Source organism: Lissotriton helveticus, chromosome 5_1, assembly GCF_964261635.1.
Source record: "Lissotriton helveticus chromosome 5_1, aLisHel1.1, whole genome shotgun sequence".
Lineage (NCBI taxonomy): Eukaryota > Metazoa > Chordata > Amphibia > Caudata > Salamandridae > Lissotriton > Lissotriton helveticus.
Genome location: NC_136065.1, coordinates 1,814,728,324 through 1,814,872,502, shown reverse-complemented (window position 1 = coordinate 1,814,872,502; position 144,179 = coordinate 1,814,728,324).

The window sequence follows — 144,179 nt, the reverse complement described above, 5'->3', positions numbered from 1 at the left end:
TTTTCTAAGTTGCATGTTGCACACACACATGTCCTTTGGACATGTGTGTGCGCAACACCTGTTCAAATGTGCATTTTAGGGGTGCTACAGGGTGTCCTTTGGACACCCCTGGCACCCTTAAAATCGCTATCTTATTTGCGAGTAGTAAATTGCTACTCGCAAATAAGGGATACTCCCCATTCATTCCTATGGGCCTTTTGGCCCATAGGAATGAATGGGGAGTTATTCCTTTTTTTGCGAGTAGCAAATTTCTACTCGCAAATAGAGAACATGTAGGAATCGCTATTTATTTAGCAATTCCTACATGAATACCGTTTTGCGTGTCCTCAATAGCGAGTCGCTATGATTCGCTATTAGGGCCACGCAAAACGGCCCGTACATGAATCAGGCTGATAGTAACTAACGTTTTAGCGGTCATATACCCTCTGACTTCCTGATCAGAGGGTTTGCATTCACTAAAAAGTTTAGTCTATCAGGCCACTTATCCACAAAATCTCACCGGGGAAGCATCCCCGTCCTTCTTGCAACTAAGGGATCCTGCTCTAGGTGAAGCTGAGTCCCACAGCCCACCCCAAAAACGTTTTGGGCACAATGAGTCTTTCCTCTGTCCACACATTCAAGTGTGTTATCCATCTTTCCATTGCGTAACTAGTACTGTTCCCTGCCGGCTGTACGGGCCACATCCATATTTGTTGTTAATTTCCCACTTTGCATTTCAGACCCGTTCCTCCTCACAGTTTCTGTCGCTGTCGGCCTTCATTCCGTCAGTTCCTGCATCATGCTCCCTTCTTTCTTCCTAATGCCGTTGCCATCCCATCCTGTATTTTTACGTTCCCTTTCTCTGGATTCCCCGCTCAATTTTCCCTTGCGTTTTTTTTTATCACGCTTCCCTTACCGCCATCTGGCTCGGACCGGCGCGTTTATTTTCCCCTTTCTCAACTGCATAACTATTTTTACATTCTTTTTCACTTTTCTGTGTCTCTACTCCCTTCCAAATCCCTCCGCTCCCTTTCCGCCGCCCGTGCAGCTCCTCCCTCCCCCTCTTTCCCTGTATCCCATTTGTACCTCACTTTTGTACAACTTTCCCTTGTTCCTCAGATCCACCCCACTTCTCCCCGTTCTCTCCCCCCAGGAGCAGGCCTGGCTTATTTTCTTTGGGGAAGTTTCCTGAAAGAGGAGCCGGCGTTTCCTGACACATAAAAGCCCTTCTCAGATTCAGGTTGACCTTCACCGAGCCCCGCTCCAGTGGCTGGCTCTGCTCACTGAGGGGCCCACCTCTCTTGCAGGGCCATGAGCATTCCTGCTCAGGCAGACCCGCAGACAGGCCCAAGTAAAGCCATGCAAGCAGACTAATACACAGCCACTCTGCATGAAGAAATAGACATAACCTGTACACAGACAGGCAAAACTATGCAACGTACAAACAACCAAGCAAGCCCTACCTACATTTAATATAAACAAAGGGCCTCATTTATGAAAAGTGTTGCATCGCTGTTTGACCGCAGCGATGCAACACTTTTCATAAATGAGGCCCTTTGTTTTCACTGCGCCCTCCTTGTGGCACCATGGATGCTTCCTAATTACTGTTCAGCGCTGCATGTTGCAAGGAATGACAGATGTGTCAGGAATCCTGACGTATCTGTCTGCGCAAAACACATGCATTGCTGGAGTTGTGTTGTGGGCATGACGCAACTCCAGCAATGCATGGGGGAGGCCTATACACATTGCACTGCGTAACCTTTATGCCTGCTACGAGGCTGACATAAAGTTTTGATGCAGTGGCGTCCTAGAAGTTGCGCAGTGAAATCTGATAGATTTCACTGCGCCACTTCTACGAGGCTTTCTTGGGGGGGGGGGGACGTTCACCATGCATACATTAGACCCGACGCAGTTATAATGTGGCACCGCGGTTTACAAAGTGACGCATCAGCCTAGATGCTTCACTAACTATGGCGCAACATGGAGCATTGTTTACGCTGCCGCTGCATCACGAAAAGTGACGCAACAGCGGTGCAAAAGTGTCACAAGGGGCTCATAAATAAGCCCCAAAATACATAAAACAATGCAGGTATGCAGAAATACACACAACATCCAACAGACACACATTTGTGTATAGCATACAGGCACTTGAAGATATAATACATGCAATAGACCCGGGCAACACCATGCTCACAACCTTGCCCGTTCAAATATGCCCAAACCACGCACAAAGGAATGCACACAAGTACAGCACATATACATGCTAAAAATAGAATACTGGCCATTGCACTAACAAACTAGTTTTAATGCAACACATAAAAAGCACAACCTTTCACACGCAGCAGTGCACATCCGATAAAACACTGATATGCAGATACATGTGTAATTCCCATAAAACCAAACGCAACAGCAAAATCTTATAAAGACTACATGAACATGGATTTACAGAAAGCAATACACGCACGCACACACAAACGATCACTGCCCTACTCATTATTTTAGAGAAGACTACATAAAACTATGCTCACATAAATACACCCAAAACTATGACCACACAAAAAGATTTTGTATTTTCTTGTCTTAAAATAAAACTGATGTAGCTTTACATTTTGTACCATGTGCATGTCTCTCCTCATGCAAGGGCAGCTTCCTACCTGATTCTTCCAACAACACCCAAACCAAACTCCAGTCCCTAGGGATTTTATACTAAGCCACAGCTAGGCACAGAATCTGTGAAATAGGATAAACCACTTCCAAGCCCCCAGTCCTTTCCACGAGTGTGGTACTTCAGAAGCACATACCTTTTATTGGATTTCCTGGAAATAAAAAAAAATACTTAATGTGGAAGCTAGCATGCACACACAGAGGACCAGGAGCCACGGGGAGTTGTAGGTAACTGGGCTTTATTGCAATTTACATTAATGCTGGGAAGAGCGTCGGGCGTCTGCTCAGGGTCGCGCAGTGCCGGCAGTGAAAACCGCGCGAACGCCGTTCGCGCATGCGCAGTGCAGGCCGACGTGCCGGGCGTGTTGTGTCACACGCCGTTAGTGTCGGCATCTAGAACGCTACACCACATATCTCCCTTTTTTCCACAAGGAAGAAGACCGTTCAGTGTTCAAAGTCCCATTATTCAAAGTCTCGCAGATGCAAGGGTCTGATCACCAATCGCCCAACGCGCGTGCGTCTTACCGGAGTGGAAGCTCTCCTCAACAGCCCTGGGTCGGGGCTCTCTTCTTCACCTGCCCCTAGATCTTGTCCAGCTCTCCCAGGCGTTGCTTCTGCTCTTGCTGATGTTACTCTTCCACTGGTTTCGAGGGAATCCCCCATGTCCCTGCTCTCTATTTCCATTTCTCCACTAGATCTTTTGAGCTCTTCTTCTCCCTTCGTTGCCTCTTGTACTTGGACTGGCACGTCGTTGCTGTTCTCCTCCGGCCACTTCATTATCCTGTTGACTTTGCCCATGCGATCTTGTGACCACACCTTGCCATCGCTAAGAAGTGCCGCTCTGCCATACACTTCTTCTACTTGTAAGGGAGGGCTGTACTTACTCTCCCCTTTCTTCTTCAGGATAGCGTGTTTCACTCTCACCCATTCTCCTTTTTCCAATGAAGAACTTTGCACCTTCTTTCTTTGATTGTAGTGGTCTGTGTACACCTTCTGTGCTCTCTGCAAATTGTGTTGGACTACAGCAGGGGACCATTTGCTGGTAATCGTCTTCTCTCTCCAGACCACATTGTCCTTAGTGAACGGGTGTCTACCTCTGAGAATTTGGAAGGGACTGTACCCCGTCGCAGTGGGGGTAATCCTATACGCCCACACCATTCTTTGGACCTCCGGTTCCCAGTCCTTTCCTTGCATTATGGCGGCTTGAATGGAACCCATCAGCACGCGATTGAATCTTTCCACTTGTCCGTTACAGGCGGGATGATACACTGCGGTGTGTTTCGACTTGATTCCATTTCTTTCCATGTATCTTTGCCATTTCTCAGACGTGAACTGTGGGCCATTGTCTGTCAGTATCGTCCTCGGAATCCCTTCTCTTAAGAAGACGGAGGTGAGAAATTTGATTACGACTTCTGCGTCCATTATGTCATGCACATGCACCTCAGGCCATTTGGAATATTTGTCCACAATCACACACAAATACTTGGCTATTCCTTGCCCATCCAGGACCGGCCCCAAGATATCAACAGCTACATCTTCCCACGGGTCGCTGGGTTGTTCGAAGCGGCCTAAAGCAGGTCTCACTGGCTTGAGTACTTTATCCGACTCTTGGCACTGGTTGCAGTCCCTGACATGTCTCTCGATTGCGATGTCCATACCTGGCCACCAGTACATCTGCTTTACTCTCGACTTAGTCTTAACTATCCCAAGATGTCCTTCGTGCATTTGGTTCAGCAGTGTAGGGATCAGGTCCTGTGGGGGTATCTCTTTGTCCCCTCGGTATAGAAAAGTACCTGAATCACTCATGGACAATTCCTCTCTCACCTCAAACAATTTCTTGAGTTCTTCCTTCAGTTTTCTTTTGTCGGGCCAGCCATCGACTATGTATTTCTTTACCTCTTCCAATGTCTCATCCTTTTCATAGGCCAGGGTCCACTCCTGCAGGCTTATCGCTCTCTCTACATCTTCCATTGCTGCTACCATTTCCTCATTCTCTTCCGCTGGAGTTGGTGCTTCCTCCATGTCGGACGCCCTGCTAAGGTAGTCCGCCACCTTGTTGCGCATGCCCGGGATGAATTCAACGTCATAGGTGTACTCCAACAACTTGAGCGTCATCTTCGCGATGCGCGGGGTGGCCGTTGCATGGCCACTGGAGGTCAGCACCTTGACTAGTGGCTTGTGGTCGGTTTGCAGGCGGAATCGTGTGCCCCACAAAAACTGCCGGAACTTTCCCATGGCCCACACTACTGCCATCATTTCCTTCTCAATTACACTGAACTTCTGCTCAGTGGCTGACAGCGCTCTGGACGCAAAGCTGAGTGTCTCGACAGTGTTATCCTCTCTTTGTTGAGCCAGAACTGCGCCCAGTCCCTTTTCACTGGCATCCGTTGTTAGGATGCTGGCTCCCACGGGGTCATAACCCTGCAACGGTACAGCCTGACTGATGTCCTTTTTCAACCCCTCAAACTCCGTTTGAGCTGCACTGTCCCAGAGAAAGGGAGTCTTGTCTCTGATCAGATGACGCAAGCCATGTGTCTTCGTCACGAAGTTTTGGACGAACTTACTATAGTACTCCGCCATCCCAAGGAATGATCGTACCTCCTCTTTGCTGGTGGGGGCTCTAGCATCGCAGATGGCTCTCACATTGTCCTTCTTCGGCGTGATACCGTGCCCACTTATTTCATGTCCCAGGTAGGTGACTGAGGACATACCAAAGCGACACTTCTCCCATTCAGCCGTGAGACCTTTTTCTTGCAATACTCTCAACACTTGGTCCAGTTTGGCGTCATGGTCCTTACGATCCATCCCCATTACCAAGATGTCATCCTGGAAGTATTGTATGCCTTTGACGTCTCTGAACAGGCGGTGCATGAGTTTTTGGAATACCGCCGCAGCAGACGCCAGGCCAAAAGGCATCCTGCGAAATTGGTAGCACCCATAGGGAGTAATGAAGGACGTCAGTTTCCTGCTGGACTGGTGGAGTTCGATCTGGTGGTACGCCGACGTGAGATCAACGGTGGAGAACCACTGCACGCCTCTGGTTTTTGCTAGCATCTCTTCGATTCTCGGGAGAGGGAATTTCTCCACCACCAGGCATTTGTTTAGCTCATGCAAGTCCACACACAGGCGCACTTTCCCGTTGGGCTTCCTGGCTACCACAAGTGGTGCCCGCCACTCCGAACTGTCGATGGGCTCTATGATACCTTGCTCTTCCAATCGGGCCAATTCTTGTTGGACTGCCTCTCTCACTGCGATGGGTACATTTCGGACCTTGTGGGACACCGGTAGGGAGTTCTCTTTGAGCACGATCTTATGCATGAATTTCTCCAATTTGCCCACTTTGCCTCCGAAGACTCTGTGGTATTCTTTCCTCACTCTGTCCACATCAGGCCACTGCTCGTCGTCTGTCAGGAGGATTTGTTCCTTGCCTCCAGGGTCTAGTTTAATTCCCAAGTCTCCTTGGTCTCTCCAACCCAAGACAGAGGGTCCTTTCTCTGCTACATACAGCTTGCAGGTAGCTTTCCTTCCCCGGAACTCGAACAGGAGGCTCCGGTACCCCACCATGGGGATCAGGTTTTCCGTGTACGATATTGGTCTGATGTCTGGCGGATCGAGGTGTGATCCGAGGCTCGGGCTGAAGTCTCCTTCCCACACCGATCTCTGTACAATGGAGTATGGGGATCCTGAGTCAATCGCTACTTTGATTTTCACTCCCCCTATCGTCATTTCGGCTCGCGGCTTGTCGGATCGGCGAGCGTTGACACTTAGGACTTGCTCCTCAATGCACAGAACTTCATCGTCTTCGCCCGTGTCCTCTCCTGTGTCCGCTTCTTGCCGTTGCTGTGCTATGTACTTCACCATTGCCTTTTTCTCCTTCTTGCGGCACACTTTCTCATAGTGGCCGATCAGACCGCAGAACATACATTTCGCTAAAAAGGCTGGGCAGCGTTTGTCCTGCGCAGAGTGGTTGGTACTGCCACATCTGTAGCATGACGATCCGGTGGCCGGGAACTGTTTTCCTGCAAGTCCCGATTTTCCCGCCCATTTGCTGGGTGCACGGTCTCCGCTCGGCGCCATTTTGTGCCTGTACGATGGTTCTGCGTCATCAATCTTGTTAACCATCACTCTTTGCGCACTTTCTTTCTTTGCAGCCTCTGCGCATCTCTTGGAGAGCTCCGCCTTCTTCACCACCGCGATTACTTCTTTTAACGTGGCTTCCCCATGAGCCCATAGCTTGTCTTGCACGTTCTTGTTGGTAGTGTGCATTACTATCTGGTCTTTGATGAAGTCTTCTTCCATGTTTCCATACCTGCACGTGACTGCAAGTCTTCTCAAAGCTGCCACGTAGTCGTCGACCGACTCTCCTTCACTTTGTTTCCTTTGCTGGAAGTTGAACCGGTCAATGGAGACGCATACCGCCGGGCGGTAGTGGGTATCCAGGTCTTTCAAGGCCTGCTTGAAGTGATCAGCATCAGCTGCTAGAAGTGGTGCTGACGCGATATTCTTGAATACTCTTATGCCCTCTGGGCCCAAGTTGTGCAGTAATATTCGTCTCCGTCTCGCTGGGGTGAACTCATCTGTGGATTCGTCCTCCAGGGCTTCTAGATAGTTGCCGAAGTACTCCCTCCAGTCCTCCCACTTCATCTGTGGTTCGCCAGGTCTTGGCAGGAACGGGATGGGGGCTGTGAGGGAAGACGTCTGGCTACTCATCTTGATCCGTTCTCCCTGTCCTTCTTCTTGGTTCCTGGGGCTGCCCGGTGCGTTGTCGTCTCCTTCTTGATGCTTGGGGCTGCCAGGGGCGCTGGCCCCGTCTGTTTGCGACGTCGCGGCGCTGTGTGCGCTACTCCCCGCGCATTCGTGGGTGCTCTTCTCCGCCAGGTTCTACGTGGGTTGGTTGCGCGGCCTGCGGTGGTCTCGCACTGTTCACCTTGCCTTTCTGACCTGTGCTGGGGTTCTTCCTTTGTCTGCACCTCTGCCACGCTCTTCCCTTTGATGGTGTCTCTTCCTGCTCTGCAGGTGACTCCGCGTTCTGGTGTTCCCTTGGACTTCCTCCGCCTCTGCTCTGCCTGGTGCTGCTCCTCTTTCTCTTGTGGGTAGATCCCACCCTCGTCGCCACTGTGGAAGCTAGCATGCACACACAGAGGACCAGGAGCCACGGGGAGTTGTAGGTAACTGGGCTTTATTGCAATTTACATTAATGCTGGGAAGAGCGCCGGGCGTCTGCTCAGGGTCGCGCAGTGCCGGCAGTGAAAACCGCGCGAACGCCGTTCGCGCATGCGCAGTGCAGGCCGACATGCCGGGCGTGTTGCGTCACACGCCGTTAGCGTCGGCATCTAGAACACTACACCACACTTAAGTGCCAGAAGAGTTATCCATAATGCCTGCCAAAGGTGTGAGGGGTTGCACTGGCCAGTGAAGCCGCCTTACAGCTCTGCAGTATGCACAAGCATTTCAAAAGCCTGCCAGAGACAGGCAAATCATGCCTTAAATATGATTCATAACTACAACGAGCTATGCATCTGGCGAAAGTGTCATTAGAAGCCATATTAGCATGACGTAGACAGTGCATGCTGTATGGTAAATAATTAGCCTGATTTTGTGAAAGACTTAGGCTCCCTTTAGGATGGCGGGTGCACTTTGCCCGCCCGCCATCCTCTTGGTACAAGGGACCGCCCGCCATAAGGGCGGGGGTCCCATGGGGGGAATTAGGATGGGCCCGCCACAGTGGTGGGCGCATCCTGTATTTTTACCATTGCGGCGGGCGGTGCTGAAAGCTCCGCCCGCCGCAATGGTAAAAATACTTGTTGTGCATTTCAAAGCACAATGTGACAGGCACCGCACGGTGCCTGCCACGTTGTACTTTGAAATGCAGGGGGTACCATAGGTATCCCCGATGTGCACCCCCCACCCCCTGAGTCCCTGGGGGCCTGCAACGGGCCCCCAGAGCAGACTCCGTATGCCTTTCCGTGGCGACAATTGTAATATGGCTGGCGGTGTCTGATAGACACCGCCACCATATGAACCCTTTTGCGACCGGGACGGAAAAGCGGCGGGCTGTCTTTCTGTCCACCACGGACCCCCCAGCCATGCTAATATGGCGGGGGTAATTCCGGCACGGATTGCGGGCAGATCGCCACCGCCAGGCCGGCGTTGGCTACCGCCGACCTGGCGGGGGCGATCCGCCCGCCATCCTAATGGGCCCCTTAGGGTTGGGTGGATGCAGAACATACGCCAAAAAGTGGCAAATACCATGTCTGTCATTTTAAGAAGGCCTTGGTGTTAATAGCGCTCTAAATACGGCATATGCCGTGCATAATTTGCAAAAGAATGAGTGCCGGTGCTATAAGCTTGGTTAGAAGTCCCCGGCTGGCGCTATTAAATGTCGACGCAACAAATAACAAGGCTGCGTAGTCTTAAATTCACCTCAGTCCTCCTTTATCCACTACCAGGCACTGCCTGCAGCTTTTGCTCACTATTATCTGCCCCTGTGTTCTCCCTATGTGACAGGTTTTCTCTCTTTCTTTTTCTCCTTCTTTCCCCTTGGTGCATTTTTCACCCTCTTGCTCTCGTAAATATATGTCTTATGAGGCAAAATAAGGGCTGGTTCCCAAAAATGAGTGCGGGTGGGCTCCACCAGCAACCACTGGTTCAAATTAAGCAGTGGGCATATGTGACGTTTGTCACTTTTAAGTGGATGTCTCACATCTGGCTAATTATGAATAAGTCTCTTCATTTTATAAATATTATATTTTATGCTCTACTAAGTTATCTAATCTTATCTTTAGTTATCTGAGTTGGGAGAGTGAACTATGGACAAGAAAAGCCTTTTTATGTTGACTTATAACTGCAACGTCAGCACAACCGAACACAACAAAATGTTTTTTTGTTGATTTCTTAAAACAGCCGACACATCTCTGAAGGGCAGGAGAAGGCATACCACAACTTGGAACCCAGGTTAGTAAATTGTCTGCTACTATAGTCTTAATGGACGCAAGGATTGGTAAGCAGGAGTCACCTGCGCAGAACCTGGCTATAGTGGGCAGTGAAAACTGTAAAATATCCCTCTCACCATGGAAGAAATCTCCCATGACGAGGGCTGTCTCTTTTATCACTTTAAAAAAGAAAATACTGCTTTTGAATTTCCTTTTTGAAAATAAAAAAAGTTGAACTTTTTACAAATGGCTCAGTACGTCAACATTTCAATGCATTTACAGGAACCCCCGTGATGCAGGTTTCTGTAAATACAAAAGATGTCCGGTGGGCCTGCAGACCTTTCAAAATTTAGTGAGCACGGTACCCATGCCATGGCGGTAGTCAGGTACTCCGCCTTGGCAATGGCAATACATCCGCCTGCAAACTAAAAATCCGGCCCTATATTTGCTGTGCTCTAAAAGGGCCAAGAAGTATGTGATTAACCAGGGAGCTCTGGACAATAATTTTCAATTCACCCCGTAATTCCTTTTTCTAAAGGGACCGTCCTACTCCCAAAACCCGCCCCCTCACACACCGCCCGGAGGTACCAATGCCCCTGGTTTCAATAACTCCAGGTGAATCACCAATGAAAGTAATTTTTCCTTTCTCTTGTGTTCTGCTATCAGTTTTTCTAAACCGAATGGGGTTCTGATTTCACAGCTCATAAACAATGGAACGTTAAGAAAGAGTAAGTCTGTTATGTGGCGTTTTAAGCTCCAAGTGAATTTTCCCGATTCATGCCCTTATATAGGTATAATTCACATTGCCCTTATATAGGCATAGATATCAATCCCTTATTTAGGCACAGCCCATGCTACCCAAATACAGGCATGGCTACTTCCACCCGTACCAAACGTCACAATGATTGCTTGGAAATCGGCTTAAGCAGTTAGGGAATTTTCCCTTGCTTGAATATTGATTTGTCCAAGAACTCAGTTACTTTAAAAAGAACAAGTAGTCCCTAGGTGTTCGTTCTTGACATTCATATGCCCGACTGTATGTCAAACTATGGCATTCCTAAACACCTTCAAGGTATAAATATACCTTCACTTGCTCTAGTAAAATACGGTGGTTCGGAGCAGTTCGACTATCTACTTGCCCGACGTAGCTCGCTACAGCAAGTGCCGAAGGAAGCCGACTCTCCAGCTGACGCACTGATCAAGAGGCTGCGTTTCTCCTGCCGAGAATTCAGCTCCAGTGTTTCCAAGCTCCCCTTGCGGGGTGTTGGGAAATCGAGTCCTGAGACTGAGATACCAGACCTCCTTCATTCTAACTAAGGTATGGAGCTGATTAGAACCTAGAGAAACCTTTGGTAGATTCTTGGCAAAGAAAACTAAACCTATGCTCCACAATACTTACTTCTTCCTGCGTACTAGACTTAGGTTAGGTACATTGGGGTAGGCGTATTTTAGAAGCACCGGTTGAGTATTTTAGCCTGTGTATATATGTATGTATTTTTATATGGCTTAGAAACCATACAATTCTCTTACAGTATTATTTTATAATACTATTCTCACTGTACGCATTATACTTTGCAGTCTGCATAACGATTGTAGCAGTTCACTTCTCTTGTATGAGAAAGAAGGCTGTTCAATAAACCTTTTTATTGAAAACACCCGTCTCTCTATTTCTCTACAACTCTGTTGAAATGAAGCATGCACGATTGACTGAGTGAAATACTTAGCTATTGTTTCCGCGACTCTGAGAGATATATTTCATATTCTTGGGAAACAAAGTTGTCATGTTTATGAGGTTGTCAGAAACTAATCCCTTCTTGTGTATTCAAGAAAGTTTCTAGTGACCTCTGAGCTAGCTGACACTCACTATTAAGTTTAGTATATTCGATAGAGACCTAGTCAACCTCAGTCCTACGTCTAATCTATAGGATATATTATTCCAATGCGCAGAGCCTATTGGGAACATAGGAACTACTCTACATGGCGCCCAACATTTGGTAAGGCACTAATTTAACCTTTGATACTAAAGTAACCCAGTCGTGCTTTTTTCAGAGACACCTTTTTCCGTAAATACACCAATAGACGTCTGGAGTGGGTAAAGGGATAATATCCGCCATAGCTGAGTAGGACGAAAAAATCCTATGTATTAGTTTTTGGTTTTTCACAGTTGAAGGAAACAGTGTTCCAAAATATTGTGCACCTTATCTTTGTTTCCTTGAAACTTGCTCTGCAACCTTCATTAAACAATGTTGATTAACGGCGACAACACCGCAACCGGTGGAGCTGCAGCCGATCCAGTCGTTGCAGCTTTTAATATAACAGGTTTCCAAGAGACCGACGAGGATGCTATAGGCATTCCAGAAAATCTAAGGAGAGCCATCACTATGAAACGTATAAGAAATGGCCTATCAGCAAGAGGTGGTAGGGTAGTTTTTGTGATAGAGGCACATGAATATCATCAGACAGAGGTATTCTATTCATGAATAGTCTTCCCTGAAGCAAATCCAGTAACTAAATTGTTTCACTTCTACAAAGAAGATGAAGCTCCAACGGAATACATTCTTTTTGAGGATGTTGAAATTCTACTAACGTCCCAAGAACTTGCGCTCTGGTTTAAAGGCGCCCTAAAACATATACATCACATTACCAGGCTCGGTCCACTAGGTAGACCAGGAGCAACATGGCCGGTATTAGCCAGCTATACACCACATCCTGCCATTGAAGAAATGACAGATGAGGAACTATTAGTTCAACTAAAAGAGCTGATAAAAATCCACAGACAATTGGTTCAATATGTCATGCGGACTCTTACAACCCAACCGGCAATTAGGATTCCGCAACACACCCCTTACCAGGGGAACACAAATAAAATTACACCACAGAATATACAATCAGTCATTGGTAAATTACCCGCAAAACGGGAACAAATTCCATTCTGGATAGCTCAAAAAATTACACAAATTGAGGCAGTATTTCCTGATACTACCCCTCGTGAGAAACACAGGATTCTAACAATCTGTTTGCCAATGGGGATCGCACCACACCTGGAGGACTGCGACACTTGGGGTACAGTCTTTGCTGCAATCTACACCAAAACACATGGTGTTCCGTCTATGGCGGTAATACCAGACGTCCTGAAGCAGATTTAAAATGAATACAGGGCAGAGCCTGCTTTAAATCTGGGTATGAAATTACTGAAAGATTTCAAACAGGTCTCAACAATAATATTAGCTAATATTAAAGGTGAAGCAACATCCGTGGCGATCTGCCAAAAGTTAAGAGAATTTGATGTAACTGAGCAACCTCAAGAACTAGCCAGAATAATTGAAAAATCCTATGAACAACAGTTTGGGTGGTAAACCAGTGAAACCCCAACAGACTGAAAGTCCTGAAAAGGTATTTATTAAAAACACTCCTACTCCTCCTAAAAAGAAGTGGGAGAACACTAAACAAACTTCTAAAGAGAAGTGTTCTCAATCCTGAGGTAGGTCTCCTCAAAAGGAGCCCTCTGAAAGGAGGTATAACCTCAGGAATAGGGATAATTTGAAAAAACCTGATAGATATCAAGATACTGATACACGTTCCTCTCGTTCCTTTCAGACTTCGTTACAGAAATCCGAAAGAAGAGGACGATCAGAACACAAGGAAGAACGTGTGAAGTCCAAAGACGATCAACACATTCCAAAAAATAAGAAAACTCAATTCACCAAAAAGAAGGTAGCAGGTCTAAAAATCAGACATGCCAAGGATCAAGAGGACACAACTCAAGAACGGGGAATGGGCTCAAACGATGTTGGACAGCGCAGCAGAAGCCACCATAGCTTGCAAGAACTTGAAGGATCATCTGGAGACAGTGGACTTGAATGAGTACATCCAAGTTGAAACTGCAGATACCAGGGTTAGTGTCCCACATAAGTTATATGAAGTAACACTCCAGATGGAAGGGAACATAACTAGAAAAATAAGAGCACTCTTTTGGGAGAAGCTTTCTCAGGGTTATGACATTCTTCTAGCTGAACAAGACTGGCCACCTGAATTTGTCACGGAGTGCCTACATGGCGAAAACATCATTATGCCAGCTTTCTCCAACCACATTCCAATCGATTTAAAATATACATATGCCAAGAAATGGGCAGTGGCCCAGGCTCCAGCATTATACAAAAATCATGTAGGATGGGACGAGGATTCTCCTCGCCATAAAATCCAATTAAAAACTCAACCACCTGCACAAAGGCAGTACCCAGTTAAGCAAGAAGCTAAAAAACAAGTCAGGGATATATTAGATCAACTTGAATATCAAGGGGTGATTGAAACATGCACCTCGTCCATGAACAATCCTTTATTTCCTGTTTCCAAACCAGACAATACATATCGTCTAGTATTGGATTCCAGACATCTGCAGTCTTGTTGCAAAACTTTTGCAGTACAAAATGCACACAGTGCAGCACTAATGAATAACATTGTGCGTACAAAATACAAAACCACAATAGATATTTCTAACGGTTTCTTCTGTCAAAGCATTGCACCAGAAAGTAGGTATTATGGGGACACATCGTCAATTCTGTCGTCTCCCCCAGGGATTCAAGAATAGTCCAGGGTTATTTTCAGCCAGAGTAACAGAGTTACTACAAACCTATGATGATGAGGCATTATCATATGTCGATGACATCTATCTAACAGACGATGACTTGGATAGGCGCGTGAACAGGGGTGAACACCATTATACTTGGCTTCACCTCTGAAGGGTATAAATTAAATTTCAAGAAATAGAGAATTGCCCACCTCAACATCCTTTTCCTAGGATATGAGTTATCAAGTGAAGGCAAAAGCCAGGCAGCAAATTTTCTAGAGAAATGTGCGCTGCTCCAACCTCCAAAAACGCTGAAAAACTTACAGTCGATTCTAGGTTTCCTACATTTCGGAAGAACTTACATTCTAAACTACGCAGAAAGGGTTAAACCTCTCTACGAATTAATGAAACCTGATTTTAAAACAGTTAATTGGTCCCAAAAAAACACAGACATTTTGTGTTCAGTCCAAGCAGACATGTTGGCAACAATACATTTACAGACTTGTGTAAACGTACGCAACTTAGTGATCCGAATCATTCCAGAAAGATGCAGATTCACGTACTTAACCTTTAATGAAGGAGAAAAAGTACCAATAGCTTACAAATCACACTTGTACACACAAGCAGAATTGAAATTTACTTCTACAGAAAAAATTCTGACAGCGGTTCAAACTGCAGTAGCAAAAGAGAGAGCCCTCGCACAGGGTAAGCGCATAATGGTCGTTACACCCGTACCTGCCTTAGAGGCAGTGACTAAAGCGAGCAGTCCAAATGCAAAAGCTTTACATCCGAGATGGATACATTGGGTTAATTCTCTTGCTGCAACAGTCGTTGAATATGTTTTTGATCCATATTTGAAAATACAAGAATTTCTACAATATCAACAAGAATGTCCTCTGCCTACTGAAATTCTGCCTCTAGAAAAGTAGGAAGGTATAATTTATACTGACGGATCAGCACAGCCCGCTATTGGGGGTAAACAAGTCTATAGTGCTGTGTGCGCGATTGTTAAAGGTCGCTAGAGCGATGGTAAATTCTGACCCATGGTCACTAAAACACAATCTCCAGGAGATTGTACAGCTCAGCGAGCTGAATTACAAGCATTCAAGATGGCGCTTGAAAATACTGATCGCGAATTCCCCACACTCATAGTGTGTGATTCATATTTTCGCATTCAATCTTACAATGAATACTTGCAGAACTGGATTGAAAACGGCTTCAAAGATGCAAAAGGTGGCCCAATCAAGCATAAGTTGCTTTGGGAACGAGTAGTTCAGTTACGACAAGAACTACAAAAGGCTCACGTGATACATACACTGAGTCATCAATGTGATGGCGGTTACGTTGCAGGGAATTCATTGGCTGATAAAGCCGCGAAGGCAGCTGTGCAAACGGCTTCCGGAGCCGCAATCACTTGTTCAAAAACGAAAATAGACGGTGAAATAATACTAGCTGGCAATGCCACAAGCAAAGGCAATGGTGCAGCGTTACAAAAGTATCCACTCAAATATTCATGCATAATTGATACAAGCACCGTTCCTTTTGCTCGAATTCCTGGAGTGGGGGATAGAGTAATTCCAAACAGGAAATGTAGAGTAGCTTTGATACACGAAGCACATTTGGGAGAGGGTCTGATACATCAGGGGATCTCTAAATCTATATTAGAATTAAAAGAGACGTACTGGTGGCCAGGGATGAATGGTCACATTCACACATTTATAGTTAACTGCCATGACTGCAACAGAGATCGCAGCAGAGAACGCCACCAGATACTTGACTACAGTGTAGCCAGCCCAGTACAGACACCGTTGTTAGACAGCATTAGACTTTCTACACGCAGACGCCCCTATGGACAAATGCGGTCCCACAAATATTAAGACAAGATTCATTTGGATGTGGCCTCAGCGCTCGACTGACGCTCAAACTGCTATAAAAGATTTGTGAGTCTTTATCGGCACATACGCAGTCGGCACGCTACATTCTGACCAGGGTCCTGCGTTTAGCTCTCGGGCTTACAAGGAGGCCATGGTCAATATGGGCGTTGCATTACGGTACTCTACTCCGTTCCATCCTGAGGGAAATTCGGTAGTAGAGAGAAAAAACCGGGACATAACGCAATCTATAACAGCTAGGGTATTAGGCTCAGGTGACGGGTGGGTCAAACATCTAATAAGTGTCCAACGAAGTCTTAACAATCTGCCAAGAAGTTCTCTAGGGGGTATCGCTCCATATGAAATCCTTTTTGGTATTAGAATGATTTTGATGGACCTCGATTGTCACACTTCAGTGGTAGAAGAAAAACCCTTGGATATCAAAGATCGTTTGGCTGTTTGCAGGACTTAAATGAAATAAGATCCAGACAAAGTAACATACTCCTGAAGCCAACAACCACTGACAAAAAACCATCCGTCCCAGCGAGACCTGTTTGGATTCCAAAGATTAGGGATTTAGTCAGAGAAAAGATCGCGGCCAAGATGGAATTTGGGCCTTCTCACAACCAGTACCTGTCCTAGCCATCCACGGATCAAGAATAGTATTACTGCCGCCCCTTGCTGGTTAAAAGGAGAACAGGTTTGTGCCCGTCGACCTGGTAAAACCACATCATGTGGCCGATCATAAGCAGTAGGCCAAGTGGACTCCAAAGATGTAGCAGACGCCCGAATATGGCTACTATCCAAGAGGTTCAAACTGAGAGACTCATCACCTTTGAAGAATCTGCAGTGCGAGATGAAGGACTATGCAACAAAGCATGGAACTTGTACCTCTTGAGACCCAAATAACAGTTCGTCAAGAAACGCCTGTCTTCAATGAAATAGCAACTGACTATACAAATGTAACAAGTGATCAAGTGGTTCCAGCGATTACATTGAATGCTGAAGCAATCCCTACAATTGACAAAACTGCCTTTGGCTATTTCATTAACTTTGATATGTTTTCCGAGGATCCCAGAGAACCTGAAACGACACCAGTAAAAAGAACTTTTAAAGAACAGGCAACAGAACTTTTTCCTCAGCTAGAAAAGACTTATCTGGTTTCACCATGGATTGAACTTTGGATTTTGTTGGGTGTACTTTTTCTTTTACTTTGGTTGACTCTTGTGATAACTTTGGGAATGCTGATAAATGGAAGATATGTTAAAAAGGACACAGCAAGTAAAAACATCAACTTACTTCTCATGCCACACAAATCATCCATCGTGAACAAAGAGACTTGTCATCAGTGAACATCACAGCCTTTCCTATACCTGGTGGTATAGCTTGGTACAGAACTGAATATGACATTCTTGGTCCGGCGGAGCTGTTGAAAATTCCACACCAATTCAAGGTTTCCTTGAGTGACTTTGTTTCATCTAGTACCTTTTCTGATGATTGGGACTTCGAGACTATTAATAATATGATGTCATACTTAGAAATGTCTGCAAAATTTACAAATCATGAATACTTAGAAGGTTCATCAGATTATGAACAAACGTATTGTTATAATCACTATGGTCATCATTTCTTGCATACATCTGCAAATCCTAGAAATGTATTAACTTATAACGTATAGGAACATTGTCCTACGCCACCAAAGGGTAGCTCAAAAACATTTTATGGCAAATATCCATACTTTTCAGGTTTTAATGTTTCAAATCCAGAATCATTTTACTTTAACCACTTGGATGCTAAGGGTGGTATCTCATGTTCAATGTAATTTCCATTGAAATCAATGGAAACTCCATGACGAGTTACCCTTGTCATTAGCACTGAAGGGGTTAAAAATGTTAATAGGACAGGAACGAAAAGTATGTTAACAAATACAAAGCAAATTTATTCTGCGCCCTTTTATGCTCAGCTGTCTACATTAGGTTTTGACTTTTGGAAAGACAACATTGAGAAAAAAACTGTCTGGGGCACAAAAGACTGGCAGGTGCAGGGATTAGAAGCTTTATTTAGAGCCTGCATCATCCCAGAGCAAATGATGTTTTTGAATGACACTGTTCAGCAGACATCCTGTCTTGGGTTAGCCAAGATCAAGGAGTTAAACCAACCGTCCATACCAACACCTACACCTGTTAGTAATAACACTTCTGAGGGGGTGGTCGACGTACATACTATTTTCCTTCAGAACAGATCCAGATTGGAAAAAATGGTTAATCTGGCCCACAGACACAAACACCTGTCAAGATAGATTCCTGAAAAAAGACACAAGGGTTCACATTCACTAGGCCAGATCCAAGATATGTTCAGAGACAGCATCCAGGAATAGTAACATCATACAGTGTAGGGAAACTGTGCCTTGAATGGCTACACAAGTCTACACTGAAGGAAGTAAAACAACACTTATCTTTACTTAAAGATGGCCCTGACCTGAGGGACTTCTTACAAGGACCTACTAAACCGCGTCATAAACGTTTTATATATGCTGGTATCTATGTCACGTATAATGAAGCATGGAAGATTACGCAAGCAGAGACTGCAGAACGACTATGAGAAATTGATCGTTTTAATCTAGAGAACTCTCTCTCTGTAGTTGACAATGGGTTACGACTCTGTCATCCAGGATATATTCTTTGGACAGCATAGTATCCTCTGACATAGACATAATGGAACAGGACTTGGTCATGTTGCAACATGGTCAGTCGCAATTACGTTCTATCATACTATTAGGCTGGATGTTACAAAACCTTCGTTCAGGCTATGTGCCTTGGCGTTTAATCAACACAACGTCACTGTTTTCTGAATTTAATCTCACAGATAAACAAATCAAGTTGGCACAGGGGGGAGCAGACTGTACGGTGATGAGCATTGAAAAACTGGAAAGATTGCCATTAACTGTCGCTGAAAGACCAGCCACAGAATGGATCATACACGGTACAATCACTCCATTTCCATTTTCAGTATTGCTTAAAACGTATACCAGCAGGCCTATTTGAAAGGTTGGGTAAAGAATACATCAAGAATCCTGGGAATTACCTTACACACACAGATGTTGGAGTGGGGGAAAAGAAGTGTTTCTTAGTGGTAGTAACTGTGAAAACGCACTAAGTGGCTCTCTCCTTTGTCAGGGTATAAACTTACACGGGGCCTGCGATGGTTCCTCTAACAATTTATCCTGCCACCTGCAAGGTTCACCAGCTGCAGTGATTGATCCAATTTTTAGGCAACTTTCTAATGGAAGTTACATCATGTTGAATGATCACAGCTGCGGTGGCATGCTGCCAGGGTTACCCTATCCCGTAACTGTGTCAGCCAGGGTCACTTGCTGTATGCAAGAATTGTTTCCAAAAACAAAGACAGACCAGGAGTCACAGTTATGGCCTTCACTGAACATCTCTTCTATACGAATTGATACTTTAAGCAGAATGAAAGCCATTATTTTACAGAAAACTGTACCATTGACCTCAGCCAAAGAAACCTATGATCTGCAAGTCACAAGGACTTCTGCAGAGATACATGCCGTTTTAGCAACAAACTGCCCTATACATTTCTCAGAAATGTTAAGTCGTATCTTAAACATGTTTGATACAAGCGGGATTGTACATGTATTTAAGACAGTTTTTTCGGGACTGTTAGCAACTTTTCAAGCAGTCCTAGGCATATTTCCAAATTTTGTGCATTCTGTGTTTGGCGGACTGCCTCTCGTTTTGGGATTCGCAGCAGGGATACTATTTTTGCTCCTTCTGCTCCAATATGGCAAGCCAAATCACCAGCGATATCCAGTTCACTGTGGAGAACACTCTTCTGGCGATGAAGTGTCGTGAGCGCATAGTCCAAATTTTGGGATTAACTCGTTTAAGAGAATTGAATACCACATGGTTTATGTCATTCAGACCAATCTGGCAAGATTACATCTTACCTGTTCTACGATGCCTGCTATGTGGAGAAGAATGCGTGTTAGACACTTGTCTCACACTCCCATCAGTCATGCCAACAAATGTTGATGCTTTGCTGGACCCGGTAAAGGCCCATGCGCCGTGATGTCCCCAGCGTCTACCAATTCTGATGACGGCATTCATTGAGATCTCACAGGCGCAAAATGCTGACGGTGAGGTATGAGAGGAAAGCTGCACACAGGTATCCAATTCGAACATTGCTCATGCGACCAACACCGATGGCGATGCGTCACATCTATGTGCTATTAATCTTCTTAGCGAGGTAATCCAACTTTCACCTACAATGGTAGACAAATTCTTTTCAGACTTAGAAGATTTGATGTTTTCTCCAGACAATAACACTGACTTTTGAATTGGCACGCAGTGTTCTGAGAGATTCTGAATTCGACCTTCATTTTTTCAAAACAAGTTTCTAACTTTGGAACTCTATTTTTCTATGATAAAACTTTTGTTTTTCCAAATTTGTATTTTTTCATTTATTGGCACAAAGTAATCTGCTTACAGTAGAACTATTCAAAGAGAACTAGTATACTTTGAAAAACTTCCAAGAGACAATATTTGACCTTGTCCACGTTCAAACAGTTTATATACTCTGCCATTGAATGGTCTCGACTTTTTCTTCTGTAATTAAGAGCCATTTTCATAAATGTATTTTCGTGATTCATTCAGATAACATTTTCAAATATCAAACTATATGCTTTGAATGAAACATTGCTTTAAATGCGTACAGCACATATGCTTTTCGTGTACAACCAGTACCGATGCATTTTTATGAATTTTGGTTTAATTGTAACACATCATGTTTAGCTATGTTTTTAGGTGTTTAGAACTTATAAATGTCATACATAAGAAAGTGGAGTGGGTGTTGTGTGGAGTTTTAAGCTCCGAGTGAATTTTCCCGATTCATGTCCTTATATAGGTACAATTCACATTGCCCTTATACAGGCATAGAAATCAATCCCTTATTTAGGCATAGCCCATGCTACCCAAATACAGGCATGGCTACTTCCACCCGTATCAAACGTCACAACGATTTCTTGGAAAATCGGCTTAAGCAGTTAGGGAACTTCCCCTTGCTTGAATATTGATTTGTCCAAGAACTCAGTTACTTTACAAAGAACAACTAGTCCCTAGGGGTTCTTTCTTGACGTTCATATGCCCGACTTTACGTCAAACTATGGCATTCCTAAACACCTTCAAGGTATAAATATATCTTCACTTGCTCTAGCAAAATACGGTGGTTCGGAGCAGTTCGACTATCTACTTGCCCGATGCAGCTCGCTACAGCAAGTGCCGAAGGAAGCTGACTCTCCAGCTGGCGCACTAATCAAGAGGCTGCCTTTCTCCTGCCGAGAAACCAGCTCCAGTGTTTCTACGCTCCCCTTGCGGGGTGTTGGGAAATCGAGTCCCGAGACTGAGATACCAGACCTCCTTCATTCTAACTAAGGTATGGAGCTGATTAAAACCTGGGGTGTGGCTAAGCACGCAATGGCGGCGGACGTGCCCGGGTAGAGCTCCTTGCTAAGCTCCCCGACCACAGGCCGTTTCTCCATTACAATTTCTAGGTTCTGGCCCAAACACCAGCGAGGCTGCCTGTGGCAATCCCCGGCCCCCCTGTCAAATTTGAGGCCGATCAGAACTTCCTGCTCGCTCCGGGGACGACAGAGACTGAGTGCCCCTTCAACGGGCTCCCCCGCCTGGCGTGAACATCTAAGCGAGACCGGGGTTGAGTTGCGTTTGCAGGGCCGGACCGTTGCGGGCTGCGGGGTGGAGACTCCATGCCTCGGATGCGGTGACATCGCCCTGTCTGCCGCCACGGCCGCAACGAGTCGAGCTTTGGGACCCTACGGCTCGTGAGACCCGACGGAGGCTGCTGTCCACCCCGGAGGCGGCGACATTGCTCCAATTTACTGCTGTCCCCCCCTGGCTGACGCGGAGACTGGCACGCGACCAAGACTGTGTTGCAATTGGAGGGCCCGGCAGTGGAACATTTATTGGCCCAAAACACCAGCGAGGCTGCCTAAGGCGATCCCCGACCCTCCTGCCGAATTCGGGGCCGATCAGGACCTTCTACTCGCTCTGGCGACGACAAAGACCAGGTGCCCTTCCAAAAGGCTCCCCCGGCCGGTGTGAGCATCCACGCGAGTTCGGGGTCGAGCCGCCTCTGCAAGGCCGGACCGTTGCGGGTTGCGGCGTGGGGACTCCAGGCCTCGGACGCAGTGACATCGTCCTGCCTACTGCCGCTGCCATAACGAGACGAGAGTTGGGCCCCTGCTGCTCGTGGGCCGGAGGCGGCGACATCGACTGAATTTGCTGCCGGCCCCCCCCCCGGCCGGCACGGAAGCTAGTGCGCGACCGAGATTGTGTTGCAATTTTGGGACCCGGCAGTAGGACATTTGCTGCATGAGGCGCGGTGACTTTGCTCTGCAACCGAGAGTTGTGCCTCTCCAGACGGTGGCGCGCCTAAAGGTGGCCCTTTACGGTCGGGCACCCCCACACGAACTGAAACGCCGGGTGACTGCCTGGATCGCGGCGGGATAGGCCGCACTCCCGCTTGCCACCTCTAATTGCCTGGTGCGCTTCCACGGAGTCGGAGTCGAGCGCCCCCCAGGGGGCCCTACCACTGTTGCCTCTGTCGTGGCCCCTTTGACCTGGGCGCAGGGGCTGAAGCCTGCGGAACATCCACGATACAGCCGGCCCCCCTGACTCAGAAGGGAACCGGCCCTACTCACGGATAAGACATACCCCTTGTTGCTGTAGAGTCAGGTTCCCACGCAATCGCCGGTCGCCCCCCCATGGGTGGCGCTTGGGGTAAGTGAATCGACACCACCACCTACCCCAATGGGACTCTGGCCCTATCTGCCCCGCCGCTGAGAGTGACGCTTCTCCACTAGAGAGAATGGTGAAGATGGTGTGAGGCGGGCACAAACAGCATAACAGTCGCCGACCTGCTTGGTGTGCATGTCGAGGCGCTCTGCCCCATCCATACGGGCGCCTGACTTGGGGAAACTGCCTTTGACAAGCTGTGACTCCCACTTTGGACCCCCACAACGGAGAACCACCTGCCATCTGAGTGCACATACAAGCGTCGGCCACGGGCGGCGAGAGTGCAATTCACCCCTCTCTGAACCTCCTCGGATGTGATCGGTCGTCCTGGTGCATAACGAAGCCACCCACACGAACTAGTGGAGCGGTCACCCTACGTCCCCTTGGAGTTGGACTCTTTTGACCTTACAGCGGGATACGTCCTCTTTGGGGCCTTGGAGGTACTTCACGGACACACTGATGCTTTGACCACACCACGCCTCCCATGTCTGGGGGACCCAAGACGAGAGCTGGTGCTAGTGGCGCACAGGTGAAGGGTAAGATGGCGAAGTCGGCCGAGCCTGACCTGACTGCCTCCAAACTGGATACAATGCTGGCAGCAATGGAGCGACTCCAGGAGTCGATGCAATTGACTCTCACATCTCTGGAAACGAAAATTGATGGTGTGGCCATAGACCTAACGCACCTCAGAGCTGACCATAAAAAACTATCAGAACGCATGACTACCCTAGAAGCCGCCATGGCCGATATCACACCCAAGGTCACACAGATGGATAGACATGTCCAAGATCTCATCAACAGGGTGGAATTCCTGGAAGACCGTACGGAGGATGCGGAAGGCAGGGCGAAGAGAAACAACGTCCGTATCGTAGGCCTGCCGGAACGCTGGGAGAGTAGGGAACCGGCGGTGCACATGGAGCGATGGCTCATGGACTTACTACCAGAAGGCACCCTCTCTCAACATTTTGTAGTGAAACGGGCCCACCGAGTACCTGCGCGGGCTCCTCCCGCGGGCTCCAATCCAAGACCCATGCTTATTCGTGTCTTGAATTACCGTGACCGCGATGCCATACTGCGAGAGTCTAGGAAGCTGTCGGACATCAGAGTTGAGAACACTAAGATCATGTTATTCCCTGATTATACTATACAAGTCCAACGCCAACGACACTCTTTCCTAGCAGTGAAACAACGACTCCGCCGCCTAGCCCTGAAATACTCCCTTCTTTTTCCGGCCCGCCTGCGAGTGGTTGCCCAGGATAAGACTCACTTCTACAACACCCCTGAGGCAGTTGAGGCCTGGCTTGACTCGGGCGTTTACACGGAGCCTAGTGAGATACCATTGTCAATGCGACGCGACCGGGGACCCCGGCGGCGTCGCGGGTGGAGACCCTCGCCGGTGAAGCCGACACACACGGAGACGGAAGCAGGCCCCACGCCCGAACTCATACATAGCGAACAACAGGAAGCCCTTCGGATGGTGGCGGAAATCAGCGGATCGTTGGAAGCTGACCCTGACCTGGAGGCCAGCCCCCGTGCCATCACAAGCGACGATGATCATATTTATGGACTGCCGGACTCACAAATATCGGCGGACCTGCCAGATGTTACCCCACAGACCGCTGACTTTGTCCAGTGAAACTGATCCAGGCCACTTGACCCCTCTTGCTTGCCTCTGAGAACTTTTGTTGCCAACTTGATTTTGTCTCCATGAAACATTACCGCGACACTGGTGCGACCGCCCAGTCTGCGAGGAGGCGACCGTACCTAGTTAACGCGCCCTCGTGGGTTGGGCTTTCTTGGTCCAGGTATTAAACGAACACAGACTTCGCCAGTACACCGTGGGGCGGCGTCGTGGGGGTGGTCGGAACCCCGGAGGTGAGTGACACACTGGGGCCCATCCTGGGGTACTGCCGGGTGGTTGAGCTCTTCACCCGGGGGACCCAGAGCCCTACTCAACAGGAACTCTCGCTGGAACTGGGCCGAATGGCAAAGACTACCTGTGAAGGGGAGGCATCCTCAACCTGCTCGCATGATGCTCCTGTAAAGACAGAGCCAAGTGCTTAGCGACCCCCCCTTGAACTCACGAATTCTTTAGCTCGTTGGAGCGTTTGGACGACAACATGTTCTGCTGTCGACCTTTTGGTATTGTGTTCTTATTTCCCTTGTTTACAGGGCTAGTTGACTCTTTCTTCTCCCCACATATTTTCTTTAGGAATGGCGGGTGTGTGCGAGGGTATTTGGATGCAGTACATGGATATCTGTCCTGTTGTGCAGTTGTGCCGGTTGCTGGGGGTGGGGGGCTAGGGGGAGGGATGAGAAAACGGATGTGCAATGGCCGCGACTAACTTTTGCACCTGGAACGTGCGTGTTATGCATACTCCTGCACGCCGTTACCAGATCTATTCATATCTCAAACGGCACCATGGGCACATAGCATTACTACAGGAGACCCATTTGACTGGCCCGGAGGCGCTCACGTTACGCTGCAGGTGGAGGGGACAGTTGTATGCTACAGGGTTTTTGGCATATGCGCGAGGGGCGCTGATTTGGATACGCCCTGGGGTCCCTTTTTCACTATCCCACTGTAGAGTAGACACGGAGGGCAGATATTTGGTACTCCATGGTAAATTAGATGGACAACTCAATGTCCTTGCCTCCATCTATGCCCCTAATACTGAACAGGGCCGCTTTCTCACTCAGTTGTCATCGGTGCTAGCTCCATGGCATGACTACAATTCTGTCTTAGATATCACCTTGGACCGATCATTTCCTCCCTTGGCCAGTGCACCGGTAAATGGGGCAATGAGGGCACTCACAGACTGGGCGACACAGTGGGACCTACATGATGCCTGGTGTAACCGCAACCCTCGCGCGTAAGTATATTCATACTATTCAGGGGCCCACACACTGCACGTTAGGCTGGACAGATACATGCTGACGAGCGACCTACTCCCCCATGTCACTGACACCTGTTACCTAGTCCGCACTCACTCCGGCCACAATCCTCACACCCTAGACCTCGCTTGGGAACGTCCCCTCCCGCCGGTGCCCACTTGGCGACTCCAGCCGGACGTATTACTGTATGCCTCATATAGGGAAGCGCTATCGGTCCACCTCTTGCAGTATTTTGATGAAAACAACGATACTGCCTCCGCCCTGCAACTGGAATGGGACGCGTTCAAAGTCGTCACAAGGGGCCACTGTCTGGGTATGCAGGCAGGAATGCGGAAACAGATAGAGGCAGAACTAACACGGACCGAATCTGATTTGTTGATCGGGGAGCGGGAGGCCGCTGAGGTAGATGATAGGACATTGATGACGGCCAGAGAGCAGCACTCACAACTACTAGACAGGTTGAAGAATTTGAACTACGCTGCCCATCTTGGAGACAAGCCTGGTAGGTTACTATCATGGTTGATCAGGCGTGACACCCAGACCACGCCGGTGATGTCTATCCACACCGCTCAAGGCACCACTGTCTATACGCAGAGGGCTATTCAAGAGGCCTTCACGACACATTATGAAGGCCTTTATCACTCTTGTTTGTGGGTCTCCACTGTCGACATCTCGACATATTTATCTACCTTGCCCCTGCCGTTGATCAATAATGCGCAGTGCGAAGACTTAGGAACGCAGCTCACGCCCGAGGAGCTCCGCACAGTCATCTTTTCCTTTTCTAATAGCAAAACCCCGGGCCCTGATGGGCTACCTGCAGAGTTCTACAAAGCCTATTCTGTTATCCTCATTCCCGAATTGCTGCGTATGTTTGAGGCGGCAATCACAGATTCTGCCCTCCCACCTACACTGAACGAGGCGAACTTAATATCTCTCCTGAAGCCGGGCAGAGATGAGCTCAACATGGGCTCGTATGGGCCACTGGCCCTCCTCAATACCGATTATAAGATCCTGGCATCTGCGTTGGCCCAGCGACTAGCACCCCTGGTGCCTGCTTTAGTGCACACCGACTAGAACGTTTTTGTGCCAACTCGCAGTACATCCTATAACATCAGACGCCTGTTTAGAATACAGAGTCTAGCTATGCCCCAATGGCCTTACTCAGGATGCCTGATACTCGATCTTGAGAAGGCGTTTGACTCTGTGGAATGGCCATATCTGATGTTGGTGCTGGAGAAATTTGACTTAGGAGATGCCTTTCTCCAGATGGTGAAACTCCTGTATAAAGAACCTGTAGTGCGCGTTCGCACGGGCAGGCTACTTTCGGACCCGATTCGAGTACGCAGAGGTACTAGACAGGGGTGCCCCCTCTCCCCCTTGATCTTCGCTCTCATGATGGAACCCTTAGCGACACAGCTCCGTGCCTCTGGCGCGGACTGGGGCATCCCTTTGGCTGACGGGATACATGCGGAGTCACTGTATGCGGACGACCTGCTACTTTACATTAGAGATCTGACTTGTTTCCCGAGGGTGATTACCGACATATTTGGAGAGGTGTCGGGATTTAAAGTTAATTGGGCGAAATCGGGAGTATATTCTTTCGATGCCAATAAGCCGGAATGCGACATAGTAGTTCTGGGTAAACGACTTGTTTGGTATCCGACCACTTTCCGCTACCTGGGAATATATATATACCGAGACCCCACTGACTTGTTAGAAGGTAATCTAATAAGGGCGATCTCATCACTTACCGCTCAGGTAACCTTCTGGAACTCCCTCCCACTCAATGTCCCGAGTCGAATTACGCTGACAAAAATGATAGCGTTGCCTAAATTACTATATTTTTATGCCAACCTTCCTGTTTATGTCCCGACCCGAATATTCCGAGAGTTGGAAACCCTGACCAGACGGCTGATATGGAATACGGGGCGGCCCAGGGTTGCGCTGAAGACATTGTACGCTTCAGTGGAAAATGAAGGACTAGCAGTTCCTAATCAGGAGCTCTATTACTTAGTGGGCGCAGCTGCAGTGGGTGACCTACTGGCTGAGTGGGAAGAACCTGGGTGACACTACCACGGCCGACACTGTTATGACAACTGCACAAGTCCATACATTATTTCATTTGTTAGCGAAAATTCGCTGCCCTGAGCAGCTGCACCTTGCGGTGGCGCGGAAGTGCTACGTGAGGAGTCTGAAACTCACAAAATCCACCAGACCGTATGCACCGAACTTACCTTTGCTGGGGACGCCTTGGGAGGGCGGCACACTTACGGAGACGGCGCTGAACAGCTGGACACAGGCTGAATTAGAGGGACTGGGGACCTGTTCGCTGAGGGTGCCTTACTTCCATTCGAGACACTAGCGGCCAATACGGGACTGCCTGTCGGTCAATTCCTAACACACACGGCAATAGTACGCTTACTGACACGAGCCTGGGGTGACCTTGCGGAAGAACTGCCGACCCACTTGTTGATACAGTTTTTACATGTGATGGGGAATGGTTCTCACATAGTGCACTGGCTTGCGCAAGCCCTACACACGCATACTCAGTTTTCCTCACAGCGCCTGCGAGACAAATGGGCTGGAGACAGGGGTCGGGACTGGACCGATAAAGAATGGGCAATGATACTAGCTGGAGCACTGCATGTCCCGCGCAGCTCCCTCTTCAAAATCATCCAATAATATACTATACATCCCCAGTTAAAATAAACCGTTATTTTGGCTTTGACACAACGGCGTGCCCCAGGTGCGGATTAGTGGATGCGGACTTTTTACATATGATCTGGTCGTGCCCTTTCCTGTATGACTACTGGAGAGCAGTATCGTCCACTCTAGCGGCAGGAACAAGGAGCAGTTTACCGCATACATGGGAAACTTGTTTATTGGGCCTATATAAGCAGACGAAGCAGACGAAAGTTTTGGGACCTTGGCCTAATCACGGCAAAAAGGCTTATTACCAAGCGCTGGAAAAATGGCGAACCTCCCCAGGCAATATACTGGCATAAGTCTTTTGATAATTGGGCAAAGGCGGAAAGTGTAGCCTTACACAGGGAAGAAACAGCGGGGCTCCGCATGTATCCCATAGCTCAGGCCTGGGATGACACCCTGTTTGCTTTTCACCAGGCGTGCCTGCAGGGAGGTATTATTTAGATATTCTCCCCTTTGAATGCTATTCCGTCCCCCACCCTCCCCCTCTACATACACGCTTTTCTTCCCTGCCCCCTCTGGGTCGAGTCCTCTATTGACATCCCCCCCGCACCCCCTCTGCGGCCATCGCGCACCGCGCCGAGCGGCCCCCATTGCAGACGTAGCATCACATGTACCCGCCCTTACCTGTACCCCATCCCATTTGCTTTAATTTTCATCAGTTTTCAGTCCCCATTTTAGCAAGTTCTTATTGTTATGAGCAAAAGGTCTTGAATATTGATTGCTTCGCAGATCTCTTTGAGTTTTACTCGGTGGCTGCAAGATGACCCTGAGTGCACAGTCGCGACTATCCCTAGGGATGAGCGCGCTTCTTTTGGGTACGACATAGGAGACACACCCTTGAATTGGGAGATATTGCTGATTGATACACATGTCCTCACACACCGAAGCACTCAGATTGTCCTGTTCTCCCCTTTCACAATGCTCCTTTTGGCTGGGTTGTCACCCACTGGCCGGGATGTACCAGGCCTGGTTGCTGTACGTGCTCTTATTAGTCTTCTAGCACGTCCAGTTCCTCCTGATTTGACAGTTTATCGCCATGGGTGCCCTACCCTAGACGTTTGTTTGGCAGGCCATGAGTAGAAGGAGCTGTTATCCTAGCAAACTGTTGTCGTGAATGTGTATTCTGTGCATCCTTGTCATGTTATGCTTGTTCCCTCTTTATTTTTATTATCATATATGGAAAACAGATGCAGTATGACAAGTTTCTTCTGTAATATTGCTGTGTTATCTTTCTTCCATGTATTCTCATAAAAAGAAATGCAATAAAAGATATTCAAACAAAAAATGGAGCTGATTAGAACCTAGAGAAACCTTTGGTAGATTCATGGCAAAGAAAACTAAACCTATGCTACACAATACTTACTTCTTCCCGCGTACTAGACTTAGGTTAGATACATTGGGTTAGGCTTATTTTAGAAGCACCAGTTGAGTATTTTAGCCTGTGTATTTATGTATGTATTTTTATATAGATAAAAAACCATTCAATGCTCTAACAGTATTATTTTATAATACTATTCTCGCTGTACGCATTATACTTTGCAGTCTGCATAACGATTGTAGCAGTTCACTTCTCTTGTATGAGAAAGAAGACTGTTCAATAAACCTTTTTATTGAAAACGCCTGTCTCTCTATTTCTCTACAACTCTGTTGAAACAAAGCATGCACGATTGACTGAGTGAAATACTCTATTGTTTCCACGACGAGAGATATATTTTGTATTCTTGGCAAACAAAGTTGTCATGTTTATGCGGTTGTCAGAAACTAATCCCTTCTTGTGTATTCAAGAAAGTTTCTAGTGACCTCTGAGCTAGCTGGCACTCACTATTAAGTTTAGTATATTCGATAGAGATCTGGTCGACCTCAGTCCTACGTCTATCTATAGGAAATATTATTCCAATGCGCAGAGCCTATTGGAAATATAGGAACTACACTACAAGTCCAACCAGGCTTAAACAAAAGACTGCAAGGAACTTCTTGGCAAAAAGCCCCATTCAATGATCACATCCAATTTCAAACTAATCTATCCAAACAATTGATTAACTAAACATTGCACAGATAATCTATTATCCTCACACAACTACACACCAAGCAACAACAGATACCACCGAAGGCCTCCCCAGACACGAACGAAAAGGCAGTCAGATGAAGAAAGTTCTGCGATGCCATACCAAAGGCAGTTAGTGCTATACAATGCGACTAACATAATGATGATAAGTAACAGAAGGAAAGACTCCTTATGCTGCCCTTCATAATAATAGCTTGATTGTTACAAAGCATTTCATAAGGCACTGCCAGTGTATCTAAGCACTGTAAATAACAGGTGTTGCTATTACCCAATTTATGGTACTCAATTCTGCAGATAGATGGAAGGCTGAGTTAGCCTTTCTAGGATACAAACTTATAGCCTACAGATTACAGTATGTTTCAGCAGCGAATGCTGAACCCACTGAGCACATGGCAGGCAGGGTAGGCCTCCATGCTCCCTTTCCGTTGTTGAAATGGGTTTCTAAGGCGCTGAAACAGCTTTAACATCATTTGACTGACATATGGAGACTATCAATCTAGGAATAGGGGTTTTCTCCTCTTTCGTGCCTGGAGAAAGTTCACCAGTGCTAATTAATGAGAGACCAGATTAAGCAAAAATGGTTTTGTTTTTCCAGATAAAATTTGAAGCTCTGGAAATGTCCATATTGAGTAAAGCCTCCTCAGCTGACGAAATCTTATACAAAAGCTGGAAACAGAATAAATAATTTCCCAATTGAAATGTTGTCAGGATTGTTTGGCGAAACGTTGGGAATTGTCGGAGGATAATCTAGTCATTGCAGAAGCTTTTTGTTTTGTAAATTGAATAAAAGTACTCTTCAACACCGCCTTATCACAGGCAATATGTAAGCTCAGAGCGCACTCATATAATAAGCAAAACAAAACACAATCGTAATGATCTGAAAGCGGATCCCTGTTAGATGAAGAGGAACCGAAGGAGACAAACATTTTCAGCAAACCCAGTAAGGCAAACTACTTAGAGGGGCTGCTACTGACTACCCCTTCCTGAGTACCAAAACCAGGGGCACACACCTGAAACAAGGTTCCTACTGCACTAACAGACTAAATGCCTGGTAGTTTTCCTATATTCCCACTTCTTGCCCGCCCTCGATCTTAGCTCTAAACAAAAATACTTTAGCTCCTCACTTGGTTTAAGCAGTATTTCATCTACTCATAATCCACTTAAGGCTTCATAGGTAACCCTTCATACCCTGATACATGCAGGTTTTTCAGTTTCCTCTTTACATCCATGAGCACCCTACCCTACCAGAGACTAAGGTCTGAGAACAAAAGGAGATTACAAGAGTTATGGCATACATCTTTGTTTACAAATTATACTCTGGAGCATAGTACCCATCAGTTCAGGTGAACACAGGATTACCATCACCTCCTAAGATTAGAATCGCAAATCTCCGCTCAGGTGTGAGAATCCTGGTGACTTGATGGAGCAACAGAGAATTTCACTCAACTTACTTTTCACAAAGTGAAACCCCTATAAACCTTCTTTGGTTCGGAAGGATCTTCAATTTTGCATTCATTCCCATAATGTTTTCACTCTGACACCTCATAGAACCTGCAAACTCTCCCACTATTTTCCCATTATCCACCTAGTTTTGCTCATGTTCTCAAGTAGTGGTTTTAAATACTAACCACGTTTTTGTTCTAACACTATTGTCCTCTCAGAGAAGGATTCTAGCTTAATCTCAATGCCCTTGACAGCCGGGTCAATCGTCATGGACATGTGACTATCCAAGACTGTCTTTCAGCCTCCCAGGGGGGAACCATCCAGAGAGGGGCCTTATCCTACCAGATATCTGCTGCTGCTATTGTGATGAGGCCCAGCGCTTGTATAAATGATCTCTCCTGTCTTAGGGGCCGATTCCGATTCAGTAAAATCCCGTACGAATAGCCGTATGGAGCATTTTTCCCGTACGAATCGTATCCTCGAACGTCCCCGGACGTACGATGTAGTACGATGCGTACCCAAAGCAGTTCTCCGTCCGAATCGTACCAAAGCCCGTATGACTCAATAATCCGTACGAATCGCATTCGGAACGCGCAGTGCGCGATGTCCCTACGGATCGATGCATCATTTTCCGACCCAGCAAGTACGATTCGTCCAGTCAACACTATGTACGACTCTTTTTTTACGAGAGCTCAAAACGTCCGGAAAAGCAGACTTCGACTCGAAATGCGTGCAAAACGGACCCCCGGTACGGTTCGCACACGCCATGATCGTAGGGTTACGGTTTGTTCACCTACCATCATGGGGTACAGGTTGTACACCCCATGATCGTAGGGGTACGGTTCGTACACCTACCATCATGGGGTACGGTTCGTACACCCCATGATCGTAGGGGTACGGTTCGTACACCTCATGATCGTAGGGGTACTATTCGTACACCTACGATCATGGGGTATGGTTCGTACCCAAAAGTAGGCCTTACTGCTCAGAAGGCAGGGTTTATGGTATTTGAAAGTTGGGCATGTAAACGTTTACTGTAAAACTTACAGTGAAAAGGCCCTTAAAGCTCTTTTCACCGTAGCAGGGTTGGATGCTTAATAGGAAAGAATTGAATTACATTTCTAATGTTACCTCCAGATAGGAAGCAGCTACAGATTTAATTTTTTGTCTTTTTAAAATATATATTACAAGCCCAATTCAATGGTGAAGTTTGATTTGTAATAATATTTTGGAAAAGGTACTTTCAGAAAGTTGCCTTTCCCTTGCCTGAAGTCTCTGGATGCCCATTTGCATGAGCCCAACTGTCACCTGACAGCTGAATACCTCAATTGGCGAGGTGTGAACTTGCTCCCAGAGCTGAGACAAATGTCTTAGGTGTGGGGAGGTGTTAAGTTTCTCTGGAAAGTGGACAAGAAACTTAAACTAACTTCAAAGAGTCACACCAAGTCATAAGTATATGTTAGCTGACACCTGGATAGGGCCCTCTTTTGTTCCCCTATCCAAGCAGGCTCCAATCTAAGTGGAACTGGAAGAGGAGCTGCCTCCCAGAACTGGCTTAGATTGACCACTGAGGAGGGATTTCTCATTTCATTGGCCGCACCTCGGGGTAGGCAAACAGGCTCTGCCTTGAGGGAGAAGGGTTTTACCAACTTGGATTTAGGCAGCAGGGGGCACTGTGCGATTGTTTGCATCAGGCAGACAGGAAGTGGTGCAAAAGTGAATAGGGTGGCTGGAAATTATTGAATCTAAACACCTGCGTAAGTTCTGGAACTTGATAATGGAAGCATCAGGTCAGGCTAACGGGGCTATGCCCTGTGTAGTGGTGGAAGCAGCATGGGAAGAATATCTAGGAACAGATGTTGTAGTGGCAGGTGGGCATATCTGTCCCTGGAGGGAAGCTGTGGTAGATCTATAACCTCTTTTGACAACAGAAAAGGTAAGCAATATCATAAGAAGCTTCAACCTCCTAATTGGCGTCTCCGGCCGGTGGTCTTGGAGGACCAGGTCTTCCGTACCACCATAGGTACTGCTATAGAGGATTATTTCCAGCATAACGTGGGCACCTCTTCCAGTCTGCATAACGAATGGGACGCATTTAAGGCAGTGATACGCGGCCGATATATTGGGGAAACTGTGGGAGTTCAAAGGACTCTGTTGAATGAGGTACAGCAGGCAGAAAAGCAGCTTCGAGAGAAAGAAAAGGAGAGACCGGGACGGGAAGACACACAAGAAGGGCTCCTGAGGGCGAAGGAGTAGTTGGCAACGCACGTAGAGAGGTTGAGATGCTTTGATTACAGGGCTTACATGGTGAGGGCGCACGCGCAGTGAGATAAGTCCGGACGCTCCTAGCATGGCTGGCGAATCCTGCGCGCAGGGGCACACCGTTTATCGAGCTTCGGGAGGAGGGGGGACGATACACTATGGTCAGCAGGCCATTAACACGCAGTTCCTAGTATACTACTCCACCCTTTATTGTAGCAAACTGGACCCTAGGGAACTAGAAGGAGGGGATTTCTTTGATGTAGAGCTCCCACAAGTTGACGCTGAAGAGGCGGAGAGCCTGTGCCGACTGGTAGAACTGGGTGAGGTCCAGCGAGCTCTCAAGCATATGGCCAAGAACAAAACCCCAGGTACTGATGGGTTACCGTCGGAGTTCTACGTCACCTATGTAGATGTGCTAGCTCCGCAGTTGGTCTCCCTTTACAATCACTCAAAACAGGTGGGCTACTTACCTGCCTCGACGAGGGAGGCAGTGATTGTACCGCTCCTTAAGCCAGGTAAGCCGGAGTGGGACCAAACAGCGTATCGCCCCCTGGCAATGTTAAACATTGACTATAAGATCCTGAGTGGTATCTTGGCAAATCGCCTGATGATGCATATGACCAAACAAAGAATCAAAAGGGGGGAGTGAAGAGGTAGCGCTAGAAAGCACTCAGGTGGGCGCACCCTCCTCCAGTTAATGGTATAAATAAACAACAAGATCCACCTCTAGAAGGGTTCCTGTGAGCCAGAGTATATCAGGCATACACAGCATTTGTTAAAATACCCCTCACACATCAAAAGGGCCCTTGGTGTCATGCTTCATCATCGGGGTCTTCCCGCCCCGCTGCGGGACGGGGCATGCTACGACTAGCGACTACGCTGGGGCACTTAGATATTGTAAGTGCTATGTGAAGTGTATTGAGTGAGTGTGAGTAGGGTCAGGAGTGATATGGAAAAGTGAGATTAAAAAGAATACCTGGCCTTATGAAAGCAAAAAATTCTTTATTATACATAGGCTGGTATCGTTAAAAATAGTGTGGCGGAGACAATCTAGCTTAACAATGGGCTAGTTCTGCTGGTGATCTCAACATGTTTCGAGGCTGACTGCCTCTTCGTCAGGACGGGGTCAGATCCCTCTGTCACTCACTAAGGTTGGCAAGAATATGTGCTATGTGTATATTCAAGTGAATAGAATATAGATTATAATACAACTGCAATATGGCATTCAATTTTGAACAGGTATAGCCCTGTCAGTATTTCTGAGTCGTGGGCCTGCAAAGATAAAGTAAGAGCAAGCAAGTATTTACTGCGCGTCCCAGTACGCGTTCATATATCACCAGTGGAAGGAAAGACATGGTGACATATATGGTGACTTTGCGATTGCCGGTAAAATACACTTAGGTGCTGTGACCTATAGGTGCAAGGAAAAACACTACAAGACAAAACCAACACTTAACATAAAACACACTCTCAAGTCCATGGTGAGCTGTAAAATTAAAAGACTAAGGACTAAATACATACTGGAATTATTAGTAGTCAGTGCCCCATAAGCCGGTCTGGAAGAGGGGTACATGGAACTTCCATCTGTTGGAAAAGTAAAAGTGGGGCATGCCATGGTTTAGAGTAAGGTCATGGTAGCAGGTGTTGAAAGTCTAGGCATAAGGCTCCCTAACGCGGCTATGCCGTACTTACTAGTTCACGAGCAGTCCTCGCATCCTCCCTCATCCGCGGCTTCCGTGGTGTGAGAGGAAGGAGAGGAGCATGCGGTTATATACTAGAGTAAATTGGATAATTACTAGCACCTGTACCTGGGAGGGGTAGGTGATTGAGCAGAACACTAGAGCGGTGTAAGCTCAGGAAGGTGGACGGAAACGGGAGCCATCTTGGAACAGTATCAAGAATCAAAAACACGGGCGCCATCTTGGTGAGGCCAGTGGTGAAACTGAACTGGTTGTGAAATCTGTAGACTAGACAGCTTGGCAATTGCATGCGGTTCTGTTAATGCAGAGATGCCTGTATGTGCTACGGGCGGTGAATCAGGATTCGAAAAAAGGAGGCGGAATCTTGCCTAGAAAGCGCAAAATGGGGGTATTGGGGTGAAGGTGTCACATAGAAGAAACCTGATATTCAGTTGTATAGTTGGATCAGGTCTGGAGGGTGGCCTCATGGATCCAGTATCAAGCTTCACGTCAATACATATTATGGGGCCGCATACGATGATCAATCCTAATGTAGGGTAGGGAACACAGTGGGCCCATATTTTTGCAAACAGTTAATCAATGCTAATGTAGGGTAAGGAACACAATGGGACCTAACCGATTCAGAACGATCGCTGTGTGATTAAAGTGGCATGCCAACATACACGAGTGCAAAGTAGAGACAGATCATTGTGCAATTAATCCTTACTCTACAGTGGCATGCAGAGTGTAGAGTGCAAACAGCCTATCGCTAGTGCGACCAGTTCAAGTTGGAGAGACCACAACCAGTTCTAATAGGGTTTTGATCTCCTGATAGAGGTTGTTACTGGCTCAGTTGGGCCCAGGGTATGTCATCATTCAGCCCTGTGATGTGTGTCCCAAGACGAAACACCCATCTTTGCTCTTTCTCCAGGAGATCTTTCTCGCATTTAATTGATTCAACCACTGTCGACCGAAGATCTTGAATACCATGGCCCATGGTTAGATAGTGGGAGGCCATCTTAGTTGTGTTTTTTTTGCAACGTATGTTGCTTCGATGTTCACCAATTCGAATCTTGACTGGTTTAGATGTCATTCCAATGTATTCTTTGGCACATGGGCAAGTGATAAGGTAGACAACATTTCTGCTGTTGCAGTTCGTGAAACCACGTTGTTCCCATGTCGTGCCATTCGAGAATTTGATTGTTTTGCTTTTACTGGTGGATTCACAAGATGTGCATGAGCCACAAGGATGGTGGCCATTTACAGATATCAATTTAGGAGGGCCACTGTCTTTCATGATTCTTGGTCTACTGTGGACCAAGATGTCTTTTAAGTTGCGCCCCCTTCTGTGGGAGAACATTGGTTTCGGGAAGTTCAAAGAGCCACAGTTAAGGATTTTCCAGTGTTTGTTCACTATTTTAGTGATTTTGTTTGAGTTGATGTTGAATGTGGTTACACATATTGGTCTGGTTTGCTGTTCCTTTGGCAACGTGGGTTCCAATAGAGCATCTCTATTATTGTTCCTAGCCCTTTTTAGGCCTTTCTTCACAATTTCTCTTGGATAGTTTCTGTGTAGTAGTTTTTGCTCGAGGTCTGCCGCTTGGCTTTTGAAATCAGTGATGTTGGAACAATTTCCCATATCACTCCTGACCCTACTCACACTCACTCAATACACTTCGCATAGCACTTACAATATCTAAGTGCTCCAGCGTAGTCGCTAATCGTAGCACGCCCCGTCCTGCAGCGGGGCGGGAAGGCCCCGATGATGAAGCATGACACCAAGGGCCCTTTTGGTGTGTGAGGGGTATTTTAATAAATACTGTGTATGCCTGACATACTCTGGCTCACAGGAAACCTTCTAGAGGTGGACCTTGTTGTTCATTGATGCATATGACCACCCTGGTGCATGGGGACCAGTCTGGGTTCATCCCTACCCGGAACACGGCCATGAATATCCGGAGGTTATGTCAACTGATGCATGAGGCGGCGGCAGGTGACGATGAGGCGTGTGTGCTATCTATAGACATTGAAAAAGCATTTGATGCCTAGAGTGGCCGTATCTGTTTCGGGTGCTGTGTGCCTTTGGCCTAGGAGAGGGGTTTGTGGCCTGGACGAAGCTCCTCTATTCTCGCTCGACGGCCAGGGTTCGGACGGGGGGGCAATATCGGGTGCTTGTGATGTGGGCAGGGGGACGAGACAGGGTTGCCTGCTGTCTCCCCTCCTGTTCTCCCTGGCAAATGAGCCGTTAGCGGTTCATGCACGGACAGGGAGACATTACAGGGGTCTGGAGGGGATGGGACAGAGGCACTATATTCCCTTATATGCCGACGACCTGCTGATGTTCCTTGCCAATGCCACTGATGACTTACATGGAGCCTGGGAATTACTGGAGAACCTGGGGCGAGTGGCAGGGCTTAAAGTTAATTGGGCCAAGACCTGTCTGTTTCCGATGCACGGGGGCGAGGTGATCCTCTTGAGGGGATTGAAGTAAGATGGGAAGGCAGTTGTTTGCCCTACCTGGGGGTCCGAATTTACCATGAGGCTACTGACTTGTTTGAGGGTAACATAGGGCGGGCCCTGCGGACCACCAAGAGTAGCCTTGATTTCTGGGGGTCTCTGCCTCTGGCGGTTGAGGGCCGAGTGGCACGACTAAAGATTATAACCCTACCCCGCTTGCTGTATTATTTTGTCACACTGCCGCTCTGGGTGCCTGGGAAGTGCTTCGCCCAGCTCAACTCCATGATCTCGAGTTTCTTATGGGGATCAGGGAGACGAAGAGTGGCGCTACTATGATGCGCCCACGACAAGAAGGGGTCCTTGCAGCACCTGATTTCGAGGCCTACTATCATGCGGCTCAGTTCCAATGGCTCACACAACGGATGGCAGGTAAACTGGGGGTTGAGGTGGATCAGAGAGGCAGGGACCTGGGGCTTCGCCACTTGATTAGGATTTTGTTGCAGCTCCCGATGCATGAAAGGGAGGTACCCAGAGAGTTTTGGGTGTTGCGGCAATGCTGGTATAGGGCTCTGAGACGCAATAAAGTAAGTCCGGCATATGCACCTGAGATCCCGTTGTGGTTTTGCGGAGAGCTGCCACATGGAGGGGACTGGCAGCGTCTACATGAATGGGAGGAGCTGGGGATCTCATCCATTGGGGATATCTACGAAGATGGTACCCTAATACCATTCCAGGACCTCATGGAACGACACAAACTGCCCGCTCAGGACTTTCTTCTGCATGCGACGGTGATGGCGGCTGTGCGCAAGCACTGGAAAAAAGGGCTGGACGAGCCACAGGTCTTTCCCCCTTGCCAGTATGTGGTCACCTCCGCGGGTCGGATCAAGGCGGTCACGTGTTTGTATCGGAGACTGACACAGGGCTTAAGGGCTCCTCTTGCGGGATTGCGCATTAAATGGGAGGCTGATTTGGGAGTGCCTATAGAAGAGAAGCCCTGGGAGATGTTAATGGAACGGGCATGGAAGTGCTCTCCCAATGCGTGATTTCAACTCATCCAATTCTATGTGTTTCATCTGGCGTACCTCACTCCTCACAAAATTAACGAGTTTTTGGGCTCCCGCACTGCCTGTCCGAGATTCAGACTAGAGGATGCGGCGTTCTTGCATATGCTCTGGGAATGCCCATTGCTCCAGGGGTATTGGGGAGAGGTCCTGGCTAAATTGACAGAGGTGACGGATCGGGAGCTGCAGTGTACTCCAGGGGTATGCTTGCTGCATTGGTTCCCCCACACTGCCCGTAACAAAATCGCCAGTAAATTCCTAGATTTGGGGCTAGTCCTAGCCAAACGTGAAATCACTAGTCATTGGAAGGCGGTCACAGCACCCAGTGTTGCACGCTGGTTACTTGACTTTATAAAGTGGGCAGACTGCGAGGGGGCCCTCCGACTCCAGTTAGCTCAGAGAACTGATAACGACAAATCGTGGGACACGGCGAGAGCTTGGTGACGATGGTGGACCTGCTTAAAAATCCAGCTGACGATGAGGACAGATCCTTTAGGCTTTGAGTGTCCTCTTTGCAACATAACACCACAACCACAGATCACAGGATGAGTGGGTGGATGGGGGGACCACTGCCATGGGTGCATCATCCCGGGTGAGACATGGGACACTGACATAGGGAATCTGTCGGAGAGTGCGACGTGCATACTGTGCAACAAAGGTGCTGATAGGGAAGCGACATGTCTGAGTGGAGGAGGGAGGTAGGGTTTATGGGGGTGTCCAGGGTGGTTGGATGGTTGAGGTGGGGGGGTTGAGTTCCTTGTTATCTGAATTGCTGCATGGATGTGGGCAAGGCCTGCATACGTAAGGGGTGCATGACTCAGCTTCTTGGGACCACGCTGCTTGCAGGAAGGAATATGATCTTCACATTAAGAGGGACTACTCTTCTGGCAACAATGGATAGGGCGTCCCAGACAAACTAGCGGATTGCGAGGCCTTGCCATATTGTGGTCACAAGATGTCTATTCAGTTCTGCTGTTATAATGTCGTCTCTAAGCTGATGTGTATGACGCGCTTGAGTGGATTTTGAAAACTCAATAAAGTTTGTTTCAAAAAAAGAAGCTTAAACCTAACCCGTGCTGCGGAACCAGATAATTTACTCGCTATTATCATAAAATCCCATCAAGATTGGTGGGCGGAATTCTTTTCCTGTATGTTTTTGGCAATATTAGAGTCAGGTCAGATCCCTGAAACGTGGAGGGGAGCAGTAATCAGACCAATCCACAAGAAGGGAGACAGGAAAGCCCCAAAAAATGACAGACTTATTAATCTACTGGATATTGGGGAAAAGGTATTTTCCAAAATAATTCTGGCAGTTTGAAAGACCGGGTGGAACAGCGGTCGACCATGCCAGTGGAACAAGGAGGTTTTAAGAAGGGGCATTCCACGATCATTCACTGTTTTGCACTGTGGGCAGTGGCGCGGAAGTCTATGGAAAAGCAGGGGAAGTTATGCTGCTACTTAGTTGACTTCTGCGCGGCATTCGTTCTAGTGGACGGGAGATGCCTTCGGGAGACCATAAGAAAATACAACATCCCAGAGGGACTCTTGGTAATCATCCAGGTGCTACACATCTTTTCTGCGTGCTGTACGCTGATGTCTTGGTAATCTTTGATCAAACGGAGATCGGATTGCAAAGGAAGTTAACTGCCTTTAATGAATATTGTATGGCTAAACGCCTGACTGTAAATATGGATAAAAATCCTATGTTTTGGGAAAAAAATCCAGAATTTTTAATTGGTACCTGGGTCTTACCAAATCAGAAATTGTGAATGAATATAGATACCTCGGTATCTGGTTAGAAAAGTCTTTAAAATGGGACATGCATCTGGTATATCGGAAAGCCCACACATCAGGATGTTAAGAAAATGTAACCGTATTTACCCACAGACCATTATTGAAAGCCTATAAGGCAATGATACCCCCACAAGTGCAGTATTGTGCTGAAGTCTTGTGTTTAAATGGGAAGACTAGTTGGGTGATTGAGGAAGGGAAATGTCTAAAATCATTGATGTCACTACCAGGCTCCCCTATGATCCAGGCAGTCAGATTGGAGCTAGGATTGACATCATGGAAACGTGAACGTACAGGTGCAAGTGACCCTTCTAAGATTCTGGAAAAGATTAGGATCTGAGGAAGTCACAAAAGTATCACAGTGGTGTAAAGAAGAGGCCTTGCACAGTGACTTAAATTGGGCCAATGAGGTCAGAATGAAATTGTGCACAATATGTAAAAACCTAGGAGTGAAATTTTATCAGGCGACAATCTCGGTTGGAGCTACATACGGGGAGCTTAGAACAGTAGGAAGAGAAGTATCCAGGCAAAATGATATGATATACTTGAGAAAGAAAGTATCAGTTCATAATATGATGAATGGGTGGGAGAATTAAATGTGGTACCCCTACCTGGGATACACTACCTAACTCCGGCCCTAGAGCCGAAGTGCTCAGATGGAGAATAGGCGTCAACCACTGGACTGTAAATAGAAAAGCAGTAATGGTACAATCTGATGGTAAATGTCGCTGTGGATTAGGTACTAAGTGTGACAATTTATATATTGTCAAAAATTTGTACCACAGCGGAAACTGTTTTTATGACCCATCTTTTTAAAATATGGTATAACTGAGCGCCTGCTAGCAATTAAACTACTTACTGGCATGCCAAACCTCGATATAGCAATCGCTATGGCAAAATATATGAATGTGGTAAAAAAGGACCTTGTTGGAACCAAATATGGCTGGATAGAAATTGGCGTGCAAATAAAGTGGGGCATGCTCTAAGTAAATTGTGTTTAGGCTGTAACACCAGTTTTAATATATATCCAGAGACTGTGTTTTTAATTCAAAATTTTACAAGTATTTTTATAGGAAACTTGTAAGTTGTGTGAGGGAGGTAGGAATTGTGCTTTTAAGGTATTGGTCTTTTAAGGTATTAGCAAAAAATGTTTGTATGTGTATTAAATTATTTATTGTAATACGTTTTATGCTGTTTAGAGACCTACAGTCTAAATAAACGTATTTCAAAACTGAACTATTGGTTTGAGAGGGGGCAGGAGTCCCCCCCACCCACAGAATGGTGCCAAAAATATGACACCCACCTCCTCAGAAATACCTTCTGGACCTGTGGAAGAACAGAAGAGTGCTGGAGCTGCTGTCTGTGACCTGAGACGAGCTTTTAAGACTGACCATGCTCTCCTTCTTGTACCCAGGACAAAGAAGTGGACTCCAGGGATCATAAGGCAGGCATCTTGTTCAAGCTACAGGGACACAACAAACTACAAGAGGCCTTTTCTGCAACTGCACAGCTGATGAGTTCCTCCAGGGCCTGCCCTGGACCCTTCTGCTGGCCTCTGCTGGAGCCAGTCTTGACCACCAAGTGCTCTCCCAAAGGTTCTGAACCCTTGGGTGGTGTCAAAGTGTACCCATCCTAACTTTTCCTGAAACCAGGGACATAGAAACTTTTTTATTTCAGAACCCTCCAGAAGACCAGCACCAACCTGCCAAGCCGTTTCAAAGAAGGTGCGTTATCGCTGTACCAATGATTCCAGTTGCTCACAGTCAGGGCTTGTCCACAGCAGCACTGTGTGAAGAATGTACCCGTCCTTGTGAAGCCTCTTTGGCTACAGCCTGCAGCCTTGCACAGCTGGAAGAATCAGAGCTCCCAAAAAGTTCCTAAGGCCCTGTTTGGGTGAGTAAAATACTTCGATGCCCTGGCACAGTAACTGTGCTTCACATTTTGAGATGTCTACCGTCCTAGCAGGCATCATTTAACAATGGCATAAAACTCCGTCACACCAGTTTATGTCTATGTTTAATTACATTTTGACGGACGGCTCCATCTATTTATTTATTTAAGAGTTTTATATAGCGCTGGCTAGACCCGAAGGTATCAAAGCGCTTTACAACATTTATCATGATGCAATCGAACACAAAGTATTTAAATAAACATTGACTCGTGACGAATCCTGTTCAGGATGGGGGGGACAAAGGAGCGAGTCATTCCATCTGCAGCTAACTGTACATATATAATGCACACACCTTAAATGAAAATTCTGTGGGAATAAATTTTTCTGGTAGGAAAGCTCATGTGGTTAATGCGATCCCTTTAGCGGTGGATGTAACCTGAAAGTCACAGATTTTAATCCTCGTCAGTGGACGGGGGTAACAGCGACTTGTATTTATAATGCTAAGAGGTTCAGCCCTGTGACAGAATGCACAGTGTGCCAGTTCAAACAAGCATTGGCACTGCAATAGATCTCGCATTTGCGAGAGTATAAGCTATTGCCACAGTAAATGACAATTAATTTTATTTATATGTTTTGACAATTAACACATAGATAAAAGGCATTGTCATCTAAAATGCCAATAGCGCAAATACTTGATAAATGCGAAACATATTTCACCTCAAATAAGTGGCCGCCATTTTCCCAGGCTGCTTGGAAAGTGAAAGCGCACATGGCGCGCTGAACGTTGCAGAAAAGCATGCCGTGCCTGCAGTAGAAGAAACTCAACAAAGAAAATATTGCTTACAGACTAAATAACATACTGTGTAACTGAAGTTGGAGGGCCAGTCCTCATGGGTGGTTACAAATGAAGGCAGGCGATATGACGGAGGGACTAACAAGCCTATCAATGAATAAGAAGCCAGCATTTATGAAAAACATTGACACAAACCAATGACAAGTATGAGTGGGGAGTGGGAGGGGCTTCAAGTCTACTTTAATACAGCATGCCTTGGAGCGCATGCGCTGCCCGGACTCGACCTGAAAACAAGGAACATATCACAGTATAAGGTTGAAAACAAGGAACATATCACAGTATAAGGTTGCACACTAAATAGGCTGATAGAATGAGAAAAGCTGTTGAAATGTTCACAGTGCTTTCTAAAGTTATTAGTAAGACAGCAAGTGTACCTTTGAGGGCAACAGTGACCACCACCAACAAAGTCCAGAACTTTAACACCTGTCGGAGTAACATCCACTAAATCCGCTGTCCAAACACCAGCAACAATGACCAATGCCAGCAGACTTCCAACCCCCTGCCCATGAAGAAATCATGAAGACGCTGGGGCGGAATAAGTCACACCCTTCACAAGACTGCACTGAACACCATGGGGCAAGCCCGGAACACTTAAGGGAAAAGGAAAAGATGAAGGCCAAGAAACATGGTGCCGAGGCCTAGAGGCTGATTGCAAGGAGGTGGGTTTCACTTGGAGCCGGTTTGAAAGAAACACTTAGGACAAATAGCTGGGAGTCCTGGTTGATTGCCTACATCCTGGGGGGGAGGAAGGGGGGAGAGGGGGATGGGTAGAAGGGTTGTAGGAATAAGTAATTTTACCTTTATAGGTTTCCATTAAAAGGGCAAATTCCATATTCTAATTAAGGTCTATGCTGACTCCCAAGCAGCCTTTAGATTTACTAATGAAGCAATCAAATGTACATTTGTCAGGTAGAGAAGGCTTGTTGCTTCCTCTCCGTTTTCACCGCACAGTAGAGAAGACACTACTTCTCTTTCAACTCGTAGGAACCCAATTGTTTAAAACTGTATATTACCTACTGGCGGTCGCCAGTAGGTATATATAGTTAGGATTTTTTCTCTATGGGATTTTTGAAAACTCTATGTCTAATAACTTTGGCGTCTGTGGACGGAATTGGCTGAAATTTTCAGGAAAATGGAACATTTTGTTTCTGAGCAGCCCCTGAAAATTTGGGGGGGGGTCGTCAAGGGGGGGGCCGAGAAAAAAGGGGGGTCCCAAAACATGTTTTTGCCATGCAATTTTCCATAGGGCGGTTGGCCTCACTTTTAGCTCGAACGGCTGAATGGATTTCCACGAAACTTGGCAAAATTGTAGATATTGTTTGCCCGATGTGCCTTTGCTAGGTCTCAAGATATGTGATCCTGTGAATTTTGAGTAAATTAGGTTTAAAAAAAGATATATATCTAGAGCCGCGGGAGCGCTCCGGGCGCGCCACGCGATTTGCGCACGGCAAGCTGATTGGTTCTCGGGTGTCTGTAAACATTCGAAACAGTCCGCAGCGGCCGCCATCTTGTGTCTCAGTAGGATTGAGACACAAGAGGTGGCAAGAATCAAAGGGGGGAAATGAGCAAAAGGGGGCAGGGTACACCCCCCTGACCCCCTACTTTTGATGTGGGGGCCATAAAAGGCTCCCGCGGGTGAATTTTTTTTTTTTTTAAATTCGATTTTCGCGGGGGGGGGGGGGGGGAGCGCCCGGTACGCGCACCGGGGAGCTTACGGGGGAGCGTACCAGGAGATAAAAAATGACAGACTTTTTTTAAAAAAAAAAGCTTCTTTTTATAAATTGGAGGTAGTTCTGAAAAGAACTTTTTTTTATTTTGTTGTTGTTTTATATTTTTTTTACACTTTTTAAAACAATTTTATATTTTTTTTGGATTTTTGTCAAGGGAAAAACAAAAACAAGGATTCCAAAACTGCTCAACAGGAGCAAAAAAAATTGAAAATTTAGGGACTGGAAGAGCAGCGGTGTTGCTGTTTCTTTAGGGCAATGAGTTCAACACTCTGCTCCCCATAGCAGAGCAGTTCGTCACACTCCGTGCACAAAAATTTGATGCCTGCAAACACCGGCTGAATGTTAGGGACCATTCTTCCACGGGGTGGTCCCGAAGGTGTTGCTCCACCAGTGGAGGTGCTGCCGCCATCTGTGGGTACATTCCGTGCCAGCTCTCTGACACTCTCCCTGGCAAAGTTGTTAGGGTGTCTTCTTTTCACATGCCTGATCAAATTAGCATTTCCAAAACTATATTTCTTCAGAGGATTGCCTCTGGATAAACTACTCCCACATATTTTGCAGGTTACTTTGGGAGCGTTGACTTTTTTTTGTCCTTCAGGGATGTCGTAAAATTTCCAGATGAAATGGGTTTTTTTCTTTTGCTGAGGAGGGTCCTCATCTAAAAATCCGTCTGAATCACTGCTGGATGACTCTCTTGCAGCCATTGCTGGAGATCAGAAAAGTAGGAGATAAACAGAGTACACAGAACAGCTCTTGCTCTCTCCAAGTACAAAGCAATAGTGAGAGAAATGGGTGGGTTTCACACAATTTGGAAAAAAAAAAGTTCAGAACCAATGAAAAGTGTTATTTTAAAGTCACATGGTTTGACGCGCTTACGCTACGCGCCCCGGGGCACGTCCCGGGCGTGTATCGTAAGCGCATCGGGGCGCTTACGTTGCGCGATCGTATGCGCTTCCGGGTGCGCTTACGCGGTGCGTCATAAGACGCATCTCGCGGCTACGCGATACGTGTCTTATGACGCAAGGCGTGGCAGCTACGCGATATGTCACGATGTTGTAAAATAAGGTTTTGTAAATGCTAATTCCTAACTATATATGGTCTATAACCTATGGTTTTTTCAGTGAATATATATATATATTCACTGAAAAAACCATAGGTTATAGACCATATATAGTTAGGAATTAGCATTTACAAAACCTTGAAAATTCACTGAAAAAACCATAGGTTATAGACCATATATAGTTAGGAATTATCATTTACAAAACCTTATTTTACTCACACAAAACCATTGAAATTCCATATATAGTTAGTTGCACTAACTATATATCGCGCACCCGCAATCCACTGCTGATGATGTCACATATTACATCATTCATGACATGGTCAGTGACATCACTGATGACATCACTGATGACATCTCAAATGACATCACTGATGACATCTCAAATGACATCACTGATGACATCACTGATGACATCTCATTTGACATTACTGATCACATCACTGATGACATCATTCATCTGATAATACGATGAACTTCTTCAGACTCTAATATAACCTTAGATACACTCAGTGTAAACAGGCACTCACAAACTGTCACTCATCCATGAAGTTACACACACACCTAGTCAGTCATGTAAAGAATCAAGCACACCTCCATTTTCTCAACTATACAGTTATACACACCTTACTTATTCAAACACATACTAACACATATTTACTCTCTTATACAATCCCGGATACAAGTTCACAATGATCCATACAGCCACTCACACATTCACTGGCTCTTATGCACAGTTATTTATATATGTCAACTCTCACATGTACTGTGTTTTACATATGTACTTAATTTGACATGTAGCACTGAGATATCCATTCACTCACCAATACACTCATGCACACAGTCAACCGCCCATACAGCTGTTTCCACATGCACTTTTGAACCCATACATCTAGTGAATCAACTGCTCACACATCTATGCACAGAGTCATACACCTCCCAGACACCCACACACACACTCAGTCTCCCATACAAATACATGGGCAACCAATCAATAACCCATATAGTTACTCATATAGCTACTGATCAACACATGCAGCAGTTTACAGAACAAAAGATATAATGATGCACAAATTAAGACAGTTTAGTCACTAACCCATGCACTCAGTGAGACACATTTAATCACTCACTCATACAGTCAGTCATGCACCTACTAAATCCTTCATCCAGACACTTATAAATCCACTCATTCTTCAATATGCAAGACATATTTTAACTTTACAGAAACATACAGTCACTGGATGTTGTTATCAGTGATGTCATCAGTGATGTCATTTGAGATGTCATCAGTGATGTCATCAGTGATGTCATTTGAGATGTCATCAGTGATGTCATCAGTGATGTCACTGACCATGTCATGAATGATGTAATATGTGACATCATCAGCAGTGGATTGCGGGTGCGCGATATATAGTTAGTGCAACTAACTATATATGGAATTTCAATGGTTTTGTGTGAGTAAAATAAGGTTTTGTAAATGCTAATTCCTAACTATATATGGTCTATAACCTATGGTTTTTTCAGTGAATTTTCAAGGTTTTGTAAATGCTAATTCCTAACTATATATGGTCTATAACCTATGGTTTTTTCAGTGAATTTCAATGGTTTTTTAAAAGCTAATATCTATATCTGTAAAATATATTCTTTATTACGTGACGTATCACGTAGCCACGTGAGACGCCTCATGACGCGTCGCATAACCGTGACGTATCGGCTCTGCAGCGCAAACAAAACCCGTAACGTAAGCGCGCCGGAGCACGCTTACAGATATATATTTTTTTTTTAACCTTAATTAGACAAAATGCACACGTGCACATATCTTGAGGCCTTGCAAAGGCACATCAAACAAACAGTCCCTACAATTTTTCAAAGTTTTCTTGATAATCTATTCCATTATTTTTTTTTTTTACTGTTTCTCTTGTTACGCTTACCGGGACGCTACCCGGTACGCGAACCGGACGCTCCAAAAACACAAGATGGCGGACTCCCGTTACGCTGCCAGTTAGCTGCTCGGTTCACGTACCGGGACGCGCCTCTATGGCGAAAAATCGCAAAAAATTTTTTTTGCCCCGCGGCGCACTTTAATACCCCCCTCATCAATCCTAGGGGGTCAGGAGGGGTCTACCTTGCCCCCTTTCCTTCATTTCCCCCTTCGTTTTTCACCGCATCTTGTCTCTCGATCCTACCGAGAGACAAGATGGCGGCCGCTCCGGACTGTTTAGAATGTTGACAGACACCAGAGAGCCAATCAGCTTCGCTTCGCGAAGTTCCGTTACGCGTCAGGTACGCGAACCGGGGCACTGCCCGGAGCGCGCTTACAGATATATATATTTTTTTTAATGTTAATTTCTCAAAATCCACTGGAACACATATATTGATACCTAGCAAAGGCACATCGGGCTACCAGTCCCTACAATTTTGCCAAGTTTCGTGGAAATCCATTCAGCCGTTCGAGCTAAAAGTGAGGCCAACCGCCCTATGGAAAATTGCATGGGAAAAACACGTTTTGGGACCCCCCTTTTTTCTCGGCCCCCCCTTGACGAAACCCCCCCAAATTTTCAGGGGCTGCTCAGAAACAAAATGTGCCATTTTCCTGAAAATTTCAGCCAATTCCGTCCTCAAACGCCAAAGTTATTCGACATAGAATTTTCAAAAATCCCATAGAGAAAAAATCCTAACTATATATACCTACTGGCGACCGCCAGTAGGTAATATATATATATATATATATATATATATATATATATATATATATATATATATATATATATATATATATATATATATATATGTGTGGGACGCTCAAAATCCTCTCTTCGTTGAAAAGAGAACACAGCACTCCGGAGGTTACAGTTTGAAGCGTTTTAATTACTGAAAAACAAGACGCGTTTCGGCGTTAGCCTTCGTCAGTGTTACTGACCACGTAAACACAAAGCTCTAAATAAAGTTGTGTTGCGCTGGTAGACATGAACAAGGGACCAGCACATCCATAGCAAATAATGGCGCCATTTTGGAACGGGTTCCCAGAATGAGAGCCCTGTGAAAATAGTATCGTAGATCGATAAATGGCCACAGACAGTTGGGCATTCCTAAATAAAATGTACAATTTCATAACATTAAGCCGTATATATATATATATATATATATATATATATATATATTTAGAGAGAGAGAGAAGTGGTTTTGATAAAGTTGATAAAGCTTGAAACTTTGGAATCCCGTTCCCCTACCCACTTTGACCACTGGTCCAAATACTTAAAATAATGCAATAGCAGCTTGAGCTCAGCTAATTTAGTGACTTTAGTGACTTTAAGGTTTCAACCTGACAAGTGTTGTGGTTACTACTTGAGGTGCGGCACAACCGCCACTGCTAATACCTCAATTTCTTACAAAGAGTGTGAGAAACCAGAGTCCATCTAATGCATACTGAATGTGGTGTCTTTAAAGACACTGAATTAGCTTGCTAAAAACCTTTTTGTATTTTTGAAGTTACTCTAACATTGCTGAGAAGAAGCTTTTTAATATATTGTTCTTGCTGTGGTGATGATTTTTTGAAACTCTGCCCACAAGTGTTTTATTGGTGGAATGTTTAGAACATGGACTTCTTGTATTATATTTAAGAGATAGTGTGTGATAAACGTCCTCTGATGATGAAGCATTGGCTTTCAAAATGATGCTTTGTGATCCTTGAGGGCACAGTGAATTTCTTAGACACGCAAAAGGAATCAGACTGACTCTTGGACTGGCCCTGTAATTGGCAGGGATAGGATTGATCAGACAGAGACTGACTAATTGTGATAAATGCCGACTTTGAGAGCTGGCAAGAGGGTTATTTAGAAGGAACTGATAAATGCTATGCACTTTTCTGTGACAGGTTGGGTATTTTTCTGAGACCTAAGGTGAATGGTGTGAAGAGCATTTTGCCATCAAGCAGCTCCGCAATCTTGCACTGAACGGAATGTATGCATATGAGATGTGAGAAGCCAAACTTGTTTCAAATGCAGTGATCCACCTAAATCCCTAACAGTGGTGACAGCAATAGCTTTTCTTATCGCTGCTGCCAAGAAGCTTCTTGTCTATGTTATAACATTATTTTGCTGCTTTTGTAGAGAGAAATTCACAAATAAATCTACAATATTCCACTTCTGGACATTATAGCATGCCAAAAGTTGAATTAATGCTTTGGCAAATCCCCTTCAAGTTTCAGATTCAAGATATAACTACCATACTACTTGGGTTGGGAACCAACCATTACAACGCAGTCATTACAACACACTACCTTTACAATGCACTAATTACAAAGCAGCTGCATGTACATCGCATGCCATAACAACGCAGGCATTACAACGCATGTCACCACAACGCATGCCATTACAACGCATACATTACAATGCATTATAAGGTATGTAATTGAGTTTCTTTTAGTTTAAGGGTGGGTATGGGTTTGGGGGTAAATGGGAATAGTTATTTTTATCTCCAGTTTCCAACACTTACCTACTGTTGCACTCACTGGAGTGGGAATAGTCATTTTTACCCCCTACACTATCCAACACTTACGCTACTGTTACCCTAAAAGTATTATGTATTGTAATGGTAAGCATTGTAATGGTATGCGTTGTGATGGAATGCCTTGTAAAGGTAGTTTCTAAAAATGCGCTGTAAAATCAAGCATTGTGAAGGTAGCTGCAATGTAAAAACCGTGTTGTAAAGGCATGCGTTGTAATTGTTTGCGTTGTAACGTCATATATTCCTTGGGTCCATTGCTGCAGTGTGGCTATACCCTGAAAAATCTGTAAGCACCTAAAATACTTTGTAGGGAAGGGGAAGGTTTTCAAAGATATATGGGATAAATTTCTCCCAGCCAAACATTAAGAAGTATATTGTAAGTCACCAAGTTGTTCCATGATCACATAGAGGTATGAGGCCAGAAGATGAGTTCCTCAATAAAGTCATGGAAGTCTGAGGTGGCTTGCATTATCCTTATAATGTATGTCGGTGGGTACTTTATTCCTATTAATACATGGTCACAATATAACCCTTCCCACAAACCTTAATTCCTTGGTGAGATGCTGTCTCATATGAATGAGCTAGGATGCTCTTAAAGATAAATACAATTAGACCCCCAGGAAAAAGCAGTTAGACATTTGTTGCAAAAAGATATTAGAATCAGTTTAATAAAAGTCGGCTTTTTAAAAAACGCAGTTGCTCCAAATGTGTGGAAACACGCAGAGAGCTTTTTCTTTCCGTGGAAAAAGTAAATATGTTGCCATATATATTTAATTTCTGGTATTACTGTTCATCTAGAAAAACAGCATAGTAAAAGGATAAGTAAAGGTTTTATTTCTTTTTTTTAAAGTGCATTTTTCTTTTCCCTTGACTGCTGGGTCTGGCAGTAGGCATTGTGATATCAGACATCAACGGTCAAGAACTTCATTTCGTTATGTAGTTAGTGAAGGGCCCAGATCCCACCCGGGGCACCACCAGGCTTGGGGGCTCATCGGGGGCCATGGTGGGCCTGTGGTGCAACGGAGCCAGCATCTTCTTTTTTTGCTCCCTGCGCGATGGGAGTAACTCCTCTTATGACCCTCTGGTGGAAGGGCTTTAAGTGGAATGAAAAAACTGTGGGGGGGTCTCTACAAGGGGCGTGGCTGATGTAATTAAGGCTTGGCTTAAAAACACGTAAGCTAAAAATCTGTGCTTAGTATAGTGTGCAGCTCGACTTGTATTTTGCTGTTTCTGTCATTGCATCCAGATATATGATATAACAAGTAACATCATACCTACAACAAGTCAGGACTATTGGCTTTGTCAATGGTTGTTAGTGTCAGAGTTCGACTCATCTGCGGATCGCTTACCTTGCATAGCGCTGGCACAGAGGTTCCGAGCAGGAAATACTACCACTCCCAGCATGCCTGGAGGTACGTTACGTAATTCCCGGAAATAAGTCCATGCCGACGACACCGGCGTTGCCGATAATTCATGCTGGATACTGCGAGGTTGGGTAATCCTGAATAGCGGTAAGATCCTTTGTTACGTACCCCACCGGACCCTTGGTACCCCGCTCTGGGTTGGGTAAAGGAGTTTCGTGGTTCCGTGTTGGAACACGCTGCTTGCGTGTTGTTTGGACATAACGAAAGCTCTCTCGGCTGAGCGGACGTTATTTCCCTGTTGGACGAGACAGGCATTCCGCCGTCTCATTGCGGGGAAAAAACAAAGATCTGGTAAAAAGCTTCCTATTAGGAAGAGACTGTTGGTCTAGGTCTCTTACGAAGCATTCATTACCTTTGTGAACGTTGAAGGAACGTTTGGGCTCAGACTGTTCATTGGCTTAACTACTTCGTACATGGATTATTGATATGGCTAGAGGTTGCTAGACGCCCGTGGAATCCATGAACTGTTCAGTTTCAGCAGACTACATTAAGGGAGTATTAACCTTGCCTGCTGTTTATATATGATTTGTCTCCACAACGTATTTTCTATCTTTTACCCCAGAACAGGAGAGACGATTAAGGGGTATCATATCAGAGGGATTTGTCTGACCACTGAATTGAACGCATTCATTGTTTGGTATGTTATAGAATTGCCTGAAGAATGACATAGTCAACACCGAGATGAGAATTTCATTGTATGTTTTTGTCTCCCATTTCAGTTGGTTGCAATCCCTGGTATCACCTCAAATCTCTTCTCCTAAGTTTAAAGACCGCTGTATTTTCCTTTACAGGTAGGGGTGAGGATATAAAGTATATCACGATAAAGGAAAGGCTTTGGGTGGTTCTGTTCTGGGATCACGGGGTGTATTCTAAATCTCTGTTATTGTCGTTTCAGATCTCCCTCCCCGCTGTCCCCTTCCTTTCCTTCCCTCGCTGGACTACCCTAGCAGTCTGTGTTTGTAACTTCAGACTCTGGGGAAGTTGTGTGGGGGAAGCCATAGGTAATTCAGCACAGCCCCGAAGAGACCAGAAGAAGGAGCCTGACAGTTAGTTGCATAAGATAAATGAGCAGCAACTATGGCTTGTATATAATATTGAAAAAGCTTCCACTTAAAGCCCTGGTGACACCAGGACAATGTTGCTGCTTCTGAGTTTGGGAAATCCAGAGAAAAAATGACTCTTTTTAAAGGATTTCCCTTCCTCTACAACTCACCTGGCATGACCTCATGCCAGGTGAGTTTCCGTAACTTCTCTACTAGTGAGAAGGGGGCAGTGTGAGCACGCGCACATGATATGCCTGCTGTCACTGCAGTCCGGAGAAAAACGGGCTGCCTGTGTCAGGGCACAAAACAGAGCCCAATAGAGACCTGTTTCGAGGCCCCCTTTAAAAAACTGCTGGTGCTCAGCACCGGCAGGACCCGGCCCACTAAAAGCCCTGTCTAGTGGGATCAGCTCTAAGGTGCTGGGCAAGCAACCTCTCAGACAAGGGCACAAGGGACGAGCAGCAACTTACCATTTGGACAGGACCCGGTGTCATGGGATGGAGTCCCTGAGGCAGGAGAACTGTTGCACCGACCCTTGGGAGATGAATTTTAGAGGCATCCTGTATTCGCCTTGGCCCACCCTGTGACGATTTCCTCAAAACACAGCAGAGCGCCACATACTTGTTTTTTAGTTCCTGTTTTAAATAGAACAAAACTTCAAAACTTCTGACCCCGTTGGGCTGATTTGCTTCATCCTCGGCTTGGGAAAATACAGCCGGGCACCCCTGCTTATCAGCCCCACACTGGTGACCTCATCGAGCGCTACATCGCCACCCTAAAGTCAACCTTTCAAAAGATTTCGAACATAAAAAAGAGGGAAGCATTGGGATTATGTGCAGCCGTTGGCCCTATTATACCACACACTTCCAGACCCAGGCTAGTTTAGCATCCTCTTCTTTTGAGCTTTTATTTTTGAGCAAACCACTACTCTATAACTCTACTTGAGATGGATAGGGCAGCCCGGGAATGACAAAGTGAAGAAGACAAGCCCTTATTGAAATATGTCTTCAAGCCACGTAGTTGTATTGGGAAATTCTGCGAGTTGGTACAGGAGAATCATGGGAAGGTTCAGAGTAGACAACACATTTATTCTAAAAAGAAGGCTAAGTTATGGAAGTTCCAGCCAGAAGACTGAATAGTATTTCTTATGTTTTCTAATGAAAATAAACTTATGACCAGATAGCAAGTTCCATACAAGATTCTAAAAGTAATAACTTCAGTTACATACCAACTGGAACATAGAGGGAAAGGAAAGCAGAGCCAAATCTTCCATGTAAACTATCTGAAGAAATGGGAAGGGGCTGTTTCTACAGAGTCCATTGTTTTGTATGTCAAGACGTTGGCCTCCCAGATTGTTTCTTCTATTGAGACTGTGGTAAGAGTGGTGGCAGAATCAGCCTCCGACATAGCAGCCATGTTTGCAGACTACTACGGGGACCTCTATGCCCCCAGGGAGCGGCCCCCAAAGGGAGGCTGCCATTCCGCTGGTGTTGGACATCCTTATGCCTAAGCTATCAGCTATCAGGGAGAGATAGGGCAGACCTGGACCACCCCCTTACAACAGAGAAAATCACTTTTGCCCTTCAAGCCATGAACTCAGGGTCTCTTGACCTGGCTGTGGAAATGTGCTTTTTAATTAGCACACCGGTGCAGGGGTCACCCTTCTCTTTCCACGGGTCCTTAGACCAACAAAATAGAGATTGGCACTGAAGCTGGAATTCAAATAACAAACTTATTAATCACTCATGTGTGGGACTACATCCATACAGCACCCTCGAGTGCTGCCTGAGGTAGTACATTGAAGTCATAGAACACAGGCCTTATATGCAGCTTGTTCTGCACTGGTAAGCATGTGGATACAAATAGAAGGTACAGGCCTACACAGGAATAGTTACCGACAAACATGGACAGATGGGAAATCACTTAGTCAGCAAATTGGGAGGGGGAGCAGGAGTGCTTATGGCAGCAGAAAGGGGTTGACAGTTGAGTCTGAGACCAGGTGTTCTGGCAGCTACAAACTCTTTAGCATGCATATTGCTTTTAGCTGAGTCAGGAAGCAGGGCCGGACTGGCCAGAGAGGGCACCGGGTGTTTCCCCGGTGGGCTGCCAGGGTGGGGGCCGGTTTTGGACTCCTGGGGGTCCGTTTTAGTTACCGGGGGCCGGCAATATCGGTCCCCTCTAACAAAATCGACTGAAACCATTCCTTGCAAACAGATCGCCCGCCCCCCAGCCCCCCCCCCAAGGGGGCTGCCCGAGCAGTTTTCCAGGGCCGGTTTTTATTCCCAGTCCGGCCCTGTCAGGAAGTCAACTAAATTAGACAGCACAGGCAGGGAAAAAAACGAGCAGCAGAGAATGGGAGAATTACAAAGCCAACAAAATGGACGCCATAACCAAGATGGTTTCAGCTTATGCTAACAGAAATTATTTCAGATTTCCACAGATAGCCCTTTTAGCATTGGCTGAAGACATCTCTATGATTTGGAAGGAGCATGGAAGATATCATGTACATCTATTCTCATGAGTTCATTAATTTCCTGGTCCATTGCTAGGCGGGCATTTACATTCTTGACATTTTGTTTAGTCGGTATACATGAGGTACAGGTAGAAATACAAAGGGAACAGAGCATTGGGCCGCATTGAATGCATAGGCAAGAAATGAAAAGAATGATAATGAAAAATGAAAAGAATCGCAGCAAATATACATAAAGCTGACAGTAATTTTTAGCTCCATACAGTAAACATATTCCATAGCTATCCAGTCAAAGTCCATGTCCCTGAATCCTGGTGGATGTCAGTGGCTATTTTGTGCATCTTGGATGTATACGCAGCGGCTGCTCCCAATGATGCGACATGCTCCATCACGGTCGGCCAAGATGACATCGAGGACCATCCTGTTTTGGAGCGCCACAATTCTTGGAATTTGTAGTTCTTCTGTGATATTTCCAAGTGCCATCGCTGTCTGATTGGTTACAGCCTCTACAGCACTTGTCAAATGTCGGATCTTTCTGCTGTTTAAGGCCGCACCAATAAAGAAGAATAGTCCCAAGTTAAAGTCAATATACTGCTGCAGTGCAGTATAAGTTTGATCCACCTCATCATTGTTTATTGTCCTCTTGAATCAGCTCTTAGAAATGTCATTATAGTATTTATGGTAGGATGCAGGTGCCAAAAACACAGGTGGAAGCAAAAAGGACACATAGCAGCTTCCAGACCACCCAATAGGTAGATGATAATAACCATTACTTCCACAAATGAAATAGGTGTTGTGTGAGGACCAAAACTACTATTATTCATTCCAGTAATATTTAACACTAAAGTACAGTCACTTTTTCCCACAGGTATACTGCTAATACTGCTCACACAGAGATCCGCTCGAGGCCCATTTCCCTTGGTTGTTCAAGTGTTAGGGAAAACATAGCGCACAGAGGAATTTCCTCGACGATACTCCTCCATTTCCCCTACAGTTCCATTAGCTTGTGGAGCTCCTTCCTCATCAGGGTAACAAACCTTCTTCAATTGAGCATTTAGTCCTCCTACATCAGCATAAGTAATGTTAGCAACTTCATAAGTTGCCGTATCAAAGGAGAGAGTGAGGACTGGGTAAGCCAGTCCGGATCCCCAGGGTTATATGTCAATATCAAAAAGGACTAGCTATTTAGGGAAAGGGGGAGACTCAATGAACTGGTTTTAAGAAGAAACTGGACGATCAGAACCGGGAAATGGCTGAGTACAAGGAATATCTAACCCAGACCAAGGTTAAAAAATTCGAGAAAGACCTGAAAAAATTCATCTATTTAAAAACCTACCCCTATGCTGATGATGACTACACGGCTCCCCGAAGGGATACAGAAAGTTCCGGTGACAACAGCTCCATCTCAAGCAACTCCAGCACAGGATCAAACAAACCAAGAGGCAGAGGACGGCGAGGACAACATTGGCAGCAACCTTGGCAGGAACCCCCACAAAATCATAACTTCGGGCCCCCCCAATTTGGCCACATGCCGCCCCCATACTTCGGATACCCACCTCTATATGCACCAGAACACTTGCCCTTCTATCAAAACAGTCATACCCAGAGATACCCTTTTTTATCCCAGGGCCGCAGACCACGTGGAAAAAGAAGGAACAACACGCAGACCCAACAGGTCCAGTGGGCACCGGAAGAGGAACCAGTGAGCTCCAACACAAGGAACAAAACCAGGGAACAGGCGGGACCGAGCAAATAACACCTCCCCGTACCACCACACCATTAGTCTTCAACATCTCGAGCACGCAGCTCACGAATGAGGAAACGGAAGTCCTCAACAAAGGACTGTCCTTTGTTCCCACAAACAGACTTGACATCTTCAAGCTACACATGGAACTAGCCGAGTTCTTCAGGAAGCTCAAGCTAAAAGCTTTCTTTGAAAAGAAAGAAAACACGGACAACAGTAACAACGAGATTACCAATGAGACAGGCCTCAGACTGAAGTTCAACTTTATTGTACCACCAGCCAGCATCCCCGTAGAAATATCTACCTTTGAACAGGCCGTCTACACAGATGTCGAAAACCTACAACAAAGGAATACCTTCAACAATCTATCTTACCGGGAACGAGAAACGATCAAACGCCTACAGAATGACCCGTCCCTGATCATCAAGCCAGACAAGGGCGGTGGCATTGTCCTGATGGATAGATCGGACTATGACAAAGAGTGCTGCAGACTCCTGAGTGATACCAGGAATTATAAATGCCTCAAAAAAGACCCAACTGAGGAGCTGCGCAAGACCATCAACTCCTTGGTCAAAAATGCCAGCGACGCAGAACAAATTTCAAAACAAGAAGCAGACTACCTCTGCACGAAAAATGCCAAAATCCCCTACTTCTACACTGTCCCCAAAGTACACAAAGGGGTCACACCACCACCGGGAAGACCGATCGTCTCTGGGATCCAATCACTCCTAGAACCCCTGTCACGCTTTTTTGACTTCTTCCTTAACCCACTTGTTCAAAAGACACCATCGTACATTAAAGATACCAAACACTTGCTCAATATCATAAAGGACACAAGCTTCAACCCGGCAACTCAACTCCTTGTCGGCCTTGACATAGAGAGCTTGTACACCAGCCTACCACAAGACGCCACACTGAAAGTGCTACATGATGTTCTCATGGACCTCATTTGGGACTACCAAACCCCTCGAAGCTTCATCATAGACTGCGCCACCCTCGTGCCAAAAGAAAACTACTTCGAATATGAAGGTAAATTCTACCTTCAGACTAACGGGACCTCCATGGGCAGTGTTTTTGCCCCAACCATGGCGGGTCTGTATGTCGCCCACTTTGAACAGACTCACATACAACCCCAACCAATCCATACTCAATCCACATAAAAACATGGCGTCGCTACATTGATGATATCTTTATCATCTGGGAGGGCAACCAGGAGACGCTGGACAACTTTCTAGTTTGGATCAACAGCCGGGACAACTACTTACGATTCACAAGCACTAGTAGCCCAACTGAACTGGCTTTCCTGGATCTCAACATCAAAGCAGACCAAGAGGGCCTTACCACCACCACCTTTTACAAACCCACGGCAAGGAACTCCCTGCTTAGATTTGATAGTTTCCATCCAAGACCCCTGATGGAAAACCTCCCCTATGGGCAATTTTTGCGCCTCAGACGCAACTGCAGCAAAATCCAGGACTACAAGCAACAATCAGCCGCCTTAGTCCACAAATTGGAGGACAGAGGGTATCCTACGAGGATCATTAGAACCACATGCAAAAGAGCACGCAACCAGAACAGGGAGGCGCTACTTGAAACCACTGTCAAACCACCGGGAGAACCCGTCCTCACCTGCGTGACGACATACAATACTGCATCCAACCAGATTTCTAACATCATCCAAAAAAACTGGAAGATCATTAATTCAGGCACAAGAAACTGGGAAAAACCACGGTTCGCATACAAAAGAGGAAAAAACTTTAAAGACCAACTGGTTAACACTAGGCCCAGGCCGAGCTCTACCCCGGCCGAAAACACGATCCTCAATGCCTGGGGCCTACCAAAAGTCACAGGTCACCAACCATGCAATAACTGCAGCGTTTGTCATTTGACTACATCATCAAAAACCCTCAACCTAGAACCAGGAAAAACATGGACGCAACGCCAGTTCACAAATTGCAACTCATCCAACCTAATATACATGATGACCAGAAGATGCGGCCTCAGATACATCGGGATGACCACCCGTAAAGTCAGAACAAGAATGACAGAACACCGTAGCACCATTCGGCGTGGCAAAAACATTAGCAAATTGACGGACCATTTCTTATCCCACAACCACACCCCTAATGACTTTACTTGGACTGTCATTGAACAGTTCAACATGACAGAAAACAATGACAAGTACCTCCTCCAGAAAGAACAGCGTTGGATATACAGACTATCCACCCACACAGTGGGTTTGAACGATTCTATTCCGTGGAACTCACTCACTTACTGAACATGCCAGCCAGAGCTAACAACTGCTAACACCATGGCTAGGGTCCCATTCTACCACCTCTCCTTTCCTCATAGTGTTCCCAGCGTAATCCACACCCATGCACATACATTAGTATGTAGGCACCTAAGTATACAGGGCATTGTATTTAATCAACTCTTGGGCACAACCTTAGAAGCCTATGAACCGCGTTGCACCGCGTTACACATAGGACTCTAACTCACTGCTGGCATTCAAGCGGAGCCTTGCCCACACCAGCCTTCAACCGCGCACGTGCGCCTGCGCGGACCCTGAGGCTCTTCGTATTACAATGCGCATGCGCGCAAAACACTGCTCTCCTGAGCATGCACCCCGCAGCAGAATGACGAGGCAACTAGCGCAAGCGCATCCCTCCTTCTATTTCCATCTAAACACAGGTGAAAGCAATAAACGGGGCTACTTAAACACCATCGACGGGCCCCAGAATTTCATTTCGGGCACCGCAGAAGGACGACAGGTCCAAGGAGCATCTAGACCGGTATTCCCGTGAATAATTTCAGCGCGCTACTGCTACAATTGGGGTAAGCTCTCTAAATCTTCCTCCCTACAGGTCGGATATAATACAGAACTCTCACAACCTTCTTTTAGGGTCTCTTTCTTTGCATGGTGACCCAAGGAAGCTTTCTACAGCAAATAGCCTGTGTGAGGATAATGTGATTTTACTTACCTGTACCTCACAATGTTAATACCCGCTGTTTTAGCTCACCAGCACTACAAGCGGTTACAGGACTAAACCCACGCTGGCCATGCCTCTGACATGGCCACACCCTAGTCGAATATAGGTGGGGCACCCACCTTATAAGTCGGCAAATGATGTGGCAATAATCATATCAAGCTAATATGACTCTACCATGTACGTCTGTCCTTGTCTTATATGTTCTATGTAGCAAAGCAAGAGGGAATCCCCCTGTAACATATAAACGCACCTTAGGGAGTGCGACACATCAGAAAAAATAACACAATCACTATAATTTAGTATTTTATCTTTTATTGCACTTTATTCACATACTCACTTGGTCCTGAGGAAAGCCAGTTTAAAACAAAAGGCCTAGCTGAAACATGTAGACCACACAGGACGCTGGAGGTCATAATCCGCACTCCACTGCGTCCGTCTGCCTTTTTAGTAGCTAACAGGGGCCGAGTCATTAAAATGTATTTACTTACCCTCGGGTACTGGGACCTACTGTATGGCTTTTTAATCTTCACCTTCTCACCCATTACACTGCACACTCAGCAACATACCAGCTCCGCAGTAATCTGGCGTTGAAGCACACCCGGGACACATTCGGTGTCACTGTGGTGGGCCCGATGATGAAGCATGCCACCAACTAGGTTGGTGGGTGAGGGCTTCATGAACAAACCAATGGGTTTGTTGGCACGCGTACTTCATTGAGTCTCCCCCTTTCACTAAATAGCTAGTCCTTTTTGATATTGACAGCAACTTCATAAGCCCACAACAATGCAAACCAGGCTCTGCGTTATTATAACAATATTAACAACAATCGAAGTGAGTCCAATAATAAACATACTTTTTCGATCAGAGACTCATGCATCAGTTTGCTTCTTCTCTATAGGCACGTTCAACTCGTTGTTGAACAATAAAACAGATGGTTGCCTAAGGTCCTGGGCAGACGTTGGTTTCTTCACTGAGATTGAGACGAGCAGTCACTAAAAGGCTACCCACCTTTGTAGTCAATCTTTAACCACTCAGGACAGTGCTCAAACATTCTTTTTCAGCAACAAAGTGTCTTTCTTCCGGGGTTGCACCTCATATTGAGATGTACCAGGGATCGTGTGGTCTGGGAAGACTTCCTCAGGTCCTTCAAGTGACGTAGCTTGTCTTTTTTCTGTAGCCAGGATGTTGCGTGATCTGCCAACGCAGCTGGGCTCACTAGGTCTTGCAACACTTTCCAGCAATGTGTCGCCCAGTTTTTCCGGTTGGTCACTCAAACCGCAGTCCTGGTAGCCAGTAGCACCTGCTCAGGGACTCGCCATCTGGGTGCTAGGGAGTTGGCTCTCTGGAAGGACTTGACTACTACGTAATCTTCAGGGCTCAAGCAGTGGCCCTCACCTTGCGACCTGTCTGGAAGAGTCTCCCGAACCTGTTGATAAATAGAAGACAAACTGTCAGTCAACTGAGACAAATGGTCATTCATCAATACATAGGGTACATCATGTACAGGGCGTATTTTAGGAATCCCCCAAATATTCATTGGCCTTCCGAAAACCACCTCATACGGTGTGAGGCCAGATTGTGTATGTGGTATCGATCTCAGATTGTGTATGTGGTATCGATCTAATAGATAGCAATGCCAAGGGCAGTGCATCAGGCCATTTCAAAGATGTGGAAGCCTGCATTTTAGCCAGTTTTAAATTGAGGGTAGAGTTGTAACGTTCCACTAGTCCTGCTGATTGTGGGTGAAAAGCAGCATGAAACTTCTGCTTAATTCCTACGCCTTTATAAAAACAACGGGGTTGACCCTGTGTCCCTCAGAACCTGGGTAATATGTAATTTAAACAAATAACGGTTCTGTCGGGTTCAAACAGCAAGCAATTTGTCCAAACAGTTATTTTACACTGCTCCTAAATAGAACCAACATAACACAACCAAAGCATTATCTCAAATCCTTATAGTGAATAAAGAAGGAAGAGCTATATGTTACTTTATAGTTACTTGTTTGAACCCGACAGAACCGTTATTTGTTTAAATTACATAATTCCTAAGCCTGTCATGAGATACTCAACAACTTGCCCAATGAAATAGGATCCGTTGTCATTCCATAAAAATGGACGAATTCTAAATCTGTGGAAAACTCCTTTAGGAGCACCTTTGCTGTAGTAAGAGCTGTATTATCCTTCGTGGCATATGCCTCCACCCATTTACTAAAGGCACACACCACTACCAGAGCATACTTCAGATTATTACGGCGTTCAAGCTGGATATAATCCATTGTAGAACCTCAAAAGGTGCAGTAGGTATTGCAAACCCTCCTGTTGGAGTTCGTGTTCCATTTCCAGGAGTATACTGCAGACACATCAGACAGGACTGGACTAATTTTTAGCTGTACTGACAATCTTTGGATGATCCCAAACTTGCATACGTTGCTTTGCTATTGAGAATGCTCCAACATGTGCCGGCCATGTGCCATGTGAATTATAGGGTGTAAATAGGCTGAGGGTAACTTCCATTTGGTCATTTCTTTATTCCTCCAACAACCCTCATCGTCCAGTGTTCCCTCCTTGGACCATTGGTCTAATTCACTGACAGAGGCAGATTGCTGCATGTCCAGTACTTGTTGCCTGGCATAATGCCATTGTTCAGCCTATGATTTAACTACATACATAGATGTAGTACTTCACTGCATTGCAGTCTCATGAGCTGTTGGGTCTGAAAAGGCATTGCCTGCTCCTATTTTCCAGATCACTTTCTTGTGTGCGCTACATTTAACAATTGCCACTTTCTTAGGATAAGGACATTATGTACTAATTCCCCATGCACTATTTGTGTCCAATGTTAAGTGAGAAAGCCTCTTTCTTTCCAGAGTTGGGCAAAGCTATGTACCACGCCAAAGGCGTATTGGCAATCAGTGTAATTGTTAACAAGCAAATCTATACTAAGCTCACATGCTCTTGTCAGTGCTATCAACTCGGCAGCTTGAGCTGACTTTTGTGGCATACAAGCTGTCTCAATTACTGTCTGAATTGTTGTAATTGCATAAGCAGCAGATCTAGTACCATCAGGCAACTTCAGGCAAGACCCATCAACCCACAACTCCCAATCAACACTGGAAAGAGGTGTATCTTGCAGGTCACCACAACCCTTTGTTTGTTCTTCAGTAAGGGATATACAGTCATGTAACTCTTGTGACTGAGACTGAGTAACTGGAAATGGCAATAATGTAGCAGGATTCAGAGTCAAACATCTTTTCAGTGTGATATGAGGAGCCAAAAGTGTCAATTCATAGCCTGTCAAACGGGCACTAGTCAAATGTTGTGTTTTCATTTAATTTAACAAAGCATACACTGAATGAGGTTCTAGCACAAGCAATCTATGTGACAAGACTATTCCCTCACTCTGACGTATGAACACAGCTGTAGCTGCCACCACTCGAAAACACCCAGGCAACGCACGAGCAACTGGATCAAGGACAGCTAAGAAATATGCCCAAGGAAGTTGCTTATCACCGTGTGTCTGTGTTAAAACTGAGAGAGCGCAACCGTCCCCTCTCGTGTACATAGAGTGTGAAAGTCTAAGTGTAGTCTGGAGTTCCTAACACAGGTGCAGAACAAAGAGCTTGACGTAGCTGTTGGAAGGTATTCTGGCATTCAATAGTCCATGGGAGAGGGATTGGAGTGTCTTTAGTCAAGAGGGCCAACAAGGGTTCAATAATACACAAATAACTAGGGATCCACTGCCTACAGAAAGAAGTAAGGCCAATCAATGCACAGACATCCTTCTGAGTACGGAGCACAGGTGTGTTTAAAATGGTCTGAATGAGATCTGGTGTGAGTGCACGTCCCTCCTTATAGAGAAGGTGGCCATAATAGGTAACCTGCTGTCTACAAAATTGCAATTTCTTCCGAGAGACTTTGTGATGATGAGAGGCAAGGAATGATAATAATGACAGTGTTCCTTCGTTACACTGTTCAGGGGTATCAGCAGCCAATAAGATGTCATCGACATATTGCATAAGAGCCACCCCTTTCGGTACAGGAAAAGAATCAAGCTGCCTTTTCAATGCCTGGCTATAAATGCTAGGACTCTCTGAATACCCTTGTAGAGCTCTACAGAATCTGCATGATCTATTATTCAAAGTGAAGCCGAACAAATAACGGCTATCAGGATGAATAGGTATTGAAAAAAATGCATTCTTTACAAAAGTAGGTGGAGGAGTGTGGCTCACTGATTAGAGCGGCAGACCCTGATGCAGAGGTCCGGCCCGGGACCAGGGTTAAATTCCCGTCGCAGCAGGGTCTTGAGCTCAAATGTCTGCGGACCCGATAATTCTCGGCACGGTGCCTACTCTAATCATGGGGTCCCACGCTGCAACTCTGGGCAATAGCTTGCTTAGTCTCCACTCCGGCCCTAATCGCTAAGGATGCCTGGCTTCACCAGGGAGGTGCCCAGGAGTTGGGCGCCTCACAGGAACAGGCCAGGGCGGGTTCCTCAGCGGTTTATTCAGCGCGGGGACACACTGGTAAGTGTAACCATGCGCTTTATAAGCTTCAGAATTACAATTTTAAATTTTTAAATCAATTACATAAAATGTAGTGGCAGTAGGAGGAACCATAGTAAGAAGTGTTGTGATGTCAGAGACTACCGGGTATTGGGGCACCACAATTTTGTTATCCTCTCGTAAATCAATAATGAATCTGTATATTTTAGTATCAGTTTCTTTTTTCAAAATAGGAAGGATAGGGCTATTACAAATGTTATAAGGAACTTCCTCCACAAACCCACCGTGATCAAATCCTGAACAATGGTCGTCAATGCAATATATTGGGGCAGTCGAGGCAATGAAGCACCTTCCTTCACTTGAATAATGTACTGGTGAGATAACCATTTGTCCTATATCAGTATCTGATATAGCCCATAAAGTACTAGGTAAAGATGCCAGAGCAATATCTTCTTGAATGAGACAAGACCTCTCAACCATTGGATAGTTATTATTTAAGATAACATGCACACCTTCTGGGGAACAACATATTGTAGCACGAAAATATTTTAACATATCAGTACCCACAATATTATCCGGGGTGTTAGAGGAAAGCAAAAATGGACATTCTGCAGTGAATTTATCAAGACTAAATGCAAGTGGCTTTGACAGTGGGCTATATGTAGGTGTCCCATCGAATCCTATCGATGTTATCATTGCGCCAGACAGGGGAGCCCTAGGAACCATTTTCCATTTTTTAGACAGAGCACTACAAATAGCTCCTGTATCAACCTGAAACGGATCAGTAGAGCTCAAGACATTTGCATTAACATAAGGACCTTTCTGATCTACTGGGACCTCAACCGGTTCCTTACCCCATCCTAGGCATTCCAATGCATAAGCAGAATCCCCAAGACCATCAGCCGAAAAATCAGACATTTGATATTGATTTCATCTATCAAAAGTATTAGAATAATTTGGTCCGGGTTCAACTACCTCAAACCGGGGGCGAGTTCCTAGTCCTCCCCGATGTCCTGAATTCCCTGGGCGTCCTCTCATACTTCCTCTACCCCGTTGAAACTGCTGACCTCGCAAAAGGGGGCACTCAGAACGCCAATGTCCAATCTCTTTACAATAAGCGCACTGATCAGAAGAGAAAGTTGCTCGAGAGAAAGGGGGGATACCAGGGATATATACTGCACCGCCGCCTCTACCAATGCCTCTGAATGGTGAACCATATACTTGAGACAACATAATTTTCGTCTTTAAATCCTTAACCTTCTTATCCTCCTTGCCTTTTGCTTCCAATTCCTGATGCTCATAATACTGGGCCATAGTCAAAAGGGAGACTGGGGAAGACGTAGTCCATGAGCTTTCACTGGCCTTGAGGCGACTAGCTATTTTTGGCAACATGTTAGCGACAAATTTTCCAACAAACTAATGCTTACCCGTATCATCTGGCAATAACTGCCCACTAGAGTCATGGAATCTCTCTTCAAATCGTGTAAAGAAATCAGAAACTGGCTCATCCGCTTCCTGTTTACAAGACGCTAACGTTGCCCAATCTATTTTCTTAGGGGGGTTGAGAGTTTTCAGCTTAGTCACAATAGCTTTGGGAAGATATAATATCTCCTGTTGTGGTTTCTGCGCAGGTTCCCTAGCCGCATCTATTGCTTCTAAATGCACCCAAATATCACCATAAGCTGCAATATCGTCTCCCTTCCAAATTGTTCTCCACATATCAGGGGGCAAAATAAGTCAAAAAAACATCAATAACTGGCAGGGTCATAGTGCAGGAGCTAATAGCTCCTTCCACTTCTTCATAAAAAGAGGCCGGGTTTTTCCACGGATTAGGTGAAGCAGCTTTAAAGCCATAATATCTGCTCTACTCCAAGGGGTATAGACCCAATTATAAATAAAATATCCCTTTGCATCATCTGAGGTTTTATCCTCATTCATTCCTGCTCCCTTTGAGGGAACATACAGAGGTGCTGCTTCACGCATTGGTTTCATAACATCTTCACTACTACTAGGTTTGTTCGCATCTACTAAAGCATCTACTTCCTTTGTCTGAGATGGAGCTATTTCTACAATGTTATTTTTTCTAGCTAACTTTTTCTCTTTTCGTAAACACAATGTTTAATCTCGTAATTTGACCACTCGCCTAATTATATCAGCTAAGTTTGAAAAAAGGAAAGTCCCATCTACTAACTGTTTATAATCAAAACTTATATCATCTGGCTCTGTTTCATTAGAATTATGCCGCCCACCACATATTACCTCCCAAGAGGATTTTTCTAAAACATATAACTGTTTGGCGTTTTGCCATGTCTGAACTGTAACTGTGAGGACCGTCGCTGTAGTAGTACGACGCGATTCCTCTCTGGCAATGTCCCGTAATTTATCTTTCTATTCCTTGGTCAAAGTAGAGCGAGTTTGCCACCCACCATGCTTATCTTTATCTTTTTCATCTAAAGACAAATGCTCCTCATCAGAAACCTCATTCTCAGGGGCACTAGGGAATTTATACTGGGGTGGAGGCCTATCTATCAAGATGGAATCATCTTGAGGTTTATTAAGTATGGGATAAACAGGGCGCCTAATAGGGTACTGGCCAGTTACCTCTAAACAACTCTCCCTTTCCTCTTTTTCTTTTATTTCCTTCATTTCCTTATTTTTCAATTCCAATGCTTTTTTCACAACAAGTTTTATTTGTAGGATCGAGCAAGGAAAGCATGTGGCTCCCCACAATCAGGAGAACACCACCAATCATTGTGATACAGTTACATCAAAGGACCAAATGTCCAACTAAGTTGTAAAGAGAAAGCAATTATAAAGAATACAGCAATACTCTCTCCTACCCCTATGAACCCCAACTACCCAACCCTCCCACTTCCACCCCTGTGTCCCACCCTACCCCCGTGCACGTGTGTATTGAAAACCTCGGTACGTAATCATGATATGATACTTGTGGCGTAATGCAAGGACTCGCAAAGTGCAGGGGATTACATATCTTCCTCCTGTTCTGCCGGAGGATCCAGAGTCAACCCCCTATATTCAGCCCACCTCTTCCATATCTTGAAGTGTTTGCGGGGGCATCCTCGTGCTGCAAAAATCGGACGTTCCAGGCCCATGCAAAAGTCCATTCCGGCCCTCCAAGCACACAGGGGGGGGCCCTCACATCCTTCCAAGCCCGGGCTAAATCTCTTTTGGCCACTACTAGTCCCAGGAGCAGCAGGTGACGTTTATATATGTTTCCCCCAACCCCCTCCAAGATGTGGAGTAAGCCCAGACGATGAGTGCGAGGGAGAATCCAATGCAGTACCTCAGACAGGCAATCCCACACACCCCTCCAGAAGCCCACCAGCCTAGGGCACGACCACATCGTATGGAGCAAAGTGCCCACCTCATTTCCGCAGCGCAAACATTCCGGGGATCCAATCAAGCCAGCCTTCCACAGTCGCTCACGGGTGAAGTAGGCCCTATGGAGAACTTTGAATTGTATCAAACGGAACCGTATAGCAATGGCTGACCCCTTAGGGGACTCCAGAGCCTCCCTCCAGTCATCGTCATCGAGGGGGCCGACATCAGTTTCCCAAGACGTCTTCAGCGGAAGAAGGGTGGAGGAGCAATGAGTGACTAAAGTCTGATAGATGCGAGAAACTTTTTTATCCCCCAGATCTCCCATAAAGACTTTTGCCTCGATGGGACTAAACTCGGGAAGCGAATCTATGTTGGCAATGCTGGGCATTAGTGCATGTCGGAGTTGTAGGTACCGAAAAAATTGGGACTGGGGCATATCAAATTCGATGCTGAGTGCCTGAAAGGACTTGAGCGTCGTTCCGGACATCACGTGTCCCAGCTGTGAAATCCCGATCGCATCCCAGCCGTCAAATCCTGACAGGGCCGACAATGCGGGTAACAGGCCATTGTGCCATAGCGGTGTCTCAGCGGTCAGTCGACCCCACCAGCCTATGCGGTGCAAGGTCTGTCTCCAGACAGCAAAAACGAGTCTCGTGACCCTCGGCAGCTTCCGGCGCAAGCTGGCCGAGTAGAGGACTGTATGGAGCGTATTGTCGCCCATCAATGTGCGTTCCAGGGCATAGGCTGGATCTCTGCTGTCGCCATACCACCATTCGTTCAGGATAAGCAGATGAGCGGCTTGGTAATAAGACAGTAAATCCGAGGTGGCCAGGCCTCCACAGTAGGTGGACAAGAAGCACGTACGTAGTGCTACTCTGGCCGTCCCCCCAGCCCATAGAAAGCGGCCCAAGATTGAATTGACCTGTCGAAACCACTGGGGCGCAATTGGATAGGGATGATTCTGCAATTGGTAGAGAAGACGCGGGAGTGCAACCATTTTAAAAATTGCGGATCTGCCAAAGAGAGAGAGGGGCATTCGAGACCAAGCCTTGACATCCGTCTGAACTCGGTCCCAAACGGGCACTATATTGCGTTCCCAGGCAACGTTCACCGACTGCGACAGGAACACCCCTAGGTATTTCAGGCCATGCGTGGCTACCTGTAGCCCCGACGTCCAGGGATCCGTTAATGTGTCGACATTCAGCATCCAGAGGGTAGATTTACGCAAATTCAAATACAGGCCCGAGACTTCCCCAAAGATTCGCATGATGTCCAGTACACGCGGCCCCGAGCGCTGCAAGTCGGTAAGAAAGAAAAGGACATCATCCGCGTAAAGTGCGATCCTATCCGATAAGCTGTTGTTCCACACAAATCCCCGCATTTGCGCATCAATGCGCACCCAGGCAGCCAACGGCTCCATAAGTGGAGCGAATAAATAGGGGGAGAGTGGGCATCCCTGTCGGGTCCCTCGTCCAATTTGGAACGTCTCCGACACCGCCCCTGCAACCCGGACCGAGGCCGTATTATCTGTGTATAGTAGCCTGATATAGGACAGGAAAACCGGGCCTAGGTTTAGGCGGGGCAAAAGTGCAAAAAGGTACGTCCAACTGACGGAATCAAAGGCTTTGTTAATATCAGCTAGCAACAGAGCCGCCTGCTCTCCTGTGGCTCCCATGGCGTCAATCGCCGCCTGTGCGCGTCGGATGTTATGCCTCGTCGCTCTGTGAGGCATGAACCCGGCCTGGTCCTGATGCACCAGGGCTGTTATATACGGGGACAAACGATTCGCTAGGGCCCTAGCCAGAACCTTAGCCTCAATATTAAGTAATGAAATGGGGCGATACGAGTTGTGCCTCTCTGGGGGTCTACCTGGTTTCTGAAAAACGATGATCTCGGCATGGCGCCAGTCTCGGGGTAGTGTGCCCTGTTCACGCGCCGTCTCAAGCGCCCGGTGATAATGGGACCCCAGCTGTACATGAAACTTCTTATAAAACTCACTCGGGTAGCCACTTGGGCCAGGGACCTTTCCAGTATTAAGCTGTCCCAGGGCATCCCCCAACTCCTCAGCCGTAAGGGGCGCATCGAGGGCCTTCCTAGTTTCATCCGACACCTTCTTGGGGGGCATGTCTTCAAAAAATTTAGTCACCTCGTCCGCTGATAGGCGATCGCATGGGGCGTACTGAGTAGCGAAGTATGCGGCAAAGCTCGCCGCCAGTTCGCTTGGATCAGTAAGGACTGCACCGTCGTCGGACGTGAGTCCTGGCAGTGTAAGCGGCTGGAGATGACGCTGACAGAGTCTATGAAGCATCGTACATGACTTGTCCCCCCATTGGTATATTGTACTACGTGTGGCTAACCATGCCTGTTTTGCTTAATCAAGTAGGACTGATGCATAGGTCTGCTGAGCCTGAAGAAGGAGTCGCAACCCGGCTTCGTCACCCCCCTCGCGGTTTCGTTCTTCCAAGGTTTCCACCCACGCGGCCGCTTCCACGATCATTTCCCGGCGCTGCCGACGGGCCGCAGCACACCACGCAATGTCCACACCCCGGATAGTGGGTTTCATGGCCTCCCACACCACCCCGGCGTCAATGTCCCCTACTAGGTTTTCCCGCCAATACAGATCTAACGCTTCACGCAAGTGCGTCACATAGGCAGGCTGCTGGAGATGCCACGAGGACATCCTCCACCTAAACGGCTGGCGGTGTCGACGGAGCTCCACCCTAATTGAAACCGGGGAGTGATCGGACAGGCCTCTAGGGAGGATGTCAGCACTTTTCACTCTACACAAGCAGTCGCCTGGCACAAACACACAGTCCAATCTGGAATAGGAGCCATGCACTGCAGAGACATACGTATACTCGCGTGTTGCAGGGTGCATATGTCTCCAGGTATCCGACCAGCCCAGTCCCTCAATCATAGCATGCAGTCGGGTGTGTGAGGGGGGAGGGGTAGACTCAATCACATCCCGGTGTCGCCGGCGATCCACACTCACGGCCATCACATCATTCCAGTCACCGCCAATCACAGCCAGGGACTCGGGGATGTCCTCCCACACCGTGAATAGTTTCTCAGCTAGGGCCCATTGCAGTGGAGGGGGGGCATAGACACTCCCAAAGACCACAGATTCAGTGCCCACCATGCCCTTGACAAAGATATAGCGACCCTGCGGGTCAACCCACTGTTTCTCATGAACATAGGCCACCCGGCGATGAATCAAAATGGCCACTCCCCTGGATCCCCGGGAAAAACCGGCATGAAATACCTGGTGATAGCCGAACCTCTGTAGAACAAGCACTTTCGAGCCCATCATGTGGGTTTCCTGGAGCAAGAAAACATCAGCACTCTCATTTTTCCCCCAACGCAACACCGCCCCACGCTTGATTTTGTCGAGCATTCCCCTGACATTCCACGTGATCACCCGCAGAGACGCCTCGGGGAGTCTATGAGTTGTTTCAGCCATAATCAAGTGGGAGACCTCTCGCAGAACGTCCTCGCCATTGCCACTCATCGCACACAGTAACAAACACTATCGCAAGACACACGTGCAGTCCCACCCCTCCACCCCCGACCCTCAGAATAACACAACGAGCAACTCTCGTCTTACCCCAAACCCCAACACCAACTGTCAACAGAATGTCGTCATTGTCTTGAGCAGGTCTCGGCCCCAACTCAGAAGCCCTGCTCCCGACCCCCCACACCCCCTCCCCCCCCCCTATACCTCAAGAAACCATGAAGTACCTGTCGCGGCATGGGTAGCCCCGAGCCCAAAACAGAGGACCCTGAGCCAGCCATGCCAATGGATCCCAACTCCCCAGAAAACAGTAACCTCATCCCTCCCCTCCCAGGACCTCCCACATCCGTAGGAGAGCAGTAGCCCCTAAGTGTAGTCCCCACACCTCATACCTGTACTATTCGTTATATTGGTACTTTGTTATATACTATATTGGTGCTATGTACATGATCTTGTTGATCTACCTCCCTACTATGCCCCCTTGTTCCCCTACCCTCCACCTGCCTTTGTAAAGCGCTCTGTCATCTGCAAAGATCTTGTTCGCGCTATATAAAACTCTCAAAATAAAATAAAAAAATAAATAAATAAACCCACCATCCCCCCCATGTTCAATGATCAGCTGCTAACCAATCCCGAGGCAGCCGTGATACTACCAGGCTATGGAGTCCTAAGGGCCCGTACTCCGTTTGCCAGAGCCTATAGCGACAAGTGTACAAAAGGGGGCGCAGCATCTTCAGGTCTGGACATGTTCCACTTCAGATTGGTCCGAATCTTCAGCCCTACCACTGGCCCGGGCGCCGCTGAAGGAGGCCGACCGCTTTCGCGACCTAGATCGCCGGTGTCTCTTAGGCTTGGTCGTCCGACCACTCTGTTCCTGTGATGACCCCCTCGAAGTGTCCGGATTCAGTCCCGGTTGAGAGTTCGGCCGGATCCTCACTGTCTCGTCGGTCCATTTAAAGAGGTCTTCCGGAGTATTAAAAAACAGTGTCTGCGATTGGAAAATCACTCTCAGGCGAGCTGGATACAACAGGGAGAACTGAAGCTTGAGACCTCGCAGTTTCGCCTTAGCGTCCATGAAAGATTGGCGCTGCTGCTGTACTAGCTTCGTGTAATCAGGGAAAATCATTATCTTACGATTTTCGTAAAGAAGAGCCTCTCTGGTTCTCGCTTCCCTCAGAATGACATCTCGGTCATGATAGTTCAGAAGTCTAGCAATTACTGCCCTGGGCCGTTCACCCTCCGGTGGCATCTGTGACAAGGCGCGGTGTGCGCGTTCAATAACGAAGCAGGTGGATAAAGCCTCCGGAGGCAGCCAGGTGCTCAGCCACTGCGTGAGGAATTGTTCCATATTGCCCTTTTCACATCGTTCCGGAAATCCAATAAATCGAAGGTTGTTGCGGCGTGCGCGCCCTTCAGCATCCTCCACTCGAATCGCCAGACCCCGCTGCACAGTTTCCATCGCCGCCATTTTCCTCTTGAGTGTGCCGACATCGTCCTCTACCACCGACACCCTGGATTCAGCCTCAGTGATCCGTGCTACTGCATTGCGCAAATCTTGACGCAATAGGGTGACATCTGCGCCCACGGCACCTATCTTGGCATCGAGCATATCCCTCGATTGGGTGATGGCTGCCATTAGTGCTGTGTTGTCCGGCCCTCCTCCCTGCTGTCCACCTCCCGACGGTCCAGGGCCCCCACTGGGTCCGGTGAACTTGTCGATCGTTGGCTGTTTGGTGGACCCGCCACCTCCCCTGGTCATGGCTGCCAGGTCTCCGTAAATCGCCCGCTGTATATGTAGAAATGGCCGTTGAGGGACCCCAATCCCCGTCTCCCAAGTGCAGCAGGGGAGGGCCACGTGAAAGCAACTGTTCCCTCAGTGGGGGCCGGACAATCACATCCGTGGTGGAATATTGCGCCCGGGGCCAGGTCCAGGTAGGCCCAAGGCCAGCACCTCACTCGCCAGCAGTCAAAGTCCCCTATCCCCCCTGCGGGCCGGGCAGTAGCTCTCTCATACAATCCACGGGCTCCACAGCGTCGGCCCAAGCTCCAGTAGCGCCCGGGGTCCCAGGGGGGGGTTTACTCACGGTTGTCCTCAGGCGCGTGTCCAGCCAGGGCGCTCCGGGCTGCCCATCAGTGTCCAGCCACCGTCGGAACCTCGAAGAAAGGATTGCTCCGAGTACTCCAGGGCACCAGTGGGCGCAGGCGAAAGCTCCTCCGGCGAGGGGCCGCGAAACTCGAGGCCGCGGCTGCACCCGGAGCACAGGGCCGCCGTAGCCGAGTAAGCAGGATCTCAGCACCAGAATTGCACCTCACTCCAGCAGGGCTCCAGGAAGAAAATCGCCGATCGTCCCTTGGCCCCAGGGCAGCAGAGGGCCAGTGTCGAGCAGTGGGCCAGCCGACCCACACAGAGGCCGCCCGGCCGGGGATCGCCAAAATCGAGGTCCCGGCGCCTCTCTGGTAAGCCAGGCCTCGCTCGTCCGACTCTCGTCCCGGCGCGTCCGAGCACCGAGGATCGCCGCCGACTGCACCAGAGGATTCTTTGTGCCACCAGAAACGTCTGCTCCACAAGGGTATGTGTTTTGGATGCGGGGACCAGGATAATTCAGCCGGATTAAGTGCGGGCCGGCGGGAGCTCTAGCAAGCTGCGACCGCCATTACCGCTCGCGTAGCCACGCCCCCCAATTCCAATGCTTTTTTATATATTGTTTTACGCTGCTCTTTTTCTGCTATAGCTTCTTCTTTCCTCACTCTCTCTTGCACTTCTTTCTCCCATATTTGTACATAATCAAACATATCTTGTTGTCTCTTACGTTTAAACAAGCACTGCTCTACATACTGAATCTTTTTAGAGTCAAATGACCCATTCATAGGCCATCGTAAGTCTGGATCCTTTTTCGTATATTTGTTCCACAGTGTACTATACATTATGGAATAAATACCATATTTAATGTACATATGCCTATTAGGAGTCCCTTCTAGGGGAGCCGGCTGACTTCTTTCTAAATCCATTTTGGCACCTCCAAGACAGCAACATAGCCCATGGAGTGTGCTGGGAACAGGCATGCTACCAATTTTGTGTAAAATATTACCTATCAAATATACTCAAAAGTAGAGAAAAATCTCCACATTACCTGCCTTTATCATTTGCAAAGGATACATCAAACAAACAAAAGCAGAATCTTGGCCAAGCAAATCAAGAGTGCCCCTTCAGCGACCTTACCAAACAAAAGTCTCCAACCTCCAACTGCCAATCTCTTGGTCGACCTAATGGTCAATGCAAATACTTGCGCTAAAGGAAACCTCAGTCGGGACTGGCCACCACCTAGAGGGTCAGATCAAGAAAACCGGAAAAATCACTTTGGCTGCAAAGACAAGGGTTTCCTCATGCAGGACGTCTCCTCAGCAGTATTCCAATGTTCTGTCAAGACCACTCCTTTGTGCGGCCGTGTCTCTGATGAGGACCCACATTGGGCACCAACTGCGGAAATGTGCTTTTCAATGAGCACACCAGTGCAGGGGTCACCCTTCTCTGTCCACGGGTCCTTAGACGAACAAAATAGAGATTGGCACAGAAGCTGGAATTCAAATAACAAATGTATTAATCACTCATGAGTGGGACTACATCTACACAGCACCCTCGAGTGCTGCCTGAGGTAGTACATTGAAGTCACAGAACACAGGCCTTATACACAGACTTTTCTGCACTCATAAGCATGTGGATACAAATAGAAGGTACAGGCCTGCACAGGAATAGTTACCAACAAACATGGGCAGATGGGAAATCACTTAGTCAGCAAAGTGGGAGGGGTAGCAGGAGTGCCTATGGCAGCAGAAAGGGATTAACAGTTGAGTCTGAGATCAGTTGTTCTGGCAGCTACAAACTCTTTAGCATGCACAGTGCTTTTAGCTGAGTAAGGAAGTCAACTAAAATAGACGGCACAGGCAGGGGAAAAAACGAGCAGCAAAGGATGGGAGGATTACAAAGCCAACAAAATGGATGCCAGAACCAAGATGGTTTCAGCTTATGCTAACAGAAATTATTTCAGATTTCCACATGACGCTTAGCATTACGGTGGACTGGATGGGACAAATAGGTCACACTTGCAACTCCCCTCTGGGCGGGCAGTTGGCTGGGTCATGCCTCCTCCTTATCTGACTTTGGCAGGTGGGCAAAGGTAGGAGTTTCCACTGTGTGAGACACCTAGCAAGGTGCACCCCTCAAGACCTATCAGATGCTGCTAAAGGAGTTTGGGACACAGGTCTCAATTATTTAAGTACCTTTAGCTGCACCATGACCTAGAATAGCATTGGGACTCCCTTGTGAATGCCCACAAATATAGCTCCTTGGAATCTCAGATTCTTATAGGACCCACCTATTCACGCCCCTAAGATCCCAGTGGGAACAATGGGTGGGACCCCTAGATGACTGAGACTGGAGGGATGTCCACGTGGCCCCCATGGAACCGACCATATCATCGAGGCTCAGCTTATCCAACTTAATATTGGGAATCAGACTCTGGTGGGGATTGCGGTGGCTTTGGCAAAGAGAGACATGGCTAAATGGTGGTGATCGGCCACCCCTCCTCCAATGGCTCTTTGGAAGCAGGCGATGGATCTATATTTCCCAGGTTGCTCCAAGAAACACAAGAAAAGTTTAGGGGAACTGGTTAACATTTCATGGAATGCTTTGACATGTATGATTCTGTACTGTTTTGTATTGTGCGACTTGTGCTTTCATACCTTCTCATGGCTGGTGGCAAGGTAGCATGATGGTTCTGTGTTAAAAAAAAACAATAAAATTCAATTTATCAAAAACAAAATCCAAAACGCAATAAAAACTAGGTCGTACAAGCGGTAAAGAATGGCAGCTCCCTGGTCCCCACGCCAAACCTCACCTTTTACTCTTGATAGGTTTCAGTTTTCCATGCCCCGCCCACTTTCATTTTATGCTTATAAGTTAGCAGAGTGTGTCTAACAACTGATATATTCCGTTTATATTCTAATGTTAGTTATTCATTTATGCGTGTGACATTATTTCAGTTATTCTTAGCTTAGCATGTGTGCCACCATTTTGAAGCATTTCCCTTACTGTGCAAGTTGCACTTGCTCATTCCCCCTCCCGTAGGAATAGGAATATTCCACATGTCAGCAGTTTTAGCCTCTCGGCCCACTGTGACTGAAACTACTAGCGAAACCCCTTATCGCGCTATTCTCATGTGCTGGAGATGCTAAGGCCTGGCTCCGTGTCCTTGGAGTCAGATAAGAGAATGTTGCAATCCCAGGTGCAGATGCCTCCTGTATGAGACCATTGTTCACCATCTCAGGGGTCCAGTACTTTTCCATAATGGGCGTGCCTTATTCTGCTTCTCCTATTATAATGTGTTACTGTAATGATATGAGTCAGTCCTTCTCGGCGCACTCTTAGGGGTGAGGTCGAACAGGGCCCTCTCATATGGGAGTTTGTGGCCTAATAAAGCTAATTGTTTATTCTTCTCCACTGTCCGGCTGACTTAATATTGGGTAACTATAGGTGAGTGCGGTAAGTCACTCGGGTGGATTTGAGCCACGCTTATCAGATGGCGCCCGAACAGGAACTCCGCGACTAGGACCTTTCTCACCCGTAAGGGGGTAGCAGAAGGCCGGGGACCCTCTGGTCGGCACGGTGGGCCCGGGTACCCACTTGATGTCGAGCTTGGTTCTCGCAGCGCTGCCACACCCTGCTGATCGGAAGTGGTCCCGGTCCATGATCCTACGCCGGAGTCCGGAAGGCGGAACTTTGGAGCTGACCGTGTTGGTCCTGGCAGCCGGAGGTGGAGAACGGTAGAGGTCGGTACCGCGCATAGAAGGTGAGTGGTCCGACTGTTGCTTGGAGGAGCCGGAGTGCTCCGAGGGACCGGTGCGTCTCTGGTGATTGGAGGAGCCGGCGTGCTCCTGGGGCTAGTGTGCTCCGGGGATCTCAGAGTGCAAGTGGCGCTCTGACAGACTTGACGGAGATTGGGTGAACGTTGGTTTGTAGTCATCCGACTGGATAATACTGCAGTCGGCGGGTGGCTTGCTACGGAAGGATCTCGGGGTCCACCCGAACCCCTAGGGTGGTGGTTCGCGGAGCTGAGCACCGAGCCCCACGTGGTGTAGCGCATGCCGATCTGTAGTGTTGCCCAGGAGATGGATGTGTTCCCCAGTCTCGGAATAGCGGGTGTGCGCTGTTTGGTCTGCGGTAGGACCCAGGTTCCCCAGGACTTGGTCGACGGGCCTTGTGCCATTTTGTAACACGTGTTTTGGTACGGATTTTAGGTAGTGTATATCGAAGTTGTGAGTGTGATTTACCGGTAAGTGAGTAAGTGTGCAAGTGTGAGTTTTTGCGCTAGTGTGTGAGTGTGTGAGAGCAGGATGCCGTGTTTCAGTAAATTACGGTGTTTAGGGTGCTGTGGTGATGTCTCAGACGTTAGATTGGCTGAGAGCCAACCTGCCCCGGTGGAGGGCTCTCCGAATTTCGACATGTACGTCAAGCATGGCTTACCCCCGATTTTGTTTTCTACTCTGTGGCATAAATATACAAAAGATAATGTGGATTTACAGTGGCCTTTGCTTGGCTCTTTTGATGGAGCAAAGTTAGATTATTTACAAGATAGATTGTTTGCTAGGCGCAGCCGCCAGAGTATGTTCGATTCTTTGCGGATGTGGCAGAAGGAGGTACGAGAACGGCAAATGAGGGAAGAAAAGGTGACTCAAAAAAGAGCGGCGCAGACGATGGCGCAGAAGGCATGGGAACACACTAAGAAAGAGAACGAGCTGCGAATTGAACGCGCAGATAGACGTTTTAGGCTATTGGATAATAAGAGCTATGTAGTGAGAGAAGATGACCAAGATGAGATGGAGGACATTTTGAACACTCGACCCCCTCCCCCATATGCCCCGCAATCCTTGTACCCAGTGCTGGTGGATTCCACCTCCTCGGCGGTGGTTTCAGTTCCCCAAATGGGTGCCCCTCCCTTGTCCGGTGCACCTGCTTCCTCTGTGGCTGAACGAACTTCCCCCTCTGTCACTGCACCCCTGCCCTCTTTCTCCGCGGCAAGCCCAATTGTGCCTGCTGTGCTCTCCCCAGTGTTCTCTACTGGTTCTGCTATTCCCGCTGTTTCAGCCAGTACTACCCCTCAGAGCGCGCTGCTGACTCCCACTAGAGGAGCGGGAGGCGGACTGTTTACTCAGGTACGGAAGTTACTTACACGTTCTGCTGTTGGGTTGGATGAGAAGACAATGGTAGACAATCAAGCTTGTCAATGGGCCAGGAATAACATTTATTCATTGGAAGACATTTGGTCTACCATGAAAGACTATGAGCCTTTGATGCAGCAACATGCTTTGTGGCACATGTCGACGACATTGATAGCGTTGTGGGAACAGGGATATGGCGGGGAGGCACCAGCGATTCTCCGTGATATCAAGAATAATGCCTATAGGGCCAACACTGGAATAAAGGATGTGTTCCGTAGTCTGAGGTTCTTGTTAGAATATAGAAACGAGTTACCAGAAGCGGGAGAACCCCATTACCCTGGGGTACACCCGATGCGTGAAGTGCACCCTATATTTCACCCTGAGGTACCTGAGATAATAGACCCGACAACACAGGTTGTGACCCGAGCTCGTATCGACGCTCATTTCCAGGAACAGTGGGTGTATACGCCCTGGAAAAGGAGCGAGGTATTAGCTTTGAAGGCTCAGTTGCCTGACTCTAGGAAGAATCCGACAGCTTATTATAAGGAATTGACGGAGGCTGCTTCCTCGACGGTCATGACTTTAGCAGATATTGAATTATTTTTCGGATTATTGGTCCCCGTAGATGTGTGGAGACAGGTGAAGGGTTCAGATCATACGGAAGAGCTGGGTGGTACTTGGGAAGAATTCAAAGATTGGGATAAGGAGCGCAAGCCAGAGGAGAAGCCGAAGGCTGAGATACTAGCGCTGCCAGGGCGTATAATAAAGTATATGCACTCACTCATCCCACCTAAAAAGGTAGATTGGGATAAGTTGACGGATGAGGCCGTTTCAGATTTCTTCACTCGTTTTGAGGAGACGTTCATGGATTTTAGTGGTCAGGATATATCTCAAGATGGTGGGTTGCGACTTTTTGTTAACAGATTTGTAACGAATCTGTTGCCAGAAATATCAGCCCGATTGCAAGCGTCAGAGAGTACATGGACGACATCCTCCCCCTCTGGGATTTTGAGTATGGCCCAGTATTACGAGCATAGAGCATAGAGAGAATGAGAATAAGGACAGGCAAGAAAAGAAGGCAAAGGATTTGAAGACGAGAGTGTTATTGCAGCAAGTGGCGAAGGGACGGGGACGTGGAGCCCCGCCCATGGCGGCTGGTCGAGGAGGAAGTAGTTACGGAAGGGGAGAGAAAAGAGAGCGTTTGGGACAAAACCAGTGTGCCAACTGTAAACAGGAGGGGCACTGGTGGAAAGACTGTCCCCTGCTCCGGTCCGCTGCCGGACGTGGTGGAGGACGGGGCCGGGGAGACGCGAATAGGAATGGTAGACAGTCTGAGGAAGGCAGGAGACCAGGAGGGAATTACTTTGACGGGGGAAGGGACGGGCAACATTTTCAAAAGGAGGGTGACGATTGCAGAGATCGGCAGTACTACAACGATGCATATGCTATGGATGACTTGACAGGATTTTCTTATAACTAGGACAGCGTAGGGCAGAGTGTGGGACCTGTTTCTGTGGATGTTGATCAACGTGGGCTGTTGGACCCGGTCCTTTGGGCAGGTTTACCCCGTGACTTTTTTTGCTTTTTCCTAGCCTGTTTTTGGAACCTGGATTGGTGATTGTAGGCCTCTGCGCACTTTTTCACTGTGGTACAGTGTAAAGTGCGTGTGCTTTCTGTGTATGGATGGTGAGTGACCTGCCCTCCCATAGGAATGAATGGGGAATATGTATGCCCATGGTAGATTCCTGATGCATGGGGAGTGCAGGGGCGAGTTTGATATGTATGAACTCGTGAGAATGAATGCTGCAGAATGGTGTATGCGGCATGGCTGTATCTAGTCCAGAAGCGCCACTTTTAGAAGTTGGCATAATTGTGTAGTGAGTCTGCTAGCACGTGATTGGCTGATGGGCCTGGCCCAGGCATGCCTGGGCCTGTTGGTAGATGGACTGTCTGGAGGAGGGGGTCTGAGTCAAGCCGTAGATGAAAGGCCCCCCATCTGCTGTTAGGGGGGAGTGGAAAGAGCTCTGGTGGTGCCAGGCTGTGTCTGTCGGCCCACCCTGGATGACTCTCCCTCCCGATGGCCCCCTGTCACCTCTGACCTGAGGCTGACAGGAGAGGGAAACCAGATACTCCCAGAGCTTAGGGCTCGCCTACACAAAGACTTCTAAAGACTTCAAAGCTTTTTCTGTGGATAAGAAGGGGGCTCTGCCCCTTCCAAAACGTTCTTCTTTTTCTGGACTTGAATCGATCAGGAGTGGGCGCTGCCCAGCCCCTGGACGCCTGGACTCCTGGGGGGGACCCCTCTGCCCTGCCTGGGCTGATGGGGAGACTTAGCTTGGCCCCCCTGGGAAGCTCTGGGGCTTTGGCAGCATGGAGGAGCTGCATTTTCCTGGGGAGAGCGCTGGAGCTGTATTTCTAGCGCCTAGAGGCGCTGCGCTTGCCCCTGAGCGCCTGGGAGCGTTCTGCCTGTTGTTCTAGCGCTGGGAGCGCTGTGGATGGTGCTCCAGCGCTAAAGAGCGCTTCATTTTGGTTCTAGCGCTCTAGTGGGACTCTGAGCGCTGATAGCGCTTTGTTTGTGCTTTTGGGCGCGTGGTTTTGCCCTTTAGCGCATGGAGCGCTTTGGATCTCCTTCGGCGCCGGGGAGCGCTCTAGCTGGGTGCTGGGCGCTTTGGCGCGCTTTCCTGCCCCCCAGCGCTTAAGAGCGCTGGTTACTTGTGGCCGTAAAAGGAATCACCCCCCGCCTGCCTGCCTAAGGAGAAGGGCCGCTGCGCTGCCCGCAGCGACCCGGAAGCGGTTGGCCGGCCGGCCAATCCCGTCGCGGCCGGCCGGAGGTCCCGCCCCCGCAGTCCACGGGAAGAGGGAAGAAGACGAAGGCGCCCAGGAGATGGCGGCTGGTGGCGCCGGTGCAGGGCTCTCATGCTGAGGGAGCCCTGGATGGCGGAGCGGTAGCGGAGGGGGCGCGAGGCACATTGTCGGTGCCTGCCCCCACCGCGAGCGAGGAAGAGCCGCCGCCCGGAGGAGCCCCGCCCCGGAGACAGCCGGTGAGTTGGAAGGGCTGGGGGGGCTCGATGCGGCTGTTGTTGGTGCCGGAGAGTGGCACCGGGGGCGAGAGCACTAGGGCGGCCCCAGCTGGCAGTGGGCCGCCCCAACGTTTCGGCGGAGCCTGATGCTCCCCAGGCCCTATCTGTGGACACGAGTCCCGAGAGGGCTCCGGGGGCATTTCCGTGTTCATGAGTCCGAGGGACTCCAACGATAGGGGCATACTGGACATTGGCGCATCTAGGGCGGCCCCAGTTGGCAGTGGGTCACCCCAGCGTGTGTGAGCCCAGAGAGGCTCGTAGAGGCATAAGTTACCTTGGTGCATCTAGGGCGGCCCCGGTTGGCAGCGGGTCGCCCCAACGTGGTCTCGAGCCCAGAGAGGCTCCACCGAGGGCCCGTAGCTGTCTAAGAAGTCCCTGTGAGGGGCTTGGGGCACCATTGTCTTTTAGAGCCTGTGTGGCTCCAACATGTGCCTATTGTTTTTAGAGCCTGTGTGGTTCCAACGATTGTCCAGTGTTTTAGAGCCTGGGTGGCTCCAACGTTTGACCAGTGTTTTCAGAGCCTGTGTGGCCCCAAGCTTCGGCGCAGTTTGCACCTGAGGGCCAGTGAGGGCCCTGGCGCCGTTTTGATGATTCTCCAGCAATTAGTGGGCAGCTGCACCGTTTAGGCGCAAGTTGGAGAGAGAGTCCCTGTGTGGGACAGCGAGGGCACCGTGGTGCCAGGCCAGTCACAGCTGCGCAGCACTTAGTGCCAGCTGCAACGTTTAGGCCCTTGTGAGTGTTCCCAGGGGCCCAGCAAGTAGTGGGCCCCTGCATCGTTTAGGCCCCTGACATTGAGACTCAGGGCGTTCTAGCCCCAACAAGGCCAGTTGGCCTAGGGACTGCCACAGGTGGTGGCTTATGTAGGTTTTGCGCAATTGTATGGGTATTGCACCTCTGAATGTATTTCCTTGCATCATGTTTTATTCCTGCACCTCTGAATGTTTTAGACATCATGTGACTTTTGCGCTACTGTATTATTCTGCACCCCTGAATGTATTTTACTGCATCATGTGCTTTATTCTTAACACCTCTGAATGCTTTAGGCCTCATGTGTTTCTCTTTATTACTCCTCTGAATGTGTTCATGCATCATGGGTAAGGTGTTCTGGTTTATACCCCTAAATGTGTTTATTCTTAGGTGGTTGTCTTTTCTACTCCTCTGAATGTAGGTTTATTGCATCATGAGTAATGTATTCTTTCTTAGACCCCTAAATGCTGTGTGATACTTAGGTGGTTCTTCTTTCTTAGTACAGGTGGTCCTAGTAAGGTCCTGGTCCCCTGCGTGACAGTCTCCCAAGGAGTTTAGGGTTGCGTAGGTGGTACTTACCTGTTCCCAGTAGTTACTGGATGTGATCTATAACTGTTACTTTGTGTTACAGTGAAGTTTATATACTTTTATTCTAATTTCTGACAAGTATTTCTATATCTGCAAAGTGTTGATTCAGACAGTGGCCCATGTGGCCCTGTCTTGTAAATAATCCCTTGTGAATATTGCCGTGCCAGTTGGCACAATGTACATGTGTAATTTCTATCTGATATGTTTTGACAATACAAAAGTTATTTTAATATAACCTTGTGTGGAGTCTCTTTTGTGGTGTACCTAGTATGTTGTTGCTGTTGTGCGCTGACGCAACTGCTTTACACATCGACTCCGAGTTTAGCCTAGACTGCCCGCGCCATGCTACCTAGAGGGCAAGCAGGGGTTATCTTGGCGTGTGACTTCCTTGCCCTGACTGGAATGGTGGTTTCTGCCTGGCTTTGGCATAAGCCTTAGCCTACCAGAAATAGCCGGTTTCCAACATTGGTGGGTCAGCGGTGCGGATTTGGACTTGCGTTTGCCCAGTGCCATAGCGACAACTGGCTACATTACAAAAACTCTGCGTTTTTCAGATAGTGACATATTTGGGATTATTGTTTCTGATTTTGTTTTTCCTCAAAAGTGTCATTTTCAGATGGTGTTCCTGCGCTTTCTGTTTAGTGGCAGATGAGAGAAAATGACAGGGCGGGACGCCAGTAGATAGGGGAGGTTCCCATAGGTTAGGAATCCCTTGCTGGGTCCAGTGTCCAATCCCTATTCCTGTCCCTGTGTGGGTAGATGGAAGAGAGGGAGGGTGGAGGAGAAATTGCTTGCTCAGGAGGGTGGTTATTCCCTGAGTGTAGTGTGTGTGTCTGGATTCCCCAGTATGGTAGGATCCAGTGGTGGCAGCTTAAATGTGTCCAGTGCGCGAATTCCCATTCCCATTTCCCAGAGTATGGTGCCTGGTGCGCTCAGTAAGAGGGTGACAGGTTGAGAGTCGGAGGCCGTGAGGAACTGTCTCACCAGTCTGGAGGGGGATTGTGTGGATGAGTGCTGTGTTGAACTGGAGGAGTTGTGTGAGTTTTTTTTTAGGGAGCTTGCACGTGAGGTGGATGTCTGGCGGTGTGCTGGATGTCGTGCAGAGACATTAGGGAGTGATTCTAAAAGTAGTGGCTTGTGTATCTGATGATCCTGTGTAGGTGAAGAGGTTCATGTGTAGCCCAGCTATGTCCCATTAGGATGATAGGGGTGTAGGGGCTCACGTCCTGTCTCAGTGGAGGCGGAGTGAGTGTGGGACGGTGTGTCCCACGTTGGCCCGAAACCCTGTCTCAGGGCCTGGAGGGTTCCCTAAGGGAGCGCCAGGTCAGGGGCCCAGGCTGTACTTACAAGTCATTTGAAGAGGATCTTCCTGTGTCTAGAGGACGGGGAGTGTCTGTAATCAGAACTCCGGCGGTCCTAGTATTGGGCAGTACCGCTTCTAAGTGGAGGGTGCAGAAGTCCTGGCTCGCTGAGCAGTTGACCGTCTAGAGTGCTTGACCATTTTTTTTGGGCCCTCTGGAGGTCGTTCCCCGAGGAGGGGGGAGGCCAGGTTCAGGTTCAGCCTGACCTGGAGGGAAGGGCATCGGTAATCAGTGTCCTGACCGGTTGTTGGCTTCCAGGGGTACCGCTCCCAGGTGGGAGGGTGCAGAACTCTGGAGGGGGGTGCAGAGGGACGGTGTCCTTACTTCTGACCCCGGTGGGAGGAGAGTGTGTCGCTGCTACGCCGCTGGCGTGTGCTCTGTCTAGCCTGAGACATACTGTGCCTGTGATAGTGGAACTGGAAGGGGGTGCAGAAGGACGGTGTACTTCTGACCCCGGTGCAACTTAAGGGTGTAAATCCTAGGTTGGGAGATTAGGAAACTTCTAGGTCAAGAGGAACTCTACCAAAGTGAATCAGCTGAAGAAACCGAGGGGGCTGCCCTTGCTGTGTGTTCTGGGGCCCACCTGCAGTTTGTTGTTTCCACTAAGGTAGAGGAAAGGGGGCTTTGCTGTGTGCTGTGTCCCCCCACCTGCTTGAAGAGGGACGGTGCTGTGTGCTTTGTACCTCAGAAGTGGAATCGTTTCCAGGTGGTAGACCAGTGACGGAGTGAGGTCCTGATCTGGTAGGAGAGTTGTGTTCTGGTGAGTGCTTCCCTGTGAGGGTTATTCCTTCACCCTGACTGGAAGCAAGGGTCCCTACTTGGTCTAAGGTACTTACCTCTGCCAACTAGAGACCCCCAGTTCTAACATTGGTGGAGTAGAGGTCGGATCGGGCATTCTTGCTGTGACCTCTAGTCAGCCTGAGGGTGTGGTCCCTAGGGTGTAGGATCAGTGGTAGTGTAGCTACCCTGAGAGAGAGAGTGGAGATTGGCTATTATGTGCCAGGGGCTTCTGCCCCCACTCTGTGGATTGGTTAGGACCTGTGATCGTTGGGTGGCCTAGGGCCTGGTCCTGGCTGTGGATGACTAGTGTGTACCAGTGTGGTATCCTAGTTGTGTCAGAGAGCTTTTGTGAGGGAAATCCCTGTGGGTTCAGAGTGGCGAAAAACTGTAAGGTGGCCCTGCCCTGCAGGCCCGTCTCCGTGGTTTTGTCGCCCAAAGCATTGAAGACCATCAGTGTAGTGATTGGTCTACCCTGCGTTTTGGCTGGAAGGGGGATGTGTTGGACCCGGTCCTTTGGGCAGGTTTACCCCGTGACTTTTTTTGCTTTTTCCTAGCCTGTTTTTGGAACCTGGATTGGTGATTGTAGGCCTCTGCGCACTTTTTCACTGTGGTACAGTGTAAAGTGCGTGTGCTTTCTGTGTATGGATGGTGAGTGACCTGCCCTCCCATAGGAATGAATGGGGAATATGTATGCCCATGGTAGATTCCTGATGCATGGGGAGTGCAGGGGCGAGTTTGATATGTATGAACTCGTGAGAATGAATGCTGCAGAATGGTGTATGCGGCATGGCTGTATCTAGTCCAGAAGCGCCACTTTTAGAAGTTGGCATAATTGTGTAGTGAGTCTGCTAGCACGTGATTGGCTGATGGGCCTGGCCCAGGCATGCCTGGGCCTGTTGGTAGATGGACTGTCTGGAGGAGGGGGTCTGAGTCAAGCCGTAGATGAAAGGCCCCCCATCTGCTGTTAGGGGGGAGTGGAAAGAGCTCTGGTGGTGCCAGGCTGTGTCTGTCGGCCCACCCTGGATGACTCTCCCTCCCGATGGCCCCCTGTCACCTCTGACCTGAGGCTGACAGGAGAGGGAAACCAGATACTCCCAGAGCTTAGGGCTCGCCTACACAAAGACTTCTAAAGACTTCAAAGCTTTTTCTGTGGATAAGAAGGGGGCTCTGCCCCTTCCAAAACGTTCTTCTTTTTCTGGACTTGAATCGATCAGGAGTGGGCGCTGCCCAGCCCCTGGACGCCTGGACTCCTGGGGGGGACCCCTCTGCCCTGCCTGGGCTGATGGGGAGACTTAGCTTGGCCCCCCTGGGAAGCTCTGGGGCTTTGGCAGCATGGAGGAGCTGCATTTTCCTGGGGAGAGCGCTGGAGCTGTATTTCTAGCGCCTGGAGCCGCTGAGCTTCCCCCTGAGCGCCTGGGAGCGTTCTGCCTGTTGTTCTAGCGCTGGGAGCGCTGTGGATAGTGCTCCAGCGCTAAAGAGCGCTTCATTTTGGATCTAGCGCTCTAGTGGGACTCTGTTATTTACAACAAGGGGTGGTGATGGACAGAGTCTCTGAATTAAGCAGAGTACTCTCACCCAGTCAAGAGATCAGGGCTAGATCCAACACCGTTTTTTAGCTCATTGCACCATCCCAGTTTCAGAACCTGGCTGTATGCAAATTAGTCTGTCCCTGGCCCAGTGCATCATGGGAACAGGGCAGACCAGACTACATAAGCCAATTCTTACACTGGGAGCTTGTTTCCTTCCCAGTGTAAGAATTGGCTTTTGTAGTTTGGTTTGCCCTGTTCCCATCATGCACTGGGACAGGAACAGACTAATTTGCATACAGCCAGGTTCTGAAACTGGGATGGTGCAGTGAGCTAAAAAACGGTGTTGGATCTAGCCCTGATCTCTTGACTGGGTGAGAGTATTCTGCTTAATTCAGAGACTCTGTCCCTCACCACCCCTTGTTGTAAATAATTTTGTCCACCCTAAGCGTGGAAGGGTATACTCAGACATGAGTCCCTTGCTCATTGCACCATCAGGATTCAAGCAAGCCGGGCCGAAGACGGCTGTAATGCCAGAAACCGGTCCCCGGAAGCTTGTTTCCTTCCCAGTGTAAGAATTGGCTTTTGTAGTTTGGTTTGCCCTGTTCCCATCATGCACTGGGACAGGAACAGACTAATTTGCATACAGCCAGGTTCTGAAACTGGGATGGTGCAGTGAGCTAAAAAACGGTGTTGGATCTAGCCCTGATCTCTTGACTGGGTGAGAGTATTCTGCTTAATTCAGAGACTCTGTCCCTCACCACCCCTTGTTGTAAATAACTAGTGGGACTCTGAGCGCTGATAGCGCTTTGTTTGTGCTTTTGGGCGCGTGGTTTTGCCCTTTAGCGCATGGAGCGCTTTGGATCTCCTTCGGCGCCGGGGAGCGCTCTAGCTGGGTGCTGGGCGCTTTGGCGCGCTTTCCTGCCCCCCAGCGCTTAAGAGCGCTGGTTACTTGTGACCGTAAAAGGAATCACCCCCCGCCTGCCTGCCTAAGGAGAAGGGCCGCTGCGCAGCCCGCAGCGACCCGGAAGCGGTTGGCCAGCCGGCCAATCCCGTCGCGGCCGGCCGGAGGTCCCGCCCCCGCAGTCCGCGGGAAGAGGGAAGAAGACGAAGGTGCCCAGGAGATGGCGGCTGGTGGCGCCGGTGCAGGGCTCTCATGCTGAGGGAGCCCTGGATGGCGGAGCGGTAGCGGAGGGGGCGCGAGGCACATTGTCGGTGCCTGCCCCCACCGCGAGCGAGGAAGAGCCGCCGCCCGGAGGAGCCCCGCCCCGGAGACAGCCCGGTGAGTTGGAAGGGCTGGGGGGGGCTCGATGCGGCTGTTGTTGGTGCCGGAGAGTGGCACCGGGGGCGAGAGCACTAGGGCGGCCCCAGCTGGCAGTGGGCCGCCCCAACGTTTCGGCGGAGCCAGATGCTCCCCAGGCCCTATCTGTGGACACGAGTCCCGAGAGGGCTCCGGGGGCATTTCCGTGTTCATGAGTCCGAGGGACTCCAACGATAGGGGCATACTGGACATTGGCGCATCTAGGGCGGCCCCAGTTGGCAGTGGGTCGCCCCAGCGTGTGTGAGCCCAGAGAGGCTCGTAGAGGCATAAGTTACCTTGGTGCATCTAGGGCGGCCCCGGTTGGCAGCGGGTCGCCCCAACGTGGTCTCGAGCCCAGAGAGGCTCCACCGAGGGCCCGTAGCTGTCTAAGAAGTCCCTGTGAGGGGCTTGGGGCACCATTGTCTTTTAGAGCCTGTGTGGCTCCAACATGTGCCTATTGTTTTTAGAGCCTGTGTGGTTCCAACGATTGTCCAGTGTTTTAGAGCCTGGGTGGCTCCAACGTTTGACCAGTGTTTTCAGAGCCTGTGTGGCCCCAAGCTTCGGCGCAGTTTGCACCTGAGGGCCAGTGAGGGCCCTGGCGCCGTTTTGATGATTCTCCAGCAATTAGTGGGCAGCTGCACCGTTTAGGCGCAAGTTGGAGAGAGAGTCCCTGTGTGGGACAGTGAGGGCACCGTGGTGCCAGGCCAGTCACAGCTGCGCAGCACTTAGTGCCAGCTGCAACGTTTAGGCCCTTGTGAGTGTTCCCAGGGGCCCAGCAAGTAGTGGGCCCCTGCATCGTTTAGGCCCCTGACATTGAGACTCAGGGCGTTCTAGCCCCAACAAGGCCAGTTGGCCTAGGGACTGCCACAGGTGGTGGCTTATGTAGGTTTTGCGCAATTGTATGGGTATTGCACCTCTGAATGTATTTCCTTGCATCATGTTTTATTCCTGCACCTCTGAATGTTTTAGACATCATGTGACTTTTGCGCTACTGTATTATTCTGCACCCCTGAATGTATTTTACTGCATCATGTGCTTTATTCTTAACACCTCTGAATGCTTTAGGCCTCATGTGTTTCTCTTTATTACTCCTCTGAATGTGTTCATGCATCATGGGTAAGGTGTTCTGGTTTATACCCCTAAATGTGTTGATTCTTAGGTGGTTGTCTTTTCTACTCCTCTGAATGTAGGTTTATTGCATCATGAGTAATGTATTCTTTCTTAGACCCCTAAATGCTGTGTGATACTTAGGTGGTTCTTCTTTCTTAGTACAGGTGGTCCTAGTAAGGTCCTGGTCCCCTGCGTGACAGTCTCCCAAGGAGTTTAGGGTTGCGTAGGTGGTACTTACCTGTTCCCAGTAGTTACTGGATGTGATCAATAACTGTTACTTTGTGTTACAGTGAAGTTTATATACTTTTATTCTAATTTCTGACAAGTATTTCTATATCTGCAAAGTGTTGATTCAGACAGTGGCCCATGTGGCCCTGTCTTGTAAATAATCCCTTGTGAATATTGCCGTGCCAGTTGGCACAATGTACATGTGTAATTTCTATCTGATATGTTTTGACAATACAAAAGTTATTTTAATATAACCTTGTGTGGAGTCTCTTTTGTGGTGTACCTAGTATGTTGTTGCTGTTGTGCGCTGACGCAACTGCTTTACACATCGCCTCCGAGTTTAGCCTAGACTGACCGCGCCATGCTACCTAGAGGGCGAGCAGGGGTTATCTTGGCGTGTGACTTCCTTGCCCTGACTGGAATGGTGGTTTCTGCCTGGCTTTGGCATAAGCCTTAGCCTACCAGAAATAGCCGGTTTCCAACATGGGCCTTATGTAACGGCAGACTTATCGGGATCCCCTCAGACATTTTTAGTGGATACAGGTGCTACGAAAAGTTCTGTGGCACGTTCCCAGGTCCCAGGGGCGGCTCTGTCTGGCAAGACTAATATTTCCGTGGGGTTTTCAGGTACCCCGGTGGTTAGCCCCATTTCTAAGCCTCTTGCACTTACGATTGGCCCTTTTACTGTTGACTCTCCCTTCCTTCTAACTTCAAATTGTGGTGAGAATTTACTGGGTTTAGATTTGTTGAAAAGATTAAATGCAACGATTTACTGTTCTCCTGACGGTGTGTACCTCACGTTGGGTCCTTCTGTCGCGCGTGCGCAGCAGTGTTTCTCGAAAGATGAGCCCCTCCCAATTGAACTGGAGGGGGTTCCTGAGAGTCTGTGGGCTAGCAGTGATACCGATGTGGGGAAAGTGGATATTGCCCCAGTGTCAATAAAGGTTAAGGTGGGAGCCAAGTTACCTCGGATACCGCAGTATAAAATATCTAGAGATGGAGAGAAGGCTCTGTTGCAAATAATACAGGACTTGATCCGGTCTGGGGTAGTAGAAGAAACAGATTCTAACAGTTGCAATAGTCCCATCCTTCCGATCCTTAAGAGACCCTCAGGTGATGCTAGCGAGGGTACACCTGATGTCTATCGCTTTGTGATTGATTTACGCCACATTAACAAGGTGGTTGAGCCTCAGTATCCGGTGGTCTCTGATATCACCACTATTTTGACCATGATACCTTCCACAGCTAAGTATTTTTCTGTACTGGACCTTAAGAATGCTTTCTTTAGTATCCCTGTGCATCCAGATAGCCGTTATCTCTTCGGATTCTCATTGGCTGGCCGCAGCTTTACATTTTGTAGAATTCCCCAAGGTTATACGGAAAGTCCTAGTATTTATAGTCAAGCTCTGAAAGCACAGTTGGATGATTTGGAGCTCCCACAGGGGAATGTCTTGTTGCAATATGTGGATGATATTCTCATTGCCTCAGACACTGAGGAAGGATGCCGTGAGTCTACTGTTAAATTGTTACACCATTTGGCCTGTAAGGGACACAAGGTGTCTCTTCCTAAATTCCAATATTGTCGACAGGAGGTTACCTACCTCGGTCATCTCCTATCGAATGAGGGGAGAAGGCTGACGCCGGAGCGCATCAAGGCGATAACTAACATGGCTGTACCTAACACGCAGCGAGAGGTGCGCGCATTTTTGGGCATAACATCGTACTGTCGCCAGTGGATACCTAATTATGCTTTACTAACAAAACCCCTTCTGTATCTGACGACTAAAGAAGTGCGCGAACCCCTACCTTGGACTCCAGCATGTCAGGAAGCGTTTGAGTCATTAAAAACTGCTTTATGTTCTGCACCTGTCTTGGGGACACCTGATTACCGGAAGCCCTTTGTACTCTACGTGCACGAGGCGGAAGGTTGCGCGCTGTCTGTCTTAACTCAGAGTTTTGGTAGGAAACAGAGACCTTGTGCTTACTTCTCTGCTATGCTCGACAACGTGGCAAGAGCATTGCCGAGCTGTCTAAGGGCTACAGCGGCTGCTGCGGTCTCGATAAGACAATCGGCAGGGCTAGTACTGGGTTCACCCCTCACAGTAATGGTACCACATGCCGTGGACATTTTGCTAAACAGGACACAGACGCAGCATTTAACTAGTGCTCGTCTAACGGGTTATGAGATGACATTATTTACACCACATGTAACGATAAAACGATGTGCCACCCTGAACCAGCCACACTATTACCTCTCCCTTCAGATGACAAAGACGATGAAGTCCATGATTGCTTGTTTCGGACAGAGGAGGAAACAAAAGGAAGAGTAGATTTGACGGATAAGCCCCTTGATGATCCCGATGGGGAGCTGTATGTTGATGGGTCCTGTTTTAAATTAGCAGATGGTACCACAACGGCAGCATACGCAGTCACGACTTTAAAAACAGTGGTGGAGACTTCTAGAGTCCCGTACAACTCAGCTCAAGCTGCAGAGATAATAGCATTGATGCGAGCGTGTGAATTGAGTGAAGGATTGGACGTGAACATTTACACTGACAGCCAATACGCTTTTGGCGTGGCTCATAGTTATGGGAGACTGTGGGCAGAGAGGGGATTTTTGACATCACACGGACAGAAAATTCAAAATGGCCCATTGGCATTACGACTGTTGACAGCCCTGACACTCCCCAAACGATTAGCTGTGATCAAGTGTAGTGCACACAAAGCAGTGGTGGATGATGTAGGGCGAGGAAATGCATTTGCAGACCAAGCAGCTAAAGAAACTGCCAGAAAAAAACTTCCACGAATGTTTGTGGCAGGACCAGCTAGGTGGGTACCGGATGTCAACATGTTTGCAGACACTGTACAGAGTGTGCGGAACATACAAGAAAAAGCGACTGAAGAAGAGTTGAAACAATGCAAGGATGGAGGGGGGCGGTTGGACTCGGATGAGTGTTGGACGGATGTGTCAGATAAACGGCGATGGTTGCTCCCGAATGCATACGTTCTCCCAGTGGTGACAATGGCCCATGGACCAGCTCACATAAGTGCAAAGGGGATATGTAAATTATTAGATCCAGTGTGGAGTAATAAGAACATTTCCAGGGTGGCGACACATTTGGTACAGCAGTACATGGTTTACTTAAGACATAATCCTGGGAAGGGAACACCCGTCCCTGTAGGTAATTTTGCACCTCCATCTTACCCCTTTGAAGTGATACAAATGGACTACATTGAAATGGAAAGAGTGAACAACCTTAAGTATGTCCTTGTGGTGGTATGCTCATTTAGTAGGTGGGTGGAGGCTTTTCCAACAAAGGATTGTACAGCCATATTGACAGCTAAGATGCTGATCAAGGAGTATTTCAGTAGGTATGGCTTGCCTAGGGTGATCTGGAGCGACAACGGCACGTCCTTCAATGCTGAATTGATGAAACAGATCTGTAAGGGATTGCAAATCTCTCAAAAATTCCATGCAGCTCAACATCCACAGGCTGCGGGTTTGGTTGAAAGATTTAACGGTACATTGAAACTCAAAATGGCCAAGATACAGGAGAGTACAGGGCTGCGTTGGCCAGACGCGCTTCCCCTTGCCTTGCTTTCCACAAGAGTAACAGTGAATTCTAAGACAGGAGTTTCCCCCCATGAAGTTATATTTGGCAGGCCCACCAATGTGTGGGGTGTTCCTAGACCTAAATGTTTCTCAGAGATTGAATACCCTTTGTTGACAGATTATCTGTATGCTTTGACTAAAGATCTTCGTTCTGTTCATCAGCAGGTAGCAGACACCCTGAAGCCGTTGCCTGAGGGGCCTGGCCATGGTATAAACCCAGGGGACTGGGTCCTCGTGAAGCGGTATCAGCGGAAGTCCTGTTTGGAGCCTAGGTGGTCCGAGCCCAAGTTGGTGCTCCTTACCACCCGCACCGCACTTCGAGTGGAGGGTCGGAAGGCGTGGACCCATGCCTCTCATGTGAAGAAGGTCCCCCTCCCGCTACCTTATGATGCCTGGGTGAGAGGTGGCGTTGCAGATCACGAAACAGAAATAGTTCCTCGATATATTCCTTTCTCTGATGCTTTGCTGACCGAGGAGGAACAGAGTGAGAACGAGCGGAGGCCCGCCCTGAGTACAAGTAGCGAGGCTTCTTTTGGTCCCAGTGCACAAACAACGGAAGCCACCTCTTTTGAAAGTGATTCCCCAATTTTGTTCACAGATCCTGAAGTGCGAGGGAGCACTCGCTATAACTTGCGGCCCAGGAAAGAGAGGCGAAAGAACTGAGCACTGGAAGAAGGGCTGAGGTAGGGATTAGGAGTGCACTATATTGAATAGGTTAGTCTAGTGATAGGGATGGACTGCTGAAAGAGCCCTGGTGCACTATTGAGACACTGCTGAACGGGACGTTAGAGTTGTGTGTGGGCCCAGGTTCAGTGCTCCTGAGTCGCTGCAGTTGTGCGACTCCGTCGAGGGATTAGGGTTTGCGAGACTGAAAGCCTGCCTATGAGGCTTTAACGGACATAGGGAGAAGAGCCCTTTTGAAGGGTGAAGCACCCCTCTGGCCGGTTTTGGAGTGTCTGGAACATTTTAGAAGTGCCCCTTAGTGTTTGGAACTCTTAGGATATCCCTTGGTTTGTTCATTAGGTGAAATGTATCCTTTTGGCCGTCCTATCCCCGAAGAGGAACAGCCTTTTGCTGCTCCTCGCAGATCAGAACCGGATTTACCATGGCATGCCCTGACTCGCAAAGGAAAAATTGTGGTTATTGTGGTGTTCATCATTATATTCTTGATAATACTTGGAATACTGTTTTTCCTAGATGAAGCTTACCCTGTCCACAAACTGGTTCCTACTCCCTCTCCCTTGCCAGAGCATAATATGATTACTGTTGATTATGGTGAACAATGCATGAGGAAGGGCTATCGTGATAATGTTTTCATTAAGACTTTGCATCATGCTCATGCTGTGTATAATGTGACAGATTGCTGGGTCTGTGGGTTGCTTCCTTCTTCTGCATATAAGAAGGACAGGTTACTGGTACTTCAATTGACTCCTGTGAATAGCTGTGTGGGCTGGTATACTCTAATTGGTATGGTAAAGTTCTTTCAGCAGCCTGATTCTCTGACTCCCCGACTCCCTGGTACTGGGTCGACACTGACAATGAGAGTACGCCCTTTGCCCCCTTCATCCCTTGGACGGTTATTTACTGACGGACGTTTTGACCAAACATTCTTAGAAACGTGCTCAAAGAAGGTAGAACGATTTGGGATGCTTAATGACACTGACAAAGTGAGGGAAAGCTTCCTGCAATTGAACTCTTCTCTATCATACAGACACCCTCCTGCAGCAAACAGTAGTGGTCATTATTTGGTACCCTTACAACGGTGGGGCCTTCACCTTACTTTTGTATCCAGGGTAGAGGTCCGATTAAAGTGGGCGACAGCCTTTGCAATGTGACTGCCTCGATTCGCCTGCCCCTCAGTCCTTCAATGGTTACTCCCCCTAATATCTATTTTGTATGTGGAAATAATGGGTATTTGTGGTTGCCTGAGGGTTGGGGTGGAACATGTTACTTAGCGTACTTACTTCCACCTGTTTATGTGGCACCTTCAGATTATCATAAAACTCACCGGAGGTTTGCCATCATGCAAGGACTGCGCAAAAGGAGGGACCTTCAGGTGGAGGACGTCGATCAGACTGACACTTCTGGGCAGCAATTCACAGATTTCTCTAAGGGTTTATTACCATTCTGGGGTCCTATCTTTAACAGTAGAGCCATTAGACGCCTGTCGAGGGTGATGGAAAAGGTGGTGACTACGGAGGCTGATATTGCAGCCAATATGTCTCTTGAGATGCAGGCTATGAGATTATTTACGATCCAGAACAGGATGGTGCTTGACGTCATCCTTGCAGATAGGGGTGGAGCTTGTCGCGTCATCAGGACCTCTTGCTGTGTGTATATCCCTGACTCCGCCCCGACAGTTAATTTAGCTGTACAGAAACTCCATAGGTTAGCGGCCGAACTCCATCAGGACACCGGCACCTGGTCCTTGCAGACATGGTTATGGGGTATTTTCTCTTCCTGGGGTTGGAAAATATTGATGGGTCTAGTGGGGATAGTTGGTGTCCTTTTGACATGTTGCCTTTGCGTGTATTGCCTTCCTCCTTGCTGCTCTATGTGTGCCAGTTACATACGAGTTTCTAAACAACGGACAAAACAATATCCTGTTTCGACTGATCTTGAACTTAATGATCCCCGCTGGATGATGCTTATTGATGATGATGTTCTTGATTAGCACGTTATACTGGCCTTAGACTTGATGTAAAGGTTCTCCTTTTGGCTAATAAAGGTATCACTTATGTTAGCCACACTTGCTAAAAGGAGGGTCTGATAGGTTTCAGTTTTCCATGCCCCGCCCACTTTCATTTTATGCTTATAAGTTAGCAGAGTGTGTCTAACAACTGATATATTCCGTTTATATTCTAATGTTAGTTATTCATTTATGCGTGTGACATTATTACAGTTATTCTTAGCTTAGCGTGTGTGCCACCATTTTGAAGCATTTCCATTACTGTGCGAGTTGCACTTGCTCATTCCCCCTCCCGTAGGAATAGGAATATTCCACATGTCAGCAATTTTAGCCTCTCGGCCCACTGTGACTGAAACTACTAGCGAAACCCCTTATCACGCTGTTCTCATGTGCTGGAGATGCTAAGGCCTGGCTCCGTGTCCTTGGAGTCAGATAAGAGAATGTTGCAATCCCAGGTGCAGATGCCTCCTGTATGAGACCATTGTTCACCATCTCAGGGGTCCAGTACTTTTCCATAATGGGCGTGCCTTATTCTGCTTCTCGTATTATAATGTGTTACTGTAATGATATGAGTCAGTCCTTCTCGGCGCACTCTTAGGGTGAGGTCGAACAGGGCCCTCTCATATGGGAGTTTGTGGCCTAATAAAGCTAATTGTTTATTCTTCTCCACTGTCCGGCTGACTTATTATTGGGTAACTATAGGTGAGTGCGGTAAGTCACTCGGGTGGATTTGAGCCACGCTTATCACTCTAATGACCGTTCTTTCTGTGTTTAAAGGGTGAAATGCCCTATAGAGTGGTGTATCAGCTAGATCTTCAAAACAACAGCAGCTGGCAACCACTGGCGCAAATAGTAGCTGCCAATACTAATAAAACCATGTGACCACATTCTGTGGGTATTTGTTAAAGTTCATTGATATCCAGTCTCAGCCGTTCATAGCCAAGATTTACTATAAATGCCTTACCTACCTTTGAAACTAGTTCAATAGAGATGTTTATAGCAAGACCTTGAGATCTCGTAACTCTATCCATTTGTTCTTCCCCTAAGTGAAGCAACAGCTTTGCACTGCATCATCCTGCATCCTGCATTGTAAAATCCCTTTCATTAATTCTGTCTCAAGTACAACAAGTATTGGAAAAGCCAACAGGTCACGCCTTTCAATGACATTACCCCACCTTTTGGCTTTACACTTTTGGCATTACAAGTGTTCTTTGTTGATGTGTGGGGCTGAGGGGGCAAAGAGTAAAGTAAACACCCAAAAGTGGCAGGAGCAGCAGGGCGTGGGACGGTGACAAAAAAAGAATAGAGAGATGGGGAGGGGGGGGAGAAGTAACAGACGCCGTGTGGGAAGGGAAGAACATGGCAATTGCGAGACGGAAATAAATTAGGGAAGCAGTACACTGGGGAAAGAGTAATAAAAAACATGCACTTTCATGTAGTGTTGGATGCAAAAGAAAAAAGTAGTTCGCTGATGTGGAGATGTGAAGACTACAAGTCACCCAGTCAAAAGGATAGCAAATATACTATGCCAAGAGGAAGCAACGTGATCAAGTAGGATATAAGCCAATGAGTTTGACAAGAAAGTCATCCAGCGGCAAGTAATGGGCTCACCCAAAGACAGCTATAAGTATTGGTATTATCCATAATAGGCCTTCGACAACAGACAGCTAAAAGATGTATGTAGACAAGACTTAATAAATGTTTGAAAACACTTTAGTTCCTAATTGCTTCCTCTTACACTTCAAATGTCAGTTCCAACAACTATTCCACATTAGATCAGAGATACCTTTGTCTGTTCTACCTTGTTGTCAAGAAAGGGCCACTCGTTGAAATGCACAACATGTAACATATTATAAATCTATTAATACAATACAATACTTTAGTCACTTCAAAGTGAGTGTGTTGTAGCTTTTTGCTTGATGTGGACTGTTTGGCCTCAAGCACTCTTAGCTCTTGCAAGGTCTATTGATGACAATTACATCTCCTTTGTGATCCTCAGAGCTGTCCCTTCAAGTTCATTTGAATTTGCTGAAACCGTGGTTAGTTGGGTTGGCCTTCACACATGTAGACACCAGAATCTGAAGCTCTCCACCTCTAGCTCTTTGGTACATAGCAAGTATGTAGGTGCTGCCAAGCATGTGGATGCCTGGCAGTGTCAGCGGTCCCAGGAGGGTACGACCACTAGGGTTGCGCTCACCCTACCACTACTCTGGTAATCCGTGAAACTTCAGACTTGTAATCAGGCCCCTAGTCTCAATTGTGCATTTGCAGCAAATCAATAGAAAATCGGGCAGCGTCCCTGGAGGTTCAGGAAAGCGTCTGGCTCACCCTCAAATTCAAGGGTTTATACAGCCATTTTCCGCTCAGGAAATCATGGAAACTGCAAAGTCAGCATGGTGTGAGCATTATGACAGCAAATCACAGTTCATATTTTAAAAAAGTCACATAGCCCTACCATCTTAGCACTACCCCACTACATGAATATTAATGTACCCCTTCTGACCTACTGTCGTTCAGAGGTGTCAGAACAAATTAGTTGCATAAACAACTGAAAACAGTAGTGAACAAATGCAACATTGGGTGCTAGCAGAAAGAGCCTCGAAAAGTAGCAAAAGGCATCGAGAACAATAGTCATACAAAATACACATTGCACTTCTTGCTACTTGAGGTGTCTGGTGAGAAATATAAACACAGAAAGAACATCATGATATGGTAGCCATTTTAACAAAGATAGAGACAAGGCCTAACTATGGTCTAGTTTAGTGCAAGCCAGAAAAACACATTAAAACACATCATAAATAATTGTGTTTCAGTTGCAATAGTTCTATGTTAATACATATGTATGAACTCAAATGCAGGACAACTAATAGTTTTAGTCCAAAAGTGGAAAAAAATCATCACGGCCTACAATCAGATGAAATAACAGAAGCCTTCAGCCTGCAGCCCCAAGGAAGATGTAGTGATACCCGCTACAGCTCAATCGGTCAATCGGGTGCGAACCTCGAGAGGCAAGGAACCTCGAGAGGCAAGATGGCGGCTGCGTGAGGAGCCGCGGAGCAGTAGGGTGTGGTGTGGTGCAACAAACCCCTAGATGCCTCGAACTCTTACCGTATGCCGGCGGAATTAAGGGCGGCTAATATACCACGTATGAGCCTGTAATTTCCGACGACCTCATCCCGACTTTACCTCCGATGCAAGGCGGCGTGTCTGACCATGCGAGAGGGAGCTCCGCAGTAGCAGTGGTGGCGGCAGCAGCGGCAGCCCAAAGGAATCAACAACCGAGGGTGGTGATCGCAGGTGCGCTCTGGCTGGTCTCGGCTATCCTCACGTCCTGGCTGCAGTGCATCCATTCTGTCAAGTCTGCCTCCCGTTACCCGGCCGCCTCTGTGACACGGCGGAGGGCGAGGCTCTGGGTTAATACCCGTGGCTGCGGTTGTGGATTGCTGCGGGGATATACAAACCTGAAAATGGCCCCGAAAATAGCCGCCGGTATAGCAGCCAAGGCAGCGGCTGCTAAAAAGAAAGCACAGGCTGTAAGGGCTGCCTCACATGCCACTGCTGAGGTGGTGAACTCAACACGCAGAACCGAGGTAGCTGGAGCTGGAGCTGGAGTAGTGCAAGAACCGGGGGCAAAATCGAAATCGGTCGCATCAATTCCTGAGCTTTTCGCCCGCAGTGGTCAAAATTCAAAAAACACCGTGAACCCAACTCCTTCCGTTACAGATAAGGAGGGGGTATCAGAGGAAGTATTGGAGGGGGTGCCGGAAACTGACTCTGGTGCAAAGACACCCCCAATGGTGACCACGGAGAAAGCGAAAGCAGTTATTCCACCTGATGCAGAAATTGGTATGGACTTAGCCAACATAAGGGGAGAAGGAGAAGATGAAAGAGAAGGAGTGACACAGCGGACATCAGATTCTCCCCGAATGGAGCTACTCGACCAGGAGCGACAATTAAACGATGGGGGCGGGAAAGGGGGTAACTCAGACGGGGTAGCAAACATGGGTGTTCTGATCACTCCTGTGCATATGGAGGATCAGATGGTCACTGAACCTGCGAAATCCAGTGCTATCCAGTACATACAGAAAGACACTTTAAAAGTTACCCTGGAAGAACCTGTCACTTTAAAAGTACCTGACTGTAGGAGAAAGGTCAATATATCAGGTCTCTCCCCGGCTACAGTGACCTCGGCGGAAGGAGTGGAAAGCGAACAAGAGAAGGAGAAGGATAGCAGTGAATGCTTCTATTCAGTAACCGAAGAGGCAGGGTGGTCCGATGACGAAAGGAGCTCCTCTCAAGAAGATAGTAACATTGAGACAGATAGTGATCCCGATTTAACTACTCCTGGCACAGCGAAAAGATTGGATGGTAATGCTAAATTTCACGGTCAGGCGCATAGGGATCTGAGCTGGGATCACTCCTCAACGACACCGCTACAGGGAAGCCAGGAGACCGAGGCCCCTCATCCTCCACTTCTGGATGTTATATACCAGACAATGCTTACGCACAGAGAAGAAGCCAGGCAGGACACGAGGAAGTCACAAACTGCAATGCGTAAGTTACAAACTGTTGTTAGAAAGCTTTCAAAAGCACATGCTAATGTGGGGGATAGAGTCACGAACTTAGAAGAACGGATTGTAGCGACTGAGTCAGAGGCTGCCTCTGCATCACTCAAAGTTGACTCTCAGGCGGCGCAGGTTGTTGATATCCAGTGGAAGCTGGAAGACATGGAGAATAGGCTGAGACGTAACAACCTGCGTGTCCTAGGAGTCCCGGAGGGGATTGAGGGGTCGGACATGAGGGGTTTCATTATCAACCTTTTTAAAAATGCATTCCCTGAATTGGCAGATTGGAATTGGTCTTCTGAGATCCAGAGAGCCCACCGAACCCCATTTAAGGTACGAGCTGGTGCTACCCCGGAAAGACCAAGGGCAGTCCTTATATTTTTAGGAAATTTCATTCTCAGACAAACTATATCTGATAAAGCCAGACCGGATGCCAAAAGAACAAGCGAGGGCATATCTTTCTTTGTAAGGCCGGATTTTTGCCATGCAACGGTCGAGAGGCGTTGGAGACTCCGACAATTGATCAAACCTCTCCAGGAAAAACATATGCAGGTCTATCTGGTGAATCCTGCACAACTTAAAGTTGTGAGAGAGGGCAAGACACAATTTTTCACATCCGAGGTCAAGGCAAAAGAGTTCCTGGACTCACTATAAAAAATAAAAAAAAACTATAAAATAAAATATCCGGTAACAGTGAAGTGGCTTGAAATGCGTCCAGAAAAAGATATATTACAGGTTAAACGTTGAATGTTGTCGTATACACTAGGGTGATAAGTTTAATTGCCCTCTGCTCTCTCTTTTAAGAGGGAATAGATTTAGAGGGGAGGCATTTAGGGGGGGTAATGTTTTGTTTAAATGTAGGGTTTTTTGTTGACTCACAAGTGCATCCACACACCACACTGCTGCATCCATCCATCAACGCACAGACCTCGGTCTGAGCGCTTCTAGGGGGGAAGGGTGGGATGAAAGGGGGGGGGAGGGATGACCCAAGGGAGGGTCATGTACTCTAAGGGTGGTGGAGGGAGCGGGGGGGAAAGCACAGAAACAGAAAAGGGGAAAAAAAAATTGAGAATTGACGTTATAGAAATTACATTTATATGGTATCTATATAGAATGACTAATATTAACAACCAAATCCCAGATTTAAAAAGGAGATGCATAAAAATTGATAATGCTTAGTCTAACTATTTACTCGATCAACATAGGGGGGTTGAACGATTGGCGAAAAAGAGCCAGACTCACAGAATTTGTTAAATGTGAACCTATAGATATCCTGTGTTTACAGGAGACGCATCTCTCATGGGCTAAAAGGAAGCTGTTAAAATTTGGCGGGTTTGAGATCCTCACATGTTCTTCCCAGACCTCAACTATAAGAGGCGTGGCAATTTTGGGAAAAGCAACTCTGGGAGGGGCTAAACGGGCTAAATCAGACCCAGCAGGGAGATGGGCCATTGTAGAATTAGGTTGTGGGTTAACGATTTGTGGAATCTATGGGTCCAACCTTGACGACCCCACAATATTTGAAGTGGTCGAAAGCGAGTTGTCAAGCTGGCCCACACCGATTTTGGTATGTGGAGATTTTAATGTTACAATTGATTTCTCTAGTAATGTTCCTTATAGTGGTAGAAAACCCAGAGTTTCAAGGGCACTCCTATCTATGATGAAATCACATGGTCTGGTTGATATATGGAGCTCAAAATATCCTGACGACCCAGGTTTCACTTATTATTCCTGTCCCCACCAGAAGTATTGTAAACTTGATTATGCTCTAATTTCCTCAGGAGAGATTGGGAAAGTCAATATCAAAAAGCTTCCCAAAATATTATCGGATCATAATCCGTTAATTATAAGTCATAGTGGTTTAGGTCCTAAGAGGAAAAGAAGATCTTGGACATTTGACCGCAAATTATTAGCCGATGTTGCTTTTATTGAATATTTACGAAACTGGACATGCGAGTTTTTTGCCGCAAATCAATACAGTGCCTCCAGAAACTCGGTCTGGGATTCATTTAAAGCAGCATTAAGAGGGGAAGTAATTAGTTACTCAGCTCTGCTTAGGAAAAAACAACAGGACAATAAGAATAGACTTCTGGTCGATCTGGCTAAAGCAGAGGAACAACATTGTCTGGCATTAACTTCGGGGGAGGAGAGTGCTCAGAGCCAAACTAAGATCTGTCTGATCAAAGCCGAGATACAAAAACAGCTGGCAGATAGGGCATCTTTAGATTACTGGACCCATAGGAAGAAAATGTACGAGACAGGGGAGCAGGCCGGGAGGGCATTAGCCTTAAGAATTAGACAGGACAGGGTTAAAAACGCCATAACATGTATACAGGATGAGGGTCGAGATTACACTGAACCCCAAGAAATTGTATCCGTATTTGAAAAATATTACGAGAATCTATACAGGGAAGATGCAGGGGATACCCCTCCAGATATTTTAGGGAGGCATTACCCAGATTTAGGCCCCAAGTTAAACCCAGATGAAATGGTAAGCCTCGAGGGTGATATAACTAAGGAAGAAATACTAGCAGCACTGTCTCAGCTAGCCGGAGGTAAAGCTGCCGGCTCTGACAGTATACCCTTAGAGATATACAAATACCTGAGGATCGAGATAGCTCCATACTTGCTAGATCTCTTTAACGGTATTATATGCACTGGTATAATACCAGAAACTTGGAGGGATACCAATATTGTGGTATTTCATAAAAAAGGTAAGCCTAAAGAGAACACTGGTTCTTATAGACCAATATCTCTTATCAACTCTGATAATAAATTGTACGCAAAAATCATAGCTACAAGGTTGGGGAGGGTCATTGCTGGCCTCGTCTCCCCTTGGCAGCATGGGTTCATTCCTGGTCGTGGCACAACGGACCATGTGAGAAGAGCTATATCTATATTTGAGGCTCATGCAGGTGGGGAGGGGGTCGCTATGATCCTCCTCGATGCCGAGAAGGCATTCGACCGCGTAAGATGGCAATATCTTTGGGATGTATTACAGGGGAGAGGCTTTGGTCCAAAAATCTTGAAAGCCATCAGGGCCATGTATCGAGATCCAATGGCTCACATACAATTGATGGGTCTAAGCTCGGCTGAGATCAAGATAGAAAGGGGCACCCGCCAAGGATGCCCCTGCTCACCGATCTTATTTGCCCTGTATATCGATCCATTGATCAGACAGATATTAGTAAACAATAGTATAAAACCAGTTATTACTAATGGGTTCGAGAGCAAAATTCTGGCATACGCGGACGACCTTGCGGTTATGACACCTGATCCGGCAGCGTCCATGCGAATACTAATAGAGATCACCAAACAATTTGGATATCATTCCGGATATAGGTTAAATGAGGAGAAAACACAGGTGATCTGTTCAAAGAATATAATAAAAATGGATCAACGGTATGTTAATTCTGCCACATATCTGGGGGTTATTATCACAGCAGAGACAGATTCAATTATACAGGATAATTTTAATCCATTGCTTAAGAAAATAGAAATAGATTTAAAACGTATGGATGCATTACATCTTTCTATTATTGGAAGAACAAATGTTCTGAAAATGACAATGCTGCCCAAACTACTGTATTTATATAGATCTATACCCTTTCTGATTGAGGAACAAATGTTAAAAAAGACTGAATCCATATTTAATAGCTTCCTTTGGCAATACGGCAAGATAAGAAGAGCAGCTAAGTATATGTCTCTCCCCCAGGAGTTCGGAGGGTTGGGTGCCCCAAATATAAGATTCTACCACTGGGCATGTTTATTAACCCAGATGTCTATCTTATTTCAAGCTGGTGGTGGGCAGACTTATACTAGGGATCCAACTGATAATATGTATATTCCTCCCTCAATATATGAGCTCCTTATGGGGCAGGAAGCCGTGGGTGCCCTACTGAGAAAAAATGGCCGTAGATTTTTTAAAAAAACCAGGCTAAAGACTATACTGGGAGCTTGGGATCTTTGGAAAAGAGTTCAGAAATATCTGCAGATTCCCAGAATTAATAGACATTTGCCGTTATGGAAATCAAGCTTTTTTCCGAACCTCAGTATGGATGGGGCATGGAAGCTCTGGGAGCAACACGGCATTCAGACGATAGGCGATATCGTCTGCAGTGGTAAATTGATGCCATTTGTAGCTATTCAACAGAAGTATGACATATCTATAGGTCATAGCTTTAAGTACATCCAAATCGCACAAACTTTTAGAGCAGATGTAATTGCGGCTTGCTCACTTGCTCCTAACCCCATCCTTGATTATGTAGTGAACAATGGTGATAGAATAAGGGTAGTATACCAGGAGCTAATGGGCAGGTTACCTAATGACCTTGAGAAACACGAGGCAGCCTGGGCCATGAAACTACAGGACCCAGATGTAGATTTTGATAAGGCCCTAGCTCTGGATAGGCAGGCACTTAGGTCCTCTAACCTGAAGGCCCAACATTTTATGACTATTTTCAACCTTTACTATACTCCCGATAAGCTACATGAATGGGGGATAAGAGAAGACAGTAAATGTCCCAGATGTCAGCAGGACTCGGCCGATTTGGTTCATATGTTCTCTCTTTGTGAAAAACTAGCGACAATTAAAATGGAGATAGAGAAATTCCTGGAGGGGCTGCTAGGCTTAAACATCAGCCTATCCCCAACTGTTATGATATTTGGGATCGATAGCAAACTAGGGCTGAGTGGAAGGAGAGAGGCAGAGGCTTTAATTTTCTTAGCAGCAGCCGTTTTAAGAATCCTGATCTCAGCCGCTTGGAAGGATCCCTCTCCCCCCACTTTCTCGATGTGGATGGCCAGATTTCTCACCATACATAACATAGAATCTTCTCTGTATTCTTATAAAGGTAAAAAATTGCGGGATTTTGGCCTTGAAATGTGGGCACCTGTGAAGGCATGGAGGGAGGGTAGGTCTATCAATGGTGCTTTTATGTAATTTATTACTGTTCAGTTTGAATGTTGCCAAATCTTTTTAAACAGCGGTATATATATTTATGTAATTAATTATTTTTTATACCTTCATAAAGTTAGGCAACAACAAATCTGAATTTAAAGGATGTAGCTATGTATCAACAGGATGTTTAGATATATGAATTTTGTAAAATTTTATAGATGTATCATAAATGAATACTTGTTTTGTTGTGTTTTTTATATTGTGTCAATTCTCAATAAAAAAAAAAAAAAAAAAAAAAGCAAGTATGTAGGTGCTGCCAAGCATGTGGATGCCTGGCAGTGTCAGCGGTCCCAGGAGGGTACGACCACTAGGGTTGCGCTCACCCTACCACTACTCTGGTAATCCGTGAAACTTCAGACTTGTAATCAGGCCCCTAGTCTCAATTGTGCATTTGCAGCAAATCAATAGAAAATCGGGCAGCGTCCCTGGAGGTTCAGGAAAGCGTCTGGCTCACCCTCAAATTCAAGGGTTTATACAGCCATTTTCAGCTCAGGAAATCATGGAAACTGCAAAGTCAGCATGGTGTGAGCATTATGACAGCAAATCACAGTTCATATTTTAAAAAAGTCACATAGCCCTACCATCTTAGCACTACCCCACTACATGAATATTAATGTACCCCTTCTGACCTACTGTCGTTCAGAGGTGTCAGAACAAATTAGTTGCATAAACAACTGAAAACAGTAGTGAACAAATGCAACATTGGGTGCTAGCAGAAAGAGCCTCGAAAAGTAGCAAAAGGCATCGAGAACAATAGTCATACAAAATACACATTGCACTTCTTGCTACTTGAGGTGTCTGGTGAGAAATATAAACACAGAAAGAACATCATGATATGGTAGCCATTTTAACAAAGATAGAGACAAGGCCTAACTATGGTCTAGTTTAGTGCAAGCCAGAAAAACACATTAAAACACATCATAAATAATTGTGTTTCAGTTGCAATAGTTCTATGTTAATACATATGTATGAACTCAAATGCAGGACAACTAATAGTTTTAGTCCAAAAGTGGAAAAAAATCATCACGGCCTACAATCAGATGAAATAACAGAAGCCTTCAGCCTGCAGCCCCAAGGAAGATGTAGTGATACCCGCTACAGCTCCTGAACCCTTTTAAGGCGAAGCAAAATGTGGTGTTAACATTCAGGCAATGAATATTTGAGGGCATGCATCATCAGCTACAGGCTTCTTTGCTACTCAGGTCGAAGTGAGAAGGGACGGATTTCCACTACTTCTTTAATTGCTTTTAATTTAACAGTCTTTTAAAATCACTTTTACATTTTTGGTATTTCCTTTTTTCAGTTTTTTCAGTTTAAGAGTGCGGTGTTACATTTGCATTTCATGCTGTCTCTTTAAATATAATTGTTCTGCGGTCTACCCAACACAAAATCATGTCTCACTCCTGACCTCACCGGTCAATAAAAGTTCTTATTTTAATTTAAAATGTCGAACTCTACTCCTTTTCCTAGGACTTTCAGTGCATGGCACAGTATCCCCTTAAACGTGCATACAGCTACGTGGCTTTGCGCCTGTCCATTTACGATCATAATTGAACGCCATAATTTATGTAACAGAGAAAGCCCATTGCTCCTCCAGACAGTCATCCCCGCGGCGACACTACGTCATATGCCTCGAATCGAGAAACTGTACCGCGGCATTCAGTATCCCGAGCCCTTTCTGTTTCAGAAAGGAATATTTCTCAGAAGCGGCTCCGAGGAGGCCAGAAGGAAGGACGGAGCGCTCGAGTGCGCGCTGGGAAGGGGGAGCAGGGGCCAAAGGAGGTGGTGCAAGAGCAGGAACAGGCCTGACACAGAGAAACCTTTGTAGGATTTCTGGTGGAAACACTTAATATATCAAGGGTCATTTCTTCCCCTTGGGGGAATGCGCAAAATCAAACAGGGCCACGGCCTAAAATGGAAAACATACCACATGTAACGCGAGCCCTTGCTTCTCAGCCTTGTCACAATGGTGCAAACACGATCTCTCTTTCTCCCCAGGCGCCCTCCTCTCTCTCCACAAGAGAAGGCGCTCCGGGCTCTAGCAGCTTCAGCAGTCACTACAAATACACTTCCATTACGAATGTCTTTAATTCCCCAGGTAAATCAAGTCCTGAAAAAGAGAGGCCTAGATGTTGAAGAGGTTTCTGCGGGCTGCAGGCAAGCGGTGGCACTGCGCAGCCGTTAAAACTGCAAGGACGAGAGTGAATTCCTAAAGTGCCTTTCTTTGGTTGGTACAAAAGGGGGTGCTCACTTTGCCACTGGAGTCAAGCAAGCCGGGCTGAAGACGGCTGTAATGCCAGAAACCGGTCCTGGGAAGCTTGATTCCGGTCCAGGGAAGACATGGCTTGGCAGTTCGGGCTGGACTGTTCCCATGAGGCACAGGGTCAGACTGATTTGCATATGGCCATGTCTGAACTGGGGTGGTGGAGTGAGCTAAAGAACGGTGATGGATTAAACCCAGATCAGTTGACTGGGGGTGAGTGTTTGTATTGTCAACGTTCCGTCCATCATCACCTTTGGTTTTTCTTTCTTTGGTTGGTGCCTCTTTCACCAGTGTTTGAGATCTGATCTTTGGCTGTCATTTAATATCATTAATAGATGGAAGAAATTCAAAGGTGTGGTGACGCGATTTTTAATGAAAGTGCATATTTGTATTAACATGGAGTGCTTAACAAAATAAATATTTTGCTGAGGAGCTGTTTAGTTTAACATTAATTAATAGTACCACCTCGAGGGTGATAGTGCACTTTGATAACATCACATAAATTAATAATGCAAGCCTGGATTTCAAAATGAATGTTGGCACCTGTCGCCATTTTATTGCTACATGCAGTTATATTTCTGTTCTTTACACACTCTGTCTACAAAATATCGCTTCTATGCTGGATGCATTGTTTTGAAATACGTAATTCGCTCATGTACAGCATAATGCTTCGTTCTCAAACTTCATTCTCATTCTGTGTTCGCAAAGTGAACGTTTCTCGAGTCCTCACCTATTGGGACCGCAATGTAATTTCTCATGAAGACTTACCCTTGACCTCTAGCAGACTATATAATAACAATAAGGCGTCATGAAAGTCCTATGCGAGTTGCTCGATGGCCGCCTGGTGCCACACATGTCTCAACTGGGCCATGAGGAACGGTTCATTCCTGGCCCGAACACCGGCATGAATCTCCGACGTCTGGCTCGTATACTCCATGAAATGGAACATCAGGATGAGGAACTGGGTTTGGTCTCTATTGCAAACACAAGGAGATGATGGACGGAGCACTTAAACTTTTCAAACACTCACCCCCGAGTCACAGATCTGATTGTCTCTATTGACCTAAAAAAAAGCCTTCGACACGGTGGATTGGGGGCTATGTACTCAAAGTGCTGAGAGTTATGGGCTTTGGGCCTCAGTTTCGGGGTTGGGTCTGACTGCTGTACACTGCACCCAGCCCCAGAGTGACACCCTGTTCTTTATTGCTTCCCCACAAGTAGCACTGCCCATGCTGTTGCAACTCTTGGATGAGTTTGGAGATCTGGCTGGGCTCCGTCTTAATCAACAAAAATCTCTGCTATTCCCGCTGGCTTCCTTGGTTGATATACTGTTGGATAGACTCCAAAACCTGGGATTGCATTGGAAATTGGAACACTTTTGGTATTTGGGGATACAGGTGGCCCATTCTGAAATGTAGCAGCTATGCCTTAATATGGGTAGGGTACTAGATGCCCCACAGAAGTCAGTCGCCTTTTGGATCACGCTGGCGCTATCACTGATGGGCAGGCTGGCTGTGTCAAAAATTGGATTGTTGCTGATATGCCTTCTATACTTTGCGAAACTCCCCCTGTCCCATACCCAGGACGGTGTTTAAGCAGCTGAATTCCCTGCTTACTTTATTATTGTGAGCGGGTCGTTGTAGCAGGGTGACCTTGAAGGTGCCTTGACTTGGCCTGTACTATTATGCTGCCCATTTACAACATACGGCTAAATAGCTTGATGAGGGGGATAACTGGGAAAAGCACCTACTGGCAGGGTTGGTGGCAGCGGATCATCTACCTGTGATGCTAATGGAGTGGTCGGGAGTGGTTAAGAATCAGTCTTACGTTGTTCAACACACGGCGTACATATGCAAAAGCTATCTAGAAGTAGTCCTGAAGAGCGACCCCTTTTACAGAGAACCTCTGGTCTTGATACTAGCACTGGTGCGACAACTGATCAACAATATGTCTTTTCAGGCGGGAGGCATGGTAGTTGTGCACTGTTGGGGGACAGGCAAGCTTTTTCTAACATTCGAACAAGCTTGCAATGACTTGGCCCGGACATATCTTGCACCATGCTTGGTTGACCAAGATAGCCAAACTGACCTGGCCCATATTTCCCGCTACACCTCCGTCCATGCACACATTGGACATTTTACTGTCTTGCGGTGTGGGTCACCACCTGATTACCCTGCTCTATAAGGCGATGAGAATGGAAGCGGAGAGTTAGCTGGTCTGACCATGTGCTGCATGTGATAATGATCTGGACACTACGTTCAACGACAGGGCGTGGACTACCATTTGTGAACTCAGACACACTGTGTCTTGCAATGCCCGCTTTAAGCTGATGCACTATAATTTCCTCCACATTACGTATATAATTCCTAAGAGCCTCCACCGAATATCCTATTAACGACCGGAAAGTTGCCCTGCTGCAATATGAATGAATGAATGAAAAAATATTTGTATAGCGCGCCGTCACTCCAAGGAGCATCATGGCGCTTTGACTGCATTACTGATATGATGGTAGGATTTTGCTGTTCGTCGGTGTTTTACAAGAGGGGGGATTAAACAAGTGTTTTGCAGACAAAGTCAGTTAGACTATAAATCCAGGTTTTGAGGGATTTTTTAAAAGTCTGTTCGGAGGTAATTGCTCGAAGATGGTGAGGCAATTTGTTCCAAGCCTTGGCACCTATGACTGCCAAAGATTTTCCTCCTTTTTTGGCCAGTCTGAATTTGGGGACAATCATCAGATTGGCAGTAGCTGACCTGAGTTCTCTTGTGGGGTGGTATCTATTGAAATTGTTGTACAAATATTGTGGGCCTCGCCTGTGGAAGGCCCTAAAAGTAATCACAAGGACCTTGAACAGGATGCGTTTTTGGATGGGAAGCCAGTGCAGCATATCCAAAGCGGCCGAGGATTTTCTAGGCCATCTGAGAACCAGCCTCGCTGCCGAGTTCTGTACCATCTGTAGTTTATGCAGGGTAGACTTCGCCACCCCTGCATAAAGGCTGTTGCAGTAATCTATCCTTGATGTGATCAACGCGATTGCAACAGTGCGACGGGCTGATAGAGGTAGAAGATCAAAAAATTTCCTGAGGCCTTTTATGATATTGAAACAAAGGCCAGCAACTTCTCTAACCTGTTGTTTAAATGAGAGTCTCGTCGAATTTTATTCCCAGATTACGGGCTGCTATGATGGTGTTTGGCGGGGCTTCTGCTTCTGTTGGCCAACAGGTATGTGGGGTGAAGAGGTTGTTTTTACCAAATGGTAAGATTTCTGTTTTGGCAGAGTTACATTTGAGGTGGTTGTTATTCATCCAATCAAAGGTCGCCGTCAGACACTCTTTCCTAACCAGTTCGGCTTTATCTGAATCTTCATCCAAAACTAGAACTAATTGAGTGTCGTCGGCGTATGCTATAGTGCTGATATTAAAGGATGAGATAAGATTGATCAGGGGGGCCATATACAGGTTGAACAAGGTACGGCTCAAACTTGAGCCCTGAGGCACCCCTGAACCAACCATCTTCTCTTCAGAGCAGAAATGTCCAAGCATGGTAATCTGTCTTCTGTGCATCAGGAAGTTTTTAAACCATTTTAACACGTGCCCGCCATGCCTGCCTTGACCAGGCGATGTAATAGGATAGCATGGGACACCGTGTCAAACGCTGCAGATAGATCTAGGAGGATCAAAACTGCCCTCTTACCCAGATCCAATGCAGCTCTTATGGTCTCCGTGGTTGACAGAAGTGCAGATTCTGTAGAGTGACTCGCTCTGAAACCTGCTTGGTTTGGGTGAAGGATGTTATTTTCCTCCAAATATGTTGAGAGCTACTTATTGACAGTAGCTTCAGCACATTTACATAGGGCAGGGAGTTGGGAGATGGGCCGTAGGTTAGATAGAACTGAGGGGTCGCGTAAGGCCTTTTTTTGTAGTGGTTTAACCGCTGCGATTTTCCAGGAAGCTGGAATCTCTCCAGTTTGGAGTGATGAATTAAGAATAGCATTGATCACAGGGTTTACCTCCTCTTTAATTGTTTCAAGCCGTAAAGGGGGACAGGGATCAAACTGTGAGCCGGACTTGATTTTGGAAATGGCTTGGGAAGATTCTTCAAGACTGATCATAGCAAAGGTGTCCCAGTTAACTGGCCTGGACACTTTGTTCTGAGTGTTCTCTTCATCTTCTTGAGAGATTTGGGGAAAATCTTTAGTGAGATTTATTACTTTTTGTTCGAAATACGTTGCTACAGAAGGTCTGAGAAGGCGGGATTTCCTGGGACAGAAATTTTGGGTTTCTAAAACTATTTACAATTTGGAAAATTTTCCTTTTGTTTATTTTGTGAGGCTTCAATCAAATTTGTAAAGTGAGTCGCTTTAGAGAGTTTGATTGATGTGTGATATTTTCTCCTAGCTGTCTTAAAGGCCTCCTGATCATCATTATTGTAGTGTCTACGCCATCTCCGTTCTAGTCTTCGCACTTTTTGTAATGTGTCTTTTAATCCGCTGGTGAACCAGGGAGCAGATATTTTCCCTTGTCTGGATTTCGGTTTTTGTGGTCCCCGGGAGGTCATCCTATCCCCTATGGATCTCATCCACCCCTCATAACTATGGTTATCAGGGATCACAACCCCATGCAGGGATGGTCTGCTCTCTTTTACCCAGTTTGTAAGGTTAGGGTGATCAATGATTTTAGCCCAACGCGGGGTGGGCTTCTCATTGCTTGCCACAGCTGGCTTGGTTACCTTTATTTAATCGGTTCTGAGATTGAATGCGATGAATTTGTGATCAGTCCAGGTCAGGGGCAGGGGGGCTAAGACAGAAATGGTGTTGAGATTGGAGCTGATGCAGTCTAAGATATGTCCAGCTTTATGTGTGGGGTCTGTTGTAAGTAATGTCAGCCCTAAGACATGCATGATATCTTTAAAACACAGCACATTAGGGTCACTAATGCTATCTAAATGAAGATTAAGGTCTCCCAATAGGGTAAAATTGGCAGCTTTGAGAGTTAAATTGGTTAGAACTTCAGCCATACTTTCTAAAAAGTGGGTCACTTGACCTGGGGGGCGGTATATTAAAGCTCCGGAAAAAGTAAAGGAGTCATGAGCCTGAAGGCTAAAGCCCAGACATTCTGCCCCTTTTATATCAGATAATTCCGTGGTGTTACATTTGAGGGTGTCTCGGTGTATAATGGCCAACCCTCCCCCTCGCTGAGAGGGTCTGTCTAGTCGCTGTATCCGGTAGCCAGACGGCAATGCCTGTACTATGTCCGGATTTGACCAATCTCTAAGCCATGTTTCTGTGACTAGGAGACAGTCCAGCTCTGTTTCTGAGATTAGATCATATATGTGTAATGCATTCTTGCACATAGAGTGGGCATTAATGAGTCCCCCCGTGATGACCCTGTGTATGATTTTTTTTTGGCGGCCTTTGATAAGGTTGTAAAGTTTGTTTGCAATCAAAACAGCAGATGGGACCTGTCCACTTATCAGCATTAATGGCCTGATGGCATTGCTTAGGAGTGGAATTCAGCGATAGTATGTAGTCTCTAGATAGCTGACCTGTTCTAGGAATCTGGGCAGTGGGAGCAGCTCCCAGCCCGTCCGTAGCGCGGACGGGCGCAGACGGGCTGGACTTAGGCTTGACTTTGGCGCGACAAAGGCGCGCCCGCTGCTCGCGTTCGCTGCGCGAAACAGTGGCCATCTTCCTTTGTAGTCCCTTCTGCAGCGCTAGGGCGCTGGGACTTGTAGTTCCTCAACAGTAATCGTGAGGGGGCTGATCAAGCGTCTCCGGCCACAGCACCTAATCGTCTGTGTTAGCTTGGAGGAGATCGTGCAGGCAATGCGGTATTTAGATTTTGTTAGTGAGCATTTAAAATACAAAATACGGCGCAAATAAAAGGGGGTGATTACTAACTCAAATATTTAAAATACAAGCAGGCTATCACCCGGCTTCCGCCTCAAGTGCACAATTTATTAAATCACAATGAGCGGACAGTAAATTAGCGTTTCACCCGGCATCCGTCTCAGGTGAGAATGAAGTCTCACCCAGCAGGGCGGACCTCCTGCAGCTGGTGTGGTGGTGCCATTCGGTGCAGTGCTTTTGGTTTCAGGGGTGACATACTTACGGACGACTACGCACTTACGACTTGACTGCACACCATTACATTTCTTTGTTGGGATATGTAATTAGGCTCAAGAGTCGTAAAATGGCATGCAAATTTCTGCAATTGCCGCTACTCCTGGCCCAGCGCAGAGTAGCTATCACTTGGATGGATCAGCGTGCTTCCACAGTTTAGCAAGGGTATAGGGACATACAGAAGTGGACACTGGCCGAGGAGCTGCACATAAAACTGAGTAGGCATAACGAAAAATTGGAGGACGACCTCCAGGTATGGAGGGATGTGTGTGATGCGTTTTTAGACCCACAAGTGGAAATGGCGTCAGATGAAGGTGATGTTACAGATGCTAGTGTGGATGAGGACACCGATTCGGATGAGGGAGAGGATTGCTCATAGTTACATGTGTTTGTTCAGTATTGCGAGCCTAGTGTGTTACTACGCAATGTGGCGTGCAGGAGACAAAACAACCAAGCATTCATTGGCTACCTATTTGGGCTCTTTATTATGAACCGCCATGTGCTGTGTAGAGTCTTACCCGTGCTACTGTTTTTTTGTTACGAAACACAGAAAAATAAAGGTTTTATAAAAAAAAAACAATAAGGTGTCACAGGAGCACCAGTGATAGGAACTGTATTGTAAAGATCTGTGGGACAGTGCTGACAAATGTGATTTCAAATTATGTTGTTCGTTTTGTAATATGATTAGCTGGGATCTTTCGGACTTTACACGTTCATACCGGAATGTATGAGTTCTGTTGTAGTTTACCGTATAAATTGGGACTCCCCCAGCGAGTGTTTGGTACACTTTTCCCTGTTGTTTTGCAGGTGACACTATGTCGGACTGATCGGTGACCCATTTGACTGAACTGCAATATACTCTGTTCTGCTATTTCATGACTTGCATTTTATTCTGAGCTTGACGCTTCATATGACAAATGAAAATCTGACAGAGTCTACGTCATTGATTTTGCTTTCTGTATTGCCTTTACACATGTAGGTTTACATTTGAATACTTGTCAGTCTTTATTGTGAAGTCTAATGTGCTTTACATTAAATTCTGAAACATTATTTGATATTGAATTTGCATGCTAAGTCCAGCAGTGGAGCACCAAAATTCCACAGGGGATTACGACTGCTCCTTGTCCACCAGCTGGTTGTGCTTTTTACATGAGGTGCAGCCAGAATAAAGAGACTAGAAAGTAAGATAAATGTTTGTCAAATAAGCACTATTGATTTGTTGTAAAGATGTAAATAATTGATATACATGTTAGCTTTTTTATCTGTATAATATTTTGACAACTATCATTACTTATGTATACTGTGTGGCTTTGAAATGACCATTTCTATAATGTAATACATTTGTTTTTCTTTTTTAATCAATCAATCAGTCATATCATTTGTAAAGTACACTACTCACCCGTGAGGGTCTCAAGGCGCTGGGGTGGGGAATGCTGCTACTGCTCGAAAAGCCAGGTATTGAGGAGTTTTCTGAAGGTCAGCAGGTCTTGGGTCTACCATAGGTGAGGTCTTGGCGGCGAGGTGGGAGAACATTCTGCCGGCGGAGGTCGCTCTTCGGAAGCGGGGGACTGTGGCGAGGGCGAGGTCGGCGGAGTGGAGCTGACTGCTGGGGGTGTAGAAGCTGAGTCGTCTGTTGAGGTACGTTGGTCCGGTGTTGTGGAGTGCCTTGTGTACGTGGGTGAGGAGCTTGAAGGTTATCCTCTTGTTGACCGGGAGCCAGTGCAGGTCTCTCAGGTGGGGTGTGATGTGGCTGCGGCGAGGGATGTCGAGGGTCAGGCGTGCAGAGGCGTTCTGGAAGCGTTGGAGACATCTCAAGAGTTTAGCCGAGGCTCCTGCGTAGAGGGCGTTTCCGTAGTCCAACCTGCTGCTGACGAGGGCCTGGGTGACCGTTCTTCTCATTTCAGTGGGGATCCACTTGTAGATCCTGAGGAGCATTTGGAGGATCAGCTGGGTGTCATCGGAGAAGGAGATGATGTTGAGGTCATGCCGGCGGGCAACTTGGGCGAGCGGTGCCATGTAGATGTTAAACAGAGTTGGGCTGAGGGATGGGCCCTGGGGTACGCCACAGATGATCTCGGTGGCTTTGGAGCAGAAGGGGGGAAGGCGGACGCTCTGTGTTCTGCCGAAGAGGAAGGAGGTGGTCCAGTCCAGGGCCTTCTCTTAGATCCCGGCGTTGTGGAGGCGTGTTCGTAGTGTGTGGTGGCAGACTGTGTCGAAGGCAGCTGACAGGTCCAGGAGGATGACAGCCGCCGTTTCTCCGTTGCCCAGCAGGGACTTGATGTCATCTGTGGCGGCGATGAGGGCAGTCTCGGTGCTGTGGTTGCTGCGGAACCCGGACTGGGAGGGGTCCAGGATGTTGTTCTCCTCGAGGTCAGTTGTTCGTTGACGGTCTTCTTGATGACCTTTGCCGGGAACGGGAGCAGGGAGATGGTCCGGAAGTTCTTGAGGTCCTTGGGGTCTGCCTTGGGTTTCTTGAGGAAGGCGTTGATCTCGGCGTTCTTCCAGCTCTCCGGGAAGGTTGCTGTCTCTAAGAAGGTGTTGATAACTTTCCGGAGATGGGGTGTGATGGCTGTGCTGGCTTTGTTGAAGATGTGATGTGGGCATGGGTCTGACGGAGATCCAGAGTGGATGGTGTTAATGATCTTGATGCTGTCGTCGTTGTTGATGTTGGTCCAGAAGAGCAGGCGGTTGGTGTGGATGGTGGTTGTGGAGGCGGAGGTCTCAGTAGTTGTCGGGGCGGTCGTGGCGTTGAAGCTGTCGAGGATGTCTGCGATCTTGCAGTGGAAGAAGGTGGCCAGCGAGTCGCACAGGTCCTGCGAGGGTGGGACGTCTTTGGTGTTGGAGCTGAGGTTGGAGAGTTCCTTCACGATGTTGAAGAGCTCTTTGCCGTTGTGCACGTTGTTGTCTAGGCGGTCTTTGAAGGAGGCCCTCTTGGCAGACCTGATGAGGTGATGGTGTCTGCGGGTGGCGTTCTTTTGGCTGCGTGGCTGTCCGGTGTTCGTTCACGGAGCCAGATCTTCTCCAGCTTTCGGCAGGTTTGCTTGGAGGCCCGGAGGCCTTCAATGAACCAGCTGGCTTTCTTGTTGGTGTGACTGTTGGAGGGTTTCTTGATCGGGGCGAGGGTGTTGGTTCAGTCGTTGATCCACTGTCTGAGGTTGCGGGCGGAGGTGGCGGTGTTGGGGTCGGCGGGTGGGCTCTGAGCAAGGGTGGTGGTTAGCTCGTCTTCGGTGACTTTGCTCCAGCAGCGGCGAGGCATCTGTTGGGTGCGGTGGTGCGTGGTGGGTTTCTTGAATGTGAAGTGGATGCAACGATGTTCGGTCCAGTGGAGTTCGGTGGTGTGGTTGAAGGAGACGTGAGGATTTGCGGAGAAGGTGGGGTCAAGCGTGTGACCGGCGGAGTGGGTGGGTGTTGCGACGAGTTGTCTGAGTCCGAGATTGGCTAGGTTGTCGATCAGGGTGGTGGAGTTGGTGTCATTGTTGTTCTCGAGGTGGAAGTTCAGGTCCACAAGGAGGATGTAGTCCGTGGAGGCGAGGGCATGTGTGCTGACGAAGTCGACCATGGAGTCGCTGAACTGTGGTCAGGGTCCGGAGGGGGTCTGTAGATGAGGGTTCCTCTGAGGGTGGTGTTGAGGTCGATGTGGATCTGGAAGTGCAGGTGTTCGGCGGTGCTGAGGGTGTCATCGGTGTTGGTCGAGACTCTGAGAGTGTTCCTGTGGACGATGGCGATTCCTCCTCCTGCTCCATTGGTGCGGTCCCTGCGGGTGATCTTGTAGCCTTCCGGGATGGTTTTGGCTATGCCGGGTGCCGAGACGGGGTTCAGCCAGGTCTCTGTCAGGAAGGCGACGTCTGGGGAGGTTGAGTCGAGTAGGTCCCAGAGTTCAACGGCGTGTTTGCGGGCGGAGCGGGTGTTGAGAAGGATGCATCTGAGGTGGTTGGGTTCTTTCCTGGTCGGCAGCATGGTGGGGCGGATGCTTGTGAAGCTGCAGCTCCGGCAGGTGTAAGCTACCTGGGTGCGCTTCGGGGGGCCATGAAGCAGGTGTGTGATCATCCGGTGTTAAGTGCGTGGAGGGCTCTGGCATCATAGCGGTGTTGGGTGTCGTGGTGTTCACGGGGTCCAGGGGTCCTGGCGCTGGGCGAGTTCCAGGCGTGGATGGGCACAGATGGGCTTGCCTTAGGCACGCCTTTGGCGTGCCAGCGCCGCGGCCTCCATATGAGGGGATATGGGAGGGAAGAGCAGCTGGGAGGCAGGAGCGGGGCGGCGAATGGGATTGCAGGGTGGCGCGGCCGCAGGGATGCAGCGGCGGAAAAAACGGGTGGGGCCGCGGGAGAACTGGGCACAGGAAGGAAAAACAAGTTTAGGCAAGAAAACAAGTACAGGCACAGAGGAGTAAAAACAAGTCTGGGCAAGAAAGCAAGTACAGGCACAGAGGAATAAAAACAAGTCTGGGCAAGAAAGCAAGTACAGGCACAGAGGAATAAAAACAAGTCTGGGCAAGAAAACAAGTACAGGCACAAAGGAATAAAAACAAGTCTGGACAAGAAAGCAAATACAGGCACAGAGGAATAAAAACAAGTCTGGGCAAGAAAGCAAGTTAGGCACAGGGGAAAAATACGAGATTAGGCAAAAACAATGCAGGCAGAGCCGTGCAGCAGCGTAGGGAGCGATCTGCCTGCGAGCAGGGTCAGAGGTCACTCCTTTCACCGCTTAATTGATTTCTGTCCATTGGATTCAAAGAAGAGAAACCACTAAACCCATATAACCTTGGAGGTATAATGCCTTGGGTGGTTTGCAGTAAGAAGGCATTCTGTTGGAAATGCACCAGCTATTAAAATAATTTAAATGCCTGACATACACCTTAAGTGTAGAGGGATGACTTGATTGTTGAATGCTAGAGGCCACCTCAGACAAATAAACCTGTGCCTGTAATGCTAACCTCTCAAGCTCTGCCCTTTCCCCCTCCCCCCCCCATACAATCATAGGATGGTTGCCTCTTGAAGAAGAGGAGCTCTGTGAGGAGATTAGTGGAATGGAAAATGTAATGTGGTCTGGGGGAAAGACAAAGAATAAAAGGATACCACAGCCAACGTGTTACTACTAACATAACTCTTGCTCGGGTCTCCTACATTTTGGAATCAGATGAATTAGAAGGAAAGCACACAAAAGCCTTGTGGCCATACCAGGGGCAGAGCATTCACTCCGCATGCCCCCTGGGATGGAATTTTCCTGAAAAACCTGGGAAGAACCGACTTCTTTGAAAATGTAAAAGGTCTAACCAGGGACTCTGGAACCTCTCCACGTTCCATTGAAATATCAATGGATAAAGAGATAGAGGATGGAAAAATTCACATTCTCCGTCCTCAGAAATTGTAACATAGTGAGACCTAGCAGGTTCTCCTCCACCATAGACAGAACGATTGAGCCAAGGAAGATAGAGTTAAGGCACTCATTTGCTCCAAGTGATTGATGTAGGACCTGAGTATTTGGTTGTCAGTCCAAATTTGAGCCAGCTAATGTTTCAGAAATAGCGAGAAATGAAGCAATGCCACATGAATTGCCTTCAGCTTCTTCCAACTGGGAGGGTTCTCCTGCTGTTTAAGATTACAAACCTCCTGTTCTTATCTGCCCTTAAAGGTTGCTCCCCATGTTAGACTGCCGGTGCTATACTAAGGACCGTGGCGAAGGAGGAGATAATGGATGACAACTGTTCATATTGGCTGAGCCTAGCCACCACTGTAATGACTGCTTTTCTGGTTTGTCATAGGATTCGTTGCCTCACAATTCTGAGTACACAGACTCCAATTACTTAGCAGATGCTGATCTAATGGTTGAAGATGTACCAAGAAGAGTTAACACCATCCACCTTTGAGCCTGCAACCAGCCTCCAATCCAAGAGATGATAGGCATGTCCCCAATTTCCAAAATAAAATGTGTCCTCAATCTATACAAAACACTTCCATGATGAAATGAAGAATATGTACTGGAATCAGATGAAATTTCACTTGAACACAGGCCTCTGAATGAAGGGCAAGTTGAAGACCTTCTGCAGACATCTTGACCATTACCTCCAACTTTGGGCCAAACAGTTTGACCAGAAGAACACAGACGCATCAAAATTGCTTTCAGGGATGCACCCACCTTCCAACACCACACCCTTAAATGCCTTCTAGCCGCAATACTGTTACTACTACAGCTATGCAAGTAGAGTTGAATGAGATTTCCTATAAGAAGTGCACTTTCTTCTCCATAATAGGTCAGGAATGGCTGGATTGTATAATTTGCATACATGAATGCACTCATTACAAAGTCCCATGCTTAACATGAATAGGTTATTACTGGATCTAGGAAATGTGATCATATCTCGCCTCACCTGAAGACCTTAAATTGGTTACCGTACGAAGCTAGAGTACAGATGAAAATGGCATGTATCATCCATAAAGCGATTCATCACAACACACCTAAATATCTAGCCCACAAAATAGAAATCTCAGGAAGAAACAGACCTGTCAGGAGTGCAAATTATCTACTCCTGAAACCACCTATTTTTAAGAAGAAATAAACTTATGAGAGGACATTCTCAGGAGTAGCTCCCAGGATATGGAACGCCCTTCCTGCAAACATCAGAAAAATCAAAAACACGATATCATTCAAGAAAGAAATTAAGAATTTTCTTATGAGCAAGTTCCTCCCATATCAAAACATACTCTACCGAAGACGTGCCGCGGATTGTATGACAGTATACCTTATATGGGAGTAGGATGTGACCGACTGAACTTTGAAGAAATACTACCTCAGAACAGTGTAACTTAAATCGCAATCAATTCCATCACATTAGTGTTTTCCACCATATCAAATGTTTACGATCTAAATTGCTATATATATTATGTTTGTAACTTGATCACAGAATGTAAAGCGCTCTGATATCCACGGGTCATGTTCGCGCTATAGAAAACTGTAAAATAAATAAATAAATAAATAAATAAATAAATGAATGTTTTACTGTCATCTCAACTTTCTTATCAATGACATCAGCGGGTAAAACCTTGTCAGAAATAATCAGTCCTTGTGATGATAAGCCTGTTGTCAATTAATTTTTTTCACTACAGAAGAAGATCCTACTTCAAACATCTTTATTAGATATGAGTTTGTCAAAACATTTGAAAACAACTGATATTTCACTTCTTACCACTCATACTTCCATTCACTCTATTATGTACGGGAATGCTCTCTAGCTCATGTTTGCAATACTACAAGAAGAACTCCTCCTCTTGTACTGCTTCTGATTGATCCGGAAAATAGCGATTTGTTCTTAAATGTTCATGAAACTCTGAAACTTCTGGAAGCTGCAATGAAGCAGCCCCCCTCATCTCATTTTCCTATGTTGGAGGGGATAGTCTAGGATTTGGAGACCTAATGTGTTCTCCCTTGTCTGAAAGGCTGCTACCACCGCTCTCTCAATCATTTTTTGTATTGCCCCAGTTCTGTAACTCTCTCTCTGTATCTGCTGGGCTACCTAACTCAGACTACTCCTTCCAGAGCAGGGGGAAATGGGCTGGCAAGTCATAACGTTCAAGCTTTCTAACAGCATACTACTCATATTCGCTCCACTGGAAGAAAGACACACAACACTGGAGCCAACCTACCACAAAGGGCATACAGCAATCACATACAGAGGCACACAAACACTCCCAGAACTGATGGGTGCAAAACCCTGAGCTCCTCCATTATTCACTGAAGTACAAACATGTCCTCTTTTGTGCTTTTACACAGAGCAGTATTATCAGGGGTCATTTCAAGATGGGTCTCTGACAGGCCAGAAGGTCACAGGTTATATATAAAACAAACCCTCTGAGCATGGTTGAAGTCAACTCTTCTACCTGAGATAGGTTTACTGGAGTTGTTGTGAAAGTTGTCATGTATATTCTCCTCCCAGCAGGGATGTGGACTTTAAGATATCTGTACTCCTCTTTGAGCTGTCTGTGGTCTAATCGTTACAGTCCAGTCCCAGTCCTGCTGGTCCATAGGCTTGAACGTATTGAGCAAGTGATGGCCCCAACCTGGGTGTCAGGCCAAGACAGTGAAATGACACTGTGATGCGAGCACCCGTCAGACAAGTGAGAGAAGGTCATATTACTGAGCAATGAAATTCAATTAAAATAATTTAAAAGCTCTCACATACCCAAAGGCGTCAGGGCACTAAAAACTCAGAATCCCAGCCAGGACAGTAGACCAGAGAACCCAATGGAACTGATTAGATTACAGATGAAAATGGCATGTATCATCCATAAAGCGATTCATCACAACACACCTAAATATCTAGCCCACAAAATAGAAATCTCAGGAAGAAACAGACCTGAAGAGAGAAGAGCGAGGTTTTAAGGCTTTTCCTAAATAACATCTGATTATCATAATAATGTAATGAGGCAGAGTGTTCCAGAGCTTGGCTGTAGCATAGGAGAAGGGCTTTGCTACCCCATCGAGCACGTCGAATTCTGGACAGAACAAGAATCTTTCTGAAGGCAGAGCGCAATTCTCTTCTTGGAACATACTTTGAAAAGTGTCTATGAAAAATTTAGGGCCAAGATTATGTAACGCTTTGTGTGCCAGAAACAAAATCCTAAACATGATGCACTTGCTAACTGGGAGCCAGTGCAATTTCCTAAGCTCCCAAGAAATAGGATGACATTTGGGGATGTTAAGGATCAGCTTTGCGGCTGCGTACTGCACTCCCTGTGACTTGTTAAGTGAGCTTTGATTGACATTGAGGTAAAGTGAGTTACAATGATCCAAATGCATGGAAATCACAGAAAGTACCACCTATTCGCATGAGACAGTAGGGATATATGGTAAGACTTTCCTTGGGGATCGAAAATTGTTGAAGCATGCAGAAACTGTGTTACCCAATTGAGGATTGAAAGAGAGCTTATTATAAAAACGCACCCCTACATTTCTTTGCAGAACTTTTAGCACAACAATATTCCTATTAATGAAAACAACCGATTTCCTGTTTAAATTAATATCATGCTTAGCACCCAGGTATGGCACACCCCTCCTGGATTCACATGCAACCCCTCCTTTCCGTGCTTCAAAAGGGACCTGAAACTCCTTCTCCTCAAGAAATACCTTACCGTCCAAGTCAACTGACCAAGACTCCTATAACCTAGTTGACTCATTGCTCATTTGTCCATCATGGATAAGTGGAGATTGGACTGTTTCAACATCGTGAGCTCCCCCCCTATCCTTCACTGTATGCCTAATTATAATGTGTTGCCTATATCCTCATGCACCCTTATGTCCTTCTGTACAATGTATGCCTAATTATAAGGTTTGGCTCATATCTTTATACATCCCTATGTCATGCTATGTAATGCACCTATGTATGTAAAGCGCTCTGATACCCCCAGGTCTATCTAGCGCTGTATAAAACAAAATATGCTCTGCAGTAGGCACTACAAGAGTTCCCTGCTCGTCGGCATGATGGTGCCTATGGCTAGCTTTTCTAGGTTCAGCTTCCATTGGTCAATTGATGATTGAAGATGACAGGCTTAGTTTCTCCTGCCCAGCAACAATTCCTGCTTTTACCCTGTCGCCAGGGAAATGAAACTCCACAGCCCTCCTAACTCACATGATGCCACCACCATATTAGCTTCAGTCATTGGCGGTGACCACATACCATATAGGGATCCCAAACTTCCGAACGGATGATTAACTGAAATGACCCAAGAGAGGTTACTCTTTACAGATGAAGAACAAATTTTAGTGGCTGTGTGTCTACAAATAAACCCTTGAAACATGAATAAACTACTGACCTGGGTTCCTAAAACAGGTACATGGTGTAATAGATAACAAATCAATATTAAAAACTGCTATAGCAAATTTCTGCAATCAACATACTTTTTTATTTTAATGTGCATTAAATTTACCTTGTTTCAAGTGTCGCATGGATAGGTCTAATGACATCTGAATCGACAGGTAGCAAAAACAGGAAGTGTTTAATCTACAGTGTAGATTACTGCAATGTTCGCAGATGCATGCCTTCACTTTTCAGCATGTCATTCCTATGCATTGACAAGTAAACATATAGATCACTTGTACCAATTTTCCTACTTTTCGACTGGCCTTTAAGTGGCAAACACTACTGTGGCTACCTTCAATAAATTCCATGGGCCCATGATTATTGTTGGTTTCAGTAACCTATTTCACAAAGAAACTAGGGAGTCTCTTAGGCTGATAGCCTTCTTAAGAGAGAACATAGGTATTTCCTACGTCAAGGATTCTATATTGAGCATTCACCAATTTCTGTTGATGATCTTTTTGACTTGTTTTGATGCTATGTAATATGTGATTACACAGTTGACTTTGTCTGCTTGCTGTGTTCTAGGAGTTGTCTCCAGAAATGCATCTCTGTTTCGATTTCTAGCTCGTTGGAGGTCTGTATGATTTTTTCACTGTCGTTCTTTGCTCTGAGTGTGTCTGAGAGTAATTTTGCTTGTCTCGTAAAATCTACCTGCTATAGTTCTTTTTAAGGCACAACAATTGTCCTAGTTGGAGATTCTCTCTTATTATTCTTGAAAGGAAACTATTAAAATTTAGCAGATTGTTCTTGTCAGCTAGTTATTAATAAGTACCATTTCTTAAAGTCCCTAATTCTGGGGATATTTTGACATTCAAGTTTATATCACAGTTGTTCAGCCATAAGAGGAATGAGTTAATAGATTCTTAATTACCCACCCAGATGGCCAGTACATCATCAATTAACATCTTCTAGACCTTTATGTACTCTGAATGGATTGGTTTTACATAAGATTCATCTCTACTTAAAGTTGTGAACATATAATCCAGCCAGACTTGGGGCAAAAGTACTGCCCATTGAGGGTCTGCAGCTATAGTATGAATTAAAAAATAAAAAATCTTAGTAAGAGCTAGCCTGACACACTATAAGATAAAATGCCTTGGATTATTGTACTCCCAATTTTCATGAAACAGGATATCCTCTAGAACTCTGAGAGTTTCTCGCTGTGAAAAACTAGTGTATAAACCTTCAATATTGAAGCCCATCACTAGATGTTTCTCTGGGCCAAACTCAGTATCTTTTAGTAGTACTAAGTTGTCTTTTGTTTCTTTTAGATATAGTTGGTGTTTTTTCTAATATCGGTCGAAAAAAGAAGTCACTGAACCTGGACAATGGGTTCTAGTATCAAACCTATGCCAGATGCAATCAGTTTTCTTGGCGATGGTATCTTGTTCTTGTGGATTTTGGGAAGTATATAGAAGCACGGGATATCCGGGCTAGTGTTAAGTAAATAATTCATTTCATCCTTGGATGCCCAACCTCCTACTTCCACTTCTTCTACTATGATGTTAATTTCTCTCATTAGCTTCAGGCTTATGTCCATTTCTATGGTACAGTAGTTCTTAGTGCTGTTGCAAAATATATATGAATATCCATATAAATTCATGTGTATGCACTTCAAAAGATATCATGCTTAGATAGATCACATTAAAATGAGGCCTGGAGCTCAAAAGGGCTTCCTATCTGACCTTGACTGGACAAGCTTCTACAAGCTATTCTGTACCCCCTTAGAGGTCTCCTTGCTTGTCCTGACTACATGATATTTCTTATTCTGGTTGTGCAAGTTGCTTACATAGTGCCGAGCCAGCCTTTCTGGTCTGCCCATATCTGGCTGTTTATAATTTGTATGGTGCAGACATTGCACATCCGGGTTAGCCATATTTGGCTTGGCGCCTTATTCTAGTACCACTGACATGGCATTACTCAATGTATATAGCAGCTAGAAACCTGTCAGTCTGGGAAGAAGTGGTCTGAGAGCCCCGAAGGTGGCAGATCTGACTTCTTCCTAGCTAATTAGCAATGATGCATACATTTGGTTCCAATAAATAAATGTCACTCTGTTTCTGAGCAAACCTGCTATGTCTGGGGAGTTTCATTCATTTGCTCCTGGGAGGGTGCCAGTATTTCACCATCAGAATGGTGTCAGAAAGTGGGAAAATTGGAGGACTGTGATGTCACCAGTTGGTAAGTGAGATGTAAGCTAAATAACCAACTTGCCTTGCTGCAAGTGACCTTTCAGTCTTTCAAATGTGTATTTAACACATAGTATTAATAAAAGGGGCACTGACGGGCATTTAAAATAGACAGGGGACAGTAGAGAATGTTTTAAAAAATATTCTCTGTATCAATACACTAATTGATATGTGGCAAACACTGCAGGAGAGCCTGGGTTACAGAATAATTTATGTGTACCTACACATATAAGAAGTAGTGAAGCAGGTGACTGATAAGTAACTAAGTTACTTTTTGTCAATAAATAATGACAAATGGCTAGACCCTTTGGGGATTTTATAAAATCCATTTTGAGGAGACCCTATGCTAATAGGGGGTATTGATTTTACCCACAAAAAGAAACCCTCCCAGAATATATTGAGTGGAGCTTCTGATTTGCTGGTTGCACCGGAACACAGGGAAAAAATTTGAAATATGCATAGTTATGTCATGGATGAATCACTGCATTGGAATAGGGTATTGATCTTCAGTACTGGACCTCTATGTTTCCTTGATTTATATAAAAAATGGAGCGCATCAGTGCATGAGAGAAGGAAATTGGTTTTATATGTGATGTCTCTGGCTGGTCCATAACTGTAGATTTCCCTTTTTTAACCTATTCTATCCACTGCCTAACAACTTTTGCCTTGTAGGAGACCTTTTGAATTTATCTTTCAGGGTGTAAGCGCACATTGTGAGTAAAAAATCAAAATTTCACAAGACAGGATCTCAGATGAAAATCATGGTAAGCTCACTAGAAAGCTGTTTAAAAACCGTCAGGAGATAAAAATTCAAATGAAGGTAAGAATATGAATTATAGAAAATATGTTAAGTGGCTGCACTCTGATATGGACAGTGAAGCAGTAACAAAGTATAGCATATAAAAGGAGACTGGATTTGCATACATTGTCCTTTATTTCATAGAAGATATTTTGTGTTTGTTTCTGTACCTAATTGATGTATTGACAGGGGTGTGGAATTTAATAAAATATCTACTTGTCCATGAGGCAGGTTGCGTTATATATTTACTTGTCCTGTAACAAAATCCACTTGTCCCTTTTAAGCCATGCAATGCTGCGACAAATTATGGCAGCAATTTCATTATGTAGAAGTTCTGATATAGCATCTCTGATTATGCCAGGGCTCATACCATAGTAGGGTTTGAATACTAGCAATTCCCTTATGTTGCAACGTTTCTGCAGGTCTACATACTGGGGCTGAAGTTAGTGGTAAGCAATAGTTCCAGGGTTGATATGCCCTTTTGAGTCTTTGCAAACCTACTAACTTGCATGTTTAAGGGTTTTCACCAATTCTTCTCAATTCTTTTCTCATAATGAGAAAGGTTGGAAATTTACTTTTGACAGTGGCAGACATAAAACGTCTTCCAGGGTTAGGAAAAAAGTGGTTGGGGGAAAATGAACTTGGAAACATTCAGATTTTCACATGAGCAAATCTACACATGCAAATTTGCTCATGGAAAAATGTAGTTCACAAATATTTTCTAGGAGTACTATTTCTTGGCCTACTTCTGTAAATTCTTGTGAATTCAAGGAAACAGTATATATGCAAGGATATATACCATGCATGCACTTTTGAGACTTTCTTTAAGAATTGGGCCTCTAATTAGGCATGGCGTTAGCCATGACCATTTGTGTATATTAAAATTATGCCTGTCACTCTCTCTCTTTCTAACACCTGACATCACTGTGAGTGACAGTATTCTGCTCTTTCACAAGGAGCATATTGACACACAAAGTAGTTCTGTACAGTGCCCAGAACTCCTGTGGCAATGTGTACTTTTTAAGACCAAAACATTTTAGAATGGTGAGGGCCCAGCAGCTCCAACACTGATATGGGTTTACAAAAACCATGTCCAAACAAGTCACGCATTGAAAAAGAAACAAAAGACTGACTTCCAATTACAGACCGACTGGCTTAGGCAATGCTTGTTTATTTTTGTTTTCTATAAATGTATTTAAACTGAATAAACTGATTTTCCATTATGAATATTTTTGGGAAATAATAGCATACATCATCGTGTTACTAAATAATGCTGCAAAGATATAGGGCCAGATGTAGGTGCCCGAATACCATTCGGAAACGGCCGAAAATACCTATTTTCGTCCGTTTCCGACCGGTATTTGGACATTGTTATGTAGGTGTGTTGAAAACATACATATTCGGTAATTTTACCAAATCGTTAATTTTACTGAATCGGTAAAATTACAGAATCGGTAAATTTACCGAATATGTAAATTTTACCGATTCGGTAAATTTACCGAGCGGTAAAATTACCGAATATGTATTTTCAAATGTAGGTAGCACTGTTAACAGTGCTACAGGGCTTTCAGGATTCGGTATTTACCATGTAATACTATTACATGGTAAATAACGAATCCCTGTGTACATGCACATCTGTGCATGTACACCTGTGCCATGTGGCACACAGACATGCCCTAAGGGCATGTCTGTGTGTCACATGGCACACAAGCCTGAAACAGGGGTGCAACAGGGTGTCAAAGTGACACCCTGTTCCCCCTGTCAATTCGGTAATTTTACCAATTCGGTAATTACCGAATCGGTATTTGCTATTGATTCCTATGGGCTTCAAGGCCCATAGGAATCAATGGCAAATACCGATTCGGTATTTACCGAATCGGTAAATACCGAATCCTACCGAATCGGTAAATACCGAATCCTACCGAATCGGAAAAAATTACCGATTTTTTATCTACATCTAATTTACCGATTCATAAATACCGAATCGGTAAAATTCGGTATTTATGAATCGGTAAATTAGATTTACCTACATCGGGCCCCTAGTACCTAAAATATTACATTAGTTTAGTAAAATGTTTTTCCAGCTTACATTTTCTGTGAACATTTTATTTATAAAGCAAAGAATAATCACACTTGCTTTCAAGCATCTGCAAATATTTCATATAATAAGAGAGCATTCTGGGAGCATTAAACATAGCCTCATATTACTAAAAAACGTGTGTACAAATTTATACTGGAACCACCATCAGTAGTGCAGTCAGAGCTTACAACATTTAAGAATCAGAGGCTTTTGGCATCAGCTGTTAAAGCTTCCGAGTATACAGAATCATGATTTTATTAAAGACAAGGAGTCTAGCATTATAGGAGAATAGGGTGGGAAGTTATTTAATTGCCTCAAATTGTAAAGCGCTCTGATACCCTTCGGGATCAAGTTTGAGCTATATAAAACTTTATAAATAAATAAATAAATAAACCCAGGACGTGTCAAAGAGGGCAAAAAAAGTTCTAGGATCAGGCTGGAATAGATTTGTAGGAGAGGGGGGATTTTAGGAGTGCGGGCGAGTGTTTGATAGAGACAGACATGGTTAGCTCAGTGGGACTTTAATACTAATTTGTACATGGTAATGTTAATACTGACTTTTCCTAGGAAAAGGCACTAAATAGAAAAAAGTAGGCCTCACAGAGAAAAACGAATTTGTGTTTTTACAAAACTAGGACATAACAAATATTAAAATGTTGAAAATTATCCTGTGCAAAGTATATATCCAGATTTCAATGTGCACACTAAGATTTATCCCCAACTGGTTAAAATATGTTGTTGCCCCACATAAAAATGGGAATATTCGTTTAACTAGCAATCACAGACAGGAGAATTATATTGCAAGCCTTTATGCAATCTTTTACTTTTATGCACAAGAATTCTGGGCGCACTACGGCATTCAGAAGGCAGAAGTTTTGAGCCAATTTTTAGGTGCTAGCACGCATATTGCACAAGAAATAAATAAATAATAAACGTGCACCATACCTTTCAATTATAAGCACGGAGCAGGAAAGATTTTCAATCATGCTTCTTGAGAGATACCACAGAGGCACGGACCCTCAGTCTTGCTTCTGGAGAAGTTTCTTTGAACAAATAAGCCACATGGGGTAACTCGGCTCAGAAAAGGAGAACAGGTTTAAGGGTCAGAAGGCCAAGTTCTATATTTAGAACTGACCACCACTACTGAAAGAAAATGTCCACGCAGGCAGTTTTGAGCATTCTTTATCTGAGGTTAGCCACTGTGTGTGTGTACATGGCTGTGTTTGATTGAATGGGGAACATATTCCTTTTTAGCAGATTTCCTTCTATTTTGGCCTACAGCAAATAACACGTGCTAAGCAAATGCAAACTCCAATGCAACTTGTTCTAAATAGAAAAAACATAGATATAATACCTGCTTGTAATGTTGAAGAGTAGTTTAGACAACTTAAATTCCTTTGTGTTAGTTACATTTCCTGATTCTAACATGATAGGATTAAACAGTACAGGTAATTTACAAATAAGATCATAGCATTTTTTTAAATTGCTCATTTATGAGAATATTAAAATAAACTTGGCTCTGATGATGTCTGAGGCTATCATGTGCCTAGGAAAATTAGGGTCAAATTAATGCTCAATTCATGTTAATAATATTCAGGATATCGACATTAGTAATTTAACTACATTTAATAAATCGAAGAATTTACCTAGTTGTTATAATGAAATTATGGCCTTGATTAAGCCTTCCTGGAACTAGATTGGACACCACAGATCTGTTTAGGTACCATTAGCTCAAGGAAATATTGCATATTCTTTTAGGAGCAGATGGAGATATCACTATTTTCTTGAGAAATAATTCCTTTGTAGGAGATATGCAGGGTGGGTTTATACCACTGAATAACATTATCAAGGGGTGCAGCGTAGATACAAGAGAGTAGATAAGAGTATGGTATCAGTTTTATTGTTGCACAGTGTTTCAGGATGAAGATATCAGACATGCCCAAGGAGAATCTCATGTTTCCACTAATGTGGGAGATAAAGGGATTCATTTCACAATTTTAATATAAATAAATATAATTTTTGCAGCAGTATATATATATATATTTATATACAGATGGAATTTACTGACAAAAACATAAGGATAGGTTAGAACAGGGCACTTACTGCTTGCAGCTTCAGTAAGGACTCTATGTTGTACACACCCCTGTTGAGCACATGTGGATAGGTTGAGAGATGATGAATGATGCTGTTAGACTGCAGTTTGTTATATAGGAAAAGGAAATGGATGGATGTACACATAACTAACAATAAGGTAATAGATCTAGGGAATGGAGAGGTTTGGAAAAATGCCCTCACCATAAAGTGATATTTAAAAATAAATAAAATGAAAAAAAGAAAGGGTGGTGATGACATGCTGTCCCGATAAAGTGATTACCTTATGAACTTGTGGTTCCCTTAGAGCCTGTTGTGCCTGACACCAGTACTATACTATTATTTATACCTGTAGAAGCAGAGTATTTTTCTCTCCTCAGTGGGTTTTAGCATTAAAGTCCATCCACAGGGTGAAAACCTCTTTGCCGTCATAATGGGATACCAAGTCCATTTTGTTCACTGTGAGTCCCAATGTCAATGCGTAGGCAGTAAAGAGAGCCTTGGGCCACCTATGCCTGGAAGGTGGTAGCATCGTCTTGCAGTAGGCTGATAACCTCCTTGTGACATCTCCATCACTTGAGGCCTGTGAAAGCTTGTGAAAAAGACACCGTAGCTCCGCTGAACTACCTCCAGGAGAGAAGACACAAAGCATCAATGTCAAAATGCCAGTGCTTCCAAAAAGAGGTGACTTACCTGGGTACACGCCGCATATCACCTGACAGAATAAAATTGTTTCAGGGCATTCAGCTCCTGCCCACCAAGAAAGGAATGATGTCCTTCCTGGGGATATGAACTGCTGCCACCAATGGGTCCATGAATGCTGATGCTATGACTAGTGAACTTGCAAACTGTTCCAAGAAATTGAAAGAGGCATTGTGTACTGCGCCATCATGGGGACTGCCTGACTACAAACTGCCTTTCCATCTCTGTTTCAGAGCAAAATCACATTGCAAATGAAGTGATGCTGCCAATGGTGTGCTGACACAGCTGGAAAAGAAAGGCCTGTGGGACATAACTATGTGACTTTGCTTTCTGCAGTGATTAGGGGTCAGCAGCTGTGATGGTGGAGAGGACGGCTCTCATTGTGTTGGACTATACCTGTATTGTCTAGGTGCCACATTTGGTATGGTTGTTGTTGTCTGGATCAACACAACATTTTTCTGCTAGCAGGCACACAGGTTATAATAGCACCATGTTCTCTAACTGTAATGTCATAATAGGATGCCCACCTGTTAATTTGGCAAAAGTATTACCTCCAATAGGTTTTTCTAATGAGATCCATTCTCTTAGAAACAGATGAGACCCTAAGTAAGTTGGTGTTGAGATTGTAGAAAACGGCACCTCGCCAAGATTAGACACTATTAGGAAAGACAGACTATGAGTGGTACACTGATGGTTCCTCTAGCAGAATGATAGACACTGATTACAGAGCAGGGTATGCTATAGCAATAGCTGGCAATAAAGGTGATAGTGCAGCTCTGCCACTTGAAACATCTACCCAGTAAGATAAGCTGTATGCTATAACAAAAGCATGAATACTAGTCAAGGGTAAAACTGTTAACATTTACACTGACTCACATTATGCTTTGCAGTTCTTATTTGTGGCCAGCTGCGGTAGTATCACGGATTCATAACAGAAGCAGGGCGCCTTATTAAAAATGGTTCTTTAGTAAGGATCTTGTTAAAAGCAATACAATGATACACCAGGATAGCGGTAATAAAATGTGAAGTATACACAGGAGATAATACTAAGTTAGCCAGAGGTGATGCCATTGCTGACACATCATTAAATGAAAGCATGTTATAGCCAGTGCAGATGGGACTAATGAACAAAGCATTCCAAAAATACAGCTTATTCAGAGACTATTGTTGCAAGCTAATGTAAAGGAAGCACAATGGTCTGAAACAGCAGATGAACATAGAGGGAGGATTGATGATGGATGTGAGCCGAATAATGAAGAGAGTATGGGCCTACCACGATGAGATGCCTGTGTCCCCACGCAGTATGTTCCTTTCCCTTATAAGACTGGAGAAGGGACCATCTGATATTGCACAAGGGAGGATGAATGCGCAGATGCATGTTGCTTCTCAGACAATGGATTTAAATATTTGCTGGTGTGGGTGGATATGTTTTCAAAATGAATGGAGGTTTATCCAACAGGGAAGAATAATGCAGCAACTGGGGCGCAGTACTGCAGTAAAGCCATCTCTCCAAGGTTAGGACCCACCGGGGCATAAATAGCGATAAAAGGAGATCACTTAGTGACTACATTTATGCTGAAGAGGTTGTTTTGGGGAATAATGTATAACATGCATACCCCTTACCACCCTCCAACTTGAGGCCAGAAGAGTAAATGAGCGCCAAAATAAAAATAAAAAATAGATTATTAGTAACAGCAACTGATAAAACAGGCCTGAAATGGCCTGATGCTCTGAGTTTAGTACTGCCTGCAATGTGGCAAGGACTTCTAAAGCGATTATGGATACATGGTCATTGCGAGAAAAATAAAAGCTGTTTCTTTTAGTTCTAGGTGGACTGGACCAAAGACGGTGAACCAACGCCATGAATGGATTGAGGGGAGAAGATGCAATGCAGCGCCCCAATGCCTGAGAGGATGGTACCAGAATTGATGAACATCTGTCACCCGAGGACCTGAGCAACCCAGCAGTCAAGAAGAGGACAGACCAGACCATTTCTATGATCCATGAGGGCCCAGCTTAATGTGTCAGAGGGACACAACATCTACTGATACTATTGAGTGAAGTACACGATGCAGTCTCAAAGAAAAGTGATGGTCTGCACCTGCAGAAAAATAGACAGAAGAGGACAACGCATGGCAGGTCCGTGAAACTGCCCCTGAACAAGACGACTGCGGACCAGGAGGAGAAGCAGATGACCGCTCACTGCGTGCCTTTAAATTACTGACACTTGAAGAAAGTGCCTAAAGTGACACTGTAGCACTATGCATTGCACAGAGAAAAATATTTGTTGGACACTTACTGCCGTTATCACAACAGCATGCTGATATAATAATGATCTCATGAGGATATATCACTGTGACAATATATGCAATTTCTGCAAACACTGTGTAATGCCATCCAAAGATATATAATTAATGTTTCCTTCATATATACTATATATATATTTTGGTTTTACACTAATGTTGGATAGGTCTATCCAAAAGGGAGGGTTGTTGCAAAATATATACGAATATCCATATAAATTCATGTATATGCACTTCAAAATATATCATGCTTAGATAGATAACATTAACATGAGGCCTCGAGCTCAAAAGGGCTTACTATCTGACCTTGACTGGACAAGCTTCTACAAGCTATTCTGTACCCCCTTAGAGGTCACCTTGCTTGTCCTGACTAAATGATATTTCTTATTCTGGTTGTGCAAGTTGCTTACACAGTGCTGAGCCAGCCTTTCTGGTCTGCCCAAATCTGGCTTTCTATAATTTGCATAGTGCAGACATTGCACATCCATGTTAGCCATATTTGGCTTGGTGCCTTATTCTAGTTCCGCTGACATGGCATTACTCAATGTATATAGCACCTAGAAACCTGTCACTCTGGGAAGAAGCAGTCTGAGAGCCCCTAAAGTGGCAGATCTGACTTCTTCCTTTTTCCTTGCTAATTAGCAATGATGCATGCATTTGGTGCCAATAAATACATTTCACTCTGTTTCTGAGCAAACCTGCTATGTCTGGTGAGTTTCATTCATTTGCTCCTGGGAGGGTGCCAGTATTTCCCCATCAAGTGTCTCCCAGGGGACGTAGGCATTTCCTGCTGTACTCTTGGTAGTTTGAATGGTACTAGTGGGTTTAATCATGATATCGGTGTCTGGCTTCAGTTCGGTTAGTGCGCTTCTCTTTTTCTGGGACATATTGTAGAATGGCCCCCACTTAATTTTATACTGTCCACTAAAATGAAAGAAAGTTAAGAGGAAGGCTTCTGTGGCCACTTGTGAGTAATGCACAGGAACCTTCACTGATTATTGATGCCGAATGGTGAAGAAGTGTGGAATTAAACTATTACTTTGAAACTCTATTTCTTTGAAGTGAGTGGTCCAGTGTCATTTTGATTTTAATTTGTAATACACTTTGTAATTTTACTTTTCTGAGTGATTTATTTATTCAAATGTTGCGTTGGTGCTGCTGATTCCTAACAAGCATTCTCTGCATCTCGGTCCTTTGTTACTAAAAGGTAGAAAGGGCTGTCTTAGAGAAACAATATTTGCCTAAATAGAAGCTAGTTGTGCAAGGAGAATTTGCCTTACCAAGTATGGCTGTATACTTACAACAGGAATTGGAGACGCAAACATCTTTTCCACGGTTTAGGCTAAGCTATATGAACATGCTCTGGGCAACTTGGAAATGGAGGTAAAAGCACTGTAATGATTTGAAATGTAGGATGTGTTCTCTAGAAGGAGAGACAATTGACCATATACTAATACAATGTATTGCTCTGTCGTTGCTGAGGTACAACACATTTACAACTTTTGTAGTCTTGCAGAAAGGCACAATAAGGTTGCAGGTCTGATCAAATGTATAGAACAAATGGTAATCCAGATGATCAGAAAATGTTTTCATTGTTCTTTAAATAAATTATATGATAAATTATGTTTCTTGTTTTATATCCGTTTATGAGTAAAGAACATGTTTGTCGTAAGGAGCTTAGTAAATTAATTCTAGCTTTTAGATCCATGTATAGGTTGAATTATGTTTAACATATACATTATATGTAGGTAAAAAAGGATAATTGTAGAACTGGCCTTTCAGATTCAAATTTTTATATGGTTTGGTATAAATTGTACATTAACTATTATTTCAATCCTCATGTAGACAGCTTAAAGAAACATAGGAGTGGAACCTAAGCATTTTACAATATGGGTTCATCCATATGCTTGCTGCCTATCTCTCTCAGCGCAGTAACAGGTCAGTGTGGCAATACCAGCTATGGCAATTTACACAAAGGATATTTTCAAGGTTTTCAGCTCCAGGCATACAGCACCGGAGCCCAGAGTTATATTTTTCCTAGCTAGGTTACATAATCTCCATTTAGTTCTGCCAAATGACTCTTTATGTAGGAAATCTGTGTCAATTGTTAGGATTCTCTTAGAATATTGGAGGATCAGTACATGACACCAGTACAGGTCACATAACATGGAAGTAGATGGGCTGTGGAGGGTTTGAGTTCATATTGTAAATGTTCATAAGGGCTAAGCATGTTGAAAAAGGCAGTCAAATGTAGAATTTAAGTCAGCCTTATAAAGACTCCTTCTTCTATTCTCAAAGTTATAGTTCAGCTGGGATAACCGTCTTGATGCCTTCAGTTCAATGATTCTCAGGCCAAACTAGGAACCAGTAAGATATGCTGGACGTGCTTGCTTAAAAAACAGGTTCTTTCAATGCATTATTTGTAGAGGAGTGACTGCCCAATAACCTGATTCGCAGAAAGCACAGGCAAGTGTCATACTCTCACTGTTATGCACAACCATGAGAGCTAATATTCAGATACACTTTCATGCCGGGTGTGGTGCCTCAGTGGACTAATGCCTCCAATGCAGGGACCTGTGTTTAACCTCATGGTCACAGGTTCGGATCCCAGTGGGTCCACTCAGCCTTAATCCATCTGAGGTTGATAAAAATGAGTACCATTGAGTTGGGTAACAAGAAACATTTGTTATTCAGTGCCAAAATACTTACGGGTGAATGTGCGCTTTCCAAATACATGTTATGTTATCTGTAAAAAGGACCAGGTCTCTACAATCTATTTTCTGTAGACATACACAAATGCCTGGCATGATAGTGTAGGGTGAGCTACTCCTAGAATAGCGAGGTACATTGAATGAGGGACTTTGATTTACAGGTAGTGTTTGTGCCCGGATTGAGATAAAAAGCAGCAGATTTTATGGGAAGAGAGGAGGCTTGCATTATGTGCAACTCTTTATTCACCACCTCCAAGCAGCAACTACTTCAAAGTTCTGACAAAAGAACACTGTGTGGCTCATAAAGTAAAACAGAACATTCAGTCCACGAAACCCAGCAACATTCCATCTTCTCCCTTTTTTGTTTACTGCTTCTGACCGGATAAGTATATTCAAATTTTACTCGTTTTTTTAATGCATTGTTTTAGTGTATGAGATGATTATGTGGGTTCAACCCAATTTTCAGGCTTGTATGGAAGAAAGGGTATTAACATTTGGGTTTCTGTGCTCTGTCTGTAGTGAGGAATTGTTGAGGATATTTTAAAAACAGATCTTATTCTTTACAAGTACTTAATACAGACCGGTGAGTATTTACGAATTGGGAATGTTGTTTATAAAATATGAGTTTTGTCAAGGAATGTTAATTTCTTTTGGCCTTTTTCTCATACATGTAAAAAGCAATCAGGTGTGGTGGTTGATGTGCAGCGTTCTAAACATGTCTCGTGCTTCTGGAGTTGCTTGAGCAAGTGAGGGCAAAGCAGCTCTTGCGGACGGTGCACAGACATAATATCGACTCCAAAATATCGTTTGGACAGAATATCGAGTTTGAAATATCGTTTGGACAAAATATCGACAGGACAGAATATAGACAGCCAAAATATCGTTTTTAAGGTAAGTGAAGTAATATCGACTGTAAATAATATAGAAAGTGAAAATATCCAAGTATATAATCTAGATAGTAAAAAATATCGTTTTTTAAATAATATTTAATTATTTATAGTGTTTTTTATGTTATATGTGTGAAAAGTGCCATTTTATGTTATAATTATTTTTAATGAATGATTTTTTTTTATTATTGTGTAATTTTATTCTGTAACGGGTTGTGGGTTTATAGGGGAATAGGGTGGGAAGTAATTTAATTATAATTAATTAAATATGTAAATTTATTAATTGGTAGTAATAATTAATTAATTGGTAATTAAATAATATTTGTTAATTATTTAAAATGTAATTGGTAATTAATTTAATTTAATTGATTAATTGCTAATTATGTAAATTAAAATAATTTATTTCCTGTAGCAGGTTGTGGGTTTATAGGGGAGTAAGGTGGGAAGTAATTTAATTATAATTAATTAAATATGTAAATGTATTAATTGGTAGTAATATTTAATTAATTGGTAATTAAATAATATTTGTTAATTATTTAAAATTTAATTGGTAATTAATTTAATTTAATTGATCAATTGCTAATTGTGTAAATTTAAATAATGTATTTCCTGTAGTGGGTTGTGGGTTTATAGGGGAATAGGGTGGGAAGTAATTTAATTATAATTAATTAAATATGTAAATTTAATAATTGTTAGTAATATTTAGTTAATTGTTAATTAAAAAATATTTGTTAATTAATTAAAATGTAATTGGTAATTAATTTAATTTAATTGATTAATTGCTAATTATGTTAAATTAAAGGGGTATTTTTAGGGTTCAGGGTCAGTTTTTGGTTTTTGGGTAAAGGGGTATTTTTAGGGTTCAGGGTCAGTTTTTAGTTTTTGGGTAAAGGGGTATTTTTAGGGTTCAGGGTCAGTTTTTAGTTTTTGGGTAAAGGGGTATTTTTAGGGTTCAGGGTCAGTTTTTAGTTTTTGGGTAAAGAGGTATTTTTAGGGTTCAGGGTCAGTTTTTAGTTTTTGGGTAAAGGGGTATTTTTAGGGTTCAGGGTCAGTTTTTAGTTTTTGGGTAAAGGGGTATTTTTAGGGTTCAGGGTCAGTTTTTAGTTTTTGGGTAAAGGGGTATTTTTAGGGTTCAGGGTCAGTTTTTAGTTTTTGGGTAAAGGGGTATTTTTAGGGTTCAGGGTCAGTTTTGGGGTAAAGGGTTTTTCTTAGGGTTCAGGGTCAGGTTTGAGTTTTTGGGGTACAGGGGTACAGTGTAAAAATAAAGTAAAATTAAATTTACATTAAATTAATTTAATGAAATGAAATTAAATTAAATTATATTAAATTAATTTTAAATAATTTAAATTAAAAAAATTATTATATACTTACCAATACTTACGTTGTAATGGTAGTGCGTTGTAAAAGTTGCGTTGTAACGTCATATATCCACTGTTGCACTCTTTGGAGTGGGAATAGTAATTTTAACCCCTACGCTACCCAACGCTTTCCCTACTGTTGCACCCACTGGAGTGGGAATAGTAATTTTTACTCTTTTGTATTTGAACGTTAATAATATTGGCTATTATTTAATTAAATTTTGTTACTATATATATATATATATGTTTTAAGAAATATGATTAAAAAAATATTATTTTTTTACTTTCATTAATTATTTAATTATTAAAAGTTATTTTAAGTATTGTTAAGTATATTTTAGTAATTAATTTTTTATATTAATGTAATTAAACATTGTTTTTTATTAAAGTCGATATTTTTTAAAACTATATTTTTGTAAACGATATTTTTAACTCGATATTTTTGTACTTACCTGTTTGTAGATAGAAACTCGATATTTTGTCTCTCGATATTTTGTCAACGATATTTTTGTTGGTCGATATTCTGTCCCTCGATATTATTTCAGTGATCCCTTGCGGACTTCACTAATTTAAGTAGAGCGGGCAGCAGTCTTTGTTTGGGCTCACGCCACATTGGGCAGTTTTTTGGCCATGTAAGCGGCGCTGAGAGCATCCCTGCCTACGCCCCCATGGCACCAGTATATTATAGTAGGCCCACAATCTTCCCCAAATCTTTTCTTGCTTGTGTGGACAACCCTGTGCTTGGTACATCAGTTCCTCAAGTTTGGAACACCAGTCCACTGCTGCTCTCCAAGCAGTTTGCGACGGAGCCTTGGTGAACTTCCAATTCTTAGCAGTGACCTGTTTTGCCATAGTTACCCCAATGCCCATTAATATGTGTTCCCCCCTAAGGACACCTACAGCTTTGAGGATCTGTAGTAAAGCAATGTACGGGAGCAGTCAATTGGGTATCTCATTATCTTAGACAGCATGGAAAAAATTGTTGCCTGTGTGGTAAGCTGTTATGTTGTTTCTATTACTTATTGTGCTATTTTACTTTAAAGAATGTTGGACCTCTATTATTCCATGTGACATCATGTAATCCAGAATGTTCAATGTAGTGGTCAGATGAATATTGGATTCTTACATGATCAGTCGTGGGTCCTGCTATGAGAATAAGCTGAATACTTTATTCTCCAACTTGTTTCTTTGGATTAATTGGATTGCTTGCATAGATACCACTACAGCCCTGTAGCAGGCGATAGTGAGGCAGTCCCAGACAATGAGAAAGAAGCCACAATCTGTATCAACGCATCTGGGCCAAGAGGTCTCTGCATGCCTCCCCTAAGTTGCACAATGTTGGGGGTGGTGTAGGACATGTGCAGGTACTGCCAAGCTATATAGCGAAGATGGGAGGAGATGACCAGCTCTCTTGGACCATCTTTGCGTCCTGCCAGTCGCTTTCATCCAAAGGGCCCTCACAGTCTTCTCATTTCTCCCTGATAGGCCCCAGGGGTCTGGGGTGTTAAGTACAAGGGATTTGAAAAGTGTTGAGATGGATCTCTGCCTGCCCAAGGGGCCAAAGGTGGTTCTAGTTTCTAGGGGATTGTTATCAGGTAGGTTGGTTATTGTTTTTCGGTAGGTCATCAACGTCATAAAGCGGACCGCAGTTTGAGGTATTCGTAAAATTGAGGCTTGTGGAGCATGAAATAGTTCAGTGAAGGTTTTCATCTGCAAACCAGATCACACATCCCCTAAGTTTGAAATGCCTATAAGGTTCCAGCAACTAAAGCTTTCCAGCTGAGTTGTGTGTAGAAGCCAAGTGCCCTGCCATAAGGAGGTCTTCTTTGTGGGTCTTTTGACCCATCCAAACCACTGAAGGGCAGCCCGCTAGCGTATAAGTGGGCCTTTTGTCTTCTCCAGGAGTGACCTGGGAACAAGAGCTGCATACAGCAGTCCGTCGATGCGTGGGCTGCTCAGTATGGATACTTCTAGATGGAAGGTAGGGTCCTCCCAACCTCCAGAAAGCCAGTTATTAATCACCGGGAGCTGAGATGGCCAGTAGTCTAGATGTTGGTCGGCCATTCACATTCCTCCGTCATATGTGGATTGAACACATTTCTAGAACGTAATTTTAGTGGTTTTGTTTGCCCAAAGAAATCTTCGTAGTCGGGCGCTAAGCGGTATAAACCAAGCGTAGGGATAGAGAGAGGGACATCTTGCAGTGCATCGAGGATCCTGGGTAGGATCATTGCAGTAATGGCATATTCCTTCATGGAATATGATGTAGGAATGCTCTGTATGTAAGTATAGAATGTTGTATGTAGAACCTTGTAATGAGTTCTCTGTAACCTGGTACCGTTAAGAATGTTATGATTCGGGGCGTGGCTTGCAGCCAAGCATGGCGGCAGCGTAAACCGAGAGCTCCCTAAGGCATCACGGCCTTTTCTGAAATCCGACACACTAATCCGTGACATCTCCCACCCGAAGAAGCGGTGACCGGGTCCGGTGCAGAAGCGGCGCCATTCGGTCCGACCCAGGTGAGAATCGGATTCAGGGAACTGCGTCCTCAAGCCCTGCAGACATTGGGCCTGCGGCTGGAGTGCATCACCGGCCTCGAGTGACTGACCGACCCCGGCGGAGGTGAGGGCTGACCGGCCTGATCCCAGCGACGCCACCCGCCCTCCCGACCGAGACGTCGCAGAGGACCCCCCCGCGCCAACAGAAGCTGGAGGGACCTCTGGGGCACCACCGAAGACTGCACCGGCTGGGGCGCTCACCGGAAACACGCGTTGGCGCCCGGGAGCGGCGGCGTCCGCGAGATCGCGCCTGCGACCGAGCTGCGGGCGGCGCCTGGTGCAAACGTGGACCCCCCCCCCCAGAGGAGGTGAGAAATCGTCGGCGCGAGTGGAACCAAGCACCCGAGCCCCCTCTCGCCTTCAGCGGCACCACTACCAGACACGCGTGGCGCTGATCATCCACAGTGCACACTGGTGCCGCCGGGGCCCCGTGGAGGGCGTAGGCGGCGTGAGGGAAGCATCGTAGGAGCCAGCAGCAATCCAGACAGCCATAGGAGCAGCAATAGTCCCGGCAGGTGAGGGGAGCAGCAAGAGATACCCTGCCCGAATAAACAACACCTAAGTGCTCTAACCAGGCCACTACACACGACAACGCCAGCGGCAGCCTTGCTGACTGGACAAAAGTAAACACAACAGGCTAACGCACCGAGATTGCCGCCATCAGAACGCGACCGAAACTTTGCCCCGACACTGTGTGGTGAACGCACACGAGCTGCGGCACTACAGGACACGCCACCCTGAACGGACGACCACTTTCCTGGCCAGTGCAGACACAGAAGATAAGCGCTAGACTCGTCGTGCACAACTGGTGAGGGGGCTGAGACGCACAGACGACTACACCGTAGGGGGCTCATCAAGGTGCGAAACGGGCATGCAGTGCTGAACACCCCGGCTTGAGGGAGCCGTGATTAGCCAGAGTGAGGTATTCTACCGGATCCGTGGGGAGACGGGAGACACACCGAGCGGTTCTTCCCAGACCCGCGACGAAAACGACCAGCAGCCCGCAGCGCAGTGACCACAGTACTCGCAGGAACTGGGACCGGTTTCCAAACACCTCGAGACATGGCGGGGAAAGGAACAAGGAGTGGATCAACCCAGGCCAGACTGGATAAATTCGCCTATAGCCAGCACGGACAATCACAGGTACCTGGGCTCACTTCCACGGGCGCTACTCAAGAAACTGAAGGGACCAAGAAGGTGACGCTAGAAGACATTATGAAAACCCTCTCTGAAGTGCGGACGACAGTGGGCTCCATTTCTTCCGAGGTTACCCTGCTGCGAGCAGACTTCCAAAAAATGACTGAACGGGTGTCACAGGTGGAAGTGGTTACAAAATCCCTCGTGGAAGACACTTCGGACCTACAAATAGCTATGGAACGTATGGAGAAGGTCACCAGGCACCTGCAGGACAGATTGGACGACCAGGAAGGGCGTTCTCGAAGAAATAATGTACGCATCCTAGGTCTTCCGGAGACAGAGGGTAAGAGGGCAATGGACCTCTACGTCGAGGATCTCATCAAAAATAAGTTGCAACCTAAAGACTTGTCACACTTCTTCTCCGTTGAAAGGGCGCATAGGGTGCCTGGAGGCACGCCCAAACCAGGGGCGGCGCCACGGCCTGTGTTGGCTAGACTGTTCAACTTTAGGGACAGAGATGCCATTTTGCAAGCGGCGAGAGTCTCACCACCCGTTAAAGTCCAAAACTCAACCTTGGCTTTCTTCCCGGACTACACGGCGGAAGTAGCCAGACGACGGAAGTCATTTACCGAGGTAAAAAAGGCGCTAAGAGACAGAGAACTGCAGTACTCGATGTTATTCCCTGCCAAATTGAGGATTGTCGCCGAAGGGAAGACGTGGTTCTTTGACAAGCCGGAAGTGGCACAGGACTGACTTGACGGCTGGAGACAGGTGGGACGACCCCCCCCCCGTCCACACAGGGATCGACCGAACCATCGCAACGGTGACCACGTGAACAGGCCAGTAGGAGCAACGAGAGGATGTAACAAGAGCATACCCCGATGGGAATCAACACCCAACTGACTCAGGACAGCCGGGCCCAATCCGAGGACAGACTGAGGATGGGTTGGCCCGGATGCGGACTGCGGACCCTGGACCTGGTGAAGCGGAGTAGGGTGGGCAGAGCCGGTGCCTGTAGGGGACTCACCGACCCCACGAGCAAGTAAGATAGTTGGAAATGGGTTTAAGCACTCTGCAAAGTTGGGGAAGCGGGCGGG